Consider the following 118,354-nt stretch of genomic DNA (forward strand, 5'->3'; position numbering starts at 1 on the left):
GATATGTTTTAAGAGTTAAGACATATTGAACAGGACTGCTGTGAGATTTATTATTCTCCTAACGACTGTCAAATGAATAATAAATCTCACGACTTCTATTTGCATGACCTCTTAATCCTGAGAGAATAATGGACCTGATCATGAGGTGTGGGTTGCTTTGATATATCAGGAGTGAGATCTAAAGTGATTGTCAAAATCTCAGTATGTTGGGTAGCCATATTTAGTGTTGATGGAACATATATTCTCAAGATGGAATTCATAGTCTCTTGATAGAGATATAAAATATTCTCTTGAGATAAGTTTAATGGGTTCAGTTATTCAGAGAGTTAGGCCTAACCACTTTAGTAAGAAATTACTTAAGTATATATTTTTGAAATTGGATTTCATAAATATATAATGAATAATTTTAAAGAATTAAACCGAGTACTCAATGATAAGATGTAGTAATTTACAAAGTGGCAGTCTACATTTATGACTTTGTGTTACTACGAATACTTTATGAAGGGGTTGCATGTATAATAAAGTCTTGGGATATAATTTATTAATAAGGCCTAGAGTGCAATTATATTTATATAGTGGTATTAAATATAATTAATGGTAACTTTGAACTTGTCAAGAGTTGACGGAAAAGTCCAAGGCCCATTGGAGTTAGTGTCTTATTGGTCCCTTTTGGTCCCACTCCAAGCCACACACTAAAGCCTAATTGGAAAGGCCCAATAGGCCAGCCCAATTAGATAACCAGTTAGTTATAAAGGGAGAAACATACAGAATTTTTATTAGTGAAAAAAAAGTGAAATAAGAAACGGTGTGTGAGAGAGTGTGAGACACACTTTCATTCTCCCTTTGAAAAACTGATTGAGAGACCACACATCTTGGGCGTAAAGTGGAATTAGAGTGAAGATTAAAAGTGTTCCCAAGTGCTTCTAATTTTTGTTTTGAATTTCTCCACACCAAGGTACGCTATCTTGTTCTTAAATTCTGAAATTTACATAGTGCACGTTATCAATCGTGAATGAAATAGATCCTTGTTTGTTGCTTCCGCTATGTGTTTTGTATGAGATACAAAACCAGTTTTTTCCTTCATAAGTAATAATGACATAACTCCGAATGGAGGTTAACATTAAACTTAGTCTAGTGTACACCATTGACTGAATTCTATGTGAGTCATTAAGTAACTCCACGGTGGCGTGGTCGTTCTTAATGTAAAAACACATATTATCCATCATTAAAAAGTTTAATTTGTAGTACCATGAATTAAACACCCTCCGAAGGGAGCAAGGCATATACGCCAAGGCGAGGTGCTTAATCACACTACTATAAACCGACAATGGAGGCCGTGAGATCCAACCTTTGTATCTCTCTCCCACTAGATGTTTTTAAAATAAAGGTTTTTATTTGAAAAACATGTGTAATCAAAACACACACAGCCTTGCACTTTTTAAAACTTGAAAACACTTAGAAAAATTCTAAATTTCCTTCTTTCGATTGATCGAATGTGCCCTTCGATCGATCGAAAAAATTAAAAAATTTGAACCTGACTGTCTGCCTGGATTGATCGGTACTCGATCGCTTCTTGATCGATCGATCAAATTTAATTAAATTTGATCGATCGACTAGCAATCGGGTATCAATCGAATTAAGCAGATTGGCCACCAATTCACTCGATCGATTGAAAGCAATTTTCGACCGATCGAAACTCGTGAACTTCGAATTTCCAGAATTTTTTCTGAAACGTTTTCAACGGTTTTTCATGAACGAACAATCATCATATGAACATGATAGACAGGGATTGATATCTAAACTAATTTCCATTGATGTTATAGCCTTAAAGTTCAAATTAACGTACTTAATATCAAACTTAAACAACATCATAACATCAATTTCAGTTTTCATCAAAACATAATTCCAATCACCATGCAGAAAATCAATTAAATAACTTTCTAACATCATGAAACTATCATTCTTGATTCCAAAACTTACAAAACATGTTATGCAAATTGGAAATTGAAGACCGCTCTGATACCAATTGTAGGATTAAACATGGTTTGTATCTCATACAAAATACACGCAGCGGAAATTTAACGGATCTACTTCATTCACAATCGATAACATGCACAATGTAAGTTTCAGAATTCAAGAATAAGATAGCGTACCTTGGTATAGTGAATTTCAAAACAAAGATCGGAAGCACTTGGGAATACTTTTGATCTTCACTCCAATTCCACTGTACGCCCAAAATGTGTGGTCTCTCAATCAATTTACAAATGAAGAATGTCAAAGTGTCTAACACTTCTTACACCACTTCACAATAGTGTTCTTACAAAAATTCTTACAGAAAATTTTGTATGTTTCTCCCTTTGTATCTAACTGATTATCTAATTAGGCTGGCCTTTTGGGCCTTTCCAATTGGGCTTAAGTGTGTGGCTTAGAGTGGGACCAAAATGGACCAATAAGACACTAGCTCCAATGGGCCTTAGGCTTTTCTATCAACTCTTGACAAGTCCAAAGTTACCATTAATTATATTTAATACCACTATATAAATATAATTGCACTCTATGCCTTATTTATAAATTATATCCCAAGACTTTATTGTACATGCAACCCCTTCATAAAATATTCGTAGTAATACAAAGTCATGAATGTAGACTGCCACTTTGTAAATTACTACATCTTATCCTTGAGTACCCGGTTTAATCCTTTAAAATTATTCATTATATATTTATGAAATCAAATTCCATAAATATATACTTTAGTAATTCCTTACTAAAGTGGTTAGGCCTAACTCTCTAAATAACCAAACTCATTAAACTTATCTTAAGGGAATATTTTATATCTCCGTTAAGAGACTATGAATTCCATCTTGAGAATATATGTTTTATCAACACTAAATGTGGCTGCCCAACATACTGAGGTTTTGACCGTTAGGATAGATCTCACTCCTGATATATCAAAGCAACCTACACTTCATGATCAGGTCCATTATCCTCTGAGGATTAAGAGTTCATGTAAATAGAAGTTGTGAAATTTATTATTCATTTGACAGTCATTAGAAGAATAATAAATCTCACAGGGGTCCAATTCAATATGTCTTAACTCTTAAAACATATCAACACATCAACTAGAAGTCTCCACTTCCATGATTAAGACAAATCATCTTAGTTGATATATTATAGTCTTCGCAGATGAAACGCTCAATTTCATCACTGACTACGAACTAAAATTCTGAGTTTACAAAGAACTTGTGACTTATATTTTCTGTGACTAAATCACATACTATGCATCTCATGAACTATATGATAATGTCTGAATATTCATGTTACCATTGTTTTAGATTATAATAAAACAACTTTATTAATCACAACATTAAGTCATACATAATGTCATACATAATAACATACATAGCATCATACAATAGGATTTAAAGGTACTAATCCTAACACCTCCATTATCTGACCTCAAAAATTTTACTTTCAAACCTGTTTTTGTCTCAACCATGGCTTTCCACTTCTTAAAAGTTTCAAATAGATCAGATTTATTTTTCAGAAAATAAACTCATACATTTCTGCTTGAGTTATCAATGAAAGTGATGTAGTACCTTGAACCTCCAAGGGATGCAACCGGAGAAGGCCCCCACAAATCAGTGTGTGCTAACTCCAATTTCTCAGCCTTCGGTGTCCTGCAAATTTTCAAGAAGCTCACATTATTCTGCTTTTCCAAGATGCAGCTTTAACACATGTCAAAATCAATGGACTTCAATTCTAGTAGTTTTCCTTTTGACAACAGCACCTTCATCCTTTTCTCACTCATGTGACCAAGTCTGCGGTGCCATAGGCTTGTATCAGTACTTGCTTCAACAACTGCAACTGTGTCTCTTGGACTTGAGGTCATATAGAGAGTACCAGTCTTCTTTCCACGAGCCAATACTCTAGCTCCCTTTGCAACCTTCCAAGTTCCACCAACAAATAATATTGCATGCCCTTCATCATCAAGTTCTCCAACAAAAATCAAATTCCTCCTCAGGTCAGGAATATGTCGAACCTTCTCCAGTAACCAAACAGACCCATTGGGCAACAATATCTGAACATCTCCCGTACCCACAACATCCAAGGCTGTACCATCAGCCAAATACACCTTATCAAAATCACCTGCAACATAATTCTATATGATTTCTCGGTGTGGAGTGGTATGAAACGAAGCTCCTGAGTCCAAAACCCAATCATCAAATGGACTATCTACTGCAAGAAGTAATGCATCCTGTACCTCTTCTGTTACAACATTAGCAAAATCATCTTCATTCTTCTTCTTAGGACTTTTGCAGTGCCTCCTAAAGTGACCTGTTTTCCCACAGTTCCAACATTGTACTTGTTGGCCTGATCTAGATTTACTTCTATTCCAATTAAAATTTCTAGATTTTGATCTGCCCCGATTTGAATTTCTATCATTACCTCTGCCTCTTGACTCAAGGTTTAGGGCAGAGCCAGATCCTGAGGTTTCACCTGCATCTCTTCTACGAATCTTCTCAGCTAGAATTAAATCTCATATGTCATTGTACTTCAACTTTTCTTTTCCTATGGAATTGGTTACTTCCATCCTCATTGCCTCCCAACTGTTTGGCAAAGAAGCCAAAACGATCAGTGCACGGATCTCATCATCAAAATCAATTTCTACAGACGACAATTGATTTGTGATAGTGTTGAATTCATTCAGATGTTGTGCTACTAATGCGTTCTCTGCCATCTTCAGATTGAACAGTTTCTTCATCAGATGCACCTTGTTATTTGCTAACGGCTTTTCATACATACCAGACAAAGCCTTCATCAGATCTATTGTGGTCTTCTCCTTTACAACATTGTGTGCAACAGGCCTAGACAGCGTTAACTTGATAACTCCCAATACCTGTCTGTCAAGAAGAGTCAATTCCTCATCCTTCATAGTCGCAGGTTTTGTCCCCAAAAGAGGCAGATGCAATTTCTTCCCATAGAGATAATCTTCAATTTGCATCCTCCAACTCGTGAAGTCTATGCCATCGAACTTTTCTATTCCAGACGCATTTCCTGCTTCCTCTGCCATTGCTCCCACTCAAACCTAACCCTAAGCTCTGATACCAGTTGTAGGGAAATTACCACAAAATTCCCAACCTGTGAGAACAAAATATAGAGAAAACATATGACAAAGAAAAAGTAATCACGCGTACAAGACACCATGGACTAAGCCTCAGAAAATCTCTCATTAAAAACCACGCAACATTATTCCGGTCAGGTCAGGTCGTCAACCGGATCAAACATAACTAGACTCCACAAAGCCCAACACTTAGCAACTTCAATATCTATAGGGATTGGTATGAGAGATTCATGCATACTAAGAAATGCTAGACAACTTCCAACCTAATTGACAACTTCCTAGATTGACTTCACATCACCCTATAATCAGATTATTAAGTTGTAGCTATTACCAAAGAGACTCCACATATAACTTTGACCAAATAATAAAGATAAATAAAAGACAATTGCACTCAAATAAATGACATGTCACCAACGTGACTGCCATGTGACTTGTAACTATGCTCTTGCATCAAATTCTATTTTAATGCTTTATAGGTTTACTTTATATTGTAATAAATCTAAGAAATTTATAATCCCAGGAAAATATTAAAATCTTTATCATGAAATTAACCATATTTTGCTATTTGAATTGTCATTAAATGTCAATTAAAACGAAAAATCAATTAAATTTAATCAATTTTTTGCCAATATAAAAACAAGTGTCCAAGTGTTAAGAGCTTTAGTTGGTGATGATGATGGCATGAAGAATGGTAGTGCTTGGGCAACATGGGGCCAGTTATATGGTTTTATGTCTCCTCCACACATCAATGTCTCCTCATGCCAGATTCTAAATGCTCCAAAGCGCTCTTCAAGGGGGACATGGCGGGTTCCCCAACTCAAGTTGGATCATTGAGCAGTAGATAGGGGTAGCATGTGGTGGTACCTTACTCCACATAATGCTCCAAGGTCATGACATAGGAGGGCCATGGTGGGTAGAGATGGTTTCATGATGGGTAGTAACCAGTGGTGTTGACCCTTCTGTGGTGGTGCATGACATTGGTGGCTTGGTAGCTGATTGCTTGTGTGTGGGCAGTGTGGTTTGTGTAAGGCAAGGTTGGCCTGCCATGATGATAAGCAATCTGATGCTGTGTGCAAGGCATTGGCTAGTGGGTGCTAGTGTAGTGTATGAACTGATGCTAGTGGATAGATAGACAAATATTGTGTGTGTTGCATGTGGACGGACTATGTGGGCTATGTGGCTTGATGGGGGATGGCTTAGGCATGGACCAAGCCTCCCCAAATGTGGATTGACACATTGAGTGGGTTGTTGGGTGATGGGCAGAAGCCCCGTGATGTGCTGAGACATGGACTATGACATGTGCTGTGTGCAACGGCAGTTACCGACAATTACTAAGTAATTCATGATGTTCTTGATGATGCTAGCTTGCTATGTAGGGGTTGGAAACATGGAGAATAACCTAGATAGCAGCAGTTGATGATGTTCTAAGTCAAACCCAAGTGGTAGATTATCCAAAGTGCAAGGAGTTACTCCCATTGACAGTTATTTCTGTGTATTTGACCCATATGCTATTGAGGGAGTCAACAACAAATTTGGTAATTGTTTTTTGAGAGATTTGTGCGTATTTCTCTAAGTTTTGCAAGGATTTCCTTTGTACTTGAGAGTGAGTAACAAACGTTGGGAGTTTTTCCTGTAAACATAGTGTGTGTTGTGCACTTGTGTTCCTAATAATATGTTCTAAGTGTTCTTGTAGTGTGTATGTATTGTTGGCTGAGATTAAGTCAAGGATTTAGAGCCATCATAAGTAGAAAATTTAAGAAAAAAATTTACGTTGTGACACCGTGCATAGCACAAATTTTAAGGTAAGTGACATGTAAAGTTGAGCTCCCTCTGTTTTTCTCGTCCCTCTCATTTTAGCCGAGAATAAAAATATGTAAGATAGCCCCCCATGCACAAGAGAAATGGTTACTCCTATACCTTATTTAAATGTTTTTAAAATTAAGTATAGGAAAGGGGAATAGATATCTCTCTTTGATTGGATGTTTTAACAATTAAGTAAAGATATGATAGGAGAAAATTTTATATAATTTGACAATTATAACCTAATTTTATTAATTTTAAACAGACGAATATAAATTGATATCTTAAGGACAAAATTGACACCTCAAATTTTTTTTTAATTCCCTCCAAATTCCCCCCAATTTGGGTTTGGGGGAATTAAAAAAGAGGGTTAGATACCCCTCCAAACCACTTTCAAACTTCTCCCCCTCCCCTCTTAAAAAACATCCAAAACCACACTCCTTCCATTCCCTCCCCTCCCCTCCCTTTCATCCAAACAAATTGAAACAAATGTTAAAGTAAAGAGGCTCACTCTAGAAAGTTAAATACTTTTTAAGTTGATTACATACAACAGAGAAATCCATTGTGTAATATTGTGATTAGCTTGAAACAGAAAGAAATTTTGCAAGAGTAGAATGTACTCCTAGACTCTAGCATAATTGAAACCCCATAGCAGACAAGCTAAATACATAATTCAGGGTTTAATGCATATAAATCTGACATAAAGACATTAAAGGTCACATTTTCGAACCATGGAATCACAAAATATGCTCAGATTTCAATGTGTATTATTTTGAATAGATGTCACCAATATTTGAAATTTACAAATTTCAAAAGAAAGTTTTAAGAGATGTATGGGTGAAATTCACTCTCTCGGCTTTATGCACAAAAAGAATAAGCGGAGAGCCTAACCAGTTAGACCATCTTAAAATCATGAACAAAACTTTGGTTAAATATGCAGCAAAATAGGAGCAAGAATTGCATGAGTAAGATTCACTGGCTCATGAAGAAGCCCCAAATTTATCCTCGACAGCCAAAGCTGCTGCTCTGTACCATGAAGCTGCAGCCATTGCGCCAGGATCTGGTACTGATGCAAGGATCTCCCCAGAAACATATGTCGAACGACCAGCCTACAAAAGCTTTCTCATCAGATCCCCATGCTCATAAAACCAATGCATAAGAATGTGGAATTCACACAAAAGTTTTTTTTTTTTTTTTTGGTAGCATGATTAACATATACTTTACATTCATAAATCCAACCTGACTACCGACACTGACCTGAATATAAGATGTTCAAGTGTAAAATAAGTTATCATGAGTTTACAACCATCCAAACTGCATCCATCTACAATTCAAAATGAAACAACTAATCTCTGCATTGAACATCAGAGGACAAAAGATAACCAACAGATTGGCCAGCCCTATGCAACGAAAAGACCAACAGACACAAGTCCTTAACTCTGATGCCAACTAGCAAAAACACACTTCCATTTTTTTTTTTTTTTTTCTCTTCAAAATTTGAACATTGCAGATCCTATTCCAAAATGCAACAGTTGTGGAAGAAATTAGTAGTACTGGCACTGGATCCTATGGCAAATATGTGCGACACTCATGGACAACAATGATGGTTATATATCTCAAGGCTTTATAAAGCTCACCTTAGTTGCCCATCCAGACTAACCTCAAGAAAAGTAAAATGTATAACCATCAGACTCAATAGCTTAAACCCTCGGACTCTCACACCTCTAGGAACAATCATAGTATGCAAGTAAGCTGAAGATCACACACAAAGGTCAAAGGTTAAGATGTGTCTTAACTCTTAACCTTTGACCTTAAGAGCCATCTTATGCCAGAAAATGTGCATACAATGACAACCATTTAGTAGTCCATGTGGTTGACATCCTTAATAACTTAAATGATTCCAATAAATAAATAAAGAAAAATAAGAGAAAAGAATCTATCATTTTGAACCTTAAAGAGAAAGTATAACAGATTGGACAAGGTATGATCACATATAATTTCACTGCACATTTTCCAATCATTTTCTTAGAACCCTAGAGCTGTCCAAGATCCAAACTGAGGCTTAAAGGATTCATGGAAATTACTTCCAACTTAATCAGTATTATGACTTTGTTTGGTCAAGGGCTATTTACATTCATATCCATCAATTAGTTACAATGCCTACGGAAATAAGCAAATCCCCTACAATAGAGGACAAGGAATACTATGAATGTCACCTGTGCCTGCATGTGCTTGGTTGACTCAGCTCCAGCCAGTGCTGCCTCAGATGAGAGGACAAAAGCAACGCAGGGACCATCCCCAGCATTTAACCTCTGTAAGTGAAGATAATGTTAGTCACATAAGACCACATTAACAATGAAGACAGAAAGATTGTGATCATTATTGATAACCTCCTGAAGCATTGCTGATGCTGGAATAAGGGCATCTAACAATGTGCGATAACCAGCACTAGCTCCACCATATTTACTGATTGCAGTAATGGAAGCTTCAAGTGCTTCAGCCCCTGAAAGAAGAAACTTGATGAGTGAAGGTGCAAGTTTGATTATTATAATATTAGGAGGATCATCTCACATTGTTTTGCCGTGACAACTGGCTGGGAGCTTGCTTTCAACTGTGCATATGCTGCCTTACAGAATATATTATATCTGTTTCCAGAAGAGAGAAAAAGTCAACTTTCAGACTAATGTTACAAAACTAATTGTCAAAAAACATTATTGTTAAAGCTTAATCAAGTCAAGATTAAGATAAAGTAAAATACATGATCCCACTAGTTCCTCCCATAATTCTTCTAATAGATGATCCAATTTCATTCACTGTTTCTGCAGCATCATTCAGAGGATAACTGGGAACAGAAGATGGAAACTAAAGTAAGAGAGCTAAAATCTGAAACGATAATCATCTGGGAATGTGACAAATATAACAAACTTAAGGATACTTGAGCTAAAAACCGTCATGTATGTTAGTTTAAAATAACTGTAAATATACCTGCTACCTCTGAATTTGTATACGCATAAGCTTCCAAAAAAAAATATCACACAGATCAACCAAAACAAAAGGTACATTGCTTAAGTTCAAAGCTTTAAACATTATGGATCACAAATTCTGAACATTAAAAGTAGCACAACCACCATATTCAATAAGCACAAAATCCAAATCACAATGCAAGAATTAAAGAAAGCATGTATTTAAAATTCTAAATTGCTTTAATCTTCTTGAGAAACCATAGCTAGGCTCGATATGTACAAATAAACTGAATTCTCTTTCCAGAGATTGTGAAAGAAGTTCCACAAGAAATGTTGTTACTGCAGTTTAGATCATTACAAATCATATTCAAAACAAAGGGATGGGAAACAGGTAGTTTAGGGAAGATCATAAATGAGATGGGTACATAACTACCCGGTAACTCATTTAATTACTTAGCTAATTCCCATGCCCAATCCAACCCATTCTATTTAATAAGAGTTAGGACTTTACCCGTTAACCCAATGACATCTCCACATAATATATATTTATCCAACCAAAAAAAAAAATCTCCACATAACATATATAAATTTTTTTATAAGTAATACTCATACCTGGTTTGGGTATATAACTATCCATTTATTACTCATTTAACCTAGTAGATAGTACTCATACTCATCCAACCCATTTAATAAGGTCAGGACTTTAATCATTATATAAACCACTCATACAAATTATGTACGCCAGAGTTACTTGATAGTTGATACTTTTATATTAACATGTTATTTTACATTGGCATAAGGGTATCTTGGAAATTATGCTATAAAGCATAAACCCTAGAGAGTAATCAAATTAACAAAGCCCTTCACCTTTTCTCAAATCTCTCTCCATCTTTTTCCCCTCATTTTCTCTCTGTTAATCCTAATATCTCATATTTTACAACTTCACTTAGCATCAAAGACTACTGATCCAGCCCCAAAACACATTGGAACAATCTGGAGGTGTACTTAGATAATCATGGTGTGCTAAGGTCAGCACCAACACGGTCACTAAATTTTGGCAACCATATGATCATGATGGACCCGATTCTTTTTTAATGGATCAGGTTCCTGAAGCACCACAGGCTTGGGTTAACCCGCTATATCAAAACTTTCTTTTGCCCTTTCCCAATTTAAGGTGTGTGTGTGTGTGTGTGTGTTTTTTTTTTTTTTTTTCACTTCACCCAAATTTCAACTAAACCCACACTTGAACAAAAATCAGCTCCCACCTCCTCTCAATAAGGTGGAACTCTTCACAATCGATCTCAAATAGAACAATGATGCGGAATTGTAGCTTTATGGAGACAAACTAGGTGTTTCGTTGCGGGGGTGTGACGGTGGCACTCAGCCGAGTGGAGATGTTGCTAGACAACTCACAATCTGCAGTATGAGTTGCGAATGGGTGTTGTTGAGATGTGCTCATGGCACAATGAAACAATGGTTAAAATGGTCTCTTGATGCATGGCAACACTTCCATGCAATGGTTTTTAGCATGGACTCAACAACAGTGAAGCATGGGGATAAAAGATTAAGAAAGCTAGGGTTTGGTTAGGTTGTGAGGAAGGGGTTTTGACGTCAGTAAAGGTGGGATCATGATGATATGTGTACTTTTTTCTTTTTCTTTTTCTTTTTTGAGCTTTAGTGATGATGACAGGGTGTTTGGGGTTGTAACTTGACATGGCTAGACTTGGTTTGATTTATGTTGAAGGGCGGTGCTGCTGATTGGGACTATAGGTTTCAGTCAGGTGTTCGACTTTAGGTGGTTTGGGTTATGTCAATGGTGGCAGGATAAGTAATTGATGGAGGTGAGCAGCAGCGATGGGTTGCTGCAAGGTGGCAACTATGGCTTTTGTGGGCGGTAAGGATCAGGCCGTGGCTGTGATTTTGTTGGAGGTTTGTTTGACACTGCTTTTAACTAATGCAGCACAAATTCTCCAAAGGGATTAAGAATCAACAAGAACAGAATATTAGAGATAAATCTAGGAATCAACACCTAAATTTACTTGGAATTAGCACCAAGCCATTGGAAAAGTTTCAATAGGAAATCTTATTACCCAAGCAAACTGTCTCCATTGGAATAAAATAGTGCACTTATATTGACTACTAACAGCAAACCCTAATCCCAATTAACTTGGGTCAAAGCCCAATTATTGAATTATGAAAATAACTTCAATTCTAAGAAATTAAATAAAATACTACCAACCTATTTAGCTAATAAGACCTAAAACAAATTTAATGGACCAATATTAAAAATACAATTGACTTCTAAAATTATATGAAATTGTCTTTGCACCCAACCCTACAACCCAAAATCTCTACCAAAGCATTCACAATATCCACCTCCCCTATAGGAACTATTTCACTCTTAGACACATTGACCTTCAAACCCGTCACAGCCTGAAAACAGAGTAATAACAAACGAACATGTAAGAGCTGCTCCATATCTACATCACAAATTAGAATAGTATCATCTGCAAACAACAACTGCGAAACACATTCCCTACCACCCCTCCTACCATCAGCCCTAAAGCCACAAAGTAAACCTACCCCTTCCATTCTCTTCAACATCCTCCTAAATACCTCCATCAGAACCAAAAATAACATGGGAGATAACGGATCCCCTTGTCACAAACCCCTTGAACTGTCAAAATAATCTAGAGACCCATTGACCAACATAGAAGACTGAACTGTGGAGACACATGTACAAATCCATCTACACCATTTCTCCTCAATGCCCATTCTCCTCAACAAATATAAAAGAGCCTCACAATTCACATGGTCATAAGCTTTCTCAATATCTAGCTTACAAATCGCCCCTGAAATCTTACTCTTCACCAAACTATCAACACACTCATTAGCAATAAGAACTGAGTCAAGGATTTGCCTACCTCCCACAAAGCTATTTTGAGATTCTAATATCAATTGATCTAACACCACTCTTAAACGATTTGCCAGAACCTTAGCCAAGATTTTTTTTTTTTTTGATAAGTAAGAATGATATATATACGAAGGTTACTCTATGCCTGAAAAACACAAAGCAACCCAGAAAAACAAGAAAAAGAAAACAAAGAGAAACAAGAGAGAAAATCAAACAACAGAGAAATTACAAAAAGAGAAGGGAACAAAGAAAAGAAGGGAGGGAATCACTAGACGTGAGTCCCCACGCCCGAGACCAATCAAAAAGAGTTCCACAAAAAGAAGCAAGCAACTGATCCCTAGAACTATCCAAATCCTCAAAAGTCCTCCGGTTCTGCTCCTTCCAAATACACCAAAGAATGCACAACGGGACTAAATTCCAGATCTGAGACGAATGCTTCCCCAACCAATTCCACCATCCAAAAAGCAAGTCTGGAACCGAACTAGGCATAACCCAAGCCAAGCCAAAAGTTATAAAAACAAAGCTCCATAACCGATAGGCCACCTCACAATGAAGAAGAAGGTGATCTACCGTCTCTCCACCATGACGGCACATAATGCACCAATCCACAAAAACCAATCTCCTCAATCTCAGATTGTCTCTCGTTAGGATATTATTCCAAGCTACACACCAAACAAAAAAAGAAACTCGCCTAGGGGCCTTAACTCTCCAAATAGCTTTCCAAGGAAAGATAGTTGAAGGAGAATTTCTTAATTTGTAATAGTACGACCGGATGTCAAAAGCCCCATTACGCTTCAATTTTCAGCTCATCCGGTCACCAACATCCATAGGAGGGATTATAGCACCCAACATACGAAGAAACCGCAGCCCTTCATCCATCTCCCAATCATTAAAAAATCTACTAAACCGAACATTCCAAGATCTTCTATCCTCCGCCCCCTGCCTATGCAAAGAAGCTTCAACAGAAGCCTCCTTATCAATGGCAATGCCATACTTAGAAAAGCCAACTGAAAAGGTTGATCCCCATACCACCCATCCTGCCAAAACCTCACCCTATTCCCCAACCCAACCACAAACTGACAATTTTTACTGAAATCCTCCCAACCCATACGGATGCTTCTCCACAAACCACATCCATGAGCTCCCCTACCCAGCTTAGAGGTCCATCCCCCCCAATCTTCCCCATATTTTGAAGCTACTACCCGCCTCCAAAAACGACCCTCTTCCTTACCAAACCGCCACAACCATTTCCCCAATAAAGCCTTATTAAAGGTAGTGAGTTTCCTTATCCCTAAGCCACCATTGGCTATAGGCGCACAAACTTTGTCCCATCCTACCAAATGAATCTTGCTATCTCCCCACAGGAAATCCCTTTGCATCTTTTCAATTTTATTAGCTACATGAGTAGGAATTGAGAACAACGATAGAAAGTAAGTCGGAAGACTAGAAAGCGTACTCTTGAGTAACATCAAACGACCCCCCTTAGACAAGTACAACTTCTTCCATCCAGATAATTTCCGGTTACTACTTTCCAAAATTGTGTTCCAAATTGAAAGGGAGTTGTGAGGAGCCCCCAGCGGCATGCCAAGATACAACATAGGTAAAGATCCAACTCTGCAGCCCAATATATCCGCCGTAGCATGCACATCACCAACCTCCCCTATAGGAACCATTTCGCTCTTATGCACATTGACCTTCAAACCTCGTTACCGCCCGAAAAACTAAGGTGCAACAACCGAATATGAAGAATTTGCTCCACATTTGCATCACAAAAGAGGATAGTATCATCTGCAAATAATAGATGTGAAACACGTTCCCCACCATCCCTCCTACCCTCAAAATTAAAACCACTCGATCAAGCGCCCTCCCTCCATTCTTCTCAACATCCTACTAAGCACCTCCATCAAGATCAAAAATAGCATAGGAGATAGCATCTCCTTGTCTTAAACCCTCGAGCTACCAAAGAAATCAGCCGGGGACCCATTAATCAAAACAAAGAGAACTCGAATCGTGGATATACAAGAACGGATCCACTTACACCACTTCACTCCAAAACCCATCCCTCGTTCAGAAATACAACAAAGCCTCCCAATTCACATGATCGTAGGCTTTCTCCATATCGAGCTTGCTGCATGACCTGTGGACCCTACTCTTCCCACGACTATCCACACACTCATTCGCAATGAGAACCGAATCAAGGATTTGTCTTCCACCCAGAAAGCTATTTTGATTCTCAGAAATCAATTGATCTAAAACCACTCTCAAGCGATTAGCCAAGACCTTAGCCAGGATTTTATACACACTCCCCACCAAACTAATAGGACGAAAATCTCTAATGTTGGAAGCACCATTCCTTTTAGGAATTAAAGCAATGAAAGTCGCATTAAGGGATTTTTCAAACTTGCAATGATGGAAAAACTCTTCAAAGACCGCTAAGACATCTTTCTCCACTACCTTCCAGCAATGATGATAGAACGCCATAGAGAACCCATCCGGACCTGGAGCTTTATCCCCGTCCAGATCCCTAACAACTTGAAGAATCTCCTCTCTCTCAAACTTCCTTTCAAGCCAAACCCTTTCCCTGTTCTCAATGCGATCAAACTCCAAACCCTCCACAAAAGGCCTCCACTCCTCAGTCTCCTTGTACAAATTTTTATAAAATTGTACAGCTTGAAAAGTTACCTCGGAGGCCTCTTCAAAGACCACCCCATCCACCTCCAAGGTCCTTAGATGATTAGAACGTCTATGGGAGTTAGCCATTTTGTGAAAAAACTTGGTGTTATTATCCCCCTCCTTGATACATAACATCCTAGATTTTTGTCTCCAAGAAATTTCTTCTAATGAAAGAAGATGCTCCAATTCGGGATCTCAAACCAGCCCTATGAACAATCTCCCCATCAGAGAGACCTACATCCCCCTCCTTGGCGTCTAGGGTTATCAACTCCTCCAGTAATTGCTTCTTTTGACGCGCTACATTACCAAACTCTCGACAATTCCATTGCACAATGTCCTCTTTCAGAGCCTTTAATTTTTTTGCCAGCACAAAACTAGGAGTACCTACGAAGGAATGTCGATTCCACCAGGTTTGAACTCTATCCACAAATCCCTCCGACTTCAACCACATATTTTCAAATCTGAAAGGACTCTTCCCCCTTGCCATTCCCCCTGCCTTCAAGAGAATTGGACTGTGGTCTGAGACAGTACGGGGTAAGATCCTTTGAGTAACATCTGGGAAGTGATCCTCCCAATCGGGAGTGACCAAAGCTCTATCAATCCTAGACATCATTGGTTGATCAGAACCATTGGACCAAGTAAAGCTACCTCCTTCCAAAGGCAAGTCAACCAAGTTGAGATCCTCAACAAATTCAGAAAATTTTTCCATAGCCGTGGACAAACGAGTCTCTCCCCTACGCTCGCTAGGGAAGCGAACTATATTAAAGTCCCCAAAGCAGCACCACTCGAATCCTCCAACACCGCTCGAACTCCCACTAGCTCATCCCACATGAGACCCCTCTCAACATTCTCATTTGGGCCATAAACGCCTGAGCAAGCCCAAATAAACCCATCCCCCACCCCTTTCCACTTTACCGACACTGAGAATAAACCCACCATAACCTCCACCTTATCCAAAACCCTTTTGTCCCACATAAGCAAAATACCACCAGCCGTCCGATCAGCCTCCAAGACAGCCCAGTCCACATATGGGCAGCCCCACAAACTACAAACCAGCTGTCTATTCATACTAGCAATCTTTGTCTCTTGTAAACAGACAACATCACACTTCCAATCCCGCAACAAGTTCTTCACCACAAGACGTTTCCGAGGATCATTTAAACCTCTAACATTCCACGAAATCATTTTTATCTTCATAGAAACTAAGATATCCCCAACTACAAACACCATCACGAGACCACCCTCTATCTTCTGTCATAATTCACCGAAGAAAATAAGTTTTGCAGCTCCCTGCAACCCTTATTTTTGGACTTAGCCACCTTATTTCTGTCCATTACTTTCCTGTGTAACACATTGGCTGCCTCCATCTCTGATTCAAGCCTCTGTAAAAGAGCAATGCACAATTTTTCATGTCGAGTCATAGATAACCCAACCAATCTACTAAAGCCAGGAATTCTGTGTTTCACCCACCCAGAAATATCTATGTTAGGTTCAATACTAAAAACCTCATCAACCTCCTCCAACTCTGCCAAGGTTGTTGAACCACTCGGATCAAAGATTTGGCAGAGGAAGGGCACCTCTCCTTACGTAAAAAACAGCCGCTTCCTCCACAATCATAATCTCCCAGAAGGCAAATTTCCTTGCTAAAAAAAGGATTAAAGTCCCGACCCACTACCCCCAAACCCCTTGGTCCAAATTTCGCACCAACTCCGTAAAGAGGTCGTGGAGAAAAGGTCCTAACGACCGTGGCACAAAATCGAGAGCCACCGACCTCTTACCTTCGTAAAACAACCCCTCTAGTGCGAAATGGAACCGAGAAAGTCATTCCGGCCCCAGCCAAATTGAAAACCATCACGGAGGGGACTCCGGTGCCGAAAACCATCGCCGAGGGGACTCGCACACTCCGCCGCCCCTACCGGTGTCGCGCGACGCCGACGAGGCGAACCCACCGCCTTCGTGCCCGCGTCGCCGGTAACGACAGAGCAGGCCCGTTCTGGAGACTCTCGAGACACCGAATAGCACAAAGCCACCCTTATCGGCTCGAGCCCGTACCTTCGTGAGACCACTCACGACCTCCGCCACCCGCGACGGCGTCACAAAACACGTCGGCCTCACCCCTAGACATTCCCGCCTTCACATGAGTATCGGCCGAAGGTAAGGGCTCAACCCACTTATCGGAGCACTCCCCAAGCTCAAAGGATAATGGGCTTCGTGAGTCCGTGGGCCTAAACAATTCTCACTAACCGTCCTTCGGGGCTACCCTCTTGTTCGGGCCCAACCCCTGCACTCCAACTTACCCCCGAGGCAACTCCTTACCACTCCCCGCGAGACCCATCTCGTGCTTCGATCTCTCCCTTTCTTCCTATCCCAGAAACCCGCCTCCTCCCCATCACATCAACCTCCACGATAAGACCTCTCCCCGCCCAAAGCATGGTCTCCTTACATCACTCCTTTTCCTATTGTCATAGGCTTTTGAATTCAAACCGGAACTCGGGAAGTGTATCCTACTATCCGCCACCGACTTCCTCATTAATACACTTCTCCCTCCTATCACCTCCTCCCACCACCATCTTATCGACTTTACCTACCGGAAAACTCCCACCTTAGCACCTCGTGAAACTCCGGTTGCCCTCCATCTTCTCCCTCCTAAATGCATCTTCATCCCCTCGGCAATGGAACCTACGTGTTTTGGCCGCTTTCTATCCTCTACTCTTCCATGAATGCCTTGCACAAACTTCAAAGAAAGTTCTAGGGTGTCGAGTCTCCAGATATTGCCTATGCACTCCGAGGAATAAGAGTTGGAAGCCCCGTTCCACCCACTCGCATATCGTAGGGGTACAACACCTTTCTTAGTTCAAGGCCAAAAGCCCTCCAACCATATCTCTTTACCTTCGTGGATAATGATCGACCTCCTACACCCGCCAACTTTTAGTTCACGTAAGCAAGAACCGACCAAAGGAGCTGGTGCTACGCCGGGAGAGTATAAGCGTGTCACCATCCCCGAATGTAAAGAACCTGCTGAGAGCTTGCCCCAACAACAGTGTGTTCAATATTCTTCATCAGCCATAATGCTGCATTCTTACCCATGAAGACTGATCTCATAGAATATTTGCCCCTCTCATAAATCTGTAACAAGAAATAACGCCCCCCTTCCTCAACAACTAATTGAAAAAACTTGGATTCGATGACGAAATTGTGAAAGCCCCCCATAAATCTACCTGGTACTGATGACTTTTTCTACTATTCAAATAACACCAGAGGAAATACTCCCCGCTAAGCTGATAGGTATGAAATCTCAAATATTAGAGGCATCATTCTTCTTAGGGATCAAGGCAATGAAAGTAGCATTGAGAGATTTTTCAAACTTACAGTGCTGATAGAACTCTTCAAAGACCGCTAGGACATCTCTTTCCACAACTCTCCAACAATGATGGAAACAGACCATAGAGAAGCCATCCGAACCTGGAGCTTTATCCCCTTCCAATTCTTGGACAATTAACAGAATCTCCTCCTTCTCAAACCTCCTTTCCAACCAGCCCTTTCCAACCCCCTAATTTCATCAAACTCCAAGTCTTTCACAAAAGGCCTCCACTCTTCTGTCTCCTAATACAAAGTCTTGTAAAATTGAACTACCTGAGCAGCCATTTCTGCTCCCTCCTCATAAATCACCCCATCTACTTCCAAAAAACTCAAATGGTTATACCTTCTGCGGGAATCAACCATCTTATGAAGGAACTTAGTATTATTATCACCCCCCTTGATACACAACATCCTCGACTTCTGTCTCCATGAAGTATCCTCCAAAGAAAGAAGATGCTCTACTTGAGACTTTACTCACTTCTCCGATGGATTTCTGCCTCAAAGAGTCCAAGTTCCCTTTCCTTAACATCTAATAAATCTAAAGCCCCCAATGATTCTTTCTTCTAACGACTGACATTGCCAAACTCTCTATGGATCCACTGAATCATGTCTTCTTTCAAAGCCTTCAATTTTTCAGCAAACACATAACTAGGTGTACCAGAGAAAGAATGTCGATTCCATCAAGAATAAACCCTATCAACAAACCCATCCGTCTTCAACCACAGGTTCTCAAACCTAAAGGGACTCTTCTCCCTCGCCATTCCCCCTGCCTCCAAAAGAATTGGGAAATGGTCTGAAATAGGTCACGGATTTTACCGCTGGATCACATCCGGAAATGTTCCTCCCAATCATGTGAAACTAGACCTCTATCTATCCTAGACATGGAAGGTTGGTCAGTGCCACTAGACCAAGTATATCTCCCTCCCTCCAAAGGCAAATCAATCAAGTGTAGATTCTCAATAAACTCTGAAAATTTTTCCATAACTGAAGTAAGATGAGAACCACCCCTCTGTTCACTTGCAAAACGAACAATGTTAAAATCCCCAATGCAACACCAAGGAACATTTCAATATTGCTGAATAACAACCAACTCATCCCATGTATGTCCCCTCATACTATTATCATTTGAGCCATATACCCCTGAGCATGCCCAAACAAAACCAACCTCCACACCTTGCCACTGAACCGACACCAAGTAAGAACCCACTAGAAACTCTAACTTATCTAAAACCCTCCTATCCCACATAATCAATACTCCACCAGCCGTCTGATCAACATCTAAAGATACCCAATCCACATACGGACAACTCCACAAACTGCTAACTAATTGTCTATTCATGCCAGCAAGTTTAGTTTCTTGAAGGCACACTATATCACACTTCCACTCATGTAACAAGTTTCTCACTACCAGATGTTTCTAAGAGTCATTTAACTCCCTGACATTCCAAGAAATCATTTTCAGCTTCATAAAGACCGTTTTTTTTCCCTACTACCTCTACTACGCAACCAACACTCTACCACCCATCATAGTTAACAGAGGAATTAAATTCCTTAGCTCTCTTTTCCCTCTACCTGTAGGAGTAACTACTTTTCAATTAACAATAGCTTTTCTCTGTGACAGGTTGTTCTCCTCCATCTCCCTTTCTAGCCTTTGAAGGTGAGCAATACACAACCTCTCATGACGACTAACAGGAAGCCCAACCAATTTACCAAAACCTGGGATTCTGTGCTTCACCCAATTTGAGACAACCAGCTTACTACCAAGGCCTATTACCTTAGTACCATCATGCACTTCCTCCGACAAAGCCAGCTCCGAAGGAGCGATGATAATCAGGGGGTTACAATCTGAACACTCCTCCTCACCCAAACCCAGTTTTGAGCCAATCACTTCCTCCCACATCAAACCACACATCCCTGGTAGGCCACAATCTATCGTCAATGGTATCAACGCTAAAGTGGGTTAATTGATCTCAAGGGCTGCAATCGGGCTGATGAACCAGTCCTCCTTCCCCTGAATAATACTCACACAACTCCCACTACCAACTTCTTCACCACTATAGTCTGAGACACCAAATTTCGAAAACCCAGCTTTCGGTAAACTCCAAAGAATACCTACCAAGAAAAGGCCGATTGATGCTCGCGACATAACCTTACTGGTTGTACCTGGGACCATTGCGAGCCCATCAGAGCTACACCCGTCGGAAATGTTACGGCGAGCCTCCATCGAAGTCTCCACCAAACGACCCATCATCACTGCCTGAGAAGAAAGCTCGTGGGTGACCTGACAATCATCCTTTGTTACCGATAATTGGACCACATGGCTCGGGCTTGGCTCCCCATAGGAGATGCCACAGATGACCACCATTGGGGTCTCCACTGGTTGACCCAACACCGCTGAAGGCTCGTGAGTGACTTGAGACTCATCCTTTGATGCCGAAGGAATGACTAGAGGGCTTGGGCTTGCCTTAGATGAGTTCTCGCTCACTTCAAAAGTGCTTGGGCCCAAGAAACTTAATGTGAGGAGATTAGAAAAGCCCACACAGGGCGGAGTCAATGTCGGGCCGTGAACCACATTGGGCTTACAATCAGGTTTTTTAATCCCCCGTGAAGCCCATTTAAAAAAACTTTGGTCCACCTGTTTTATAATCCCACAACCCTCCTCTTTCCTTTTCTCATTTACCTCCACAATCAATCCCTTCCATGTCCAGCATGCATTCCTAAAGTCACACCCTCCACCATAATTAGAAAGTTTTGAATTTGAAGTGAATGTCAACAGAAATCTCTCTTTATTTACTCCCATAATTGTTTCTCCTAAATTTAAATCCACATAATGCTCCAAGCTCTCTTAACACCACCACCTACGGCAGTCAGACAAGGATTGGCCACTGGTTTTTCACTCAACAACAGCTTTGCAGGTTCTGGATTCGGAACCACCATCCTCTTCTCCCCTAACTCAGCCTTCCCTTTTTCTTTGGTAGCCAACTGCCCTGGGTTTTTCCTGTCCCTTGCTAGCACATGATGGCCTTTCATTGTATCAGCAAAGAAAATAGAAATTTGAAGCTCAAAGTTTTTAAGAGGCTGAGCAATGAATTTTGAATGGCCTGAAACACCCAGAGCATACTGGTTAGGTTCCAACATCTTTCTTATTCCAAGCCCAAAAACCCTCCTACCATTTTTTGCGTTGCCTTTAGGGATAATGACAAACCTCCTAAAAACACCAACTTTGAGTTCAGTCAATAATAAGAATTGGCCAAAAGAGTTGGAGCTCCGTTGGAGAGTATAAGCGATATCCCCATCCCTGATTGTAAAAAACTGTCTGGAACTAACCCCAACGACAGTGTGTTTGATACTCTTAATCAGCCATTGTGTCGCACTCTTACCCATAAAAAATGATTTCAAAAAATATTTGCCCCATTCAAAAATCCATAGGGAAAAATAACGTCCCCCTTCCTCAATCACCAACTGAAATAATTTGGATTCAATTAAAAACCTGCGAGAACCTCCCATACTTGCACAGAGAAAAAGCAGAACAAAATATTTAGCTAATCTGAGGTAGTCGGGTCTCCTCCTGTTGTTCTCTAAATTTTGAATTAATCTCTCATGTTTTTAGATTAATTCTGATGAGTGATGAGCTGAATACTGGAGGTTGCAAAGCAACTCAGGGATATAATAGTTCCATATTCAAATAGAAGAAATTTCAAGACACTTTGCAGTCTTTTATATATATATAAGATAAGATGGGAAACAAAAAGGTCCAAACAACTGAACAGAAACTTACTTTTTGATGTCCTCCAGAATTGCTGTTGCACCTCTGTACATCTGCAGAAGCAAATAAATTAGTCATTGAATGAGACATACCATAACAATAAATAGGAAATGATGAGCGTTTTGAGGATCTCACTGTTGACCCACAGTCACCATCTCCTACTTTGCTATCCCACTCATTAAGACTGTCCCTAAGATTAATAATCGCATTTGCAGCTGCCTCAATAGCCACCTCAAGAATATGTCCTTGTTGATTCAGTTGTGGTGGTCGGCTTAACGACTAAGTCAAAGTAGATACCAGCAGTCAGATCAAATAAGGTAGTATAGTAAAGAGGAAAAAAATGAATAACTGAAAAAAGAAAACAAATACATTGTACATCACAATCAAATTGTGCTCCAAATTGATAGAAAAAAATGAAACTACGCTGCTACAATACCACATGAACAGACAACTTTCCATGGTACCATGAACTCTACAACCATAGAACCCATGTACAGTTTTTTTTTTTTTTTTGCTTGGGGAGGAGGGGGGGAGGGTGGCCTTGGGGGAACCAAAAGAGGAAAAAGAAATGAAGACTAGTATATACCATTATGCTACCACTGTAACATACGAACACTTTCCTGACTACATCATACAATGTCTAAACATGCTGATAGATCATACTTCCATGCATTAGGTAGTGAAAGTTGTTACAAGTATTAGGGGCAAAACAGTAATATCATGTACTTCTTTATATACATATAAATAGTATTTTTTGTGTTAGGGTTGACTTATCAAACCCTAAACACTTTCACCTTTAACAACATGCCCCCAACCCACCACTGCCTTTAACCCTCTGACAGCCACCCATCACTGCCACTGCCGCCACCGGAAACCATTACAATTGCCTCCGACAACCTTGCTAGCTCTCAGACACTCTCGCTAGCTCTCCGGCAAGACTGACGATCTCCAACGACCTCGATCTAGTGGCTAGAGGAGCTGCCTAGTGCAGGTGATCTTCTCTCGGGTCTCGCAACACCAAATTGACGTCGCCTGACCGCGAGAGAGGCATGGTTTTGCTCGCCTTCCTCTAGCAACCCATCCTAGCCCCCTCACTGCCTCCTACACTGGCACTCCTGTGCCCTAGCACTGCCACCAGAGTTTTCCAAAAGAGTTTTTCGGCTATGATTTAATATGATCTGATTTTTTATTTTCTTCACTAAAGTCTGACTTTATGTTTAAGTAGCCTTGGGTTGATTTGTTGGGCTACACTTTGTTGGTTGATGTTTAGTGGTGGACTGGGTATACTGGTGTTGGTATGGATTGATTGCTGCCTTGATTGGAATAGTTTGGTGTTGCTATTGGTTTGCTGACCGGTTGGAGGACATTGGTTTTGAATTTGTTTCACTGTAGTCAGTGTGGTTCTTTCGTTTGTTTATGGGTTCACTAGCATATTTATTTAGCGTTAGTTTGTTCTTAGGATTGCTATTATGGAGTCCAAAGACAATGTTCAGCCCCCTAATTATTTCTTATCTCCTAATATGTTATCAATTACTTTCATTTGTCTTAATGAAAGTAATTATGCTCAGTGGGCCCAGGCTGTTGAAGTTTTTCTTCTTGGTAGAAAGAAGTTTGACTAAGTGATTAGTGAACCCCCTGTACCTACAGACCCTAAATTTGCTGATTGGAGGGCCAAAGATGCACAAATTAAGAGTTGCTTGTGGAATAGAACGGAGTCCAAGATTAGCTGTTGTTTGGTTTTCTAACCAACTGCTAAACTTGTTTGGAAACAAGCCAAGGAACTTTACTCTAGTGTTAAAAATTTATAGCGGATTTATGATCTTCATCAAAATTATTTCTCCTTGAGTTTGAGTGAATTGCCTTTGGAAGACTATTATAACAAGTTTAAGGGCATATGAGAAGAACTCAATATTTATCAACCCATCTCTTTTGATGTTAAAACTATGAAGAAACAACGAGATTCTATGCATATTGCTCACTTCCTCTCTGGATTGCCTAAAAGTTTGAATCCGGTAAAATCACAATTTTTTGCGTGTCCAGTCCTCCCTTCATTGAGTGAAGTTTTTGGTAGACTTCGACAAGCCACATTATCTGACTCTAGTACTACCTCTTCCTCCAGTATTAATGCATTCCCTTCTGGTGATAAATTTGCCTTTGCCACTTATATGGGAAGTAATAGAGGTGGTCGTGGAGGTCAAGGTCGTGAGGGCTGAGGCCATGAAGGTCGCGACCAAAGGGGTCGTGGTAGTGAACAAGGGGGTTGTGGTTAAGGCCGTGGTCTTCATAAGTGCATTTATTGTCATGGTGAGAATCATACAGTAGAATTTTGTTGAGAGTTGTATGGTAAACCCTCGACTCACCAAGCTAGTTTTCAAGTTGAAGAAACGCCTGAGTCACTTCCACCAACATCCAGAGTAGTCTCCATCTCTAAGAAAGAGTACAATCGCCTCTTGTCTCTACATTTCAACTCTGTTGGGTCTGATTCTACTACTACTTTGGCTCAACAAGGTACTTCCATAGCTTGTCTTGCCACTCAGTACCCTTGGGTCATTGACTCAAGTGCTACTAATCATATGACAAGTACCTCGGGCTTAGTCTTTGACCTTGAGCAATCTAGTAGTCTTCCCAATGTTTTATTGGCATATGGCTCAGCCACTACAGTTTCTGGTTTGGGCACTTCCAATCTCAGTCCTAATCTTTCTCTCTCTTGTCTTATATATTCTTGATTTTCCTTTTAATCCTTTGTCAATTAGTAAGCTTACTAAGCTTTTGAATTGTGTTGCCATTTTTTTATCTACTCATTGTATCTTTCAGGATCTTAAGACAAGGAAGATTATTGGTGGAGGGCGTGAAGCTGGTGGACTTTATTACCTGGATCGGCGTGGTTCTTCCAGTTTAGTGGCTTCTCATTTGTCTATCTCGCCTCTTCAACATCATAATCGCCTTGGTCATCCATCTCTCTAGAATTTAAAGTCATTAGTTTCGTTGTGTCGTCAAATTGAGTCCTTACAATGTGAAGCATGTCAATTGGGTAAACACCATAGTTTGCCTTTTGCCTCTAGGCGTGAGAGTCATGTTAGTAGTCTTTTTCATTTACTCCATTCTGATAATAGGGGTCCAATAAACACTCACTCATTGTTAAGATTTAGATATTTTGTCATTTTTGTTGATGATTATTCTAGAGTCACCTATCTTTATCTTATGAAAGAAAGGCCTGAATTGTACTCAATTTTCAAGTCGCTTTATATGAAAATGAAGACTTAGTTTAATGCTTCCCTTCGTATTTTTTAGTCTAATAATGCTTGTGAATATTTTCATACATTTTTGTCTCAAGTTTTTTATGATCATGGTATAATTCACCAATCTTCATGCCCCATACTCCACAACAAAATGGTGTTGCTAAACGCAAAATGCGTCATTTGTTAGAGGTCACTAGTACCTTAAAGTTTCATATGCACGTTCCTAAATCATATTGGAGTGATGCTGTTCACACTTCCTGTCACCTGATTAATCATATGCCTTCCACTGTTCTAGGTGGTCAGATCCCTTATACTGTGCTCTCTCCTGATGCACTTTTGTTTCATCTACCTCCTAAGTGCTAAGATATGTGCCCTTAAATCCTATTGTATGATGCTATGTATGTTATTATGTATGACATTATGTATGACTTAATGTTGTGTTTAATAAAGTTGTTTTGCTATTATCTAAAATAATGGTAACATGAATATTGAGACATTATCATATAGTCCATAAGATGCATAGTATGTGATTTATGTGAAAAGTCACAGAAGATATAAATCACAAGTTCTTTGTAAACTCAGAATTTTAGTTCGTAGTCGGTGATGAAATTGGGCATTTCATCTGCGAAGACTATAACATATCAACTAAGATGATTTGTCTTGATCATGGAAATGGAGATTTCTAGTTGATATGTTAATATGTTTTAAGAGTTAAAACATATTGAACTGGACCGGTGTGAGATTTATTATTCTCCTAACGACTGTCAAATGAATAATAAACTCACGACTTATATTTACATGAACTCTTAATCCTGAGAGAATAATGGACCTGGTCATGAGGTATAGGTTGCTTTGATATATCAGGAGTAGGGTCTAAAGAAACGATCAAAACCTCAGTATGTTGGGCAATTACATTTAGTGTTGATGGAACATATATTCTCAAGATGGAATTCATAGTCTCATAACGGAGATACAAAATATTCCCTTGAGATAAGTTTAATGGGTTTGTTATTCAGAATGTTAGGCCTAACTACTTTAGTAAATAGTTACTAAAGTATATATTTATGAAATTGGATTTTATAAATATATGATGAATAACTTAAAAAATTAAACCGGGTACTCAAGGATAAGATGTAGTAATTTACAAAGTGGCAGTCTACATTCATGACATTGTGTTACTACGAATATTTTATGAAGGGGTTGCATGTATAATAAAGTTTTGGGATATAATTTATAGATAAGGCCTAGAGTGCAACTATATTTATACAAAAAACATACAGAATTTTCTGTAGAGAATTTTAGAAGAACACCATTGTCAAGTGGTGTATGTAAGTATTAGATACTTTAACATTCTCCCTTTGGAACTGATTGAGAGATTACACATCTTGGGCGTTAATGGAATTGGAGTGAAGATTGAAAGTGTTTCCAAGCGATTTTGATCTTAGTTTTGAAATTCACCGCTCCAAGGTACACTCTCTTGTTCTTAAATTCTGAAACTTATATAGTACATGTTAACTTATATGAATGAAGTAAATCCGTTATTTTTCCGCTGAGCACATGCATATTTCAATCACTAAGATCTTTGGTTGTGTTTGTGCTATGTTCATATCTTAGGTCCAGGAAGTGACAAACTTAATCCTAGATCCATTAAATGTGTTTTTCTTGGGTATTCTCGTACTCAAAAGGGATACCAATGTTACTCACCTACTCTTCGTCATCGTTTCATTAGTGCTAATGTCCCATTTGATAAATCTTAGTCCTATTTCTCTCCTTCGGTTGCTAGTGACAATTCTCCTCCTTGTCTTCTTCTCCTATCGCCTGTGTCTCCTACTGAATCTCCTTAGAAACCACTCCAGGTGTATCGTTGTCGACAAAAACCTCCAACGGAGACTTCTTCCTTGCCTATTGATCCACCTCCTGATCTCGCCTCTCTTCTAATTTCTTTGCGCAAAGGCAAGCATTCTTGTACCTCTCATCCTATATCTCAATTTGTCTCTTATGGTCACTTGTCTTCATCTCTTCATGCTTTTACCACATCCTTGAATTCTATTGTTGTTCCTAAGTCTATCCAAAAGGCTATGTCTATCTCTAGTAGGAAGTTTGCTATAGAGGCAGAAATGATCGCCCTGTCTAAATATGCTACTTGGTCTTTAGTTACTCGTCCTCCAGGGAAAACTATTGTTGGTTGTCATTGGGTGTACACTATGAAGTATTTGCCTAATGGTTCTATTAAGCGCTTGATGGCTCGATTGGTTGCCAAAGGATATACCCAAACATATGGTGTCGACAATGCCAAGACATTCTCACTTCTTGCTAAAATTTCCTCTGTCCGGATTTTGATCTCCTTGACTGCTAATTTGGGCTGGCCATTATTTCAGTTAGATGTTAAAAATGCCTTCTTGAATGGCGATTTAAAGGAAGAAGTGTACATGGCGCAACCACCTGGGTTTGTTGCTTTGGCGTCAAGTGATTGAGGTGAAGTATGGTTGTGATTGGGGTGGCTGGTGTTCTAGCTCTTTCTCTGGTCCTTATGGTGTCAGTTTGTGGAAAAATATTAGACAAGGGTGGCACTCTTTATCTCGTATTATTATGTATGATATTGGAGATGGATCAAAGGTGCTGTTCTGGCTAGATCATTGGTGTGGATCTTCTTCTCTTGCCGACCGCTATCCGGAATTGTATAGGATTTGTCGTAGAAAAGAGGCAACTGTGGCGGATCTTATAAGGTACACCAATGGAGTCCTCCATTGGGAGTTTCAGTTTTGTAGGGATGTGCATAATCGTGAATTGGAAGCTTTCAGGAGCTTCATCAATTCCATTTATAGCACTCCCGTAAGGGGGATTGGGGAGGACAAGAGTTGTTGGCTGCCCTGTAAGAGTAAGGGGTTCACGGTTAGCACTTACTACCATCATCTAGTTGGCCATAAGGAGCAAATTTTCCCTTGGAAAAGCATTTGGAAGCAAAAGATCCCCTCTAGAGTAGCTTTTCTTGTTTGGACCGCAGCTTTGGGGAAATGTCTGACTGTTGACAATTTAAGAAAAAGAAAAGTTTGCATTCTGGATTGGTGTTATATGTGCAAGTGCAATTGTGAAAGTGTTGACCATCTTTTCCTTCATTGCCCGGTTGCGATGGAGTTGTAGGATATGGTCTTCGGTTTATTTGGTGTTTGCTGGGTTATGCCAAGGTCTGTTGTTGGGCTTTTGGCTTGCTAGCAAGGTCATTTTGGTCGCCATCGTAATGGAGATATTTGGAAGACCGTTCCTCATTGCTTGTTGTGATGTATTTGGAAGGAGAGAAATAGTAGATATTTTGAAGACATCGAGAGTTCTATGCCTGATCTTAACTCTCTTTTTTTCCGAACCTTACTTGATTGGTTCTCTGTGTGGAGAAGCCGTCATTTTCTTTCTATTTTGGATTTTCTTGACTTTTATAATGTTCGTCTTTGATTTGTTCTCCCTTGTATACTCCCTGTATACTTGGGTGACTCTCTCTTTTTTATATCAATGAAATAATCTTTACTTATCAAAAAAAAAATGGTCTTAAATAATCTCCCAGAGCTTGGTTTGGTAAATTCAGTGAAGTAGTGTTAAAGTTTGGGTTGAGACATTGCCATTTTGATCACTCAGTGTTTTCTCATACCTCTGCAACTGGAAAGATTTTGTTGATAGTATATGTTGATGATATTATAATTATTAATAATAACAAAAAGGGTATTGATGATTTGAAAAGATACCTTCAAAATTCCTTTCGAACTAAGAATCTGAGTAAACGTCGTTATTTCTTAGGTATTGAGATAGCACGATCTAAAGAAAACATCAGTTTATCACAAAAGAAGTATGTGTTGGATATTTTAAAAGAAACTAGCTTGTTAGGATCTAAACCAATGGAGACTCCTATGGATCCTAATGTCAAACTATATGAAGATCAAGAGGAGCTATTATCTAATCCTGAGAGATATCATCGTCTGGTTGGCAAACTGAATTATCTCACAATTACTCGCCCGATATATCATTTGTAGTTAGTGTTTTGAGCCAATATATGAAAGATCCTCGCCTTCCACATTGGGAGGTAGATATTTAGATTGTGAGGTATCTTAAAGCACATCCAGACTGTGATCTTTTGTATAAAGCTAATGGTCACCTATGGGGCCTACACTAATGCTGATTGGACTAGATCACCGTCAGATAGAAAATCCACCACTGGGTATAGATCTAGTGTAGAGGCCGAGTATAGAGCCATGGCACACACATCATGTGAGCTTATGTGGATTAAGCATTTACTTGAGAAATTGAGATTTGTTGTGAAGCTGCGTATGACTATGCATTGTGATAATCAAGCAGCAATTTACATTGCCTCCAATCCTGTGTTTCATGAGCGAACCAAACATATTGAAGTAGATTGTCATATTACTCGGGAGAAAATAGAAGATGGTGTAATTCATACAGAAAAGATGTTATGCAAATAAGTTGCCTCAAAATGGAGTCATCTAAACCTGAATTTCAGGGTGACCAATAAAATCATGCACATACCTCATCACTCTTTGTAGAACGAGATGGTGGCATTGGAACAGGAATCTTGGCAGGTGGATGATTACCTGCCAATAAAGACAACTTCTAAGCTCAAAGAAAATCAAATCAATGTAGGACTTGTCATTCTTATACACATGGGATTGGATTCAAGTTGCACTTATGTAACTTTTGTTATGTTTACACTTTTTTTTTTTTTTTGATAAGTAATAAGATATATTGATACCAAAAAGGAAGGAAGCACCCTAGCACCCTATTCAATTACTCTTCGTTCAACTAACATTTTACCAAGAGGTCCAAGACACCATTGGATTAAATATTTTCCTCAGTTATCATTCATGCTAAATGTCACATCAACAGATTTCATTTACTACCCAATCCAAAACTCAATATTTTTAGTTTTTATAATATAAGAAAAGTATACTTTTAGCATGCATGATGACATAAAGAGATCATATAATCCAAAAGTGACAGGAGAAATATTAATCCAAGGAAAATTATTAAGTGCTTTAACATCATTAAAGAGTTACACTAAACGGAACTTGAACCTTACACGCACAAAGATAATGTTTTTTACTAAAAAGTGGACCTCCTTTTGGTACTAGACCACTATCAATAACAACTCCATGATGCTAATGCCACTGTATAGGCTTCATGAAAAACAATCCTATACATAGAAGAAATGAATTTAGGGAAATTAAGGAAATAAGTAATGTTCAAACACATTCACAGACCATCAACACCAACAGGCCAGTATGGAGCCTTGGTTGCAGCATCCAGACGTTGCAAAATTGTTTCATCTGCCTTCATGATGGAAATTGAAAAACCTAAAGAAAAAAAGAAGGAAAAAAAAAACTCAGAAAAAATACAATATCAGTTTATTAGATAAAATGCTATTGCCAGTGATAACAAACCTGCCATATCAAGAGATGTCATAAATGACCCTGTATACACTCTATCAACTGCCAGTCCATGTTCTAGCTGCAGTTTTGGCACTGCTTTTCCCGATGCAATCATTAATTCCATTATGGGGGTGGCTCCTAACCTGGAATTGGAGGAAAAACATCCTCAAAAATGGAGGCATACCATGAGGATAGACAAACATTGGTAAATGTTGACAATCATATGGAAGCAAACCAAGCTGAAATTTTCTAAGTTTTAAAAAATATGATAATAGGAAACAATAACACTACAAAACAGCACACTTACCTGTATTAACTAACCAGCCATACCAAATTCACCCATTAGAAACAAATACAAATGATTGATAAGATATACATTCCTCAATCGCTATTCTACGCTGAATGGGGGTTGTTGATTTAGAAAGCAAGGCAATTTTTTACACATTTTCCAAGATCAGGAAGGTCAGATTGGAGTATTACAAGTCAGGTTAACTATCAAAACTCATTTCCTCTAATATATGGCATATTATATGTATTTTACATGGTTGTTGAAAACAAGACATAAACTTAGCAGAATAGACTTTTTTTAGATTATTATTATCAGTAAATCATTATCATATTAAGAAGAGGAGATTGCTCCAAACTCCAGTACAGAGGAAAACTGCAGCATAGTATACTAAAGAATTCATATAGCCAATTCCAAGTGTTTGGATATCGATTGTTAGAGTTAGAGTTCAGCATCATAACATTGACAAAAACTTCAGAAATATAAATTTTTAATATTGAAGAATGGAGAGTAAAAACAGAGAACTTATGATCATAGAAAAGTCTAAAAGACATGTATTGTCGAATTTTACATTCCCTTTTTTATCTTCTCAATCTTCTGACAAACGTATAGCAAAAAAATAGTATAGCTTTCATTGACAAAAAATATATTACCATCTAATCTGAGAAAAAGATATTTCCAAATCTGAATCCTCCTTTTTCTCCTCTAAATAAAGAGAATTATTAAATTAGATCGGGTAGCCAATAGGTAAAAATTGATTATTGATTGTTAAAAATAAAAAATAAAAACCAATCATACAATTTTCTGAAATTTCTGTCTGAGATGCGTTGCAATACATTGTCATGGGAAAGCTAGAAACTCATTCCACTCAACTGTGTAAAGATAAAATCTCTTTGATATATCGTGTTGATTATCATGATGTGAACAATAATTCATGTTCCATCACTTGATAAGATGAATTCTGATCTAAAGCACTAAAGAAAATCCAACATACCCGTTGATCATCAGCACCACTCTATTGCCTCGTGTAATAGGAACATAGTTTGTTTCCTGCAGGGTTTAAAAATTCAAAGTAAAGGATATAAAATTGAGCTGTTACATTTTTGGGGGAGAGAGTCAAGAACCTTAACCTGTGAGGTTAACAATATATACAATGTGATTCAAAATTTAAATATATGCATGGTGTAAAGATACATAAACTACCACAAAACCATTCATCTAAAAGAAGAAATACTAATACATTTTATAAAATAAAATAAAATAATCTAATAATCTGAAGTTGCATTAACAGCTAGGTGCCTCGCTTTGTGAGAAGTGATAGATGGATTCTGCAAATATGCTAGCAATAGCTATATTTTGTTTTTGATAGTGGGGGAGGGAAAAGGTAGGTTCGAACCATAGACATCAAACCACCACAGACGGTGTAACTACCACTAGACTATCACTTGATCCCTTGTGATGTGGGACAAGGGGGAACAAACAATACCTGATTTAGAACTCTTGGGGCAGATCTGATATTGCTTCAGTTTTGAGGAATTAGGGCTAGGTTTTGGTGGGGAATAGGCTAGAAAATGATAGAGAATATAGGATTTCCAATGGGAAAGGGGAATAGTAGGGTTTGGGGATGAAACAAGGTGAAAATCAAGATTTGAGTTACTGTGAACGATGATGTGAACAGTAACCACGAATAGTAAAATTAAAGAAAAGATAAATTCTAGGCTTCACACTTAGACTTCCTAAGCATCACACCTAGGGTTCCTTGATGTCACACCTCAGAGAAGGTTGCATCACACAAACCATAAAGAAAGCTTCATAGCTATTAAATTCTGAAAATATTCATCATCTCAATAGAAAGCATTACAACTCTTTAAATAAAAGTCTAATACCTATTCTTAGTTGAACTAGGATTTATTAAAAACACTAATAAGATTGGACTACATAATCCTAGTTGAACTAGGATTTCTTAAAACCCTAATAAGACTAGACTAGACTTGGACTTCTAAAGCTTTTACTACTAAGCCCAACTAAATAACCAAACTTAAATAAAACCCAAAAAAGATCTAATGGACTTTAAGCACAGCCAATTACAGAATATTATAAAATTACAAAATTGCCCTGAATACATAAAATCAAATAAATTTGTTTTCCCATTTCCTCTTGCATCACCTTGCTAGTAATAGCTACAAGTTTCAAACAATTAAAACATGTTGTCAAGACTTAAAAATAAAAATGCTTGTGTTAGCAAGATGCCAAAGCTATACAATACAAAATGAAACTAGGAAAATTATTTGTCCCAAAAAAAAATTTAAAAATAAATAAATAAAAGAATTCTTCAAAAGACTATCTAGTATATACAGAATTAACTTCAATGACTTCCCATGTAAGCAACAAAAAATAAAAGCATAAATTCTCCGCATAGACAAGGATGATAGAAAAACAGAAAGAAATAACCATAAAAGAAAGGTACACAAATTTTAATTTTACAATGGATATTGACCTTCATAATTATGGGGTATAAGAACCCCCCCACCCCCCTCCTCCTCTCCTTTTCCTCCCCTTCTCCTCTCTCTTTCAACAGAAAGAAACCAGTCGCACAACCATACCAATTTTAAACAATGACCCAAGTTATCTAACCCAGCCAGCCTTGAGGCAGCCAAAGGACTAGACGTCCCCCCATTCCACCTCTTATTCATAGGCAAGGGATTACCAATTGATTCAAAGATCATTGGCATAATTTTGTGGAATAAGCTATATTAAACACAAATTTAGTTTTTGTTTAAAACAGTAAGAGGAGCATGTTATATATTAATAGAAGAATTGAACCTTAAATACTTGGACATACCGGTGAGAGTATCTGATTAAGAACATGAGAAACCACCACATCCACAGGCTGAATGTCAGCCATTGCGGCACCAGGTTCACCATGCTGTAAATAAATGCATGTTTAGTGTTAGAATTATGGTTAAATGATTAAATTCCCCATTTCTTAATAGCTTAAGCTTTTGGAACAATGTAATTCATCCTGGTATCAAAATAAGAAGTCCTGAGTTTAATCCTTGTCTCCAATCTACCTCCCATTTAAAAAGTTAAAATACTTTTTAAGGTGGAGTTTGGGCCCACACATTAGGGGAAATGTTAAAATTATGGTTAAATGATTAAAATCTTCACTTTCACATAACTTAAGATTTTGAGACAATTAGTAATTTATCATTAAGTACAACTAATATTTTTGTTTTATACATGTAAGAATGATTTTATTGAAAAGACCATGCATGCCTAATATGTAAATATGAAACAAGAAATATAATTACTTTGGAAGTCGAAAAAGAACCAAGCAATTGATGGAGAATACCAGCAAATGTTAGCCAGATTAAAAGGTGCATACATCAAAAAGTATCAACTAAGCATATGTTCAGCAGAGAATGAACTCCAGCTTATTTTAGATTAAACTAGAAATTTATAATTTTGAAACCTAAATGAAGACTGCAATTATTATCTCAAAGATAAGTTTATGCACTCAAACTGGCTTACAATTCCAAGGCCAAGTTCCATTTTTCCTGGACCCAAACGATCTGATGTAACCTGTCCAGGTAGTGTGCAAACAGATAGCGCAACACCCATTGTTCCAACCATTTCTGATGCACATTTTGCTTCTGCAGCAACATCAGCAAGTAAAAGGCCAGCAGCAGCAGCAGCTCCAGCAACCTGTCTTTCCCAAAGGGTAAGAATTTGTAAGACTAATTAAGTGGGGAAAAACTTTTAAAAATTACCTAACGATTTTACTTACCGATAAAAAAAAAATAACCTGGTGATTCTATTGTTAATTAAATATAACAAGCCATGACTCTGAAAGGGGGAAAAAGGCATACTAGAAGAATCTCATTGAAAACTATGACATAATAATTTATTTTAGCTTTTTCTTTTCTTTTCTTTTCATTTTCCTGTATGATACAAAGAACTTATAAACCACGATCTGACTGTATGATCTATGATCAAGAAAGATTCATACTCTTCATGAATAGCCTTATTCATAATTTTTCACCCAGTGAACACATACATTAAAATAACTATTGAAAAATATTCAAAAAGAATCTTACTGTGGAAAATATTAATAAGACAAGGAAAAAGCACACTAAAGAATAAAAAAATTTCTATATGAAGTATCCAGAAAAAGGATAAGGGGAGAGAGAGAGAGAGAGAGGGAAAAAGAGCAAGGAGTCTATTCTCTGTCCACACAAATGGACATGACACCAAGCTCCTTTGTGTTATGTGTTTTGGGAGAGAGAGTGAACCTTATGAACAAGAATAGTCCCAGCCAATCCTCTTCGTCCAGCTATGCCTCGAGGTGGAGGTAAAGCACAATCATCCCCAACAATTACAGTCTACAAAGTGCAAAAAAAGAAATTTTATTACACTTTCTTTGTATTGGGGGGGGGGGGTGTTCAGGGATCTAAACATATATAAGATGATTTGAATTGAAAAATTAAATGAAAACAATACCTCCACTTTATAACCTTCAGATTTTGCTTGCTCAGCAGCCAAACCAAAATTTAAACGATCACCGGTATAATTCTGTCAATAACAGATCACTACACCATGAATCAAGACACAAAAACAAAACAACTCCTATTAATCAAACCATCCTATTCAAGTTAACCACATTCACGCCATAAACCATTCCCAAGCTTACTGCAGTTCCAACATGGTTTGAAGAGCTTTGCAAAATCTCTCTCTCACTCCTTTTTATATATTTTCTTTTTAACTGGTCTAGGGTATCCAGAATCAGCATCACTTTTCCGAAAGAAATTCCATTAGATACCTAGAACAAGGACGCCTCCACAAACCCTGATGTAGTAATCTAAAAGTAATTAAGATATTACATAACAAATAAAAATACCTTGACAATCAGAAGACATCCCATCGAACCAGTTACAGCACGGATGCCCTAAAGTAAAAAACAGGTTATATTAGAGTTTTCTAAGAAGAGTGATATAATTATTGACAGTGATGAATATGCGCTTCCAAATATAAGAATAAATACAAACAAATCGTACAGCAAGAATTGAATCTACTGGTGGAGAGGCAAAAACATCCCCGCAAATAGCTGCTGTCAGCATCCCCTCCCCTACATATCCAGCATGTGCAGGCTCATGCCCACTTCCACCTCCTGTTTGGAATAGAACAGTATAAAGAAAGGCTCCCTAGGATAAGCAATTTATTTGCAGGGCAGTAATTGAATGTAAGCAGACTATCTTGAAACATGTGAAAGGCCAAATACTGATAATAAATTGATGCACAAGAATGACTTGTTCCATGCATTATATTAAAAAAGGGAAAGTGATAGTAATTAAATATGGATTGGAAACATAGCTCCAAGGCCCATAAGCCCCATCGTTGCCTCAAAAGTATAAAGTTTTCATGAAACAAGAGTGTAATTTTCATATTGTTGTTATCATACAAAAGTGCATTTTAGACAGACTCATGTTTTAGTCAAACTTCTTTATCTCCTTGGATGACCCATGACCCAGTAAAAGCTCCACTAATTACCTAGTGTTACTCTCTCTCTCTCTCTCTCACCAAAAAGCCGCCATCATGGATAGAGAAGGGAAAAATAATGAATAAAAATGCACGGACCAAGTAGAAAGGAGATTGTCAAAGCTATCAGGCACAGCAGAAATGGCATCTAATTGTGTGAAATAAGTTGGTTCATACCGTTAACTAGATAACAATCCATAGCAAACCTTTTTTTTTTTTTTGACAAGTAAGAGATGAAATTTTATTAAACAAAAAAAAGAGGCATTAGGTTCATGATAATGAATACAAAGGAACAAAAAAAAAAAACAAAAATAGAGAAATCAAAAGGGAGGTCCAAGGGAAATAGGAAAATCAAAAGGGGAAAAACAATCAGCGAAACCCTAACACCTAGAGCAATCAAAAAGAGTGCAGTGAAACCCAGATTTTAATTGATCCATGGAGCTCTCAGAATTATCAAATGAGCAGCGATTCTTCTCTTCCAAACAATCCACATCAAGCATCCCAGAATTAAGTTCCAAATATCCGAACCATGTTTCCCAAGCCAATTTCTCCAGAAAAATAAAAAAATTCTTCTCCGACTCTGGCATGACCCAATAAATCCCAAACAACTGAAGCACATCCCCCCACAGCGCATGGGCAACATCACAGTGCAGAAAGTGATGAACTACTGATTCTCCCTCCCTTTGGAAAATACAGCACTGATTCGCTAATAGCAAACCCCTCCGCATAAGATTATCCAACATAAGAATCAAATTCCAAGCTGCTGTACACAAAAAGAATGCGACCTTCATAGGAAGTTGATGTTTGCCAATGACTAATCTCATGCTAATTGTTAGTACCATTTCTACTGAGCACAATGATCCATAACATCTAGTCCCTCACATGTCTTTTTGAGCTGTTGATGGTTCAAGATCACGTAAAAGGAGCTCAGGTGGTAGAAACTGTACCAAATTCGAATTGGGTGTCCCAGTTGATGAAAAGTTTTTGTAATATGGTGGGTTTTCCTATTGTGAAACATGAAGCTCAATGTTTGGCTTTGTTTTGCCTTCTTGAACAAGAATGTCTTGAGGTGAAGGGAGCTTAAGGGGGTAATTTCTAATGCTAATTATGACAATGTCTACTCTAGGAGTAAGAGCAGAGTTTCTTCAAATGCTGTGGGGGCTGTTGGTAGCTTTAAATTACTCTACAACTGCTTTCTTGGAATATAAGGGGGCTCAACAATCCCCGAAAGAGAGAGGTTTGTGAGAATCTTCTCAAACAGTGGAAGTGTGATATTGTTTGTTTCTAGGAAACTAAAGCGCCTTCTATTGACACTGTTTTTTTCTTTTTATAAGTTCTATTGACACTGTTTTTGTTCGGAGTTTATGGGGTAGTCCTTTCATCGATTGGCAGTTTTGGATGTTGTCCAGACATCAGGAGGGGTCTTGCTAATTTGAGATAAGAGGGTATTTGAAAAAATGGATGTAATGGTTGGGCAGTTTTCTATCAATGTCTTACTAAGAGGGTGGTGGATGATTTTGTTTGGGCTTGTACTGGTGTGTATGGCCCCAATGATGATGGATTACGGTCTGTTTTGTAGGAGGAGTTATCAGGGGTGTGTGCTAGGTGGCCTATGGCATGGTGTTTAGTAGGAGATTTCAACATTATTAGGCTAAGTTGCACGGACATGGACACGATGGGGATACGGAAATTTTTGAAAAATAAGGATACAACACGGCGCGGACACGGAAATTAAATAATTAATTAAATTTTATATTTAGGCATATTTTTTAATATTTTTAGACATAAAACACGTTTATGTCTAGAATTTAAATTATGTAAGAACTACATATAAGTAAACTAACACCCAAAGTAGTACAATAATACACATAAAATGTTTAGAGTACAAACCAAAAGTTTAAATAGGCTACATTCATTTTAGTAAAATCACCTACAATATTTAACTTTAATGAATAAATAAAACTATAGCAATACACAAAAAATCAAAAATCACTAAATTCATAATAAACATTATAATTTATAAGGAAAAACAAAACTACAAAAGGCTGAGTAAAGGAAAAAAAATTCATAACGTCACTGTACTGTGATAGTGAGAGTGGGATTAAAAAAAAAACGCGTTATGAGTTATAACTCATAAGTAACAGTACACCCATTCAATGCATTCACCCAAATATCTAGGAAAAAAAAAACTGAGAGAGGGAAGAGAGAGGTCGGACCTGTTGTCCACGCCGAGAGAGTGAGAGATCAGAAGGGATAGGGCACGGCGTTGACGTCTATGGAGCTCGCTGATCAACCCGATCTAGCTCCAGCGAGGGACAGAGGGCAGCGGCAGCAAGCAGAGGTCAGAGAGAGGGTAGGTTGAGAACTTAAGATGTAGGTTTCAACTTTTAGTTTAATGACTTCTCAGACTTTAAGCTTTAGGGTATATCACAAAATCAATGGTATTAGTAAGTCCATGCGTCAAAATTTGTGATTTTCTTTTCTTTTTCTTTTTTCACTGCTGGCGTGCCAGCGCCGTGTAGGAGAAGCAAAAAAAAAAGACACTGCTCAGACACCGGAGTTCGGCGAGTCGTATCGGTTTCGTGTCCTCTAGTGTCGGACACCAGTACATCGCCAAAAATGGCGTGTCGGTGCAACCTAGTTATTAGGTACCCAAGTGAGAGGCTTGGCTGCCAGTCTTTTAGCCCGGCTATTTTTGCATTTTTTTTTTATATAAGTAAGAAGAGAATATTATTAATAAAAGAAAAGCAAGAACAATACAAGGAGTTCACGGTAGTGAACGAAGGAAAAAGGTACAAAAAGACAAAAGCAGCCCCTAATCTATTCTAATAGACGAAAGAAAATCCATAAGGGCAGAACAATCCGAGAAACCCCAACAACGAGCCCAGTCAAAAAGGGTCCATTGGCAAAGTTCTAATAACTGAACCACAGTTTTCCCCTCATCCTCAAAAGACCGCCGATTCCGTTCGGTCCAAATGGTCCATAATAAACAGCTTAGAACCAAATTCCAAATATCAGAACTATACTTCCCAAACCAATTATACCAACAAAATAATAAGTCCACAACTGATCCTAGCATGAACCAATCGATCCCAAACAGCCGAAGCATATACATCCACAAATGTTTGCATTCTTGGATTTTATAGAGTAATTCTTTAGTTGATTTACCGTTACTTCTTTCATCTGGTTCAAAGATTTTGGTATATCCTCTATGTCAAGAATTGACAGGGCATTGGTTTCTCTAGAATGGGAGGAACAATTTGAGAATGCATCCCAAAGGGTGCTTCCTCATGTTATTTCAGATCACTGCCACCTTTTGCTAGAAGATGGTGGTGTTCGACAAGGTTGTAATGCCTTTAAATTTGAAAATATGTGGTTGAAAGCTGAGGGTTTTGTTGATAGAGCTCAGCAATGGTGGAATGGGTACTGTTTTGCGGGCTCTCCAAGTTTTATTTTGGCACAAAAATTAAAGACTCTGAAAGCAAATTTAAAAAAGTGGAACAGGGAGGAGTTTGGTGATTTGGCTTTTAGAAAGAAGAATTTGCTGACCGAACTTATGGGTTTAGATGTTAAAGAGGAGTCGGTGGGTCTATCAAATGAGGAATAGAATCATCGTATTCAAATCAAAGGTGACATAGAACATTTGGCTTCTCTAGAGAAGACTTTCTAGAGACAAAAGTCTCGTGCCTTGTATGTGAAGGAGGGAGACAATAATACTTGCTTCTTTCATAGATTAGCAAACTCCCATAGGAATGCTAATCAAATTAAGAGGATCGAGGTGGATGGTGTTCTTTATGAGGATGAAGCTGATGTACGCTCTCAATTAGCTCACTTCTATCAGCGATTGTATCAGGAAACTGAGGTTGGGCGCCCTACTATGGATGGATTAGATTTTGCATGTATTGAAAGAGGATGAGAGGTTGTCTTTAGAGAGGGAGTTCACGAAGGAGGAAGTCATCCAGGTCTTGAAGGAGATGGAGGGTGATAAAGCCCCTAGTCCTAATGGTTTCACCACGTCTTTTCTTTTCACAAATGTTGGAGTGTTGTGGAAAAGGATGTCATGGATTTTTTTGATTACTTTCATCGGCACTCTGTGTTTGAACGATCCATGAATGCTTCTTTTCTCACTTTAATCCCTAAGAAGTGTAATGCCGTTAACATTAAAGATTTTCACCCTATCAGTCTAGATGCGAGAGAGGAGCTGCGGGGTCTCTCGAATGAGGATCAGATTCATCGTATTCAACTCAAAGCTAACATAGAACAGTTGGCTTCTCTTGAGGAAATTTCCTGGAGACAAAAATCTCGAGCTTTGTATATGAAGGAAGGAGATAATAATACTCGCTTCTTTCATAGATTAGCAAACTCTCATAGAAATGCTAATCATATTAAGAGGATTGAGATGGATGGTGTTCTTTATGAGGATGAGTCAGATGTGCGCTCTCAGTTAGTTCGCTTCTATCAGGGGCTGTATGAGGAATCTGAATTGGGTCGCCCTACTATGGAAGGATTAGAATTTGCTTGCATTGAAGAGGAGGAGAGGTTGACCCTAGAGAAGGAGTTCACAAATGAGGAAGTATTACACGTCTTAAGGGAGATGGAGGGTGATAAAGCCCTTGGTCCTGACGGGTTCACCATGGCTTTCTTTCACAATTGTTGGAGTGTGGTGGAAAAGGATGTCATGGATTTCTTTGATTACTTTCGTCGACACTCTGTGTTTAAACGGTCTTTGAATGCTTCGTTTCTCACTTTAATTCCTAAGAAGAGTAATGCTGTTAACATTACAGATTTCCGCCCTATCAGTCTGGTGGGCAGTGTGTACAAGTTGTTGTCCAAGGTATTGGCTAACAGGTTAAGGGTGGTTTTGGATAAACTCATCTCTGAGACTCAAAATTCGTTTGTTGGTGGTAGGTAGATTTTGGATTCAGTGCTCATTGCAAATGAGTGTCTGGATAGTAGGTTGAAGAGTCGATTACCGGGTGTGGTTTGCAAGCTTGATATTGAAAAAGCATATGACCATGTAAACTGGGAGGCCTTGTTTTATCTGTTGGACTAGATGGGGTTTGGGTTGAAATGGAGGGGGTGAATTAAGGCTTGTGTTATTTTTGTCCATTTTTCTGTCCTGGTAAATGGTTCCCCTGAAGGTTTTTTTGAAAGCTCCCGGGGGTTGAGACAAGGAGACCTTTTATCCCCGCTTTTGTTTCTCTTGATTATGGAGGCTTTAAGCCGAATTTTGAAAAAGACATAGGAGAATAATCTTATTCAGGGGTTTCATGTGGGAGCAGTGAATTCTGTTGGTGTGCAGATTTCCCATTTGTTGTTTGCGGACGACACTATCTTATTTTGTGATGTCTCTAGGGATCAGTTGCATCCATAAGGTTGGTGATGTCTTGTTTTCAAGCTTTTACGGGTTTGAAGGTCAATGTTGGGAAAAGTGAGATTGTTCCTGTTGGAGAGGTGAATAATATAGTTGCATTGGCTAGTATTCTTCAATGTAGAGTGGGGAGTTTGCCTATGAAATACCTGGGGATGCCTTTGGGAACTTCTTTTAAGACTGTTTCGATTTGGAATCCTATTTTAGAGAAGATGGAGAAGAGACTATCAGGGTGGAAACGTCTCTACTTATCTAAGGGTGGCAGGCTCACTTTACTAAAAAGTACTCTATCGAGTCTTCCTACGTACTTTTTATCTCTCTTCACTATTCCTAAAGCTATGGCTGCTAGAATGGAAAGGATTCAGAGGAATTTTCTTTGGGGGTCTTCTGAGGGGAGTTTCAAATATCCTTTGGTGGCTTGGGATAAGGTGTGTTTACCTGTTAAATTGGAGAGGGCTGGGGATAAGGAGTGAGGCGTTGTTTAATCAAGCTCTATTAGGGAAATGGTTGTGGCATTTTGGGCAAGAAGTTACCCATCTCTAGCGGAGAGTTATCTCCACAAAATATGGTGAGGGTCAAGGGGGGTGGTGTACTAAAGTGTGCAGGAGGACCCATGGTTGTGGTCTTTGGAGAAGCATTCATAAAGGGTGAGAGAGTTTTTCTAAGCACCTATCTTTTGTAGTGGGTGACGGCACCCGCATCCGATTCTGGCATGATAGGTGGATTGGGGATTATGCCCTAAAAGATCTCTACCTTGAGCTCTATGTGTGTTCAGTTGCCAAGGATGCTTGCATTTCTGAGGTTTTGTGGCTTCCGGAAGGAGGTACTACTAAAGTGTGGAATTTAAGGTTCTTTAGAGCTTTTGAAGATTGGGAGCTAGCTGCTTCTTTTTCTCTTATTCATTTTATCCAACCTCATATTCCTCGGGGGGATAGGAGGGATACTCTTTGTTGGCGGCTCAAAGGCAATGGTAAGTTTGATACCCGCTCTTATTACCGAGCAATTTAGGGTTCCTCGAATTTTTTGTTTCCTTAGAAGGGTGTCTGGAAACCAAAGGTTCCTAAGCGAGTAGCTTTCTTCTTGTGGACAGCTGTACACGGTCGGATTCTCACATTGGATAATCTCATGATTAGGGGTCATCGCTCCTTGGTAAATCGGTGTTATAAGTGTTGTTATGATGGGGAGTCAGTAGACCACCTTCTTCTTCATTGTACTGTTTCACATACCTTATGGACTCTTATACTTCAAGCTTTTGGTATTCACTAGGTTATGCCAAGATCAGTGACGGGGTTGTTATCTTGTTGGCATCAGTGGCTTGGGAAGCTTAACTCAAATATTTGGAATTTGATTCCAGGGTGTTTAATGTGGATTGTTTGGTTGGAACGGAATCGTCGCTCCTTTGAGAACACGGAGAAGACGTTGGATGAGTTAAAGGTTTTATACCAGCGTAGCCTTTTTGAGTGGTCTCGTTGTTGGGATTTTACTGATTCTTCGTCTCTTTCAGAGTTTATGTTTTCCCTTAGATTATTCTTCCCTTAGTTTTTCTTTCTTTGTCTCTTACTGTTCATCATCATGAACATCCTGTACTATTCTTTTTTCTTTTTTTTTTCTAATTAATATTAGTTCTTTGATTACCTATCAAAAAAAAAGTTTGGTGAGTAGTGTGTACAAGCTACTGTCCAAGGTGTTAACTAACAGATTGAGGGCGGTTTTGGATAATCTCATCACTGAGTCTCAAAATTCCTTTGTTGGCAAAAGGTAGATTTTGGATTCAGTGCTCATTGCAAATGAATGCCTGGATAGTCGGTTGAAGAGTCGGTTACCGGGTGTGGTTTGCAAGCTTGATATTGAAAAAGCATACGATCATGTGAGCTAGGATGCCTTGTTTCATCTGTTGGACCGGATGGGTTTTGGGGTGAGATGGAGGGGGTGGATTAAGGCTTGTGTCACTTCTGTCCATTTTTTAGTCCTGGTAAATGGATCCCCCGAACGTTTTTTTGGAAACTCTCATGGTTTGAGACAAGGTGATTCATTATGCCCACTCTTGTTTCTTTTGATAATGGAGGTTTTAAGTAAAATTTTGAGGAAGATATAGGAGAGCAATCTTATTCGGGGTTTTCGTGTGGGAGCGGTGAATTATGTCGGTGTGTGTATTTTCCATTTATTGTTTGCTAATGATACTATCTTATTTTGTGATGCTTCTAGGGAACAACTGTTGTCCATAAGGTTGGCTTTGTCTTGTTTCCAAGCTTTCACGGGGTTGAAGGTTAATGCTGGGAAAAGTGAGATTGTCCCTGTTGGGGAGGTGAATAATTTAGAAGTTCTAGCCAATATTCTTCATTGTAGAGTGGGCAGTTTGCCTATGAAATATTTGGGGATGCTGTTGGGAACTTCGTTTAAGACAACTTCGATTTGAAATCCTATTTTGGAGAAAATGGAGAAGAAATTATCAAGGTGGAAGCATCTCTATTTATTTAAGGGGGGTAGACTCACATTATTGAAAAGTACTCTCTTAAGTCTCCCAACATATTTTATATCTCTTTTTACTATTCCTAAAGTTGTGGCTACTAGATTGGAAAGCATTCAGAGGAATTTTCTTTGGAGGTCTTCTGAGGGGAGTTTCAAGCATCCTTTGGTGGCTTGGGAAAAGGTGTGTTTACCCATTGAGTTGGGCGGTTTGGAGATAAGAAGTATGGTGTCTTTTAATCAAGCTATATTAGGAAAATGGTTGTGGAGGTATGGTCAAGAAGTTACCCATCTTTGGCGGAGGGTTATCTCCACAAAATATGGTCAAGGTCAAGAGGGTGGAGTACTAAAGCATGCAAGAGAGCTCATGGATAACCCTCCACAAAATATGGCAAGGGTAAGGGGGGTGGAGTACTAAAGTACGCAGGAGAGCTCATGGATGTGGTCTTTGGCGAAGCATTCATGAAGGGTGGGAAAGCTATTCTAAGCATTTGTCTTTTGTAGTGGGTGAAGGTACTCGTATCCGGTTCTGGCATGATAGGTGGATTGGTGATAATACCCTAAAATTTCTCTATCTTGACCTCTACTTGTGTTCAGCTAACAAGGATGTTTGTATTTCTAAGGTGTTGTGGCTTCCTGAAGGGGGTATTGTTAGAATTTGGAATTTAAGGTTTTATAAAGAATTTGAAGACTGGGAGCTAGCTGCATCTTATTCTCTCCTTGAGTTTATCCAATCTCATATTCCTCGGGGTGAAAGGAGTGATACTCTTCATTGGAGGCTCAAAGGAGATGGTAAGTTTGACACCCAATCTTTCTATCATGCGATGCAGGGAAGTCAGGATTCTTTATTTCCTTGGAAGGGTGTATGGAAACCAAAGGTTCCTAAGCGAGTGGCTTTCTTTTTGTGGACAATTGTTCATGGTCGGATTCTTTCTTTGGATAATCTCATGATTAAGGGCCGCTCTTTGGCAAAACGGTGTTGTATGTGTCATTGTGATGAGGAGTCAATGGGCCACCTTCTTCTTCATTGTCCTGTTACATATACCTTATGGACTTTTATGCTTCAGGCTTTCGGTATTCATTGGGTTATCCCAAGAATAGTGGCAGGATTGTTATTTTGTTGGCATCAGTGGCTTGGGAATAATACTTCAAATATCTGGAATTTGATTCCAGGTTGCTTGATGTGGATTGTTTGGTTGGAACGAAATCGTCGTTCCTTTGAGGACACTGAGAAGACTTTGGAAGAGTTAAAGGTTTAATGTCACCGTAGTCTGTTTGAGTGGTCTCGTTGTTGAGGTTTTACTGATTGTTCCTCTCTCTCTGAGTTTATGTTTTCTCTTAGATTAGTTTCCTGATGTCCCTATTCTCTGTTGTTTGATTTATCATTTTCTTCTTGTTCATCATCATGAACAATTTGTATTTTTATTTTTTATTTTCTATTTTCATTAATAATATTTCTTTGATTACCTATCAAAAAAAAAAACCACAATTGCAAATCTTCACCAACAATTTTGTTATTAAGATTTTAAAAAGGGGGAAAACTCACAGCAAAGGAATCAGAAAAGGAAGATACCAAAGACCTTATATTACGGGCCTATAAATAAATAGAATTAGTACTTGTTTCTGCTCACCAATTTGGCATCCACTAATTTTGGTAGCTTAATTGCTAAAGGTGAGACAAAAAGCAAGCTTTGCTACTTATTTGGTAAAAGGAGAGATAAAAAGCAAAAAGCTAACCACTGTTTGCCAAACAGACAAGGGTGATTTTCAAGACCCATATACTTGGGGAAAAAAAATAAAAATCTTTCCACAAGGGTGATTTTCAAGACCCATTTCTATGAATGTAGGGGTTGTTTTATAAGTTAGATACTATTAATTTACAAGTTGTTAGATTCCTGCCCTACCATGGGCTAAAATAGTTGCAAAACAAAAAATGCAATGAAAGGCAAGCACAAATAAATACTCTCGGGTCAATATCAATTTATAGAAAAGGAATTAGTGTTCAGTAAAATAATATCTCCATGCTAGCAATAGGCTACTATCCATAAGAAAGGATAACTTTTCCCGATGGCCATTTCTTCTTTAAACAGTACAAGTGACAAGGGAAACTATGGAAAACAATCAAACATGCATTAACAACTGTTCTAGGCTAGAAAATTACTATAAACAAATGATATTAAAAGTTTAAGAGAGGGTGATCAAAGTTATGACACTAAAATCAAAACAGTATTTAATATTTTTCACGGTCTAAAACCTGATATGATTGCAACTTTATCATATGCTGCACTTGAAACATCAGCACGTAACACAACCTTCACCTGTATCCCCACAAAGCGGGAAAGTATCATTATAAATTCTACATTTATATATATAAGCTGCTTCTCATTGATTATAGAAGAAAACTCAAGAGACAAAGATCACCTCCGGAAAACCATCTAAGTACTGCAGCCCAGGATAAGTTTCCACAAGTCCCTCGATGAACTCAGTTACCACATCTGCAACAGTGAAACCAAAATGACAAGCAATTAAAACCCAATTTTTCCAACAAGCAAAGACTACATTGCATTTCTCTTTTATTGTAACTTGCAACGTTACTTGCCAAGCCCAAAAGATCAAAAGAGTAACGTACTTGCACAAGGGCGTAGACCAACTCCATAACTACCCATATATAACTCCAAAAGAAAGACAAAAAGGACATAATAATTCCCAAGAAAGGAAGATAGCTTTAAGCTCCTTTTTTCCCCTTACCTTGTCCTTGTAGAATTAAGCAAAGCCAAAGAGAACCAAGACTATTTTTTTATTAGTAAGTTACCCATGCACCTTGTGGGTATTGAACCCCCTACCTTACCCTCCATTCCTTCTTATGGGAGGACCCAGAGGAGGATATGTGATTTGAGCCAGGGTTCATTGGCAACAACACTTTTTTTTTTATGATATGGAAGCTAACCAAGGCAGGGCGCTTTGGACCAAACCCTAGGGAGTAATTTACGGATATATGACCTACCCACCATAACCAAGTATCAGGTAATCCAGGGGAACTCCTATTGGGGATCAAACCTAGGATGTCTAGTTCAACAACTCATTGGCACCAACACTTACAATAGTATAAAACTAAAACCCTGAAATTTTACTTCAATAAAGAACCAAACAAACCATTTTTTGAAAGTCACAAGTAACACATGTAATGAAAAAGAAAAACTGAAATGAAAACTCTTTGTGATTCAGAATCTTTTTTCTGATTTAATTTCATACCACTAACCAATCTAGGCCATGAACCACACACATTTATTGACAGGTAATTGGAAATTTTATTAAATAAAAGTATATCTTGCTCACAATGATGAACAATTTGTACTTGAAACAATTACAAACAAATATTATCAACTTGCTTTTATCACTTTTTCAACCCTGTTGTGGCTTTCCGTACAACACCATTTGCCTTTTTATTTTTGGATAAGTAATCAAAGCTAATTGCCTCTTCAATTTACCTCTAAGATGTCAAAGTGAAATATGATAGCAATTGAAAAAGCTCATTGCCTATTCAATCACTATAAACTTTCACATTGACATATTAGAGACAAGGACTACAAGAGGGAACAACAGTGCAAATTCCCTCCCCTCCCCTGGCAGCAGAAAACACCAAATGCTATAAAGCATTCTCTAATTCTCCATTGTTTCTAAGCTTGATATGCCATGTAGTTATATTAGATTAAGCTGAGTAAAGGTTTTAGTTTCTAAGGTTTTGAATTGATTTAAAACTAAAATAGAAAAGAGAACACCCCCCAGCAGCCCAAAAAATAAAAAGATAACGATAATACAAGATTTAGCCTTCAGGGCTACTTTCTTAATCAGTACCAAAACCAGTCCTTCCATCTTCTAAAACCAAGAAAACGCAGATATTGATAAGGAAGAGTGCTTCTTAAAATTGCTTTTGAAAAAGGCAAAGCAAACATATATTTTCCCTGCACTGTGTTGGAGTTCAATTTCATCCCTCAATTTTAATATGTTATCATCCTTGCCATCACTCTCCTTTTAGAAAATGACCTATTGCCATCAACTTGTTTTGAGTGACTCAACTTGTAATTAACTTCAATCCTCATCGGATACAAGACCAAAGAGATTTGTCCAATTTTTATGGGCAAGAGGGTAACAACAAAGCTTTATGGATGAACTGACACAATCAGTGCCAAAAACAACGAAACATGAGCGCAGTTTCCATCTATTTAGACTATGGTTGAAGATCAAGATCCTAGCAAAATTCCTGAGTATCGTTATATCAATGTAGGCATCTAGACAGACCCTACAATTACCACAGTGAACCATCTATCTTAGAAGGAAGGAATCAGATTCAAATATATTAAGTTCCATCTCATCTGGTTCCTCAAAAAAAAAAAAAGTTCCATCTCATCTGTAGGCTATTAAAGTCAAAAACACAAAAATCTGGCTAATTGAATTTTTGAAAATTTCCCATTAATTAAACAGAGACTATAAAAATGTAAAATTAATAAAGAGGTTGTTATCCCAAAACGGAAATGTGCAAAAACAAATTAATGCATTTTGATGAGATAGGAAGAATGCGAACCGTTGGGATCGTTGATGAGCTTCTTGCCTTGAAAAGCCATGGCGATTGACAGTAAACCCTAGCAGTAGCAGAGGTGGTGGTTTTGCATGAAATGTAGGCCTGAGATTGGAGGTTACCTCCTTGTGGGTTTGGTTTGGTTTGGTGGTGTCCGAAGGTGGTTTTTTTATTGGTTTATTATTGTTATGTGAATATATATGGAAGTAGCCGCCTCACGTTCACGCACGGCACCAACCTGAAAGCCAAGACCCTTAATGTTATATGTATGATTTTTTTTTTGTTTTTCTTTTCATTTAGCATTAAATATCTAACATTTTCGTTTGTTGTCAGGTTTAAAAGGAATGTTGAAAACTAACATCTCAAGTTTTTAAAACTCGAGATTATATTCTAAACCTCGATTTCAGTGTTTTTGTGATACCTTTATATGGACAAATTTTCCACGTGGAGCAAATTAAGCCACGTAAAAATCGAGTTTATAAGACTCGAAATCTGCAAACCATATACCAAAAACAAACTTTTAAACACCTCACTCAAACACTCTCAAAGTTCAAACACACACTCTCAGTCAAACGCTCTCACTCACTCAAACACTTCACTCCGCCCTCTCAAACTCACTCACTCATTCGAGTAAATCACTCAATCTGAAACTTTCAAAATCACTCACTCTCACACCCAAATTAGTCACTCAAATAGTTTCCTCTCTCAGTACTGCTCCCATTGACCCACCATGCGAAGGTACTCTCTCTCTCTACTTAATACGTTGTCGTTTTTGCTTCTTAGATTCCTCTCTCTCTCTCTCTCTCTCTCTCTCTCTCCAATTTTAGATTTTGGAATTTCATGATGTTACCCAGGGTTTTTCATTTTTCAATTTTGGATCTTTTTGGGTTTTGGTGATTCATGTTTGGTTTCCGAGAAAAAAAATTTGAGGTTTTAGGTAGGAAATGATCATTTGTCATTTCAATGAAGAATGTATATTATTCTGTTTGGTTGTTTGGAAAATGAGTAAATAAATAAAAAAAATGATTTTTTTTAACAAATTGAGCATTCGAATTGTTGTTATGAAATTAGTGTGAATTTCAATAGTGTAAATTTAGCCATGTAGAAATTAGTGTGAATTGTTGTTATGAAATTAGTGTGAATTTTTTACATTGATATTTAATCTAGTTTGATTTTTTTATTTTTTATCATTGCTTTTATTTTATAATTTTCTGATTTTGCGTTTATTGAATATAAATTTGAATTTTTGTCATTGAATTGACATTTAATCAAGTTTGAAATTTGGACTCTTTTTAGCTCATACATTGCATTGTTTCGAAAATTCAAAAGTAGGATTTTGGAATCATATTTTAGGCTAAATGTCAATGTTCGCGATTTAGAAGTTTGTATGTATGGTGTGCTTCGTGCTTATTCAAATGGCTATCCCCATTTAATTACCAGGCTCATTCATATCCTAGGAATAGAATATTTCCAAAAGCTCCTTCAACAGAACCGACCAAAGTTTGGCCTTTCATAAATGCATGGATATTAGAGTCTTTGGAAAGAAAACTTCATGATATGTTGCTTTAATTAAAGATCATGCATGATTTGCATAAGGTGTCCTTGCTAGTTTAGTAATACAATACCCACCTTTTTGTAATTACTTCTTTCCACCACTTAATTCCAAAGATTAAACTTCTCCATTGCCTACCTCCATAATCTTTTTTTTTTTTTTGGATAGGTAATAAGGAAATATTATTAAAAGGGAATAAAACAAAAGATACATAGAGTTCATGACAATGCTTCTCATTATGTGGTTAATATGGATGGAATGGATAGATCTATATTGGAATTTAAGTTATATTGAAGCAAGCATCTTATTAGAGGTTGTCTAGTTAGGTCACTAGTTGCGTACTCAATTTGTTCTTCATGTTTTGGTTTTCTTTAACTTAGAGATTGATTTTATCTATGTTTTATGCAGATATTATAGCATCATTTAGAGCATCAGAGGTGGTTTAGCTGTAATATTTCAAATCTTTTATGCAGTGAACTATTTTTTATATCTTCATTCATGTGAAATCATTGTGTGTTGTGGTAATGCTTGATTTGTGATGACTCTTACACCAAATAATGTATGTCTGCCACTATGTATGATCTCACAGTAGCACTCTTTGCAGTATGGAGCCTCAGATCGATGAGGAGCTAGAGATCATGCGCCCTGGTCCAGAAATTCCTTCATTGCATGCAACAACCAAATCATCGATCAGAGGACATTTGGAATAGCGAGGTGAAATATCTAGTTCCAACAACCACTTTAATTTTTACGTTCTCTTTGACTTTTAGCAAGTTCTTTCAAAGTTGTATATTTAGTTCTAGCAACCACTATAATTTTTATTGATTTTGCAGGACTTGGGCCCACTTCAGTTGTGGTCGCGCTAAGGAGATGGCAAACATATCGATGCAAGATAATCGGGTGATTAACATTATCAAGTTGGTAGGGCTAGAAGGATTATTTAGGGCCCCTTCCAGAGAGATAGATCATTGCCTAATATCGGCTCTAGTTAAGCGATGGCGGCCGGAGACTCATACGTTCCATCTTTCACACATTGAGATGTCAATCACCCTAGAAGATGTGGAGGTCATTTTGGGACTTCCTATAGACGGTGAGGTCTTGGTTGGGCCGACTGTTGTGGAGAATTGGAGAATCCTGTGCATGGAGTTGCTTGGTTTTGGAGTTCCAAAGAATGACAACAAAACTTTTGTGGGGCAAAGAATTCTCATCAGCCACCTTGTTAAGCGCATTGAAGAGCCACTGCCTCATGATGCAACGGAGATGCAAATGTTAGGATCAGTGCCCTTAAATCCTATTGTATGATGCTATGTATGTTATTATGTATGACATTATGTATGACTTAATGTTGTGATTAATAAAGTTATTTTATTATTATCTAAAATAATGATAACATGAATATTGGGACATTATCATATAGTCCATGAGATGCATAGTATGTGATTTACGTGAAAAGTCACTGAAGATATAGATCACAAATTCTTTGCAAACTCAGAATTATAGTTTGTAGTCGGGGATGAAATTGGGCATTTCATCTGCGAAGACTATAACATATCAGCTAAGATGATTTGTCTTGATCATGGAAATGGAGATTTCTAGTTGATATGTTGATATGTTTTAAGAGTTAAAATATATTGAACTGGACCGGTGTGAGATTCATTATTCTTCTAACGACTGTCAAATGAATAATAAACTCACGACTTATATTTACATGAGCTCTAAATCCTGAGAGGATAATGGACCTGATCATGAAGTGTAGGTCACTTTAATATATCAGGAGTGAGATCTAAAGTTACGGTCAAAACCTCAGTATATTGGGCAACCACATTTAGTGTTGATGGAACATATATTCTCAAGATGGAATTCATAATCCCTTAACGGAGATACAAAATGTTCCCTTGAGATAAGTTTAATGGGTTTGTTATTCAGAATGTTAGGCCTAACTACTATAGTAAATAGTTACTAGAGTATATATTTATGAAATTAGATTTCATAAATATATGGTAAATAACTTAAAGGATTAAACCGAGTACTCAAGAATAAGATGTAGTAATTTATAAAGTGGCAGTCTACATTCATGACTTTGTGTTACTACGAATATTTTATGAAGGGGTTGCATGTACAATAAATTCTTGGGATATAATTTATAAATAAGACCTAGAATGCAACTATATTTATATAGTGGTATTAAATATAGTTAATGGTAACTTTGGACTTGTTAAGAGTTGACAAAAAAGTCCAAGGCCCATTGGAGCTAGTGTCTTATTGGTCCATTTTTGTCCTACTCCAAGCCACACATTTAAGCCCAATTGGAAAGATCTAAAAGGCTAGCCCAATTAGATAATCAGTTAGATACAAAGAGAGAAACATATATAATTTTTCTGTAAAGAATTGCAAGAACATCATTGTGAAGTGGTGTAAGATGTGTTAGACACTTGAGATTCTCCTTTTGAAAAATGATTGAGAGACCACATATCTTGGGCGTTAGTGGAATTGGAGTGAAGATTGAAAGTGTTCCCAAGTGCTTCTGATCTTCGGTTTTGAAATTCACTGCTCTAAGGTACACTCTCTTGTTCTCAAATTCTGAAACTTACATAGTGCATGTTAACATTTATGAATGAAGTAGATCCGTTATTTTTCTGCTGCATATATGCATATTTCCATCAAATGGTATCGGAGCAGTCTTCATTTCGTATCTGATTAATATGTTTTGAGTTTTGGAATTGTTGACAATAGTTTCATGTTGTTAGAAATTAGTTTTCTATATGGTTGTTGAAATTATTGTTTGATAAAAACTGATATTGATGTTATGATGTTGTTTAATTTTTAGTTTAAGTATGTTAAACTGAACTTTAAGGCTATAGCATCAATGAAATTCAGTTTTGATATCAATTTCTGTCCATTATATTCATATGATGGTTGTTTTGTTTATGAAAACGTTAAAAAACTGTCTTAGAAAAATTCTGAAAAATTCAAAATTCACGATGCTCGATCGATCCAGCATCTGTCGAGCATCGATCGAGTTGATAGAAGTTTTCTTAATCGATCGAGAATTTGTCGAGCATCAATCGAGCTTCGTGGAATTTTTCTCGATCGATTGAGTATCTGTCGAGGATCGATTGAGTAGCTTGAACTTTTCTCGATCGATCGAGGACTATGTATTCAGAATTTTTTCTAAGTGTTTTTACATATATAAGAAGCAAGGTTATGTGTAATTTGTTTATGCATGTTTTAAATTAAAAACCTTTATTTTAAAACATCTAGTGGGAGAGAGATACAAGGATTAGATCTCACGGCCTCCATTGTTGGTTCATAGTAATGTGAAATATATACTTTGTCTTTGTCTCGAGCTTAGCATTCCATGCGGAGAGTTTTTATTTCATGGTCCTATAAGATTGAATTTCCAGGTTTATAGTGGTTTGATCAAACACCTTGTCTTAGCTTCGAGCTTTGCATTCCATGTGGAGGGTGTTTGTATCATGGTACTACAAAATAAGCCTATTACAGGGATGAAATATGGCTACAGATGATTCTAGATAATAGTATACAATAGACTAAGTATTATAATATCCTCTATGCTGAGTTCTTACTATTATTATTTAGAAGCTAAATGTAAAACAACATATTATTAGTATTTGATAAGAGTTATCATGATAGCATTAATAATGAGAATAGTTCTCAATCAATCATAGTATTTAATGTTCACTCTATGCTGAGGGATATTGAATATGGAATTGGGTTGTCGTTGCACATATTATGTTATGGTTTTATTAAGGTTCCATATTATATGCTTATATGCTAAATTGATAATATTCAGTTTACTTATCATATTCATGTCTATTGTTTTCAGATTTGAAAATGACATTATTTAGCCTACTTGTTACTATTCTTAATCAAAACAAACTGATTGGATCCAACTATGTTGACTGGAAAAGAAATTTGGACATTGTTTTAATTGTTGAAGAGCACAAATATGTGCTTACTCAACCATGTCCTAGCTTTCCTTCATTAGATGCTCATTCTCAGGAAAAACAATGATATGATCGTTGGCAGAAATCTAATGAAATGGTTAAGTGCTATATCCTAGCATCCATCTCAAATGTTCTACAGCGTCAAATGCAGGATGTAGAATTAGTTTCGGACATTATGCTAAGTCTAAAGGAGATGTTTCTTGAGCAAGGCCGTTCTTCAAGGCAAGAAACCATGAGGCAAATTTATAATCCCAAAATGGCTGAAGGCAGTTCAGTGAGGGAGTATTGTCTTACAATGATCTCTAATCTGAATACATTGGAGATTTTAGGTGCCGATATTGATGGAGAATCCAAGTGGATATGATACTCCAGTTACTACCGGAATCATTTAAGGAATTCAGACTGAATTATAATATGAACAAAAAAGTTTATTTTTTGTCTGAATTGATGAATGAATTGGTAGCGGCGGAAGGCATCCTTGGTACTTCTAGTGTTGAAGTCAATATGGGTGAAGCTTCTACTTCTCAACCTAAGTCGAAAGGCAAGGGTAAGAAGAAGAAGAAGAAGGACTTCACTAAGCAAGAGGGTAAGCAAATTGCCTTAGAAGTTGCTGACAAGGGAAAGAAGACCAAAGGAAAGTGTTTCCATTGTAGTGAGAAAGGACATTGGAAGAGGAATTGTCCAAAGTTTAAAACTGCCAAGAACAAGGATATGAAAAGTTCATTTCTTCTTGAAATATGTTTGGTACAGAATCCCACGGATTCTTGGTGTGTGGATTTAAGTTGTACTAATCATATTTGCAATTCTTTGTAGGGGTTTCAGGAGACTAGAAAGCCGAGTCAAGGGGAATTGTTTCTTACTTTGGCTGATGGGAGCAGGATTCTGGTTGTAGCTGTTGGTATTGTTAATTTATGCTTCGAGTCTAGGGTTTTAATATTGCAAGACTGTCTATTTGTACCTAATGTTCGCAGGAATTTAATTTCTGCAACTTATTTAGGTAAACATGGGTATTGTATTATCCTGAAAAACAATGTTGTAATAAAGAAGGATAAAATGTTTATCTATTCTGGCAATATTGTGGATGGTCTTTATATTTTAACTCCTGATAAGCATGAATTATATAATTCTAAATTAGATAATAATTCACATGTGAAATCATTAAAGAGAAAGTTTCCTTCTACTAGTGAAGCATATCTTTGGCACGTGCGTTTGGGTCATGTTAATTCAAACAGAATTCCAAGACTTATCAAAGATGGACTTTTAGGGCCCATGGACTTTGATAAATTTCCAATTTGTGAATCTTGTTTGGAAGGTAAAATCCAAACGACCTTTTAATGCAAAAAGTAGAAGAGCCCAAGATTTGCTAGAATTAGTACATTCAGATGTATATGGTCCTATGTCAATCCAAACAAGATGTGGCTATGAGTATTTCATTACTTTCACTGATGATTACTCTATATTTGGTTATGTGTACCTAATGAAACGGAAGTCCAAAACTTTTGAAAAGTTCAAAGAGTTTAGTGCTGAAGTTGAGAATCAATTAGGTAAACACATAAAGGTCATTCGATCTGATCGAGGTGGCGAATACCTTCTTGGGGATTTCAAGGATTACTTGACTGAAAATAGGATTATATCCCAGTTGACTACACCTGGAACTCCACAACAAAATGGTGTAGCAAAAAGAAGGAATATGACTCTTTTAGATATGGTTAGATCCATGATGAGCTATTTGACTCTACCAATTTTCTTTTGGGGATATGCCTTAAGTACTGCAATGTATCTTTTGAATTTAGTACCTTCGAAGTCTGTTCCTAAAACACTTGTAGAATTGTAGAATGGGCGTAAGCCTAGTATGAGACATCTCCATATTTGGGGTTGTCTAAAACATGTGTTGAAAAGAAAGTCTGATAAGTTACAGTTTAAAATAGAAGTGGTTTTCTTTGTAAAGTATCCAAAAGGAACAGTTGGAGGTTTATTCTATAGTCATAAAGATAATAAAGTGTTTATTAGCACAAATGCCAAATTCTTGGAAAATGACTATATGAATAATTTTACTCCTAGAAGTAGAGTTGTGTTGGCTGAGATGAATGAACCTGTAGTTAAACAACCAATGTATGAAACTAGGGATGGTGTGGTTGTATTAGATACACCACAAGATACTACTCATGATATGTCTAGTACACAGATGCCTCGTCGTAATGGGAGAATTGTTCGACCTCTTATAAGATTCATAGGTTTGGGAGAAACTTATGAAGTTATCCCAAAAGAGGCAGAATCGGATCCCTACACTTATGAGGAGACAATATATGATAGAGATGCACATCATTGGGTCTAAGCTATGAAATCTGAATTAGATTCTATGTGTTCCAATCAAGTTTGGGATCTTGTAGAGGCGCTTAACGGCATTAAACTTGCTAGTTGCAAATGAGTTTACAAGAGGAAGAAAGGGATAGATGGAAAGGTTGAAACCTTTAAAGCAAGGCTAATGGCGAAATGGTATACAAAAAAAGAAGGTATTAATTATGAAAAAACCTTTTCGCTAGTAGCCATGCTTAAATCTATCAGAATTCTCTTATCCATTGCTGCTCATTATGATTATGAGATTTGACAAATGGATGTCAAGACTGCATTTCTTAATGACAATCTTGAAAAAGAAATCTATATGATGCAATCGGAAGGTTTCATAGTAAAGAACCAAGAGCATATGGTATGCAAGTTAAAAATGTCCATTTATGGACTTAAGCAAGCATCTAGGTCATGAAACATCAGATTTGATCAAGCAATCAAATCATTTGGTTTTGAACAAAATCTTGATGAACCATGTATGTACAAAAGACATAGAGATAAAGTAGTAATGTTCCTAGTGCTTTATGTTGATGATATTCTACTCATTGGAAATGATGTAAAGGTAATGTCATCAGTAAAAGTTTGGTTGTCAAGCCAATTTGATATGAAGGACTTGGGCGAAGCTACCTATATTTTAGGGATTAAGTTTTGGCAAGATCGAAAGAATAGGATGTTAGGTTTGTCACAAGCTGGATATATACATAAGGTTCTAGAACGATTTAGCATGCAAAACTCCAAGAAATGATTACTTCCTTTTAGACATAGAGTTCCTCTGTCTGATGACCAAATGCCTAAGACTCAGGAGAAAGAAAATATGATGAGACAAGTGTCCTATGCTTCTGCTATGGAAAGTCTCATGTATGTCATGCTTTGTACTAGATCGAATATTTGCTATTTAGTTGGCATAGTCAATCGATATCAATCAAATCTAGAATCTAAACATTGGCAAGCTGTAAAGCATATTCTTAAGTATATACGGAGAACGAGAGATTATATGCTTGTTTACCGTTGTGAGGATTTGATTCCCATTGGCTATACAGATTCAGATTTTCAGTCGAATCTAGATTTTAGAAAATTCATGTCAGGTTGTGTATTCACCTTGGGAGGTGGAGCCATAAGTTAGAGGAATGTTAAGCAATCTTGTATTGTGGACTCCACCATGGAAGCCAAATATGTTGCTACTTGTGAGGCAGCAAAGGAGGGTGTTTGGCTCAAGAAATTCCATTCTGATCTTGGTGTTATGAGAATTAAGCAAGTTCCTATTACATTGTTCAGTAACAATAGTAGAGTGGTTGCACAATCCAAAAATCCAAGGAATTATAAGAAAGGACAGCACATAGAAAGAAAATATCACATCATTCGAGACATTATTGCTCGTGGAGATGTGGTTGTAGCAAAGATTGATGCTGCAAAGAATCTAGCGGATCCCTTTACTAAAGCCTTGCCCCAAAGGACTTTCGAGTCACATTTGGAGGAGATGAGAGTTAGATTCGTGCACAATAGTCTTTAGTGCAAGTGGGAGATTGTTAAGATTAGTGCCCTTAAATCCTATTGTATGATGCTATGTATGTTATTATGTATGACATTATGTATGACATTATGTATGACTTAATGTTGTGATTAATAAAGTTGTTTTATTATTATCTAAAATAATGGGAACATGAATATTGAGATATTATCATATAGTCTATGAGATGCATATTATGTGATTTATATGAAAAGTCACAGAAGATATAAATCACAAATTTTTTGTAGACCTAGAATTGTAGTTCGTAGTCAGTGATGAAATTGGGCATTCCATCTGCGAAGACTATAACATATCAACTAAGATAATTTTCTTGATCATGGAAATGGAGATTTCGAGTTGATATGTTTCAAGAGTTAAAACATATTAAACTGGACCGGTGTGAGATTTATTATTCTCCTAACGACTGTCAAATGAATAATAAACTCACGACTTATATTTACATGAGCTCTAAATCCTAAGAGGATAATAGACTTGATCATGAAGTGTAGGTTACTTTGATATATCAAGAGTGAGATATAAAGTTACGGTCAAAACTTCAGTATGTTGGGCAACCACATTTAGTGTTGATGAAACATATATTCTCAATATGGAATTCATAGTCTCTTAAAGGAGATACAAAATGTTCGCTTGAGATAAGTTTAATGGGTTTGTTAGTCATAATGTTAGGCCTAATTACTTTAGTAAATAGTTACTAGAGTATATATTTATGAAATTAGATTTCATAAATATATGATGAATAACTTAAAGGATTAAATCGGGTACTCAAGGATAAGATGTAGTAATTTACAAAGTGGCAGTCTACATTCATGACTTTGTGTTACTACGAATATTTTATCAAGGGGTTGCATGTACAATAAAGTCTTTGGATATAATTTATAAATAAGGCCTAGAGTGTAACTATATTTATATAGTGGTATTAAATATAGTTAATGATAACTTTGGACTTGTCAAGAGTTAACTGAAAAGTCCAAGGCCCATTGGAGCTAGTGCTTTATTGGTCCATTTTGGTCCCACTCCAAGCCACACACTTAAGTCCAATTGAAAAGGCCCAAAAGGCTAGCCTAATTAGATAATCAGTTAGATATAAAGGGAGAAACATACAAAATTTTTCTGTAGAGAATTGCAAGAACATCATTGTGAAGTGGTGTAAGGTGTGTTAGACACTTTGACATTCTCATTGTGAGTGTATCTCTTAACGGAGATACAAAATGTTCTCTTGAGATAAGTTTAATGGGTTTGTTATTCATAATGTTAGGCCTAATTACTTTAGTAAATAGTTACTAGAGCATACGTTTATGAAATTGGATTTCATAAATATATGATGAATAACTTAAAGGATTAAACCGGGTACTCAAGGATAAGATGTAGTAATTTACAAAGTGGCAGTCTACATTGATGATTTTGTGTTACTACGAATATTTTATGAAGGGGTTGCATGTACAATAAAGTCTTTGGATATAATTTATAAATAAGGCCTAGAGTGCAACTATATTTATATAGTGGTATTAAATATAGTTAATGGTAACTTTGGACTTGTCAAGAGTTAACAGAAAAGTCCAAGGCCCATTGGAGCTAGTGCCTTATTGGTCCATTTTGGTCCCACTCCAAGCCACACACTTAAGCCCAATTGAAAAGGCCCAAAAGGCTAGCCCAATTAGATAATCAGTTAGATATAAAGGGAGAAACATACAAAATTTTTCTGTAGAGAATTGCAAGAACATCATTGTGAAGTGGTGTAAGGTGTGTTAGACACTTTGACATTCTCATTGTGAGTGTATCTCTTAACGGAGATACAAAATGTTCTCTTGAGATAAGTTTAATGGGTTTGTTATTCATAATGTTAGGCCTAATTACTTTAGTAAATAGTTACTAGAGCATACGTTTATGAAATTGGATTTCATAAATATATGATGAATAACTTAAAGGATTAAACCGGGTACTCAAGGATAAGATGTAGTAATTTACAAAGTGGCAGTCTACATTGATGATTTTGTATTACTACGAATATTTTATGAAGGGGTTGCATGTACAATAAAGTCTTTGGATATAATTTATAAATAAGGCCTAGAGTGTAACTATATTTATATAGTGGTATTAAATATAGTTAATGATAACTTTGGACTTGTCAAGAGTTAACTGAAAAGTCCAAGGCCCATTGGAGCTAGTGCTTTATTGGTCCATTTTGGTCCCACTCCAAGCCACACACTTAAGTCCAATTGAAAAGGCCCAAAAGGCTAGCCTAATTAGATAATTAGTTAGATATAAAGGGAGAAACATACAAAATTTTTCTGTAGAGAATTGCAAGAACATCATTGTGAAGTGGTGTAAGGTGTGTTAGACACTTTGACATTCTCCTTTTGAAAACTGATTGAGAGACCACACATCTTGGGCGTTAGTGGAATTGGAGTAAAGATTGAAAGCGTTCCCAAGTACTTCTAATCTTCGGTTTTGAAATTCACCGCTCCAAGGTACACTCTCTTGTTTTCAAATTTTGAAACTTACATAATGCATGTTAACATTTATGAACAAAGTAGATCTGTTATTCTTCCGCTGCGTATATGCATATTTCCATCAGCAGATACATCAGCATGCCTGGTGCTATATATTAGCGCTACTAGGGGATAAGATTTTCATGGACAAGTCGGGAGATAGGGTGCATCTGATGTTCTTGAAGTTTCCACGGAGCCTTCGTGATCCACCACAGTATAGTTGGGATAGTGGTTGTCTGGCATAGTTGTGTAGAGAGTTGTGTTGGGCAAGCCATAAAGAGATGTCGCAGATTGGTGGGGCGTTGCAATTGGTCCAGTATTGGGCATGGGCGAGGTTGCTATTCTTGTGCCTGAGGATAGAGCCCCCACTTGGATGTGATTATGGCCCATGGTCAAAAGCTCTACTTGCATTTAAGTAAGTATTTTCATGATATTCAATATGTTATGCAATTTACTCTTCTTAGTAACTAAGTGGTATTATTTTATCTTATGTTATTCATTTGTAACTGTAGGTGGGTGCGGGTGCCAAGCTCGAAGAGTAGGCCATCTGGCATGGCGTTGATCCACTATCGCGAGCAATTAGTTAGAATGAAACTAGGTTAGGTAATAATATACAAAAATTCTGTTTGGTTATGCTGAATAAAGATTATTATCACACGTTCAGTAGTTGAGAGCCTAGGGTGTCCGTGTCCGCTTATGTTTTAGGAGAACTCCTTAAAAAATTGTGTCATAGGGGAGGCAAGTGTGGAAGGTTTTTTGAGGTTTTGGAAGTCTTAAAGAGGTTGGAATATCGATCACGGTGATGGTAGTTTTGGAAATTTTTTGTTGGTAGCAGTAGTAGAGAAAATGAAGCCAAAAAGGTTTGATGGCAGTGGAGTTGTACTATGACCACTATCACACCATTATCCCGTACACCTTGCTGCCTTTAACACTACCATCTCAAGTGTTAACCAAGCTATATCTTTGTTTCATCATGCAACAACAACCAAACCTTAGTCCCAAGGTTTTGCGGTATTTTTGTTTCATCATATTTATTTAATTGACTTCACTAATGATTCATTTTTTATTTTTTTCTTGCCTAAAGATTGGATCAGTATGTATAATTTTCCTTAAGAATATGTTAAAATCATTGCTTTAACATATCTTCTGTTTTAATTTTTGTTTTTCCCTTTATCTATGTATTCTCCCTTGTTTCACATTTAAAGATGTTATGATAATTGTATTTTGTTTCTATTGTAGATTATGTGGCAGCCATATGAGACAGACTTAGGCCACCTTCTTGTTTTCTGCGTTGCAGGGAGGGATGGACGGCAAGGGTGCCACTTGTGTGTTTTTGCATAGTAGAGACACACCACCCAGACTGTGTCCTTCGACAGTTTAGGTTGGCGCAGGAGCAGCCCGACCATGTTGTGTACGTTGATAGATTGCATAGAATAGACTTGCGTGGGAAGGTGGAAAAAAATTGGAGGGAGGAGCATGCACCGTATATCCTCTCATGGGGTATGAGACAACAACAACTTTGCCATGCACCTCCTCAGATTGGTGAGATGCCCCGTGATCATGCCTATTACCGCTGGTACTGTCCGATCACTCGAAAGTATGTCGACCGCAACATCGCTAAATTAGATATAATGGTAATGTGTTGTAATTAGATTTTATTGCCTGCTTTGTTTTTTCTTTAGTACATGTATGAACGTAGAATCAATTGATTTCTTTCTTCAGCAAATCTGGTTTGATCTGATTGACATCCAATTAAAAAGACTTTCTATTACATATAGTATTCTAATAAAACTTTTAGTTCTTAGTTGAGTATTTGAGTAGATATTAATCTCAAAGTTCTAATCTTCAATTGAGTATTTGAATATGGAATTTTTTTGTAGAATACACCCTGTTTTTTCTTTTATTTTTTTCGTTTTTTTTTTAAAATCAGTAAAGCTATTTTCATAGATTTATTACAGTTACAAAATTACTGCAAGCAAAGATTGTTAACCGTGACAATTTTAGGATTTCATTTGATGATGTGACTCTAGAAGTCCAGAATTCAACTTGAAACTAACATAAGTATCAATTGATACACTTTTAAAAGTTCATAATTTGATTTAAAAGTAATGATAATATAAGATTTAATTTATAATAGTATTAAACTTCTTGATTTAATTCAAAGATTCTGAACCTATAAGATTTAATTTCAAATCATCCTTTTTATAAGTATAGGCTTTAAAATATAATTTACCCAACAAAATTTTACCATGCCTATGCAAGTGGATTAAAAAGTATGTTGCATGTTACTTTTGAAGATATGGGTTCTCCTTTTTTTTGTGCATGTATTTTTAAGTGGAGTTTTGTCCTTGTTCTGCAACTCTCAGTAACTAAAGTTCATTCTTTATAGAAGTTGTTTTTATTTCCTTGGTGTTTAGTTCTCTGTCTTCTTCCTAGAAAATAACCAAAGAACTAATTATATAGCCCTAAAATTTCAGCACTTTCTTGCACCAACACCAATTTGGGAGCATTAGACAAAAATTATATATAAAGGTTTCTAATTTAAGGGACCCTCACAAACAATATGCTGACAATTTTCCATTAAATTCAGTATTTCTTGCCCAAAAGAAGATACTCTTTCAGGACAGCATTCAGTTTTTATCTAAGAGTAAAAAACATAGAGGTCTCTTTGGGTAGTATTTAGGGACTAGCATAGTAAAGGCAGACAATATTAGCAATTAATAAGTACTATATTATCCATTCTGTAATTGATACATAAATGTCTCAAATCTAATTGTAATGGTTCTTTCTCTGTTTCAGATTGAAAGCCATAATGCGCTATTGGAGATGCTTCCTGAAGGCAGCCTAAGACACAACCACGTCCAGCGCGTCCTAAATGCTATGGTTGGGCTTGGTGGTGGTCTTGCAGCAAATGGGCAGACAAACAATGGGCATGAGATTGAATCAACAGTTACTACAACCCCGAGCACAATTGCAGCACCCTTAAGTACACCAAGCCATGGTCGACGTGCTACTGCAAGCCCAAGCACAAGCGGAGCTAGGGGCCGTGGTCGGTGTGCTACAGCAAGCCCAAGCCCAAGCACAGTTAGGGGCCGTGATTGGCATGCAACAATCCCTCGGGTTGTAACTAGTCCTGATATACCTGCATCTATCCCGCAGGCATCTCCTCAGCCCGGGGTTCCTCCACCCATCCCAGATGCATCTCCTTAGTCCGAGGTCCTTCCACCCATGGTAGATGCAACCCCTCAGCCTGAGGTCCTTCCACCCATCCTAGATGCATCTCCTCAACCTGAGGTCCCTTCATCCACCCCACCTTTGCAGCCCAGTTTTGATCTTGGTATTGATTTTCATTTGACCCCTCCTATGCACCCCGAGACACCCTCATACCCACCCACTAGCTCCAATGTACCCACTTTGCCCATAGACCCACCCTGTATTGAACCCATGACAATGATCCCCACTCCTGGCCTTTATACAGAGCATCATTACCCACCTACCTCATCCTCATCCGACCCTCTAGGACCTATGGTTGGGATTGACACTCTACAGCCAGATATTGATGTACTGGACGAGTATCCCCCTTATCAGCCCTCACCCCCACGAGGTAGACCGCAACGCGCTAGAAGAGCACCCACTTATGGGACAGGTGGACACAAAATAGGACACAAAGGCAGCTCTATGGTATGATAACATTAATTACAATGTAATGATATATTTTGCAGTTCACTTTATTCTTATCATTACACCAAATAATGATTGTATGCATCTAATGTCTTTGCAACACGATGATGAGCCTAAAGATGATGCCCCGCAGCCTCCTCCCCTGCCCAAACATTACACGAGGGTTAAAAAACGCAAAATTGATTAGTCTACCATTTATTATCATTTTACGCCAAATAGGTGATAACGATGTATGTTGTGAAGTAAAAAGTTTGTACACATTCTTTAGCAATAAGTTCATTCTACGAATATTTCATTATTGTTGAAGAGCTGCTTTTTGTTTGCAGGTGATTGACATTGTATCTCTAATGTGCTACTTGGTGCAAATAATAGATAAGCTTGCACATGCTGTGGTGAGTTTTAGTTTAGGGTTTTGATTCGATGGCGATAAATCATATACTCATGTATTGTAGTGTAGTTATTACTGTTTATTGATGATGAAAATTAACATAAATGAGATATCTATTTATCCGTGCCATGAAAGGGTGCTTTCTGGTTAATAATTTAATTTTTAACAGAGTTGGAATAATGACTGAGGTAATCCTACATTGTCATCAAACAGGGAACCACTATCAGGGTTGAATTTGGTGATGCAGCTGCAGCAGCAAACCCTGCTGATGCCCACTCCATAGCTCGTTACTTTCCAAACACTTATGGTCAGCCTTTGGCTCACTTTCTCAGGGCAACTGCAAAAGTCCCAAATGCTCAGATCATAACTGAGCATCCGGCTTTTAGGTGCACATCTGATTATAATTGCATAGTCCTCTCATCTGCATTTTTTATATTACACTTACATCTTACTTATCCAATGTAATATCTTTTAACAGGGTGGGAATAGTCTTTTGTGGGAGACAATCTCCTGGAGGACATAATGTTGTATGGGGTCTTTACAGTGCTCTTAAAATTCACAACCCCAAGAGTACTTTACTTGGATTTCTCGGTAAGCTGCATTTTCTATTTGAGTTTTTAGTATCTAGTTTTTTTGTAATTTAAATTAGTATGCTTGTGCCTTTGTATTTATTTTATTATATCCATATGTGTGTGTGTATAAATCTAGATATGTATATTCATTTTCAATTTTACTTTGCTTTTATTTATTTGCTATGAATTTTTCCTCACTGGATATGTAGATATGTATAATCATTAGTATGCTTGAAACTGGCTTGTTTGGTTGCTTTAAAACATTAGATCTCATAAAGAATTATGCACGGGTTTCATTTTTAGATTATGTTTCATTTTTGCTTTTGTTGGGATATAAGTGAATGGTGTTTGCATTTTCTCTGTTGAAGCAAATATTATTTACTTAAGCCAGCGCCTTTGTAACTGGTAACAGGTGGTTCAGAAGGTTTATTCGCAAAGAAAACTCTTGAGATTACAGATGACATTCTTTCAACCTACAAAAATCAAGGTAGGTATCCTGCAAGAAAATCACCACTATGAGATATTAAATTATTTGAATTTTATGAACCGTATAAATTGGCTGTGCTTGTATAGTGTATAGTGTATTTGGTAGCTAATTGGCAATTGATGACCCTGCCTCTTTACAATAGTCCATAGCCTGGGTTTTTATTTTTATTACTATTATTTTTTTAAAGCATGTGATTTATGGTTTTCTAATAAGAAAGGATGCTCATGCGGTCAGCATTGTTAAAAGCGCGACTAGTTCATTGAAGCATGAAGCGTGTTTACTGCTGGGCTTAAGGTGCACCTTTTGGATGAGAGTGATATAAATAATGCCCTTTTTCGAAATAATTAGAAATCTCTACTCTACTACTTCAACCACCCCTTCCCCTCAACTCCTACCTAGGGAGGTGCCATCAGACCAATTGCGTCATTGGCGGATTTTTAATAATGAATAATGAAGAGGATAAAAATAGTAAATGGACGGAGATAATGAGGACGGATCGACACCGTATGTGACTTGGCTATGACGGTTAAGTATTGCTGAATATCCGTCTTGTATAAATTAATTGTGGATTCCACGTGGCATGTCGTTTAATATATTTCAGATGAGCTTTTGCTTTATCCCTACGCAAACGTGCATACTTGGACTTCTTGCGACACACGTTTGGGAAGACTCCTATATGGAAAGGAACTTGAGAAGGAAGTTGTATCCTAAAAGAAAGGTAATTCCACTCAATATAAATACCCCAGAAACCCTAGATACGAAGGTACGCACGCTATTCTTAACTCTGGCACTCTAGGGTTAAAGAAACAAGATTCTAACTTGACCTTCGGAGGGTTTTTGGCCGGCACCACACCGGTGCTCTCTTTTAGGTTGTTTATTTTCTTTTTGCAGGTGTTGCTTTCGTTTGAGGAGAGCTTGCAACTCATTGGTGATATTTTCGGCATCATCAGTTGGCGCCGTCTGTGGGAAAGTGTAAGAACAGAAGAAGAAAATCTTCTGATTATTTTAGCCTCGCTCTATTCCTGAGACAAAGAGTTGCATGGCACTCACCCGATCGATGGCAACGAACAACAATCAAGGCAACGAACCGCGCGCCACCGCTCTTGAGAGGCAGGTCCAAACGCTCGTGACGGCAGTTGAGCGCCTCACTAAGCAGAACCATGATTTGGAAGAACAGTTGCGGCAAAGGACCGCACACACGAGTGCACCACAGGAAGACCAGGAGGGCGCTAGTCCGGAAGGCAGGAACGCGGAAAGACCCGAGGGCAACGCTCCAACTAGACCCGAGCGACAAGAAACCAATCAACCATTGGCATTAGACGCCGTATCCGACTCCCATAGCCGCCGAACCTTGCAGGAGATGAGGGAACGCATGGATATGATGACGAGCGCCCCCAAAGGACGGGTATCCAAAGCAACTTGGATGACCTCCGTACATAGGACGAGTCACCATTCACACCAAGCGTTGGTGAATTCATGTCCCCTTCCTCCGAAATTTCGCATGCCCCATATGGAAAACTACGACGGATCCAAAGACCATTTGGATCACTTGAGTCTTTCGGAACCCTAATGCATCTTCGGGGTGTACCGGATGAAATTATGTGTAGGGCTTTTCTCACCACCTTGAAGGGCTGCGAGGATTGGTACAAGCAGTTGACGCCTAATTCCATCGGCACTTTTAAGGAACTAGGCACACAAGCTCGTATCACACTTCATTGGAAGTCATCGACACAAAAGGTCTATTGCATGTATACCTTGGGAATTAAATAACGAGAAGGCGAGAAATTAAGGTCTTATATAGCCCGCTTTAACAAGGAATCCCTCTCGATAGACGAGGCGTATGACAAGACACTTGTGGCAAGATTCACAAACGGGTTACAAGAGGGTAAGTTCTTATTTTCCCTATGTAAGAATGACCCAAAGACTATGTCCGATGTTTATTAAGGTGGCGACGAAGTATATGAACGCAGAGGATGCCTTGCCGGCCGTCGCAGACGACTATAAACCAAAGAAAAGGGAAAGACAGAAGATATGAAACCGTATAACGTACGAAAAGTGGCTAGAACCGCAGATCGACGAGAAGACGGGAGACCCAAACCACCTTCGTGGAGGTTTACAAGTTTCCACCCCCCTTACGGCAATTGACCAAGTGCTTATGCAAATCAAAGATGAAAGAAGCTTGACATTCCCGGGCAAGTTGAAGGGAGATCCGAACAAGAGGCCAAGAGATAGATATTGCCGTTTTCATCGGGACCACGGCCATGATACGACGGATCGTTATGACTTGAAACAATGATTGAAGCCCTTATAAGGCGGGGAAGGTTGCAAAGGTTCGAGGAAGGAAAGAAGCTGATCGGCCCAGGTGAGCAGAATCCTAGACGGGAAAACGAGCGTCCCAGACCATCGGTAGCAGACATACGGATGATAATGGGGGGGAACGCTTCAGCAGGATCGTCCAAAAAGGCCAGGAAGACCTATTTACGGACAGTACAAAGTGTCCACTCTACGGGCCCTTCACTAGAAAGAATACGACGGAACGACTTCAGTATCGAGTTTTTTGAAGAAGAGGCCCGACGCCTTCACCACCCCCATGACGACGCGCTTGTGGTTAGTATACAGGTAGGAGACTTCAATGTCCACCGAGTTCTAGTAGACAACGGGAGCTCAGCAGACATCCTTTACTATCCTGCGTTCCAGCAGATGGGGATTGCAAAGGAGTGCCTGATCCCGGCATGCGCGTCCCTCGTAGGCTTCGGGGGAACCCGGGTCCATCCTTTAGGATCCGTCACATTGGCAGTGATGGTAGGAGACTACCCACAGCAGATAACTAAAAATGTCTCCTTTCTAGTGGTTGATTGCTCCTCAGCATACAACGCCATACTCGGACGTCCTACTCTCAACGCATGGAAGGCCATCACTTCAACCTACCATCTGATGATCAAGTTTCCCACTAAACATGGAGTTGAAGAACTGCGCGGAAATCAGGTGACTGCACGGGAATGTTACGTGGCCATGATGGAGATGGATGACCATGTACAGACAATGAGCATCGAAGAACGAGAATGTTGAAGGGCGTAACCCGTGGAGACATTGGAAGAAGTACAACTAGATGATTCAAGGCCCGATCGAACCACCAGGATAGGAACCTCTCGACCAAACGGTTCGACATGCCCTCCTACTCGTTCCTCAAAGAAAACCAAGACGTGTTTGCATGGAGCCATGACGACATGCCTAGAATAGATCCAAGAAATTCATAGTTCATAAATTGAATGTATCACCTTCCTTCCCCGGCTTGACAAAAGAAACGCGTGTTTGCCCCCGAGCGGGATCGAGCCGCACAGAGGAAGTGCGAGAAGCTACGAGAAGCGAACTTCATACGAGAGGTGTACTACCCGCGGCTGGCAAATGTGGTAATGGTCAAAAAGTCAAATGGGAAGTGGAGAATGTGCGTTGATTTCACGGATTCGAATAAAGCGTGCCCAAAGTTACAGCTTACCCGCTCCCACGGATTGACGCCTTAGTGGACTCTACCGCAAAACATGAGTTGTTGAGCTTCATGGACGCCTTCTCGGGTACAACCAACGATTAAGTTGGAGAAGACAAACATCAAGAGAAGACATCATTTGTGACGAGTCAAGGGCTTTTTTGCTACAAGGTGATGCCATTCGGGCTCAAGAATGCGGGAGCCACATACCAACGATTAATGAACAAAATGTTCGAGCACTGCATTGGCCGAACGTCCAAGTCTACGTAGATGACATGTTGGTAAAAAGCGTAAAGGTGTCGGAACATCTGAGGGACCTCCAGGAGACTTTCGACACTCTTCGAAAGTATAAAATGAAGCTGAACCCAAGCAAATGCGCATTCGGAGTAACTGCTGGAAAGTTCTTAGGGTTCATGGTGTCCCAGCGGGGCATTGAGGTCAACCCCGAGAAAGTGAAAGCAATTATGGATCTATCTCCTCCAAGGACGGTGAAGGAAGTGCAAAGCCTGACAGGGAAGATAGCAACCTTAAACAGGTTCGTATCAAGAGCAACAGACAAGTGTCTCCCTTTCTTTAGAACGCTAAGGAGATCTTTTGAATGGACGGACGAATGCCAAAAGGCATTTGAAGAGTTGAAGGCATATCTCTCTGCCCCGCCATTGCTTAGCCCGTCTACGCCGGGGGAGGAATTATTCCTGTACCTTGCTGTCTCATCGGCAGCGGTAAGTGCGGCTCTCATTAGAGAGGAATGGAAGGTACAGAAGCCCGTGTACTTTGTAAGCCGGGCGCTACGAGGCGCAGAGGAGAGGTACCCACGGATAGAGAAACTCGCCTTCGCACTTGTAACTACAGCTCGAAAACTGAAGTCGTATTTTCAAGCACACACAATAATAGTCCTGACGGATCAGCCATTGCGGAGAGCAATGAACAATCCTGAAACCGCCGGACGGATGGCTTTGTGGGCTATCGAGCTAAGTGAGTACGATATCCAATACCAACCATGAACAACTGTGAAAGGACAAATATTGGCAGACTTCATTGCGGAATTCACTACACATCAGGAGCAGGGGGCAGAAGAGACGCCCACATGGAGAATTCACATAGACGGATCCTCCAATAAGCATGCGGGAGGAGTCGGAGTTGTACTCCATACCCCGGAAGGAGATAAGATTGAATGTATGATCCGTCTGGAGTTCCCTACTACGAATAATGAAGCAGAGTATGAGGCCCTGATGGCGGGATTGGAGCTTGCAATAGCACCGGGGCCGTAGAGGCAATGGTTTACTCCGATTCCCAAATCGTAGCTAGCCAAGTTAATGGGAGTTATGATTGTAGGAGTGAACGAATGAGAAGGTACCTCGGAGAAGTGAAGGGTCGAACGAGTGACCTCCAATTCACGATAACTCAGATCCCGAAAGAAGAGAATCAAGAAGCGGATCGACTCGCAAAGGCTACTTCGGCCGAACCTATGGTCGTCCCAGAGTAGGTATTGTCCTTCGTCCAATATTCGTCGTTACTAGATAACGTTCAGGTGCAGGAATTAACCACTAAAGACGATTGGACGGTTCCAATTGTGGCGTACCTCAAGGACGGCAAGCTGTCAGACAGGAAGGAAGAAGCAAGGAAATTGAAGGTTAGGGCTGCCCGATTCATACTGATCAAAGGCATCCTCTACAAGAGAGGATTCTCCCGACCATATCTAAGATGCTTGGGCCATGACGAAGCAGACTACGTAATGAGGGAAGTTCATGAAGGGATTTGTGGAAACCACTCAGGATCAAGGTCTCTGGTACACAAGCTACTCCGAGTAGGGTATTACTGGCCGACAATGCAGAAGGATGCCCATATGTACATGAGAGCTTGCGATAAGTGTCAATGGTTCGGCAATCTTATTAGGTAGCCAACGGAGGAACTCACACCCATGACGGCCCCATGGCCGTTCGCACAATGGGGGTTAGACATCATGGGTCCATTTCCAATAGCGGCAAGACAGCTGAAGTTCTTGGTAGTTGGTATCGACTACTTCACCAAGTGGGTGGAAGCAGAAGCTCTTGCTACTATCACGGAGAAAAATATTCGCAACTTTGTATGGAGAAATATTATTTGCCGATATGGGATCCCGAGAGTGCTCGTGTCAGACAACGGGAAGAAATTCGACAACGATGCGTTCCGAGACTTTTGTTCGCAGCTGGGAATCAAGAATCACTACTCGTCTCCCGCTCATCCACAGGCCAACGGACAAGTTGAAGTCACGAACCGGTCCTTGTTAAAGATCATCAAGACCCGGCTCGAGGGGCAAAGGGCATATGGCCGGACGAACTACCAAGTGTCCTATGGGCGTACAGAACCACGGCAAGAACGCCAACGGGAGAGACACCGTTTCGATTGGCGTTTGGTGCTGAAGCCCTCATACCGGCAGTGGGGCCGACGAGCTACCGCGTGGAAAGCTATGACGAGAGCAAGAATGTTGAAGCATTACGTCTAGAGCTTGACCTTGTAGATGAAGTCGGGGCAACGGCCGACTCAAAGACCGGCGCGGTACCGTGACATGATGGCAAAACATTACAACTTTAAGGTTCGGCACGGACTTCAAGGTTGGAGATCTAGTGTTACGGAAAGTGCTTGGCGCTACGAAAGATGCATCCCCGGAAAGCCGGGTCCTGAACCGGGGAAGGCCCGTACGTAATCATCTCATGGCGCAGGAAAGGAACGTACTACTTGGAGACATTAGACGGAAAGAAATTGGGCCATCCCCGGAACACGGAGCACCCGAAGAAGTACTACCAATAGTGCAGCAAAGTCACAATACCTACTGCCTTACTTTTCAGTTTAATTTTAGACAGTTAAAGCTGTTACTTTTTAGAGCTCAGTTTTTCTTTCCCATTGACAATTTGGTTTGTTGAACTTATGAGAGGAATTTTTAAAATGCATGCTGATGAAAATCTACAAGTCCACAAAGTGGACGGATCACCCAAAGGGTGAAAAACCTACGAGTCCACAAAGTGGACGGATCACCCAAAGGGTGAAAAACCTACAAGTTCACAAAGTGGACGGATCACCCAAAGGGCGAAAAATCTACGACTCCACAAAGTGGACGGATCATTCCAAAACGATGAAATCTACGAGCCCACAAAGTGGACGGATCACCCAAAGGGTGAAAAACCTACAAGTCCACAAAGTGGACGGATCACCCAAAGGGTGAAAAATCTACGACTCCACAAAGTGGACGGATCATTCCAAAAAGATGAAATCTACGAGCCCACAAAGTGGACGGATCACCCAAAGGGTGAAAAACCTACGAGTCCACAAAGTGGACGGATCACCCAAAGGGTGAAAAACCTACGAGTCCACAAAGTGGACGGATCACCCAAAGGCTGAAAAACCTACAAGTCCACAAAGTGGACGGATCACCCAAAGGGTGAAAAATCTACGACTCCACAAAGTGGACGGATCATTCCAAAACGATGAAATCTACGAGTCCACAAAATGGACGGATCACCCAAAGGGTGAAAAACCTATGAGTCCACAAAGTGGACGGATCACCCAAAGGGTGAAAAACCTACGAGTCCACAAAGTGGACGAATCACCCAAAGGGTGAAAAACCTACAAGTCCACAAAGTGGACGGATCACCCAAAGGGTGAAAAATCTACGACTCCACAAAGTGGACGGATCATTCCAAAACGATGAAATCTACGAGTCCACAAATTGGACGGATCACCCAAAGGGTGAAAAACCTACGAGTCCACAAAGTGGACGGATCACCCAAAGGGTGAGAAATCTACAAATCCACAAAGTGGACGGATCACCCAAAGGGTGAAAAACCTACGAGTCCACAAAGTGGACGGATCACCCAAAAGGTGAGAAACCTAGAAGTCCATAAAGTGGACGGATCATCCTATGGATGGAAGTCTACATGGTGGACGGATCATCTGAAGGATGAAAAGTTTTACAACTCCATAAAGTAGACAGACTATACAAAAAGATTAGAAAACCTAGTTCACAAAGTGGACGGTTAGCAAAAATACATTTGAAAGTCCATTCACAAAGTGGATGGGTTATCTGAATATACGACGGATAATAAGCAAGCAACAGGCAATAAAAGATTTGATAAGTCAAGTTTAATAATTACAAATGACGGTTCAAAACAAAGTTCTCTTAATAACATAAATTTTTTACAAAAAGGAAAGTATTCTATTCATTCTTTGGAGATGAATTCCCGACTAATGGACCGTCGGCCGAGTAGGAGGAAGAACTTCACCTTCGAGCTGGTTACGGTGAGCAAAGTTGACGGCAAACACTTCGTCCGTACTTTACGAATGGACGGATTGTGCGAGTGTTTGCCCTTGAGCATCAATGTTGATACGAGATACGTCCAAGTCAGGATACGACGACTTAACCCGACGGATAGCGTCATCAAACCCATCCGCAAAGGAGTTCCCAAGCTCGTCGAAGATTGTCGAATCACGGTATTCTGGACGGCTATCTCCTTTGCGTTGTCAAGCTTGACACGTCTTCGTCATACCGCTTCTCCTTGTCCTTCAAAAGTTCGCGTAGATGCCCATTCTCTCTCTCCACTTCACCTCTAACTTGCTCCGAGCACTTGAGCTTTCTGTCCATATTGATCTTATAGGTCTTCAGCTCGTGTAGCTCATCCTCCATCGTCTTGTTTTCTCGTCTCGGACGGTCCATGGATGTCTCGTGATTAAGGCAACGGCCAAAAAGCCCCTTCATCATCACCATGGCCTGGAAGCGAAACACAATGTCATGATAATGACGGGTGAAAAGGAACTTAGCAACAATACTAGACGGATTCAAAATTACCTGTGCAAGGGTGAAGAGGCCCGTTTCACCCATCGCCTCCGTCGAATGGTTGCCAAGGTCTGCGTAGTCGTCAGCTGTCAGCATAGACGACATCTTCTCGAGGGCATAGTTGGAATCTTCCCGGAAGAGAACGGGTGGTTTCTCCTCTGAAGGTGCTGGACCCTTCATTAAGCCTTTGCCTTTTCCATGTTTGACGGGCGTTTTCTCAGCTTGCAAGGCCACGACGGGCTCGAGGGTGGTCTTTTGTTTCTTTTGAGGACGGCCCGTCTTTTCATGTTGAGTTCGTTTTGACGGACCGGCGGGGCCGTCCCCTTTGTTTGACCCCCCTCCTGCTTTTTCTTCGCTGCCTGTTGTTTAATGAGGGCTCTCCTCTTGGCGGCATCCATTTCTGCAAATCAAAGATGGTTGAGAAAGCAACGGTAAGGAAAAAGATGGACATATTTTCAACAAACTTACGTTTTCGAATTCTGTTATCGTATCGACGGGCAGCAGATGAAGGTTCGGGTCCATCACAATACCAATTCAGAGTATCAAGGGTGACGAGTTGAGCCCAAGTTCTTTCCTGCAGTTTCGTCTTGTTAAAAATTCTCTCCAAAAAACTCCACTGCTCCAAGTTAACTTGAGGACGGTCCCGAGCTGCAATAAAGGACGGTTAGACCTAAAAAAAAAAAAAAAAAAAAATTAACTTCAAAGACTGGACGGAAGCAAAAGGGATACACATACCCGACGAAGGCATTATGCCCCATGTTGTGTCGACGGGCATGTTAGTTACATCTCCTGGACGACACATCCATTCGTCCCCTTCCAAAAAGAAGTAACGACTCTTTCAGTCTCTGTTCGAGTCTGGAGTGTCACTGACGAGCCTCAATAAGGGACTTCTAGCTGCAAAGCTATACATCCCCTTGGACTTGACAATCTCTGTTGGACGGTAACAATGGAAAAATTCTTCCACCGTCAACCTTCGGGAACCTTCAGACATTGCCCCATACAAAACCTCAACTCCAATAAACACTCTCCAGGCATTTGGTGAGATTTGGGTGACGGACAGACCAAGGTATTGAAGAAGTCGACGGTGAAGAGAACTTAATGGAAATCTGAGCCCCGCCTTTAAAGCTTGCTCGTAGATCCCAACACCGTCTACCCCCTTGTAGTAGCATTTCTCGGATTTTTCGGGAAGACGTAGACGGATGTTGTCTGGTATTTGGTACTTGGTCCTAAGTGTGTTGAGTTGAGATTTAGTCATGGACGACCTAAAATCATTTACCGTCCAGAGAGGCAGCATGACGAACTCCCTAAGGCCATCTCGGGCCACCATCGACCGGACGGGGGATCCACACCGTCCAAGCTACTACTGGACGACTCTGAACTCTCCGTCTCTAGACCGCCATCAAGGGAAGAAGAGGTACTTGACGGATTCCTCTCTTCACTTGAAGTGTCCGGGATCTTTGGACCCGACGGAAACTTTTCATCGTAGCCCGCCCCCTTGCGGACAAACGACTGGTTACTTGACGCACTAGACATTACCTACATTTATGACGGTATGACCTAAGACACCGACGGATCTAAAGAAAGCACATTTATTTGAAACAATAAAATTAAAGGGAAGACGGAGAAAGGTTTGGAATACATACCGGATCGAGATTGTTTCTGACGAGGAACGATGGACGGATCTGCTGAACAACAGGAAGACACAATAGATGTGACGGTTGCACTCTCCTCGCTAATTTTTTTGATAAGAAGAGAAAATGAAGGGAGAAAAATCTGGCTTTTTATAGAACAAAGGGCACGGAATACGAAGCGACGCCTCGTTTTGGGGAAATAGCCAATCCACGAGGGCCACGTACTCTTCGTCAGAAATGCAGGCCACGTGTCATCCGTTGTGGTATACCAAGGCCGTCCCCACTTAATACATTGCTTTCAGTCATTCCATGGATCCGTCAGGTTATAAGGACGGATCCAAGGATTGAAGGGGGCAATTGAAGGGGATAAAAATAGTAAATGGACGGAGATAATGAGGACGGATCGACACCGTATGTAACTTGGCTATGACGGTTAAGTATTGCTGAATATCCGTCTTGTATAAATTAATTGTGGATTCCACGTGGCATGTCGTTTAATATATTTCAGATGAGCTTTTGCTTTATCCCTACGCAAACGTGCATACTTGGACTTCTTGCGACACACGTTTGGGAAGACTCCTATATGGAAAGGAACTTGAGAAGGAAGTTGTATCCTAAAAGAAAGGTAATTCCACTCAATATAAATACTCCAGAAACCCTAGATACGAAGGTAGGCACGCTATTCTTAACTCTGGCACTCTAGGGTTAAAGAAACAAGATTCTAACTTGACCTTCGGAGGGTTTTTGGCCGGCACCACACCGGTGCTCTCTTTTAGGTCGTTTATTTTCTTTTTGCAGGTGTTGCTTTCGTTTGAGGAGAGCTTGCAACTCACTGGTGATATTTTCGGCATCATCAAATAATAAACTAAACTTGGGAAAATTCCCTCTCTCTCTCTCTCTCTCTGAAAATAAAACTAGCAATATCTTGTTTTATTGGCTTCATCTCTTTGTGTGTGCACGCATGCGCATATGCATGCTTCCAGTCCCTTGTTTTTGTCTCCCCTTAACCCAAAATCATAGCATTGGATTTGTTCTGGTTCACCTGAAAGCATAGCCTAGTTTAGGGGTTTTCCTCCCTTTTTGTTAAAATCATAACAGATGCGTAGCTTTAGTTATACCCGTGTTTGTGCTTTGTACTTGTAGGCTTTAGGAGACCTCTGTGTTTAAGTGTATCTGGCGCATTTAACAATATTTATTCAGCTTTTGTGGGTAGACTTGAATTTTATTTTGGTGTTATTATGTTGCTTTATAATTTTGTTTGACGTGATACTCACTGTTTTTTTGTTTATAATATTATAATTTTTTTACAAGTTATGGAGGGTATTAATTATGTGGTGGTGTCTAGAGTCTATTATCAATTACATACTAGTACAGAATATGTTTAATTTCTACTTTTGGACACTTATTAATTTATTTACCCACTTCATCACATATTGCGAACTCTAGGTTTTGTTTAATTATGCCATTAGGCTCCTTATAGGCAGCCTAGATATTGACGTATTATTGATTTGTCAAGTCTATGATGCTGGAAAAATCTCAGAACCACAGAATTGATTGAGAAAGTGTAATGGGAATTAAACTGGAATTGAGAAAGATGTCTTAGCTTAATGATTGTGTGTTCTCTGGTTTTTGCAAAAAATTAAAGATGGTTCAGTTAAAAATGCAACTTAGATATAAACACCAGAAACAGACCCATAGCAATTTTGTAGTGACCTGCTTTTCTTCTGTACAACATTGATCCCTTTTGCAATTATTTTAGCATGTTGTAGCGGGTGGAAATGATGGGATATATAAAAAAACACAATGTATCTTGATTTTCTCTTGTAAATTGCAGCATTTATGTTTAGCTAAAGTTGGAATGTATGATTTTCAGGACAAGGAAGGTATCCCCCCAGACCAACAGAGGCTGATTTTTGCTGGTAAGCAATTGGAAGATGGTCGAACTCTTGCTGATTACAACATCCAAAAGGAGTCAACACTTCACCTGGTTTTGAGACTTCGGGGAGGAACTATGATTAAGGTGAAGACTTTGACAGGAAAAGAAATTGAGATTGATATTGAACCAACTGATACCATTGATCGGATCAAGGAACGGGTTGAGGAAAAAGAAGGAATTCCTCCTGTTCAGCAAAGGTTTTATTTTCTTTATCTTCAAATATTATTCTACTTGACTGGACTATAATTATACATTTATTTATTGCAAGTTCTTCTGTAGTGACCTCCATGGTGTGGATGGGTTGGCCAAGGATCAAAGCTTCCTATTACAACCACCCTGTGATTAAACAGATATAGGCTATGGGTGGACCTTCAGTGTACAGGTTTTACCCGTTCACCCAAAAGTGGGCATGGTTCCTCTTCATTTTAAAAGAAATATGCTTTATTTAGTAACTAATCATAGCTGTAAGGTTCAAAAAGGATGTAAATACTTGGCATTCACTCCATCCCACTTTATAGGTTTTGGTTTGAAATGACACATGTCAGTTGGGTGGTAAAAATATGGTGCTTTGAAAATGTCGTTCACTTTATATTACAGGTAGCATGACTTTGTATTAGAATATTGTTGCTTTTTCAAAAAAGTAATGGTAGCATGGGAAATTGACAAAGAACTCCAAGCATGTATCTTGGGGTTGTCCAAAAATGAAAGCAAGACCATTTACAATAGGACAGACGAAGTATATTTATTCTTTTGATACGTGTTTCTTTTTCACATAAATTTAAGATATATACTTTTTGCTTTTTTGTTTTTTTTTGTTTTTTTTCTATAATCAGAATTTCATTTGAGACAATGAAAATGTGGGTGTGTATTTTTGCAAATTATTACTCGTTTTCTTTTTGATTGGATGGCATCATTTCTGTTCTTATGGGGTAATGGATAAATTGCTTTCTTGATAGGATTTGAATCTTGCTTTTGTAGCATTTATGGGTCTTTTTATCACACCTAAGTTCTAGACTGTATATGAGATTGGAAATTACATTATTTGCATGCTTTAGAATTGCTATTAGGCACAATTTTTTTTCATTTGTTGTTGTTAACTGTTGCTTGATTTTCTGCAAAGAAAAATTTTCATCTTTAACAGTTACGTCCAAATTTGTTTTCCATCAATATCTAATTTAACCTGTTGCTGCTCATATAAATCAATTTCATTCAATTGGTTCTTAGTGAAAATAATGTGAATTCTGAATATGGTCTGTGTCTGTGCCTTTGTTTGAGTGCTAGCCTATGGTCAGTGCCTGTGTCTTATATGATTTGAGACTATTATCTCATTAGAACTATTACTGATTGCAGGCTTATCTACACTGGTAAGCAGCTTGGAGATGACAAAACAGCTAAAGACTACAATATTGAGGGTGGTTCTGTCCTTCACCTGGTGCTTGCACTGAGAGGTGGCAGTTGTTAAGTGGTACTATCATAGGAAACCAGTTGAGGTACTATGTGTACCTATACTTTTATGAACGTGTAAGTTGCATGGGTGTGGATAAAACCAAAATGTGGCAGTAAACTTGTTCTAAGGAACCATTTTGGTACCAAATGCTGTTAATTCGCCTTATTTTCTACATCTACTGTTAACTTTTTGTGCATGTACAATATTTTGAATTTTGACATGCATTTCTAATTTTAGATGGCGTAGGCCATCAATTTTATGGAATTGAGATTTCTCTTTTGAATTCATGTTGGAGCTCATTGTTATGGATGGCATGTAATGTGAGTCCAATATAAAGGTGTACCAGGCAAAGCCAAGGTGGTTATTGGAATAAACTGTCCCAAATTTATTCGTTGGTATCTGGTGATGGAGATTATTGATTGAAACAGTGGCTTGTCGATAGAGAAGGTGGATAAGAAGGAATGTTTATGGGTTCACTCACAAAAAGGAGATTGTAAGGATAAAAAAGTATATGCATGTAGGGACGCCATGGCTTCTTTTGAGTTCCACTAAGAACTAGGTCAATGATCATCAAGAGGAGATTCTTATGCCCAACATCTGCTTCAAATTTATGCCAGGCTGCTAGCTGTGCAAAAGGACTAAGTGCTTGGAAAAGAGATTGTTATATACTCTATTGTTGATAAAAATGAGAATTTTCTAGGTTTTGGGTTTCTTACTGCGGGTAATATACAACCAAATCCTTAAACTAATGAGCTTGTTAACATATGACATATTATATACATACATACATACATATATATATATATATATATATATATATATATATATATATATATATATGTGCGAGTTGGGTTGGGGTCTTATTGGTTTAAAGAAAACTCAACTTGACATCTCAACCAACCAGTTGAACTTCGGTCAATTGGCATGGAAATCAGTAACATATTTGTGAGAGTTGGTGTGGGGTGGAGTGGGTCATACTGTTTGAGTGTTTGGGAAAATTAGGTGGATTGATGCATAAGCTTGGCTCTTTTGTTAAATAAAGGAGTGACCCTTTTGTTAAATAAAGGAGTGACTCTTTAGTAAAATTTGCTAATAATCATAGGTCTTCCTTCTGCTATAATAAGGTTGCGTTTGACATTGGCTTAAAAATACAGTTTTTTTTTACTATTTAGCTTCTTTTTGCTGTTATTTATGGATCCCATTACACTTTTTAGTACTACTCATGAGTCCTACTGTATTATTTTAGCTAGCTTTTAACTTTATTTACAGTACTTTCAACAATTTTTTTTTTTTTAAAGTTTCAACTAAATAAGCAATTCCTAAACATACTCTTAAGTATCTTCTTCCTGCTACAGTTGTGAATGCTTGTAGGAAGAATACCTTTTTTGTTTCTCTTATTTGAATAATATGTGGTGTATTAGCAAAAAAAGAAAAATAAAAAAAAGGACTATAATGATTTTTTTTAAGATGAAAATACTATAATGTTAAATCTATCTGACACAATCCTTTTCCCACCACTTGGTTGAAAAGGTGAATTTGCTGCCATGAAAAAACAAATCAACTCTATCTCCAACATTCATGAAATCCTAGAGAACATTGAAGCAGGCACCTACCCCTGCTTATTTCTAATAACTACTAAAATCATAAGGCAAATCTAACTGAATATGGAGGAGCATAACATTGAGTAATTATCCAATATTCTAAGAATAATATAGTGAAGTGTTACTCCATTTTCTCACATAATAATAGGTTTTATTAATTAATTTCATAGTGAGATTCACCATTTATGTGAGGAGACAATACTATGTTGTGTCGTACTTCGAAAATACCTAATAATTTTTATATAAACATCTTGGTAGTCTTTATGATGTTAAAAATTATAACACAAATCATGTGTTGTTATTATGATACACGACTTGTAAATCAATGCTACTTTGCCACATCAAGCACAGACCACACTCAAAGCCCTTACCCATAGCCTCAACACACTCCTTATCAAAATTCAACATTCTTCTTACCTTTTCCATTCTACTAGAACCAGTATTTGTTACACCAATTAAGAGAATTAAAGAACAAAAGAAAGGGAAGATCTCATAGAGCTATAGCTAAGACTCGTATAAAGGGATAACCATGGACCAAGTTTGGTTTGGTATACCTGAATCCGACCCTTATGGTTTTTATCCATGTATGCACATGGGCGCAAGATGTCGAGGTCCTTAGGAAATGTCATTGATCTGCTTGAAGTAGTAAAAGGAATATTCTTGGAAGGTCTTCATTAGAGGCTAGCGGACGGGGTATCGTCAGTGGTGTACTAAATTGTGGAATGCTGTACGATTTGCTATGACCAAGCTTGGGGATGATTATGTTTCGCCCACAAATGTAAATCCAGATGACAGGGTCTTTAGCCGTCAATGGATACTCTCAGTATTAAACAGAGCCATATTCAAAACTATTGCGGCTTTGGAGTTGTATAAATTCTCAAATGCAGCAAGTACTGTGTATTCATGGTGGCAATGTTGGAAAAATACATGGAAAATACGTGTTTGTATCTTATACAAAATACGCGCAGTGGAAAATTAATCGATATACTTCATTCGCAATTGATAACATGTACTATGTAAGTTTTAGAATTTAAGAACAAGAAAGCGTACCTTGGTGCGGTGAAATTCAAAAACAAAGATTAGAAGTACTTGGGAACACTTTTAATTTTCACTCCAATTCCACTTAATGCCCAAGAAGTGTGGTCTCTCAATCAGTTTCCAAAGAAAGAATAGGAGAGTGTCCAATATTAGGATTAGTGCCATTAAATCCTATTGTATGATGTTATGTATGATATTATGTATGTCATTATGTATGATATGATGTATGACTTAATATTGTGATTGATAAATTTGTTTTATTATAATCTAAAATAATGGTAACATGAATATGAGACATTATCATATAGTCCATGAGATGCGTAGTATTTAATTTATGTGAAAAGTCACAGAAGATATAAATCACAAGTTCTTTGTAAACTCAGAATTGTAGTTCGTAGTCGGTGATGAAATTGGGCATTTCATCTGCGAAGACTATAACATATCAACTAAGATGATTTGTCTTGATCATGGAAGTAGAGACTTCTAGTTGATGTGTTGATATTTTTAAGAGTTAAGACATATTGAACTGGACCTCTGTGAGATATATTATTCTCTTAATGACTGTCAAATGAATAATAAATCTCACGACTTCTATTTACATAAACTCTTAATCCTGAGAGGATAATGGACTTGATTATGAAGTGTAGGTTACTTTGATATATCAGGAGTGAGATCTATCCTAACGATCAAAACCTCAGTATGTTGGGCAGCCACATTTAGTGTTGATGGAACATATATTCTCAAGATGGAATTCATAGTCTCTTAATGGAGATATAAAATATTCCCTTGAAATAAGTTTAATGGGTTCGGTTATTCAGAGAGTTAGGCCTAACCACTTTGGTAAAAAATTACTAAAGTATATATTTATGAAATTGGATTTCATAAATATATGTTGAATAACTTTAAAGGATTAAACCGGGAAATCAAGGATAAGATGTAGTAATTTATAAAGTGGCAGTTTACATTTATGACTTTGTATTACTACGAATATTTTATGAAGGGGTTGCATGTATTATAAAGTCTTGAGATATAATTTATAAATAAGGCTTAGAGTGCGACTATATTTATATAGTGGTATTAAATATAGTTATTGGTAACTTTGGACTTGTTAAGAGTTGACAGAAAAGCCCAAGGCCCATTAGAGCTAGTGTCTTATTGGTCCATTTCGGTCCCACTCCAAGCCACATAATAAAGCCCAATTGGAAAGGCTAGCCCAATTTGATAATCAGTTATAAGGAGAGAAACATATAGAATTTTAATATATGAAAAAGAGAGATATCATTGTGAAATGGTGTGTATGTGAGTGTTGGACACTCTCTCATTCTCCATTGAACAAAAACTCATTGAGAGACCACACATCTTGGGCGTTAGTGGAATTGGAGTGAAGATTGAAAGTGTTCTCTCGAGAACTTCTGATCTTTGATTTTGAAATTCACCGTACCAAGGTACACTCTCTTGATTCTATATTCTGAAACTTACATAGTGCATGTTATCAATTGCGAATGAAGTAGATCCGTTATTTTTCCGCTGCGTACATGTAAATTTCCATCATTCAACACTTACATACAAACCATTTCATACCTTGTATGTTCTTCATGAAAAACTTATGAAAAAAGACTTATAAAATTCCTTATATTTCTCTCCTTATATATAACTGATTATCTAATTGGGCTAGCCTTTTGAGCCATTCTAATTGGGCTATTGTGTGTGGCTTGGAGTGAGACCAAAAAGGACCAATAAGACACTAGCTCCAATGGGTCTTGGGCTTTTCTGTCAATTCTTCACAAGTCCAAACTTACCATTAACTATATTTAATACCACTATATAAATATAGTTGCACTTTAGGCCTTATCTGATGAGAATCAACAAGCATTCAAGGATCCATTGCATGTTCCAGTTGGGCCTATTACAAGAACAAGATCAAGATCTAAGAAAATTAAAGAAGCACTTAATGGGCTGATTCAAGAGATTTGGGCTAATTCTAACGCAGAACATTCCAAGCTTGGCTCAAAGGAAGATGAGGTGTAAATCCAATTCATTGAGGGCTGATCCGGCTTAATTGAGAGTGATTTATGGCGTGGATTAATGACTGATTGACTTTCCAGCTCTATATCAGTTAATGGAGATTTTTTCCTATTCTGGAGCTGCTATTTCAGATCAAATCTACCTGAATTTAGGGCTTTTATTATTTAGAACGTTTTTTAGCTATTTTCCTATTTTGGATCTGCTAATTTCAAACCAAATCAACTTTTATTTAGGGTTTTATTATTTAGTACGTTTTTTATATTTTCTATTTTTCAGTCATGTCTTATAAATAGCATGCACTCATTGTAATAGAGGATTATTGAATAAAAATCAGTAAAGGTGAGGCTTTGCTCTTCTTTTGGTTCTGCAGGAACTGTGAACTTATCATGGATTCTTCCTTGTGGCATTCAAACTTTATACCTTCAGTTCGTGATTCATTTATAATCACTGGGTCAAGGTCTATTACTTATACTTTTGGTTTGCGTTTCACTTATAAACGTTGGGTCAGGGTTCTATCAAAATCTGAATTTTAGCTTTCCTGGGCAAATATTCTAATATTGTTTGTTGGGTCTCAAAGCGTGTCGATTGAGGTTCGCATCATTTAGTATCAGAGCATAGGTTCTAAAATCAGTTTTCTATCCCTTTATCTTTTGTTTCCTGTTATCATCCTACACCTTTTGTGTTCCTTATTCATCATTCTTTTTTTTTTTTTTGACATGCACTAGGTTAAAATCGTGCACCTAGCTCCCAAAAAAAAAAAAAAAAGTGAAAAAAAGAAATAAAAAAAGACATCAGAAAATAAATAGAAAAAAAAAATTGTTTGTAGTTTCAATTCTCTTAGACCAAAATATTGTTTTCTTTTTCCTCTTCCTTGATTTAGTGTTTCTATCATATTTTCTTGCCGTTGTTATGGTGATTTGTTTGTTCTGCCACGCTATTGCATGTAATTTGATCTAATTAATTAACTTGGGTAATTAATTAATTTGTAAGGGGCCAATTCATTTCAACCCAACACATAGTTGAAAAGAAATAATATTCACGATGGCTTATACGGTCTCAAAAGATAAATGAATTCATGATGGCTTATAACCGCTATCTTGGTACATAGTCTCAAGAGATGAGATTAAAAGAGGCTTAATTATATTATAAATTTCAATACTAGAAGACTTGAAAAAATAACCTGAACCATTTAGTAAGGGGGAGAATCTTTCTAAACTTAGAATTTAAAAATTTAGGGAACTGGAGATTTAGGAACTAATTTATGTGTGAAAACAAATCATGCCATATGAACACTATTTAGGAATTCCATCAAACTCTTGTGAGAAGCCAATAACAAATTTGGAAAAGACTTCTAGTTTGAATTCTTTCAAACTCAGGTTTATTTGCCTCCATCTAAAAGAACCTTTCTAATAAAGAATGCTTAATATCACTAAAATGAGACAACATATGCTATATATTGATTACTATCTTAGGCATTAAGCTAATCAGTGCTTTCAATATCAAAAACTTAGCAATCTCAATTTTCAAAGAGAAACAAATACTTATCCCAATGAAGACAAACAAATACTAATCACCCTAATGTCAGTTAATTATTGTTGGGTTCTATTTGTTGTTATATTTCAAACTTAACCCCACACCCTCAGCACAACCAAACCCATGAAATTTATCCTACAATTTGACATAAAATTATGTTTTAATAGCATCCAGTCATTCATTGTATATTAATAATTGATGAAAATTTTTAAATAATAATAATTTATAGCAATACCTGTAAACTCCTTCAACAAAATCATCGAGCAAGTCCAATTGCTTCCACTAATAATACTGAATAGAGCCTACAAAACTGTATAGAAACACATAAAAGAACTGAATAGAATTTATAAGCCAACAAATAACCAAAAAATAAAAATAAAAATAAATCTATCTCTACCTTTCAATAGCAACCATCATAAAAGGATTGAAGAAAAAATAATTAAAAGTAAACTACAATAGTAGGTAGTCAATTGAACGAATTAAACCCTAAAAAAAGTATGCAACATGTATTCCTCCTCCTCCTCATTCATAAATGGATTGCTTCTATGTTCACGTCCAATTAATTACATGTCCCAGCCAACAACAAGATTGATTTCTAATAGACAATCACTTTTAAGTGAATGCGTTAACACCACTCACAATTTTACATGAAATTTATATCAAGACCTGTAAGCTCTTTCAACAAAACCTGAAATTTATCAAAATTCATCATTTACCACTATAATTTGACGCAAGAAGGTCACTCCTAAAGATAAATGATTTTTAAACATCATAACATAATGAAAATGATAAATGTAAGAGTCTATATAATAACACAGCAATGTAATGAAAACGACAGTGAAAACCATGAATCAAATTTTAAAGTAAATTTACATATGGTTTATCATATTTGTGGTTTTCTTACTAAGTCTTAGTGATACCCATTGAGAAGCTTCAAACATGGCCAAAAATAAAATTATAAATTAAAAAAAATCCTTTTACAAACCTTTTTTCTTAAAAATATATAGATAATAGGTCATACAATATCAATTGATTTGTGGTAAATTATGATGAAATAAGCTTCAAGGCCCCAATATTTATAATTCACTTAAGTCTGAAAGTAAATTCCCAAAGTCATAATCTATTTAATCTAAAGACAACCACACAAAAATACATGTAAACACTAATAGTTCTATATAAACAAAATTAAAACTTAAAGAAATAAAAATTGAAAGAAGAAGAAGAAGAATAAGAAATATTAGAAGAATTTATTACCCCAAAATTCTCCTCTGCAAATTCATGTTGTCTTTCCTAGCATGCCTTTTGTTTTTGCACATCCTTTACAAAACTCACTCTAACTTGAAACACCTAAGCAATGCCAACCAAAATGAAAATATCGCCCATTGAAAAGCCATAAAAGAGTCAAACTTTACACATATAAATAGAGAAAAAAGACAAACTTTATAGACATATACACATATACATGGAGAAAGATAGAGACCTTGCAGGTAATGTAGATATCAATGGCTTGAATTGAAAATTGAAAGGGGTTGTACAAAGGTCTGAAATAGGTGGACAACCTAGGTGCTTTGGTTGGGATATTGAACAGTATTACCGCTACAGTGGGAAGAATCAGCAAAAAAACATCAAGGTATAAGACTCATCATATTCTAACAATTATGAAAATCCTTGTAGTAAACAAAACAAATACCATGTTGTATTGGCAAGAAAAAAAAAACAATAAATAATCCAAACAAAAATAAAGGAATTTCATAGCAACATATGTTGATACCGAGAGGCATCTCCACTTGACACCTATGAGACCTTGTTTGGATGTAACCATTTGGGAGGCATCTCAAGATGTCGGGTTTCTTCGTGTGTACCCTTCCCTTTTCCGCTCCATGCAATGCTATGCTTACCATGCTTGTTTGTGCCACCCGTTGGCTTTCTACGCATCTTTACACGCTTGCTTACATGTCCATGCATGAGTTTTTGCTTGCTAGTATGTCATCCATGCTTCAACACAATGAAGTTATGGCATTCGATCCAAACCTTCATTTGTCCCTCACGGACACCACCTTTTTGTTTGCTTCCTTGCTTTTTTTGCCTTTTAGTTTGTTGGCTTATCTTGTTGCTTGTCATGCCTCCTGCCATATGCTATGCTTGCTTCGCTTGTATGCCTATTTGCTTTATTCCCACTATGCATTATCTATGCATATATTCCTTCCATTGCTTGTCTGCTGGTTTCTTGTCTTTGCCTTTGTATGTACACACATGGAGCGAGGACACATGGAACTAGGGCACAGTCTCCCAAGAGTGAGCAAAAAGGGCGAGGATGTGAGCATGTAGATATAAGCCAAGCGGTTATGTTTAGTAGATTTAGGGGTCTAGCTTCTCCCATTTGGTTATGTACTCTTTTAAACCCCCTTCCTTCCTCTTTCATTTCTCTCTTAGATGGGTTGTATTAGGTATATCATGCCATGTACCATTCGTCCTCATCTATAGAGTATGGCGACTCCTGTTTATTTTCCTGCACCTATATTTTAGGCCATGCTCTAGGGATGTAGACATTTACTTTCCTGTCTTATGTGCTTGCATTGTGCAAGATGTATGTATATATATACCTGCTCACCCCTTCCGGTGTGATTGTCACAGTCCATGTCACCTAAGGTAAGGTAACATGTCGCTGAATTTTCGCCGTGGAAATTTGGTACTTTGCCCGAATGCCTTAGGAAAGCATGGATTGGGAACACACCCATTTAAAAACCAAACCTTAAAGCCCCCCATGCATGAAAAGCCCTGAAAGCCAATGCCAAAATCATGTTTTTACTGCCAATCTCCAAAAATTAAGGTTTTATCAAAACAAAGGACTGTTCGACAGGCATTGTGGGGTGCCTAACATCTTCCCCACACGTAACCAAACTTTCGGACTCAAGAATCAAGATTTTTTTTTCCATCCATATTAGACTAGGAAAAATGACTTTTTTCTTAGCTTAGGATTTGTAATAAAATCAACTAGAAATAGGTGATCAATCACACCTTACAAAAACCCAATGATTGGTGGCGACTTCACTTACTTTTGGTAATTCCCTTAAAATTTGGCCAAAATTCCTGCCAGACCTCCAAAGGTAGACAAATACCTTCGTCCACCGAGAGAGAGAGAGCACCTAAAGCTCCGTGCGAACCTCGCACCATCATTTCAAGAGGGGCCTCCAATGGGCCCCGCGCGTGCAGGAGTGTTGCCACGACGGGTGGTTGAACGAAGGCCTAACGACGGTTTTTTTCTGGCTATTCGAGGCTTGGGAGTCAATAGACTGGTGACTCCACTGGGGAATACATGAGAGTTTAGCCTTTAAAGCTTTTGATAAAACCATAATCTTTGGACATTGACTTTAAAAAACAGAGAAATTGGCATTGGTCTTCGGGGCTTTCCTTTTGAAAAAGGGCTTCTACTATGTCCTAGTAGAATTTTTTCAAAAGAGCAAAAAAATATTTTTCCAAAATCCTTTTCCCAAAAAGGGTGGCTTTGAGGTATTTTCACATGGGGATTTACCGCTTTCCTTACATGCTTTACTGTTTTCCTTCACATGCAAACATAGGGTAGCAAAATTTAATTTCTGCTACTCCTTTATCTTTTTTCATATTCATATATATATATATATATATATATATATATATATATATATATATATATGTTGTGTTTGGAAAAAGTCTTTCCCCTTCATTAAGGACTGCATGACATATACACCCTTTTTGAGCCGAACTCGAGCTCCGCACTGCTAGCGTAGTCACATCTCTTTTGGGATTTCATCACCCTATTTGCAGATGCCTAGACACAAACATCGGCAGCGTTACTCGTAGTTAGATCTGGGGCTGACTTTGTAGGCACTTCTAGGTCCATGGGTAGACAAGAGTAGCTGAAAAGGCCCCCTCGATCCTTCCTGCCCCACAACTTCCATGAAGGGAGGGGTATGGCAATTGAGTCCCACTAGGCTAGGAACAACCTACCAGTTAAGCCTTTGCATATAGTTGGCCTAGTTATGTCAAACCTGTAAGGACTAGATTAAGCCCAAAGCCCATATGGACTATGAAAAGCCCAAAGAGTGAACATCCAAGCCTAGGAGAGGATACCCTTATAGGACTAGAGGTCAGGGGAAAGTGTCTTGTAATAGGTGCGCCCTTTTTGCTTGCACTAAAGAAATAGTGCTCTACTCTAGGTTCTTTCTATCCTGCTTGCACAACATCCATGATTGAAACACTAGGAAAAGCAATCCCGTTGCTTATGCATGCTAGATCATACCCTATCCTTAAGGGTTTACAACCCTACAAGGGCATTCATGTATACACTAAATGGTTCTGTCACCTAATCATGCAAAGATAAAATCCGTGGCAAGTAACCAAAACTCCCCAGGAGGAGATGCTGCCAAAAAGTTGTCTAGAATCCCAAGACATCATGAGTTCAAGAATTCTCCCAAGAGAGATTCAAATCATCAAAGAGATTTAAACTGCCAAGAGTTCCAAAATGCCAAGATGTCAAAATTGCTAAGGGTTCTAGATGTCAAGAATTCAAGGGCTCCCCCAATAGATCCAAAGGTCCAAGAGATCCATGCTGTCCAAGTTGCTAAGGGATCCAAGTGTCCTAGAGCTTCCCTGAGAAGTCCACATTGTCGAAAGCTGAGCTTTTCCTTGTAATTGCATTTCCTTGTATTGTAAAATGCCAATTGTTGGAGTCAATGAACCCAACATTGTAAAAGCAAACATTGTAAAAGCAAACATTGTAAAAGCATGTAATCAAAAAAGGGCTTATCCCACATTGTCCAACACGTAATGAAAGTTTCAGTTACTTACCAGTCTTGTGCATTAATCTCGCATCATAGTAGAAACTCTCCATGATAAATATCCGATCAAGGGTGCAAAGCCACATTTTTCTGAAAATGGTAGGTGCATGTTAAATAGCAGGGGTGTAAACTAACTTAATTTTGTTGTTGTGTTTCCACATTGTCGAATGCACCTTGATTCTTTCTTCTCCTATTCCTTCTCAGGATTGAAAGATTGCTAAAAAGAAACAGTCTAAGCTACTGCCACGACGTGATCCCATCGGTACTAGGTCTCGCACAAGAGAGATGTCTATTAGTGGTACTTCTCCCCATGAGGAAAATGCTCAAGAAATTACTCTTTTGAAAGAGCCAATGTTAGAAGTGATGCATATGTTGCAACAACTGGTTGTAGGAGGAGGACAAAACTCCTCTGGTCATAGTTAGCGAGGTCCTCAAACCGAGAACAAAAATTAGCCCCCATTAGGACGGGATCAGGGCCACAACACACCGCCCCAGGGCAATGACCAAGAAACAGATCATTCTAACGATAAGAACCCCGAATCTTGGATTGGCCAAGTGGAAACTCTAGCTGAGAAGCTTCGTATCATGGAGGCTCTAGTGCCCATGGAAGTGTTGATCTAGACAATCTGACCAACTTCCCTTAGGTCATTATGCCTCCCAAGTTCAAGGCACCAGAGTTCGCAAGTATGATGGTATTGGAGACCTTTGTGCTGCGCATGTTTTGTAGGAAGATGGCTCCCTATGGGGATAATCACCTTCTACTTTGCCAGATTTTTCCTGATAGTTTGACTGACCCTTACGGCCACATGGTATGTGAGATTGGAAAAGACCTCTAGCTAGAGGGAAGTGGCCAACTCTTTCTTGGAATACTACCGATTCAACACTGAGATAGCTCCCGACCACACAGTCCTTATGAGAACAGAGATGAAGAGTGGGGAATCTTTCCAAGAATATGCCCAATGGTGGTGTGAGCTAGCTACACAAGTGCAACCCCCCCTGCCCCCCATATTGGAAAATGAGATGACCAAATGGTTCATTGACAACCTCAAGCCTCTTTACTATAAGAAACTGATCAGCACCCAAGTCACTCATTTTGCTAGCCTCATCCTTATCAGGGAGCGTATTGACAAGGGTATTAGGAGCAAAAAGATAGTGGAGCCGAATCCTTGAGTTTCATAGTTGAATAACAAGTTAAGAAAATGACCGACCACAAGACAAAGGAAGCCAATATGCACATGGTTGAAAATGCATCAGAAAGGCCTAGGGGTATTACTTTAGCTTATGCAACCCCAGCTGCTAGACTTTATCAGCAACATGCTCAGTCTACTTAAGCACCTAACCGAGCCTTTAATTAGAAGGGGAGGCCAGACCCACCTCGTCCCTTTAGGAGAGAAAACCGAAAGTCCACTCAGTTGCCTATGCCTATGGCAAATCTCTATGCTTACTTGCTGGAAAGGAAGCTAGTGGGCCCGATGTTTTCCAGGCCCAGAGAAGGCCCTCCATCACTTGGCTTTGATCTGTCCAAGAAGTGTGAACACCATTTTAGGGCCGAAGGGCATACTCTGGAAGAATGTTACCACTTGAAAGACTGTATCTAGGATCTCATTGATAATAAGTTGATATAGTTTGATAATGCAGCCGCTTTAAACATCATCTCCAACCCTTTGCCTCCCCATCAGGAAAGGAACGTAAATGCCATCATCACAGTGGAAGAAAGGGTCCCAGATTTCTCCTCACCGTCACTCCTATGGAAGGCCATGCTTCAAGCCTTGATCCAAGAGAGTCACCTTGATCTTAAGGGTATAGGAACCCCAAGATTTGATTAGGGACTCTGCTCATTTTGTGATAGTGGAGACAGGCACACCCTGTTTGATTGTAAAGTTCTCTGAGCACAGGTTCAAAGCCTAGCTGACTGCGGTATTATCTGGATCGAAAGAGAAATTGTATGAAAAGGTGATTGCATAGTAGGCAGCCTATGTCCTTTAGCTACCCAGTTAGGAACTAGCTGCAATGGTATATTAGTTGGGTAAGAAAAGATTGGGATGAATATCTACAAAAACGCCTTAGTAAGGTTACTTCAGTGCCTCCCTCTTCAGTAGTCATCGAGGAGATCATAGAATTACCTGCGGATTCAGAGTCATCAAATTCAGGAAAAGGGCAAGCCCCCTTCAGCCATTGAGGGATTCACTCCTCTAGCTCTTGCATTGCCTGCGGTTGCAGGGCCAACTTTATCATTAGTTCAGGAGGAAACCGTTATTGTTCCCATTATTCGAGGTTTCAATCCTTTTGTCCTGCCAAAGCCTGCCTCAAGAATCTTTGGGGTATTCGGCCCAAAAGCCCTTGAAGCCATTCTACCTAGTCTGGTGGTCATTAATCCGAAGATGTTCTCCATAGCGCCCAATTTGCAAACTCAAGAGGGCGTTATCATTTGCATGCCGAAGCCATTCCCTTACGAAGATAGCCATCATGCCCCCTAGAAATACGATGTGTCTTTGATCTCCACTCGAACCGAAAAAAGAAAAGGTCTGCTTCAATATCTCTTTAGGTCTATCTAGGCTTACTAGGAGTGGTTGCTGCTATACTCCTAAAGAGCTAGAAAATAGAAGGAAAGAGATTGGTAAGGGTACAGCCGAACCCGTCAGGAATAGGGTCACAACCAAAGAAACCGAAGAATTCTTGAAAATGATCAGAAACATAGAATACAGTGTGATTTAGCAACTAAACAAGTTGCAAGCTCAAATTTCTATCCTGGCGCTACTGCTGTCCTTTGATGTCCACTATGAGGCTCTCTTGAAAGTCTTGAAAGAAACACGTGTTCCTATAAGCGTCACAGAATCTTCCTTTGAGGGAATTGTCTTAACAGTGCTGGCCACTAACCAGATTTCCTTTGCCCATGCACATTACGGTAAAGTGTGAAGATATGATCGTCTCCAGGGTACTAATTTACAATGGATCAGCCCTGAATGTGTTGCCTGATGTCTACAATAAAGTGCTTGAATGTGGATGCCTCTCTTATCCGCCCTACCACCATGATCATTAGAGCCTTTGATGGCTTAAGAAGTGTAAGGTAAGATTGAGTTAACAATTGGAATTGGCCCCAGGTTTTTCATGGTCAGCTTCCAAGTCATCAAGGTGGATTCCCCATACAATACGCTCTTAGGGAGACCTTGGCTACACGGCGCGGGCGCGGTTGCTTCTACCCTTCACTAGAGGCTCAAGTTCCCCTCTGAGGACCAGATGATCACTATTACGGATGAAGAGCCCCTAACCATCTTCAAGAAGACTTCTATCCCCTACATTGGTGCTAATGCCTTTCTAGAGGTAGTTTTCCACAATTTTGAGCTAGTCTTCATGATTTATAGATATTTAGAACTCGAGTCAGTATGGCCCTCCGTTATTTTAATAGGTGCCAAGGAGATGCTTAAATTTGGCTATCAGATAGGCCGAGCCCTCGGTGCAGTAGGACATGGGAAGGCTTCTTTGATTGAACTCCCAAACAATAAAGGAGGATTCGGTCTAAGCTACGACCCCTCCGATGAAGAAATTTTCTAGGCTTCTAGAGGAAAGAAAAGGAAGTGCAATGGCCAAGGGATGTCCATTCCCCATTAGGGTCACTTTTCTGGCTCCGACCGAGGTCATCAGATCAAAAATGACACATGAATCATGCAAGGAATCAGATCTAGCTTGTCTCATCGCTTGTGTCTTGAAGAATTCGCAGTGAATGCCATCATATCCCCGGGGATGATTTGACTTCTACCATTAGGCCTTGTGTGCTAGGTGAGATAGTAGGCCATTGGACCATCGAGCCCTGCTTTGTGGTTGCACCGGCTGAGTAAGAAGTATTCCATCATTGTGTGGTTGGGTCCTCCAATTGCCCGAAAGAGTTGGAATAGCATATCTAGTTTGTTTTGCATGTTTATTTCCTATTTTCTGCATTCCTTGTTTGCATTTCCCCAGTTTATTTCCCAAAAAGAAAAAACATTTCCCTTTTTATCATTATCAGGCATGAACTTTGTTATCCCCTGTCTATAACCCGTTAATGAAAATTATCCAGCGTATTATTCAGGAAATCCTTGCATCTATCTCTTTCTTTGCTTTCCTATGAATATGTGTGTGCAAATTATCGTATGTTTCTCTATATATGTTCCGTTCTATAGGATCTATTCTGACTCCCAAGCGGGTACATTGTCCTGTTGCCATAATGAGGATATTGATGACATGAATGTGACAATAGAGTTGGATCATGATGTTGAAGAATTAGAGGAAATTTTGAGTTTGCCTCATGATATTTTGGAAGCTCTAAACAGAGAAAATGAGGGGTCCAAGCTCAACATAGAAGAAACTGAAGTGGTTAACCTTGCCGACGAAGGTGAGAATGAAAAACCCGTCAAGATTGGGGTGAACTTTCCTAAAGACATGAAGCCTGAGCTCATAGCGCTACTCAAAGAGTTCAAATAGATATTTACTTGGTCCTATTAAGATATGCCAGGGTTGGATACTAAGATTGTTGTGCATAGAATTCTGGTTAAGCCAGGATACCCTCCAGTGCAGCAAGCTCTTCGAAGGATGAAATCTGAGATCATTTTAAAGATTAAGGAGGAAGTAGAAAAGTAGTTGAAAGCTAGTTTCCTTACCGCAATAACCTACTCAGATTAGGTCACCAACATTGTTCCCGTGCCTAAGAAAGATGGGAAAGTACGTATGTGCGTTGATTATAGAGATTTGAATCGGGCCAGCCCCAAGGACAATTTCCCATTACCGCATATCGATACACTGATCGATAATAACGCTACCAACATGTTCTTCTCCTTCATGGATGGATTCTTAGGCTATAATCAGATCAAGATGGCCGAGGAAGACAAAGCTAAGATAGCATTCTCCACTCATTGGGGAACCTATGTGTATGATGTCATGTCGCTTGGATTAAAGAACGCCAGTGCTGCTTACCAGCGAGCTATGGTAACTTTGTTCCATGATATGATGCATAAAGAGATTGAAGTCTACGTAGACGATATGATTGCGAAATCCCACACTTCCAGGGATCATTTGCTAGATTTAAGAAAGCTGTTCAAGCGCTTTATCAAGTACAGATTGAGACTAAACCCTAACAAATGCGTCTTTGGAGCTAGTTCAGGGAAATTGCTTGGCTTTATAGTTAGCCAAAGAGGAATCGAAGTGGACCCAACAAAAGTCCAAGCCATCGGGGACATGCCGACACCGCAAAGTGAGAAACAAATTCGCAGCTTCGCAGGAAAGGTCAATTACATAGCTCGTTTCATAGCGCAGTTGACCGCCACATGTGATCCACTGTTCAAGCTCTTGAAGAAGGACACAGAGATAGAATGGACAGATGAGTGTCAAGTGGCCTTTGACAAGATCAAGCAACATTTGTTAGACCCTCTTGTTTTGGTTCCCTCGACGCCGGGATATCCGTTGATCCTCTACCTAGCGGTACAAGAAACCTCCATGGGCTGCATGTTAGGCCAATTGGCTGAGCCTGACCAGAAAGAAATGGCGATTTACTACTTAAGCAAGAAGTTCACCAACTGTGAGATCAACTACATTGCCATTGAAAGACGTGTTGCGCCTTAGTGTGGGCCTCGCAAAAATTGCGGCAGTACATGCTCTACTACACCACGCGGCTCATTTCCCGTATGGACCCATTAAGTACATCTTTGAAAAGCCACATCTTACAGGAAAGATCTCCTATTGGAAAATGCTGCTTTCTGAGTTTGACATTGTGTTTGTGACAAGAAAGGCAATCAAGGGCTATGCCATAGCCAACTACCTAGCAGACCAGCCACTGAATGATCCAAAACTTACAGAATCCCTCTTCCCTGATGAGGATGTCATGGCACTAGAGCCAAAACCAGACAGTGCGGAATCGTGGTGTTGGAAACTTTATTTTGATGGAGTCGCCAATTCTACCAAAAATGGAGTGGAAGCAGTCCTAGTTTCCCCCAAAGGCCAGCAAATCCTTGTTTCAATCAAGTTGAATTTTGATTGCACCAACAACATCACAGAATATGAAACGTACATAGTCGGCCTGCAAGCACCCTAAAGTTCGGCACCTATAACTTATGCTTCTTTGGAGACTCCCTGTTAATCATCTCCCAAATCAAAGGAAATTGGCAAACCCGAGACGCTAAGTTGATTTCGTATCAGAAATGTGTCAACCACTTGATTCTGAAATTTCGAGACATCACGTTTGCCTATTTGCCTCAAGCACACAACCAGTTTGTAGACACCTTAGCTACCCTAGCTAGCATGGTCAAGTTATCAGAAGGAGATGATATGTGGCAATTGTGCATAGAAGTCCGTGGCGTTCCAGCCTATTGCATGAACATTGAAGAATGCATGAGTGTTGAAGTTGAAGTCGAAGTTGACGGAAGGCCATGTTACCATGATATCCAAGCTTATATCAAGAATAATGAATACCCGTCTGGTGCAACAGACAGTGAAAAGAAGTTTATCCAGCGCATGGCTTGCCAATTTTTCCTGAGTGGAAAAGTCCTGTACAAAAGGAACCATGATTCTGATGGAACTATGCATGTACGCAGCAGAAAAACAACGGATCTACTTCGTTCATAAATGTTAACATGCACCATGTAAGTTTCAAAAAATAAGAATAAGAGTGTACCTTGGAGCGGTAAATTTCAAAACTGAAGATCTGATGTACTTGAGAACACTTTCAATATTCACTCCAATTCCACTAACGCCCAAGACGTGTGGTCTCTCAATCAGTTTACAAAGGAAGAATGTTAGAGTGTCTCAATCTCACATACACATCATTTCACATTAGTGTTCTCTCTTACAAAATTATCTACCGAAAAATTTTGTATGTTTCTCTTTTTATATCTAATTGATTATCTAATTGGGCTAGCCTTTTGGGCCTTTCCAATTGGGCTTAAGTGTGTGGCTTGGAGTGGGATCAAAAGGGACCAATAAGACACTATCTCCAATGGGCCTTGGGCTTTTTTGTCAACTCTTGACAAGTCCAAAGTTACCATTAATTATATTTAATACCAATATATAAATATAATTGTACTCTAGGCCTTATTTATAAATTATATCCCAAAACTTTATTGTACATGCAATCCCTTCATAAAATATTCGTAGTAATACAAAGTCATGAATATAGACTGCCACTTTGTAGATTACTACATCTTAATCCTTGAGTACCCGATTTAACCATTTATGTTATTCATTATATATTTATGAAATTCAATTTCATTAACATATAAACTTTAGTAACTATTTACCAAAGTAGTTAGGCCTAACATTCTGAATATAAAACCCATTAAACTTATCTCAAGAGAATATTTTGTATCTTTGTTAAGAGACTATGAATTCTATCTTGAGAATACATGTTCCATCAACACTAAATGTGGTTGCCCAACATACTGAGATTTTGACCGTTATCTTAGATCTCACTTCTGATATATCAAAGCAACCTACATTTCATGAGCAGGTTCATTATTCTCTCAGGATTAAGAGTTCATGCAAATAGAAGTTGTGAGATTTATTATTCATTTGACAGTTGTTAGGAGAATAATAAATCTCACTGCGGTCCAGTTCAATATGTCTTAACTCTTAAAACATATCAACACATCAACTAGAAGTCTCCACTTCTATGATCAAGACAAATCATCTTAGTTGATATGTTATAGTCTTCGCAGATGAAACGCCCAATTTCATCACTGACTACAAACTAAAATTTTGATTTGACAAAGAACTTGTGACTTATATCTTCTGTGACTAAATCACATAAATCACATACTATGCATCCCATGGACTATATGATAATGTCCGAATATTCATGTTACCATTATTTTAGATTATAATAAAACAACTTTATTAATCACAACATTAAGTCATACATAATGTCATACATAATAGCATATATAGCATCATACAATAGGATTTAAGGGCACCAGTCCTAACAGATTCTACCTTGCTCTGATACGTAGATGCCCCCGAGGCTAATTATCTGATGGAAGAGATGCATGAAGGCTTACTCAGAGCTCATGCCAGTAGACCCCTATTGGCCCACAAGATCATGAGAGCTGATCACTACTGGCTCACTATGGAAAGTGATTGCATTAAACATGTGAGGACAGACCACCATTGCCAAGCCTACCAAGACAGGAAGAATGCTCCTCCTCAACCTTTGCACTCTTTAGCAGCATCATGGCCCTTCTCAGCTTGGGGTATCGATGTCATCGAAACCGTGATTCCGAAAGCTTCAAATGGTCATGAGTACATCTTAATGGCCATTGATTATTTTACAAAGTGGGTGGAAGCCGCTTCGTACAAAAGCATCACTCAAGTAGTGATAGCCCGATTCTTAAAACATAACATTATCTGCTACTATGACGTGCTGGGAGAGCTCATTACAGATAATGGGGTGCACCTAAATGGGAAAATGATCTAGCAACTTTTCCAACAGTTTAAGATCGAGCACAGAAATTCGGTTCCCTATCGCCCTCAGATGAATGGTGTAGTGGAAGCTGCTAACAAGAACATAAAGAAAATCTTGGTGAAGATGACAGACACATACAAAGATTGGCATGAGTACTTGTTGTTTGCCTTGGGTGCATATCGCACTTCTGTTTGTACTTCCACAGGTGCGATACCATATTCATTAGTATATCGCATGGAGGCCATCCTCCCCGCAGAGGTAGAGATCCTATCTCTCAGGATTTTATCTTAAACAGAGTTGTCAGAAGGTGAATGGGCCCATTCCCGATATGAACAACTGAACATGATAGATGAAAAGCACATGACCACAATGTTCAATGGACAATTGTACCAACTCCGCGTCGAGTGAGCATTCAACAAGAAAGTTAGACCCAGGGTCTTTGAAGAAGGCGATCTAGTCTTGAAGAAGCATAACCAGGCCATGCCTGATTAGAGAGGAAAGTTTGCCCCAACTTACGATGGCCCATATGTGGTAAAAAAGGCCTTTTCTAGAGGAGCCTTGATTCTAGCCGACATGGATGGGCATGACTTCAATATGCCCACCAATTTTGACATCGTCATACGGTACTTTGCATGAAGGAGCCTCTCAGTGCACCTCATTTTTATGTTTTTATGTCAACAAAAAAAAAAAAAACAAAAAAAACAAAAAAAATATATATATGTGAAAAAGTAGATCAAAAACTCAAAAGGGTGATCTACGCAAAAGGAGAGCCAAAAGAAAAAGAGCATGAGAAAATACAAAAGGTAGATTGAAAACCTGAAAGGACGGTCTACACAAAAGGAGAGCAAAAGAAAGAGTGTGAGAAAGCCTGCTAGATTGAAAACCAGATAGAGCGGTCTAGGAAGAAATTAAGGCAATCAAAAGCCAGTTGAACTACGTGATGACCTGATCCTTCCTAGTGGAGGTACGTAGGCAGCTATCTTGGTTCGGTCACATCATAAAAGAAAAGTCAATCATTTTTGCCTGCTTGAATTCATACACAAGGTCAGAAAATTAGATGGATCCAACGTCCAAGATAAGATATGAAGACACCTCCGAGATCGCTCTTTGTCTACAATAATACCATGACCCAGTGGTCTGCTCAAGATTATTTGGCTTATATTAATTGGGAAATGTACCTCAATGGGAAAAGGGAAAGATCCGTCTAGAACAGGATGTATCCTTGGAAAATTAAGATATTGATATACATGGATTTTACATTTATCACTTATTTGTATAATCTTGCATTTTCAAAGCATTTGCTTGCATATTCATTAACATGCTTGTATTGTGCCATTCAGTTTCTTTCATTCATTTTGGTATCAGAACATTAAATCTCATCTCATAAATATATCCTAAATATCATCATAAACATCTCTCTCCACCATCTCTCAATTTCTAAGCATGCCTAACAGACGAGACTATGCTTTAAGAACTCAAACAAAAAGAGGAAGGCCTTACATAATTGCCTAGCAATTTACGAAGGACCTTTCCATACATGGTGGGATGCTAACTTTATAGCTCATGTGCAGAAACAAAATAAGCAGGAAAGAACACCAACAAGTTAAATCTTTTTCTAACCCTAACCCTCTAAATCTTTTTCTAGCATTTATCTTGCTTTTTTTGCCTTAATAACATGATTTATTACTTTCCTTAGCATGTTTCTTGCTTAATCTTTCTCCTAGCATGTTCTTAGTTTAGATCCATGTTCTTCCATGCTTTTTTATATGTTATTTGTCTTGATCTACATGCTTTATGCTTTATGCCATGTCTTCCCATGCTTTGTTTCTCTTTTTGTTCTATGTTGATGTTAGGGTTACATGCTCACATGCTTGATATCAAGACTTTGGCTATGCCTTGCTTATATCTACATGTTTACATGCATGTTTTTATGCTTTTATGTCTAGATCCATGTTTTCACATGCTTGTATGCTTGGATTTGTGTTCTTCCATGCCTTTATGCTTACATCCACATGCTTAGATGTACATTCACATGCCTACATGCATATTTTCATGCTTATATGTGTAGATCGGTGTGTTTACATGCTTAGATCATTGTTCTCTACATGCTTTATGTCATCATCTATGTGCTTGCGTGCTTCATGCCATGTTTGTGTGCTTAGGCCTAGACCTTGTTTGTCATGCCATGTGCTATTGTAGCCCTTTTGTTCCGTTTATCACATTTTCTTGTGTTTTGGCCTAATAGTTAGGACCCGATCTAGACCCTATGGTCTTTGTCATCGTCACCAAGGCCTATATCAAAGGGTTTGAATCATCCTATTTGCATGTCTATGCTTGCTGGCTTCTATGCTTTATGCTTGTGCTAGCCTTTCTTGTTCTAGGCTTTGCCATGTTTGGTGCCCTCTGTGGGCTTGACCTTGTGTGGTTGCACCCGACGCCTATGAGGCCTTGTTCGGATGTAACCATTTGTGAGGCATCTCTGGATGCCGGGTTGCTCCATGCGTACCCTTCCTTTTTTAGTTCCGCACGATGCTATGCTTACCATGTTTGTTTGTGCCACCCATTGGCTTTCTACATACCTTTACACGCTTGCTTACATGTCCATGCATGAGTCTTGCTTGCATGTCCATGCATGAGTCTTGCTTGCTAGTGTGTCATCCATGCTTCAACACAATGAAGTTATGGCATTCGATCCAAACCTACATTTGTCCCTCGTGGATACCACCTTTTTGTTTGCTTCCTTACTTGTTTTGCTTTCAATTCGTTTGCCTTTCAGTTTGTTTGCTTATCTATGCATCTACTCCTTCCATTGCTTGTCTGTGGTTTCTTGTCTTTGCCTTCGCATGTACACACATGGAGCGAGGACATTAAAGCTAGGGCACGGTCTCCCAGGCCCAAGCAAAAAGGGCGAGGATGTGAGCATGTGGATATAAGCCAAGCGGTTGTGTTCAGTAGATTTAGGGGTCTAGCTTCTCCCATTTGGTTATGTACTCTTTTAAACCCCCTTGCTTCCTCCCTCATTTCTCTCTTAGATGGGTTGTATTAGGTATATCATGCCATGTACCATTCGTCCTTATCTCTACAGTATGGCAACCCATGTTTAGTTTCCTACATCTATATTTTGGGCCATGCTCTAGGGATGTGGGCATTTACTTTCCTGCCATGTGTGCTTGCAATGTGCATGATGTATGTATATATATACACCTGATCGCCCCTTCTAGTGTGATTGTCATAGTCCATGTCACCTAAGGCAAAGCGATGCCTAATTTCCGACGCAAAAGTAAGGTAACATGTCACTAAATTTTCATTGTGGAAATTTGGTACTTTGTCTGAATGCCTTAGGAAAGCATAGATTGTGACCACACTCATTCAAAAACCAAACATCAAAGCCCCCCCATGCATGAAAATCCCCAAAATCCAATGTCAAAATCATGTTTTTACTGCTAATCTCCAAAAATTAAGGTTTTATCAAAACAAAGGACTGTCCTTGGACAGGCGTTATAGGGTGCCTAACACCTTCCCCACACATAACCAGAATTCCAGACTCAAGAATCAAAATTTTTTTGGCATCCATATTAGATTAGGAAAAATGACATTTTTCTTAACCTAGGATCGATAATAAAATCAACTAGAAACAGGTGACCAATCACACCTTAGAAAAATTCAATGATTGGTGGCGACTTCACTTACCTTTGGTAGTTCCCTTAAAATTTGGCCAAGATTTCTGCCACACCTCCAAAGGTAGACAAATACCTTCCTTTGTTGAGAGAGATAGAGCACCCAAAGCTCTGCGCAAACCACGCACCATCATTTTGAGAATGGCCTCCAATGGACCCCCTGCACGCTAGAATGTCGCCACGGCGGGTGGTCGAATGAAGGCCCAACGGCGGTTTTTTTGGCCGCTTGAATCTTGGGCGTCAATAACACAAAACACCAAAAGTAAATAATAACAGGGTTGGTAAGTTTTCAATTGAAAGCGTATCAGAATTCTTACCTAGGATTCAGATTTTGCTCTTCAGAGAAGGTTGGATTTAGTTGCAGATTCTTTGAATTTGATGGTGGCAAGGAAACTATATATGTACATAAAAACATTACACTTAAAAAAAAAAGATTTGGTAGAATTACACACACAAAACAAAGTTCTAAAAGATAGAGGTTTAGGATTATGGTTTCAATTAGTCAAAATATAATCCAAGAACCAAGATAACATCAATTACATCCTAATCTCTTCGTTTTCTTGCAGAGCACAGAGAGCAAACTGTCAAAAAAAAAACCCTTTTCATATCAAACTTCACTTCAAGATTAGCCAAGTTTTCTAATCTATATGAATTGTAGACCATTGCATTAATCAACCAAATTTCAGTTCACAATTTGAAAATTTTAGGCGAAAATTCGTCGAAGATCATTGAATAAATGAAGAGTCATAAAAAATTAACAAACAATCAGAGCAAAAAGATTTATAGAGAAAACAGCGAAGATCGTAACGTACCTCAGCAGAGCAACCACGAACCTTGCGGAGAATGACCTTAGGGAAGCCATTGATGTCCTTTGTGTGCTCCACGTACACCATTTCTCTAGACGACGATGTATTCGTCATCTTCTCTCTCTCTTTCACTTTCTCTCCCTCGCTCGCTATTTTTTTTTCTATTTGTGGATTAGTTAAGAGAATGAGTCATATTAGGTAGGGACAGCAGGGTATTAAACTGGAAACAATTAAATCAAATTAAAAATATATAAATAAAAAAATGCTAATATGAAAAATTTAAACGTTTCACAAAAACCATCAAACGAAAAGGCACAATCTCTGAAGACTTATATGAATGAATAAAAAAACTAACTTTTTAAAATGAAATGAGAGATGCCTATTTATAGGCACCCCGACACTTGTTCGGAATAGGTGTAATTGTGAATAGACATATTAAAAAGGCACAATTGTTCGGTTTTTAAAATGTAAATGTGGCTGCAATTTATGTAGCCACATGGCGCAATGAGGCGCGGTCAACAAAAAGTCAAACGTTTCGGCTATTAGATATTACTAGCGTATGACCCGCACAATGTGTAGCCTATGTATAGTATCTATAAATTATAAATTTTTTTTATTAGTATGGTATTACAATTTTTTTTATTAGTATGGTATTACAATTTTCATTAATTATTAAAACCTGCCATTATCATAGTCTAATAATGATGAGAATCAACAAGCATTCAAGGATCCATTGCATGTTCCAGTTGGGCCTATTACAAGAGCAAGATCCAAGAAGATCAAGGAAGCACTTAATGGGCTGATTCAAGAGATTTGGGCTGATTCTAGCACATGACATTCCAAGCTTGGCCCAAAGGAAGATGAAAACGTAATAAATTTAATTCAAGCTATTGAGGGCTGATCTAGCTTAATTGGGAGTGATTTATGGCGTAGATTAATGGCTTATTGACTTTCCAGATCTATATCAATTAATGGAGATTTTTTCCTATTTTGGAGCTGTTATTTCAGACCAAATCTACCTAAATTTAGGGCTTTTATTATTTAGAACGTTTTTTAGGTGTTTTCCTTATTTTTATGTGCATTTAATGCTTTTTAGGTCAAATTTGATTCCTGATATGGTAAGGTATCAATTAGGAGTTATTTTAGAATATATTTTCTTGTCTGTCAAGTTTTATGGAGCCCTTAAATAGGCCCTGAAGTCTGTAAACGTTTTTCATAATATTATTGAATAAAAATCAGAAAAGGTGAGGCTTTGCTCTTCTTTTGGTTCTTCAGGAACTGTGAACTTATCAGGGATTCTTCCTTGTGGCGTTCAAACTTTATACCTTCGGTTCGTGATTCATTATAATCATTGGGTCAAGGTCATACTTATACCTTTGGTTCGCGTTTCGATTATAAACGTTGGGTCAGGGTTTCTATCAAAAATCTGAATTTTAGCTTTCTTGGGCAAGTATTCCAATATTGTTTGTTGGGTCTCAAAGCGTGTCGATTGAGGTTCGCATCAAATAATATAAAACATGATATGATAAAAAAATCCAAGATAAATAATTCCATAAATAAGCTAAACTTATTTTTTCTTCAATGGTGAGATTCTCCTATATGTTTCTATTAGTGTTGGATGTTTATCATCAATATGTAGTTGAAGCAACTATATGTGCATGAGGTGTAGTCTTCTCTTTTGAAATAGGCTTTGGTCTTCTTTTTTTGTTAATTATTTGGTCTTAACAAAGAATAACACAAACATTAGATTTTGTAGATTAAATTGTTGCACACTCTGAATGCTTTTATTCATCTCTTAACAATTTCCACAATTACTACAACAAGCCTTTGAAAAAAAATTATATAGCAATAGTAACTAATAATGCTAGGTCTATCTTTTTCTTAAAGCTAACATAATGATGTTTGAGGGAACATTTCAACTTAATGGGGTGCAAGTAGAATGCAAATCAAACTAAACTCTTAGGATAAACCACTGCTATTAAAAAGTGCAGGTCCTCCCATTCCTTCTTGCAAGCCAATTGTAGCTGCAGGAGTTATTACGATTGCTCAATTCCATGAGAATATTCCACCTGATGGTCTTGATCCAAGTATCCTCCTCCTATATCCCATCCCTAGCATATTAAAATTTTTAAGAATGGAAGTTGTCAATAGGTGGTTTCAAGCAAAAGTCACGTTTGTACAAAATATAAGCAACCTAACTCGCTTGCTTGGGGAAAGAAAGACCAACACCTCAGTAAAATTTTTTTGACTACAAATAGGCAATTACTTCCATTTAGCCACCAAAAAAAAAGAAAAAAGAAAAAGAAAATGCAAGTCTACAACTCTTCCCAAACCTAAAAGAAAATAAAAAGAATGAAAGAAAATGTGCATCAATGAACATTCACAGTAATACACACACACACACACACACACACACAAGTGCCCAAAAGAACTACAAACAACCAAATCAATTTAAAAGTAACAATATAGACACAAAAAAGAGCCTCATGTGAGGATTATGCTACTCTTATGCTCTTAAGTTCTTTTGTTATTTTTTAACTAATCTCACTTATCAAAAAGTAGAAGTTTTTTTTTTTTTTTTAATCTCACCATTTTCTGAGTACCATCATCAATTGGAAGAGACTGGAGCTTCAGCTTCATAGGAGAATATTGTTCTCAACAATTTTTTTTTTTTTTGCAAAAAGGAAGGCAAAGGAGGCAGAACTTTGCCAACAAAATTAGAATCCTTTTGGTCTGGAATTTAGGTTGGAAACAAATCATGCCATCAAAAACTTTAGATATCTAGAATTTAAATCCTTTTAGGAATATAGAAAGAAAAAAATAGGCACCCTCGTAAAGCACCTAGGTCATGTTCAACCTCTTTATCCATAGCTACCTACTACAATTGCTCAGTTGCATTGAAAACCAAAGAGAACCCAACAAATGCAGCCTTTTTGCATTTATTACATGAGACGACACCAGCTAATATCCATTTTAATGACCTTCATGAAGCAAGAACCATCTAAAATTACAATGAAAGAAGTCCACAACTCACAAAGATAAACAGCGAGTAGGCAGAGATTAACAAAATAAAAATAAAAAACAGAGGAAAGTAGCAAACTTATTGACATCGTAAAGATGGATCATTCAATCGTGGCCCCCCTAATGCAAGGAATGACTGGCTATCTGCGGCTTCTTCATAATTAGCCTCCTTTTTACTTGATAAGCTAAAGCTTAATGAGAGGATCTTTGCATCATGAGCACCCTGCCAAAATTTCCAAAATTTTAATATTCCAAGATGCATAGGACCTAAATCCTTGTTAGAAAGCATAACCTGAAAAGAATATTTTTATTGAATGCATTTACCTGAAAGCATGAATAAGTAGAAGTTTGTAGGTAATAGATATGAAGGTTTCCCTCACAATCACCAGCATTAAGGTACTTGCAAAGATTGAGAAAAATTAAAAGCATTCTTATTAGCTATGTTGTCACGAAACATTCTCTGATGAACTAAAATCAAGAAATTCAAAAACCTAAAATCAGAATTCTAAGTAGGAGTGGAAAAATTAAGAACCAATTGGAATCCAAATATCTACCAAAACAGAAAACCTAAAGAGTGAGAGAGAGAAACCTGAATGGCTAGTGCTCCAAAGAGAGAAAAAAGCAAAAAAAAAAAAAAGTTACCTATGAAAGAGGAGATTAGTGGTGAACCAACATCAAAACCGGTTATCCAAATCAAAACCCCAGAAAGAAAGAAAAAAAAAACTATGAATGCAAACAAACATGCTATAACTCATAGGGAAAGACTTAGTGATTTCTGTAATTAAAAATAGGAAAAAAATATCAAAAATTTGAGAAAACAAACATTTTGATGGAGAACCCAAAAACCTGAAACAAAAAGGAATCGAAACCAAAATCAAATCTAAACCTATCCAACAAAAAAACTCAATAAAAAGTAATATTTCATACCCAAATCTAAAAAAAAATGGAGAAAAATGTACCGGAGTCAAAACATTGTCTCTCTAATTTGCTACAAACCTCTGAACACAATGCTAATAAAAAAGTGAAAATATAACTAAAACGTTTCTTTTGCTCCACTAAATGAAAAGGTTCAATTGCAGCCAATCAAATATTTCAACAAATTTAGACCCAACAAATTGCACTCCAATTAACCTTACATTTGGGAGAAAAAAAGAATGACAGTAGTAAATTGCAATTCCAAACACATATTATCAAACAGGTAAAGATGCTGCAAACTCAACAAACGCATAGTAAAGTCAATGCTCATTACACAAAAACAATCTCTAAATAAATGTTAAGATAGATGATATATATTTGTTTTCGTTGTTGTTTTTTTTTAATGACTAATACACCTATCCTAACCCTTTTTGATAGTTTAATTCATAATAGAATATCAAATGGCATTCAAAATCAGTGTTATAAGATGCTATAACGCATAACATTAATACTATTTAACAATCATCTTTCCTAACTAAATAGTACCAAGTATTCAAGGAAATTAGAACTTAGTAAGCTGTTTCGTGCTTTATGATGTCAATAACAATAGGCCTTAAAATTTGATAAACTAAACCAAACTTAGTAGTAGTGAAGTATCAAGTTTTCTTTTTCATTCTCATGGTTCTCATTTCTTAAGTGCATTTGTTGGTGCAGAAATACTACCTAAATAGATTATTCTTTCTCCTCATTAGATGAACTACTCTCAACAATACCCAGTTCTAAATTTTCAGCACAAACTGGATACCTCTGTTGATCCTATTTCTAGTGCAATTGACTCTTCAAATAGTGTTAACATCTTCAAGACTATTTTATTTTTAAAACATCTTTTAGAACATCCAAAACTTACTGCATAAATAAAAACCAAGCATTACGGAAATATACTTCAAGAAGTAACTAAAAGTTAAGCTTATGAGTTAAAAAGACTTCTCAATCTAATGGGTCCGAAATTCTTTTTTAAATATCCTCGACACAACAAATTCTCTATTGATAATACAATAGGCTAGTACAATATAAAAAAAGAAAAAAAAAATTCCAAAACCAAAATATCATATTGTGTTCAATCGTAGAAACATTTTGGCCTTCTGCTACGTTATTTTCTAGTATCAGCCAAACAAACCAAGCTTTCTCATCTTGTAGTCTGCAATCATAGTTTTTGTAAATTATACGACAGAAGATTATGTATTGTAATATCTTTTTCACTTACCGAGATAGCTTACTAATGGATATCAGTTGCTATATAAATTCCATCATCAATGACAGAAGAATTTCTCATTGTTTTATGTTTTTTTTTATTATAAAAGTTATAACCTAATAGTAGGCTTATCTAGGCTCCAAAAACCATACCAAACATAGATAGTTTCAATTTTTAGTAGATTTTATAAATGAGATAACATGCACACACAAAAAAGAAGAAGAAGAAGAAGCTTGTTCTACGTATTAAAATTTCACAAAAATAACAATATAAAAGTATGGTTCAATATCAATAGTTTGAGATTAAATTTAACCTCCTTGGCGGGCTAACAAACAAAAATTAAAATAAAGGAAACTATAGCTACAACTCTTTTTTAATCTATATAGTATACCAGTACCACTCCTTTATTGAGGAATTTTATCAATCATATTCTACACAAACCCTCCCCCCCCCCCCCCCAAAAAAATCATTAGCATTGCTAAAATCAATGCAATAAACTTTAACATGAACTAATTAATAAAACTTGTAAAAATCAAAAAAATAAAAAACATCCCACTATCCTTTCTCACTCAAGAAAAGGTGGAAACTTTTAATTACCTTGACAATCTGGTGCGGACACAAGGTACAAGCCCCAAATTATATGCATGTATGGGAGAAAGAGCAAAAAGAAGACGGCCCAACCTGTGGCCTTATGGATGGAGCCTGTTAGTTATTGGGCTTGAGATTAAGCAAGCCCGAGCATTTAATAATTAGGGTTTCTTCATGCATTTTATTGTTAGCTATTTAAACACTTTTTTTGATTATTTTAAGACAGTTTTGAGAATAACAAAAAAACGTGTTTCTTTTTACACTGGTGCCGGCTCCAGTTTTTGCTTAGTGCTGACTCTAAGCAACCCTTAGGTGCTGACTCCAAGCAGTCCTTAGATGCTGACTCCTAGGGTTATTTTGTTGTTTATTTGTTCCATTGAAATAGTGTGGTTGTCCTACGTTAGTTTTGGTATCAGAGTAGAATCCTGGTCCATACAACACAACTGTAGACAACCATTTGAAAGTGAAACCATCAAAAGAGCAAGCCAACCAAATATGACAATACCTTTCAAGTTTTTTCCCCATGAGATCTTGAACAAGTCCAAACCAGCCCTTGCAATTCGTATATACCCCCTTTGGCCACATGAGTTTTTCATCCCCAAACTAACAGAGAAGTCAACGACCCCTTCCAAGCCAGTGATCCCCATTTGTGCCTGCCTCTGATCACAGAACCCACAAGCCACCAAAAAAACAAAAACCCACGCAAGCCCATCAGCCACCAGCTACCAAGACCCATAAGTCAACTCTCAGTCGCCACAGACCCATCAGCCACCTGCTGCAGACCCATCAGCCACCTGCCACTGACACCATCTTCACCCTCGACCACTGCCGCTGAGGATGTCGACCACCGCTGATGCCAAGACCCAAGGCAAGTAGCCGCCACTCCTCCACGATTCGAGCCGCCGCTGTCTTCCCCATCTTCGCACCGCCACAGTCGTTGATCCCTAGCATCGCACGTCCATCACCAAGCATTTTTTTTCAGTTTAGAGATTATGTTGTCTCTTTTAGTTTCTGTGGTTTTCTTTTTAGTCTATAGTTTAAGTTTCTTTTAAAGCCTATCGTTTGCACTTCTTTTGTCTGTAGTTTCTTAAGTCCAGCAGTGTATTCTATTATTTTGCAAAAAGCAAAATATCAAAAGGAAATAAAAGAAGGAAAGTCATGTTGCTATGACAACCCAATGCATGTATTGGGCCTTTGAATTGTTCATCTTCAAGTCACTTTGTCCAATTAGACCCACTCAATTGAGGAGCTAAGCCCGTGACTATCAAGTGTAGTATGTTGGCCACTGACAAGGGTACAATTCTTACTCTCTCTTTGGTGGATTCAATTTTGTCTCATTAAAAAAAAAATTATCTTTATATTTTTTATGTGCATATCCCACCATATTCCATTGGCCTACCCATTTTGTGCTCAAGTTAGCTATTTTATTATTTGTGCTTTCTTTCAGTTTTCACTCTAAAATTCCAAAAAAAAAAAAAAAACAACAACAACAAAAAGAGACATAACCCAATTTCTTTTACTTATTTGATTCTCATTATTAATTGTGGAGCTTATTGGAATTTGACTTTTATTTGGGCTATCTCTCAATATTGTGAACACTGTCATTACTTGATTGAAATTTATTCCTTTGATTCTTTGATCTAGTCTCTACATGTACTCTTGCTTGACCTTGATTTTATATTGAGAATTGGTTATTTGAATTTTTGGGAATCTTAACTGCATTCATAAATATAGTGTTGCATGCATCTTCGTAGTGGTCGCATCAGGTCAAACCTTGAACATCAATCTACTTTCGAGCCTAGTCCCTCCTTAGAGCAAACCATAGAAGACCTAGCAAAAAGTGTCCATGCTTTACTGGATAGGGTAGAGTGAGTTGAAGCATCTCAAAGAGAGACTATTAACCATGAAGGAGATAACATGCTTAGGCCAAATAATCACTGTTACTTTAATAGGGCTCCAAACTTTGAATATGATCACTATAATCACAATGGCCCTAGGGATTATGATGATAGGATGTCCAAGGAAAAGATAGAAGCACCCACTTTTGATGGCTGCCTAGACCTATGGGTTTTCACTGATTGGTTACGTCAAATGGAGAAATTCTTTGACAATTACCATTGTGTTGAGAATAAGAAAGTGAGGTATGCCAGGATGAAGTTAATTGGAAGAGCCAACCTTTTCTGGAAGGACCTTGAGGATACCCTTAGGCAACAACGTGAGCCCCCCATTACTTATTGGCTTGAGATGAAGGATGCACTCTCGAGGAATTATCTTCCTCCAACTTATAGGAGCTCCCTCCTTGAGGAATAGGATCGCCTAAAGCAGGGCACTGCTCCTGTAGCTGAATATATAGAGAAATTCAAGGAGTTTAAGAGGCGAATTTGAATAGTCAAGGAAGAGGTTGTCACACTCAATAGGTTCAAGAAAGGTTTAAAAGTTAACCTACTAGGTAAGATTATCACCCGAGGAGTCACTACCTTAGGAGAAGCATATGACCTTGCTAGGAATTGTGAATTAGCATCCAAATCTATCTTTTGGCGACGTTTTGAGCTCTGAAGTGTTCCCACCAACCCTCAACCTTTTGGTAGTAAATCTAGACTTGCCTTACCCCCTAAGGTCAACCCCAATAGCATCCCAATAGAAAAAAATGGACAAGGGAAAATGTGTGGTCAATAAGCCTTCAAGATTAGGCTCTCGCCTCTAATGCTTCAAATGCAATGCGATTGGACATATCACAGCTAGATGTCCCTCTAGAAACCTTGTCATTCATGAGGATGATGAAAAGGTAGAAGATGATGAGGAGCTGGTGTTTGATCCAAATTTTGAAGAAATCCAAGATGTTGAGGCAAAATAGGAAGATGATCCTAGCTACCTCACGTGCATTAAAGCCATCTCTCCCCAGGTTGATGATTCCAAGGATGACTTTGGTGACCCTAGAATGATTATGGTAAAGTGTGCTTTGGCAGAACAGTGGGACACTAACGATTGGCGAAGGAGTGCCATTTTCCAAACTTACACTAAGTGTGGAGACAAAACTTGCAAGGTTATTATAGAAAGTGGGAGTTGCATTAATGCGGTGTCCTCTAACATTGTTTCCTGCCTAGGCTTGAAATTAATCCCACACCCTAACCCATATAAAGTTTCTTAGTTGGATACTTCGTCCATAGCCATAAAAGAAAGATGTGTTGTCCCACTTCAATTCCACACCCACAAGGGTGAAATATGGTGTGACGTAATTCCCATGGATGTAGGGCATATTATCTTAGGTAAACCTTGGTTTTATGATTTGGATGTCACCCTTCATGGGCAATCCAATTCTTGCTCATTTGTGTTTGAAGGTAAGAATATTGTGCTCAATCCTTTGAAACCCATGCCAATTAACATGAGCAAGAAGACAGAAGCACCAAAGGCGAAAGGCCTGAACATTATAAGCCCAAAGGCATTTGAAAGGGTAGCAGTTTAAGAATCCATTGTGTTTGTCTTAGTTGCTAGGGAACTTCATGAAGAGATCCATGAGGAGCAACTTGAAGAAGTGAAGTCAGTGCTCCAGGAATTTAAGGATGTTTTCCCTGAGGAACTCCCCGATCATTTACAGCCCATGCGTGACATACAACACGCCATAGATTTTGTGCCTAAGTGACCCTACCTAACTTACCTCACTATAGGATAAGCCCTACAGAACATGTTGAGTAGCAATGACAAGCAAAAGAACTACTTAGGAAGGGTTTTGTTCATGAAAGCATGAGTCCTTGTGTAGTCCTTGCACTCTTAAGTCCAAAGAAAGATGGGACTTGGAGGATGTGTGTTGATAGTCATGTCATCAACAAGATCACTGTGAAATATCGTTTTCCTATCCCTCGGTTGGATGACATGTTGGATATGATGGCTGGAGCAACGATCTTCTCTAAGATAGACTTGAAAAGTGGCTATCATCAAATTAGGGTTCGTCCTTGTGATGAATGGAAAACTACCTTCAAGATGAAAGATGGTTTATATGAGTGGACGGTCATGCCTTTTGGATTGTCCAATGCTCCTAGTACCTTTTTGAGAGTGATGACTCAAGTGCTCAAGCCTTTTATGGGGAAATTCTTGGTTGTGTACTTCGATGACATCCTCATCTATAGTAAGTCTAGGGAGCAATGCTTAGACCACCTAACTCAAGTTTGTACTACCCTTAGGAAGGAAAGTTTATATGGTAACATCAAGAAGCGCTCTTTCTCTACTGATAAAGTCGTCTTCCTAGGTTTCATAGTATCCTCTGAGGGAGTTTTTGCCGACCCCCAAAAGGTTCAAGCGATTGTGGATTGGCCTGAGCCCAAAAATATCCATGAAATTTGAAGCCTTCATGGGCTCACTTCCTTTTATCGCCAATTCATCAAGGGGTTTAGTACCATTATGTATCACTGACTACATGAAACAAGGGGAGTTTATTTGGACAAAAGCTGTTACTAAGGCTTTCAATGAGGTAAAACAAAAGATGACTGTGGCACCTATCATGAGTTTCCCTGATTTTACCAAGCCTTTTGAAGTAGAATGTGATGCCTCAAGTATTGGTATAGGGGGAGTACTTAGTCAAGAGCGCCATCCAATTGCTTATTTTAGTGAGAAGTTGAATGATGCTAAGCAAAAGTACTCCACAAATGACAAAGAATTTTATGCCATTATTCGAGCTCGTTGGCATTGGCGCCATTACTTGTTGTCTTGAGAATTTGTTATCTACTTTGATCATGAAGCTTTATGCTATCTTCATTCCCAAAAGAAGCTGAATTTTAGGCATGGTAGTTGGGTTGAATTTCTGCAACACTACTACTTTGTGGTGAAACATAGGGAGGGAGTTGAGAATAAGGCTGTTGATGCACTAAGTCGAAGGGTGTCTTTGCTATCAATCATGAGTGTTAACGTTACTGGGTTTGAACGACTCAAGGAAGACTATGAGTCGTGCCCAGATTTTGGGGAGCTCTATACTAGCCTAATGCCTCACGGCCAATCCTGGATGATTATACTGAAAGAAAATGCATGTGTGAAGTGGAAAAATAACGGATTTATTTCATTCATAAATGTTAACACGCACTATGTAAGTTTTAGAATTAGAGAACAAAATAGTGTACCTTGGAATGGTGAATTTCAACACCGAAGATCAAAATCACTTGGGAAGACTTTCAATCTTCACTCCAATTCCACTAAAGCCCAAGATGTGTGGTCTCTCAATCAGTTCCAAAGGGAGAAATATCAAATTGTCTAACACTTCTACACACCACTTCACAATAGTGTTCTTACAAAATTCTCTACAGAAAATTCTGTATGTTTCTCCCTTTGTGTCTAATCGATTATCTAATTGGGCTGGCCTTTTGGGCCTTTCCAATTGGGTTGAAGTGTGTGGCTTGGAGTGGGACCAAAATGGACCAATAAGACATGCTAGATAATCGATTAACTATATTTTAGGCTTTTCTGTCAACTCTTGACAAATTCAAAGTTACCATTAACTATATTTAATACTATTATATAAATATAATTGCACTCTAGATCTTATTTATAAATTATATCCCAAGACTTTATTGTACATGCAACCCCTTCATAAAATATTTGTAGTAATACAAAATCATGAAAGAAGGCTGTCACTTTATAGATTACTACATCTTAATTCCTTGAGTATCCGGTTTAATCCTTTAAAGTTATTCATTATATATTTATGAAATCCAATTCCATAAATATATACTTTAGTAACTCCTTACTAAAGTGGTTAGGCCTAACTCTCTGAATAACAAACCCATTAAACTTATCTCAAAGGAATATTTTGTATCTTCATTAAGAGACTATGAATTCCATCTTGAGAATATATGTTCTATCAACACTAAATGTGGTTGCCCAACATACTGAGGTTTTGACCGTTATTCTAGATCTCACTCCTGATACATCAAAGCAACCTACACCTCATGATCAAGTCCATTATTCTCTCAGGATTAAGAGTTCATGCAAATATAAGTCGTGAGTTTATTATTCATTTAACAGTTATTGAAAGAATAATAAATCTCACACGGTCTAGTTCAATATGTTTTAACTCTTAAAACATATCAACATACCAACTAGAAATCTCCATTTCCATGATCAAGACAAATCATCTTAGTTGATCTGTTATAGTCTTCGTAGATGAAACGCCCAATTTTCATCACCGACTACGAACTACATTTTGAGTTTACAAGGAACTTGTGATTTACATCTTCTGTGACTAAATCACATAAATCACATACAATTCATCTCATGGACTATATGATAATGTCCCAATATTCATGTTACCATTATTTTTAGATAATAATAAAACAACTTTATTAAACACAACATTAAGTCATACATAATGTCATAAATAATAACATACATAGCATCATACAATAGGATTTAAGGGCACCAATCCTAACATATACCCTTCAAGATGGTTACTTGTTCAAAGCCAACAAGTTATGTATTCCTTGGTCTTCAGTGAGAGATTTCCTAGTTGGGGAGATACATGCGGGAGGCCTTGCAGGTCATTTTGGCCGAGACAAAACAATTGAGGAAGTGGAATGTCAATTCTATTGGTCTGGTCTTAAGAGGGGCGTTGCCAAGATAGTTAGTCAGTGTCGTACATGTCAACTAGCCAAACATCACAAACAAAACACTGGCCTGTACACGCCTCTACCTATGCCAGATCGCCCGTGGCAGGATGTGAGTATGGACTTTGTGTTAGGTTTGCCCCGTACCTTTAGAAAGCATGATTCTATTCTAGTAGTTGTTAATCGCTTCTCTAAGATGGCTCATTTCCTACCATGTTCTAAGACCTTTGATGCTTCTAAGATTGCAAAGCTCTACTTTGATGAGATCGTCAAACTTTATGGTCTTCCCAAAACCATAGTGTCTAATAGGGATGTTCGCTTCATGAGTTATTTTTGGAAGACCTTGTGGCATTTAGTAGGAACTAAATTGAAATTTTCCACGGCATTTCATCCTCAAACTGATGGTAATTAATCGTAGTCTAGGCAACCTCCTTCGGTGTCTAGTGGGTGAAGCCAATCAGAACTGTGATTCAATTCTTCCTACAACCTAACTTGCATATAATAGCTCTATCAATAGGTCTATAGGTACTAGTCATTTTGAGGTTATGCATGGATATACACCTAGGAAGCCCTTAGATCTTTTGCCGATGTCCCCACATGTTAGGATTCTGAATCTGCTGAGGCATTTGCACGACATATTCATGATTTGCATAATGAGATTCGCAAAAAATTCAGGTAAGTAATTCTCACTATAAAATTCACGTTGACACTCAACGGCATCATGCAGAGTTTCAGGTAGGGGATTATGTCATGATTCGGATTCGACCTGAACGGTTTCCCTCTGGGACCATTAAGAAATTGCAGGCTCGTAGTGCTGGTCCATTCAAGGTATTGAAACAAATGGGCCCAAATGCATATGTCATTGATCTTCCTCATGATTATGGTATTAGCCCCTCCTTTAATATTGAGGATCTAGTTGCTTATAAATGCCTCATAGCTATTCTTGATATCCCTTTTGATGAGCCTTTGCTTGATCCTATTGATGCCCCTATTCCTACCCCTTTATCCTTAAAATTTGCCTTATGCACATAAAGTATCTATTGATGCTATTTTAGATGAGTAGATTGTTTCTACCAGGGATGGAGGAGTTCACCGTTTCCTAGTTCGGTGGCAAGGTCGACCAGATTCTAATTGCACATGGATTACTCGAGATGAGCTACAATGACTGGATCCTGACTTGTTGGAGTACTATTAGAGCTCTCAGATTTCCACTCGATGGGGTCAAGTTCTTCTCACCCGGGGGGAGTTGGTGCGGACACAAGGTACAAGCCCCTAATTATACGCATGTATGGGAGGAAGAGCAAAAAGAAGACGGCCCAACCTGTGGCCTGATGGATGGAGCTTGTTAGTTATTGGGCTTAAGATTAAGCAAGCCTGAACATTTAATAATTAGGGTTTCTTTATGCATTTTATTGTTAGCTATTTAAGCACTTTTTCTGATTATTGTAAGACAGTTTTGAGAATAATAAAAAATCATGTTTCTTTTTACACTAGTGCTAACTTCGGTTTTTGCTTGGTGCTAACTCCTAGGGTTATTTTGTTGTTTATTTGTTCCGTTGAAATATTGTGTTTGTCCCACATCACAATTCTTCCTCATTAACTGTACACTGCCACCAACAATAGACAAGTTGCTCTCTAAGAAGCTTTCATGTACACAACCCAACCATTAAATCACAATAAAAGTTGTCAACCACCTACCAATCAAAAAATCTCATATTATACTTCTAAAAATATCGAAGACTTTCTCTGCAGCCAAACACAACAATAAAAGGGGGGGGGGGAAGGAAAGAAAACATGCTGAAAGAAAGAAATGGAACCTTATTGGAAGCAAATTGAAATCTGAAAAATGAACAACCATATTGTGATTTAAAAAAATCTAATGTTCGATAACCCAATATTGTCCGTTAGTGAGATTATATAAGTCATTCATATACTGAATGTGATAGGCAAAGAATGCTCATTAGTTTAGATAACTATAATTAAAATGGGCATAAGAAAACTGTTATCTTTTACCTTCAATGACTAATACATTCAAAGAACTTGAATTTGATGAGAACAACAATAAACCCCCAAAAAATAAATCATACCAATAATAAACACGTCTATAAGACATTCATTAAACAGGTATGATGTACATAGTGCACATCTTTTTTTTTTTTTTTTTTTTTTTTATGATGGTTGCAAACTCTCCAACATAAGCACTAACTTACTAGATATCTAAAACCATATTATATTAAAACCGGTAATATAGTA

The 118,354-nt window shown here is 38.3% G+C and overlaps 2 protein-coding genes and 1 long non-coding RNA gene across 3 annotated transcripts; 2 read left to right on the forward strand and 1 right to left on the reverse strand.

Annotated features, from left to right (window-relative positions):
• Nucleotides 1-7,675: 7,675 nt before the first annotated feature.
• On the reverse strand, nt 7,676-49,675 carry LOC142631102 (putative 3,4-dihydroxy-2-butanone kinase). Its single transcript, XM_075805182.1, has 20 exons — nt 49,507-49,675; nt 47,346-47,419; nt 47,179-47,242; nt 36,607-36,719; nt 36,450-36,497; nt 36,053-36,124; nt 35,845-35,934; nt 35,084-35,257; nt 34,395-34,478; nt 32,547-32,602; nt 31,279-31,409; nt 31,099-31,191; nt 30,368-30,432; nt 22,734-22,877; nt 22,611-22,651; nt 9,681-9,764; nt 9,494-9,567; nt 9,313-9,425; nt 9,139-9,234; nt 7,676-8,031 (listed from the first exon to the last, which is right to left on the reverse strand). Exons 1-20 carry the CDS (start codon nt 49,544-49,546, stop codon nt 7,903-7,905), a joined length of 1,785 nt encoding a protein of 594 aa, XP_075661297.1. The 5' UTR covers nt 49,547-49,675; the 3' UTR covers nt 7,676-7,902.
• Nucleotides 49,676-65,780: 16,105 nt separating this feature from the next.
• Nucleotides 65,781-66,519, forward strand: LOC142630699 (uncharacterized). The gene is made up of 3 exons (XR_012843416.1): nt 65,781-65,838; nt 65,931-66,043; nt 66,437-66,519. It is a non-coding gene; the product is annotated as an uncharacterized LOC142630699 (long non-coding RNA).
• Nucleotides 66,520-67,568: 1,049 nt separating this feature from the next.
• On the forward strand, nt 67,569-80,008 carry LOC142632580 (ubiquitin-NEDD8-like protein RUB2). The gene is made up of 3 exons (XM_075806957.1): nt 67,569-67,916; nt 78,310-78,569; nt 79,723-80,008. The coding sequence occupies exons 1-3, from the start codon at nt 67,569-67,571 to the stop codon at nt 79,832-79,834; spliced, it is 720 nt and encodes a 239-aa protein (XP_075663072.1). The 3' UTR covers nt 79,835-80,008.
• The last annotated feature ends 38,346 nt before the right edge of the window (nt 80,009-118,354 follow it).

Source organism: Castanea sativa, chromosome 4, assembly GCF_040712315.1.
Source record: "Castanea sativa cultivar Marrone di Chiusa Pesio chromosome 4, ASM4071231v1".
NCBI lineage: Eukaryota > Viridiplantae > Streptophyta > Magnoliopsida > Fagales > Fagaceae > Castanea > Castanea sativa.

Bases quoted from the DNA above. Each gene is read 5' to 3' on its own strand.
- LOC142631102 (XM_075805182.1), bottom strand. From the start codon at position 49,546: ATGGCTTTTCAAGGCAAGAAGCTCATCAACGATCCCAACG. The intron at 31,192-31,278 runs GTTTGTTATCAC...TTTTTTCTTTAG, and splicing joins GACATCTCTTGATATGGCAG to GTTTTTCAATTTCCATCATG. The intron at 9,235-9,312 runs GTTATCAATAAT...CTTCACTTACAG, and splicing joins CATCAGCAATGCTTCAGGAG to AGGTTAAATGCTGGGGATGG.
- LOC142632580 (XM_075806957.1), top strand. From the start codon at position 67,569: ATGGCAACGAACAACAATCAAGGCAACGAACCGCGCGCCACCGCTCTT. The intron at 67,917-78,309 runs GTATCCAAAGCA...TATGATTTTCAG, and splicing joins CGAGCGCCCCCAAAGGACGG to GACAAGGAAGGTATCCCCCC. The intron at 78,570-79,722 runs GTTTTATTTTCT...TACTGATTGCAG, and splicing joins ATTCCTCCTGTTCAGCAAAG to GCTTATCTACACTGGTAAGC.